The sequence below is a fragment of the Pituophis catenifer genome, unplaced genomic scaffold, assembly GCF_029215685.1.
Source record: "Pituophis catenifer annectens isolate HBS135680 unplaced genomic scaffold, rPitCat1.0.hap2 SCAF_5, whole genome shotgun sequence".
NCBI lineage: Eukaryota > Metazoa > Chordata > Lepidosauria > Squamata > Colubridae > Pituophis > Pituophis catenifer.
This window is the reverse complement of record NW_027256885.1, coordinates 7,299,602-7,439,289: the sequence shown is the minus strand read 5'-3', so window position 1 is coordinate 7,439,289 and position 139,688 is coordinate 7,299,602. Positions and strand designations below refer to the sequence as shown.

Genomic DNA, 139,688 nt, shown 5'->3' with positions numbered 1-139,688 from the left:
TGAGAAACTCTTTTTTTAAAAAAAAGCAATTTTTCATCATATTTTGATCCAGGTCTCTCTACTTTCTTTTTTTGACTTGTTCTATATAACCTGTAAGCCAGCCAGAGTCACCTCGCAAGGGGAGATATGGCGGCGTTAAAAAATTCAAATATCAAAAAGGAGGAAAAGGGAGGAATGGGGCAGGAACACCCCTCGTGGTCCAGAAGAGACTCTGGAACCCCAGAAAAATCTTCTGACACCCCCACCCCACCCCCGAGGGACACCCCTGGACGGAGGGTCCTGCCCCTGCCCTGGATAAGAGGAAGTGTGTGTATATGTGAGGAGGGGGGTGTTGGGAGGGGGAGAGGCAGAGATCAAAGGCTCCTGCCTGAGAAGGGCAGAAGGGGAGGGCTGCTCCCTTTCTGGATCCCAGGTGACTGAAAGACCCCCAAGACTGTAACCCTCCCCTCCCACTGATTCTCCCAAGGGGACCCCAAACCTAATAAGTGTAGAAACCGGAGGGAGAAAATCAACTAAAGGGGCAGTTTTGTCCATTTTAACAACAACAACAACAAAGAATTGGGTTGCCCCATTGGTCAGAGAAAATGGCAAGATGCCCATGGGCCCCTCCAGTTCTCCTGCCTCCCTCCCCAAAAGGAGTTGGGTTCCAGAGGGCCAACGGAGGGCAGGAGGGGAGATGGGTGGGGAGCCCTTGGCCACTGGGACTCTCCAGGATTGGGCCCATCCCATCTATAGGAGTTTCCCTTGGAGCCCCCAGGGGGGATTTTTTGGCAGGGAGGCTGACAGGGGCCTGGAGAAGTCTTCCGGCCTTCAAAAGAGGAGGGGGCAAGAAGGGCAATGGGCAAGCCTGGACCAAGCCAGCTTGTCCGCAATATCCGTCCCAGCTCCAAAACAAGGATTAACCATGGTTAGTTGGTGAGCATATCAATCCAGAGGAATGCCGCGGTTTTCCCAGGGGCTTCCAGGAGACAAACCCTCCCCTGAAGAAAATGGCTGCGGTCGAAAGACCCTCCCCCGGTTGTGGCCGCGAAATGGAAATCTCCCCCTTTTTCTTACTGCCTTGAGCCCATTATATCCTCTCTGGAAGGGACCCCCAAACCTGTGCTCAGCAACCCGCGGCTCTGGAGCCGCATGTGGCTCCTTCATCCCTCTGCTGTGGCTCCCTGTTGCCTCCACAATTTTGAGAGAAGCTTCCGGTTATGGGGAGAAAAAGCACGGCACACCAGGAATCGGGATCGTTCCTTCCAAGCTGGCTGCAGCTGCACCACCGTCACCATCTCGGCCGCGTTCCGGAGGAACGGCTCTATCCCGACATCCAGAGCGAGCCATGGTTTGCTGAGCCGGGCCAGTTTTCCAACTCTGCTCTGGACACTTTGGAGATATATTGATCTCTCCAATATTAGATATTGCCTCACTGCCTTTATTCTTTCTACTCAGTTACATAAACAGTGGCATTTATTTAAAATCAAAATCACACAAAGGATTAGGGCCGCTTAGTAAGGCCGCCCCTGGAATCCTGCATCTAGTTTTGGTCACCAGGTTACAAAAAAAGATGATGAGACTTTGGAAAAAGTGCAAAGAAGAGCAACTATGATGATTAAAGGCCTGGAGACCAAAACATATGAAGAACGGTTGCAGGATTTGGGTCTGGCCAGTCTAGAGGAAAGAAGGACTGGGGTGGGGTGGGGGGGCACGACATGATAGCAGTATTCCAGGATTTGAGGGTCTGCCCCAAAGAACAGGGGGCCCACTTATTTTCCAGAGGACCAGAGTCAAGAAACATTGGATGGAAACTAACCAAGGAGAGAAGCAACCTGGAATTAAGGAGAAACTGCCTAATGATGAGGACAATTAACCAGTGCGACAGCTTGCCACCAGAGGCTGTGGGCGCTCCGTCACTGGAGGTTTTTAAGAAAAGACTAGACAGCCACTTGTTTGGCATGGCATGGGGTCTCCTGCTTGAGCAGGGGGTTGGACTAGATGACCTCCAAGGCCCCTTCCAACTCTGTTCTTCTATAATTCTGTAAGGGTCTCCTGCCGGAACAGGGGGTTGGTCTAGAAGACCTCTGAGGTCCCTTCCCACTCTCTTCCGATTGATAGATAGCCAGGAGGATCCAGCCTATCCCTTGCATGGCCAAGGCCTCCGTGGGCCATATTCATACTCCCAGAACTCACAAATATTCAAATTCACCCCAAGTAACCTCACAAGACCATCCATCAGTCGTCCTCCACAAAGTTTGCCCAACTGCGCGCACAACTCCGGGTAGAACTGAGCCGCTTTGTCCTCCAGGTGCCTAGAAAATTCCGCCCAGCCCCCCCCAAGCCTCCCCCTCCTTGCCCCTCCTCTCTTAATTTAGCATATTTTTGCTAAAGCCAGCTTTGCCCCCTCTGCCAGGGACCAACTGCTCAGCAGAACTAGAACTAGAACAGAAGAGAACAGAATAATATGGCAGAGTATAGAATAGGATAGGGTTAGGACAGGGGTCAGCAACCTGCGGCTCTGGAGCCGCATGTGGCTCTTTCACCCCTCTGCTGCGGTTCCGTCACTCAAAATATGCGTCACAACCGCCAATATGTGACACCCGCCAGCACGCGATTTATTGAGCTTTTCAACCCCCGGTAGGCCAACCATGGATAAATCCAAGAAAAGTTTCAGAAGAAAACAGAACGCTTAATTCAACTACATATGCTAGTTTTGTGGCCGCTCAAGAAATAGTCAGGGACGGGAAGGGTTTTGTGGCTCCTGGTGTTTTCTTTTCTGTGGGAAAAGGGTCCAAATGGCTCTTTGAGTGTTTAAGGTTGCAGACCCCTGGTTTAGGGTTAGTCGTGCTAGTCGTTCCCAACTCTAGGGGGCGGTGCTCATCTCCGTTTCAAAGCCAAAGAGCCAGCGCTGTCCGAAGACGTCTCCGTGGTCATGTGGCCGGCATGACTAAATGCCAAAGGCGCACGGAACGCTGTTCCCTTCCCACCAAAGGTGGTCCCTATTTTTCTACTGGCATTTTTTACCTGCTTTCGAACTGCTAGGTTGGCAGAAGCTGTGACAAGTAACGGGAGCTCACCCCGTTACGCGGCACTAGGGATTCGAACTGCTGAACTGCCGACCTTTCGATCAGCGTGTTAGCCATGTCCCATAGGATAGGATAGGATAGGATAGAATGATAGACAATAGAAGTGAATTAGAAATAGAACAGAAATAGAAATAGAAATAGAATATAGAATACAGAATAGAATATAAAATAGAATAGAATAGAGCAGAATAAAATAGAGAATAGAATAATAGAAAATAGTGTAGAACAGAAATAGAAATAGGAGAAATAGAATAGAATACAGAATAGAATAGAAATAGAAATAGAAAAGGATAGAAAAGGAATTAGAAATAGAATAGAATAGAAACAGAATAGAATAGAGCAGAATAGAATAATTGAGAATAGAACAGAATTAGAAATAGAATAGAAATTAGAAATAGAATATAGAAATTAGAAATTAGAAATAGAATATAGAAATTAGAAATAGAATAGAAATTAGAAATAGAATAGAAATAGAATATAGAAATAGAATAGAATACAGAACAGAATTAGAAATAGAATAGAACAGAACAGAACAGAAATAGCAGGGTTGGAAGGGACCTTGAAGATCTTCTAGTCCAACCCCCTGCTCAAGCAGGAGACCCTACCATTTCAGACAAATGGTTGTCCAGTCTCTTCTTCAAAACTTCCAGTGCTGGAGCATTCACAACTTCTGGAGGCAAGCAGTTCCACTGGCTAATTGTCCTCACTGTTAGGAAGCTTTTCCTTAATTCCAGGTCGCTTCTCTCCTCGATTAGTTTCCATCCGTTCTTTATCTTGCCTTCTGGTGCTTTGGAGAATAGCTTGACTCCCTCTTCTTTGGGGCAGCCCCTGGGATATTGGAAGACTGCCATCTTGTCATCTTTAGTCCTTCTTCTCATTAAACTAAACAGACTCAATTCCAGCAACCGTTCTTTATATGTTTTATCCTCCAGGCCTCGAATCCTCCTAGTTGCTCTTCTCTGCACTCCTTCCAGAATCTCGACATCCTTTTTGTAATGTGGCGACGACAACTGGATGCGGGATTCCAGGTGTGGCCTTACTTAAGGCTTTGCAAAGCATCACTAACGCTTCCCGTGATTTTGATTCTCTGCCTCCGTTTATGCAACCCAGGATTGTATTAGCTTTTTTGGCTGCTGCCACACACGACAGGCTCGTGTCCAAGAGATTGGCCACTCGGACTCCGAGGTCCACCTACTATTGAGTGAGGTACCACCTGTACTGGCTGTCGTGACCTCAGGAAACTGCCCACGCAGATCTACCCCGGGGTGGGCAGCCTAAGGAAGACCCCGGAAGGCCTGGGGCAGATCCCTGGCTTCTCCTATAAGGAAGACAGGGACCGATCCTCCAGTCCCTGAGAATGCTCAAGGGTGAGAGAGTCAGGGAGAGGACCTGAAGGGAAGCAGGCCAGGAGGACTAAATCCAGAGGTAAAATGCTACCGGTTTGCACCGGTTCGCGTGAACCGGTAGCAATAAAAGCTACCGGTTCGTCCGAACCAGTATTTCTGACGATCAGCTGTGCTGCGTGATTTATATTCGCTAGAAAGCAGGAAATCCTGCTTTTTAGCGAATCTAAATTGCATGGCACAGCTCTTCCCCACACCCACTGTTCTACTTACCTTCAAAAGGCTCCTTTTTCCGCATGAAGTGCACATTTGGCATGCACCGCGCATGCACGGACAGCGAACGGTTGGCAACCCAGAGAGGATTTCACCACAGGCTAAATCCATCCACAGGTCCTGGGAAGCACGGGGACGTTCGGGAGAGAGCACAAATTTGCAATCCTGATTTCAGCCCTACAGGCCAGAAAACTGGCATCACAAGATCCATATTTCCATTGGGATGGGCTCTAATATCCGTGGCTAGCAGGGAACCATGGCACCACCAATATCCCCGTACCCCACAAACAAGGCCTTTACCTCCAGTTCTCTGCTGAAAGACCATCAGAGTGTCCTAAGTATCACTAAGGATGACGGTCCCATCAGACGCTGCCGGGTGTCCCTTCTACGATCGTCACCAGGAGAAGTTTTATATCAAAATATGTGGTATCCTTTATACCATGTCCATCGTCCCTTAAAACGTCGACAGAAGCCACAAAGGACTGAGAATTTCCCCGACACTAAGTTAATCAAGTAAAAAGAGCAAATGGGGAAAAAATATTTTACTCAAACTTCCTCTAACCCTCCAAATAAGTTACCCGGACCTAATCTGCATATCAAAGGTTGAGGTCTGTCAAAACCAATAGGGTTAATTCCATTCGGTCTCCCAACGGAACTGCTTGTTTGCAAAGAATAAACTTCATAGGTGTCTACACACATATCCCTCCAGGGTCCCCCTAGAATCAGCACGTAAACACCCCCACCCCCAGGACCAGCTCCCGAAATAAAAGTCGCCGTACCCCGTTTCTCTGCAGCTGTCCCTAAAGGCAATCTCTTTTTGTTTTTAGAAAGAAACAATTATGCTTTCCTCGCAGCTATCTGGATCTCATTTTTATTTATTTTTGCGCCGTCCCAGATCCAGGCGGGACTCCCAAGAATTCTTCCGACACCCCGGGTGGGAATGTACACCAAAATTTAGTTCAAAACTTAGTTCAGCTTCCTTTGGTCTTGAGGACAATGTTATTCTTCAGAATACGAAAAAGACCCGAGACACAGCTGTCCTGGGCCTAATCCTGACCCCCCCCCCAAAAGAGATGGTTTATGGGGCAGGGCTCATAGGGGGCAGCTGGAAGGCACCAAGAGGAGAAAAAAAAGTTTGGGTTTCAGAAATTCCAGATGGGAGTGGGTGTCATGTCCCCTGTTGCAGCCTGAATCTGTGGAGGAAAATGAGCCTTTGGAGGAAAATGGGAAGGGGCAGGCTGAGTCAAGCCAGGGTCTTTCAGGATTAGGACAGCTTGTAGGCAGGGAGGAAGAGGGGGCAGGATGACCAAAAGAGGCTAAGCAGTGAACATGAGAGACAGAGCTCAGGCGATGAGCAAGGATCACCCCCTCCTGATCCTCGAGCACGGAGAGTGGAGAGAAGGCGAGAACAGTGCAGGCTGACCCGACTACTCAGGAGGAGAGCGCCCTGCCGGTCTCCACAAGGCACACCTGGGGACTGAGACTTAAGGAGATGCTGCGGGGAGGGGCATCTGTCAGGAACAAACACTGAATTCATGGAGTGTTGAGTGCGGTTGCCAACGTTTGAAGTTACCTGGATTTCCTGCTTTCTTCCTGGCTTCCTGGCCTCCTCGACTGGCCCTGCTGGATTTCTTGCTTTGCAGCCATGGTGCTCACAGTGTTGGGCTGGACTACTTGCAGCCAGAGGCTGCTGGAGGTGTATGTGTGTGTGATCACTTTGCTCTGGGATTTGCCAGAAACATGGGAGCGTTTGGGGGCATTCAGAGCAATAAAGGAGCGGTTTGAACTGTCAGCTGTGCAGTGCCCCGGGTAACAGTGGGCAACCTCCAGGCCTCAAACACCAGGAGGAGAGAAATGGGCGCTCTGGGAAGCTGTCCTGGGACCCAAATTGCAGCCTGCCTACCCACCCACTGGCTGAGAAGCAGAGGGGAAGGATCCAGAAAAGGGAGGCTGATCACCGATGGGGAAAGCCAGCTGGGTCGGAGCTCAGAAGGAGAGGAGTAACAAACAGGGGACTGAAAGGGAAAGGCGACCCCTGTCTGACAGCCGGGTAGGGGGTGTTTCTTCTTGCACAGAAAAGTAGTAAATATGGTAAGGACGAAGCCGCATACAGCAACGTGGCTTCTGTCTTCTCAGAGAGATGGGCAGACAAACCCGCCCCCCCCCCCCCCCACAAGGCTGGTAAAAGGCACCAAGAATGTCACCTCGATCCCTTAACCTGGTTCAAGTCTGCAAAATAATTACAGCCCGGAGAATCGGGAGGAATCCAGGGACACCGGCTGCCGTTTGGGAGGACTGGCGAGTGGAGCAAAGACGGTCCCGGGGGGGGGGAACAGGAGGGGTCTCCTAGTTGCAAAAAGTTGCTTTTGGTAATTAGGTTAGGCCCCCACCCACAACATCGGCCCCTGTCGATGGTCAATCTCGCCCAACATGTGGCCCTTTAGCCTTAATCAATCAGAATCGGAGTAGGAAGGGACCTCGGAGGTCTTCTAGTCCAACTACAGGAGACCGTACACCATTTCAGAGAAATGGCTGTCCAGTCTCTTCTTAAAAGCCTCAAGTGATGAAGCCACCCACAACTTCTGGTGGCAAGCCATTCCCCTAGTTAACTGTCCTCCCGGCTAGGAGGACAATTGTGCCTCGCCCCAGCGAAGCTAGCAGTGCACAAAACCCACCCCATGCAAGCATCCCACCAGTTGAACGTGTCCCATCATCCCCTGCAGGGCTAGGTCAGCAAGGGGGGGGGCAGAGAGAACAAATGATCCCGCTTGGCCCCAGGGAAAGCCGGGGCAGCCCCGGAGGTGGCGTGCAGTGGGGAACCACCTCACCGCACAGCCAAAGAGCTTCCTGCTGAAGCCACAAAGAACTTCCTGTCTGCACCGCCGGTGGGAAGGTCGACTCACAACCTACCTGGTCCTGCCCGGACCATCCCCAAAAGGCTCTTAGGCCTGGATAACTGGCCCTGCCATGGCTCGCCAGCTGGGCTTCTGCAAGGCTCTGGCTGGCTTCTGGCTTCGCCAGCTGTGGCATCTTCTCCCTGCCCCTAAACACGGGCTCTAAGCCCCATCAGGCTCTGAAGGGCTGGTCCCCTCCCAATTTTTGAAGGCTTTCTTCCCTTGGAAATCAAGGAGGGGGCGCCCGGAACAGCTCTGCCTTCCAGGGAGGGGCAGCTTTCTGCTTTCTCCCTGCCACCCCCGCCCATCCAGGCTTCCTGCCGGGAGACGGTTTCTATAGCAATGGCGGCAAAACACCAGCAGAGCCTCTGGAGGTCTGGCAGCCTGGGAAAGGGGGGGGCGGCACGAGCAGCAGAAAGCCCCCTCTTGTCCGGTTAGCATCCCACCCAGGAGGGGGGATGCTGAAAGGGGGGGAGCAGAGGTGGAATCACTGCTGTGGCTGTTTCTGATGGAGGGGGGTTTGCTCATTCTGCATCCCCCTCCCCAAAAAATGGAAGATGGGAGAGCCAGCCATGGGCAAAGGAGGGGAAGGGGGGAACAAGGGTCTCTGGTCAGGCCTTGCCTGATCCTCCCCTCCCCCTGGCCTTAAATGACCTCCTGGCCCACTGGGGATGCCCTATGTCCATCCCCCCTTTTCCAGCCCCACAGTGCCCCCTGTCCCAGGAAATGTGCCCAGATCCCCCTTCTCCTCTGAATTGCTCAAGGGGTGACCCCCCCCAAAGTGGGTCAGACCAGGGACCCCCCCTCGCCCACCCAGAGAGGGTCCTGGCAGGGGGGAGCACCGGCTGGAGCAGGCATCTGATTGGGGGGGGGTGTCGGCCCACAAGGCTGGCTGCCTCTCAAGAGCGGGGGCTTAAAGGCAAGGAGGCTGCCGTCTGGGGTCCTGCCAGCCACACACTCCCTACAGGGAGATGAAGGCAAAGTCCGCTCCCCCCCACAGTGAAGTACCCTCACCCATCCTCCTCAGGGGAAGGGCTGCCCCCTGCTTGCCTCCATGCCATCTTGGCCATCCCACATCTCATCACTCTCCATCTTGCCACTCACAAGGGGGGGATTCCCACCACACCGCCATCCTTCCCCAAATAATCACTAGTGTCAGGTTTCGATGCTATCTCAAAGCTGGGACGCTGACATCCAGGCTCACACCGAGCCCTCCTCCGCCCCCCATCAGGGTCCGGAAGGATCCATGGCAGATGCAGGCCCAGCACGAAGCCGAAACAGCCAGAACTGCAGTGCCATTCGCCATCGCCTTCCATTCTGGGAGAAGATCTTGCCCCTTGTGGCTTCCCTTCCTTCTCTCGGGTACCCCAAAGCAGGGTCCCAGGATTGCCAAGGGCCCCATCCTCACTGCCCCTTTCTCAGCCATCCGAGCCAGGGGAAGGAAGGAAGGGGGTCCAGCCATCCCACCCCTCCATCTCGGCCAGCTGCCCAGGCTCCAGTCCCAACTGGCGGGGTGCATCCAGATGGGCCCCTGCCTCCCACCAGGACATCAAGGCCGGAGCTAGCTGAGGCTCTGAGAGGAGAGCCCTTCCCTGTGTCTCCCCCAAAATTCAGGGGTGCTCCACAGCAGTCCAATCCCCTAGGGATCTCACAACCCCAAAGCCTCCTGCGATTCCCCTTTGTTGAGAGTGCGCTACGTCGGGGAGATGACCACCATGCGACGGACGGAAGAGAGGAGAGACCGAACGCAGTGAGGTCTCTTTGGGGTTGGAAGGAGGACGCTCGCTCAACCAGGGGAATGGGAAGATTTCGGCGTGGCAGCGTCAGCCCATGGCGAAGCCTTTGGGGGTGGGGGGCTATTGTGGAGCACGAGAGGAACAGAAGCCCACCCAATGGCGAAGGAGGCCTCGGTCAGATTGGGGTGTTCAACCCCGACCAAGCCGAGACAGTTCATCGGACGGTAACCAAAATGCCAAGAGTCTTAAGTTACAAGATCTGGCTGAGAGGGAAAGGTGGGGGGGGGGAGAAGTCTTTGCTGGGGGGGCGCTCACCTTTTTCCTCCTGGGTGACTTTGAGGAGGGGGCTTAGTCTGCAGGTGGCCCAGAGCACAAAATTTAGGGTAGGTGGGTGTTGCAGCCTGGAATCAAGGACAACTGTCCCCTTTTGCTCCTGGGTAGGAAGAGGGATGGCATCAGAGCCATGCCGGTGCCCTCGATGCCAGCAACCTCTCCCCATGACCCAGGCAGGGCTGGGTCACTAGTGCCCCTAAAATGTCAGCTTCCGTTGCCCCCCATCCCCTGCTCCTCAGCTGCTCCTGCCCATCCACCCCTACAAGGTGGGAGGGGGGTGAGGAGAGGGGGAGAGACCCTGGCCAAGCAGAGGGCGGCGTGGGTGTTGGGTCCGTATAACAGAATCACAGTCAGAAGGGACCTTGGGGGTCATCTAGTCCAACCCCCTGCCCAAGCAGGAGACACTACATAATTTTTGACCCGCTCCATCCATGGGGCCTCCTCTGCACTGACCCGCTTCTCAAGGGGAGGGCCAACATGGCCTCCAGGAATGGGGGGGGCAGTGTTCGTGGCAGCTGCCCCCCTCCTCCAGAGGGCTTCTGAAAGCCCCCTCCTCCTGGCTAGCCCCTGCCCCAGACCAGCCCCAGCAGTGGCAACCACCACCGGTAACAGACTCGGGCACATGGCCTCCCTTTGACCCCCAACCCTGGAGAGGAAGTTTGAAAAGGGGGCCGCAGCAGGAAGTATATTGGCTGTGCGGAGAGCGCCTGGCAAAATTGAGAGAAACCCCCCACCCCAAATTACTATTTACCATTTGCTAGTTACTCACTTTGGAGGGCAGGTGGGGGTTGGGGAGACCCTGATGGTCCAGAGGGAAGAGAGAGACCATGATGCTCGGATGGGACGACCACAGAAGAAACCCAGTTTGTTGGATCTGAGAAAGCAAATTTCCCTGAAGGAAGAGACAACCCTCCCACCCCCACCCTGAGGAAAGAGATGAAAGAGACTTCCGAGAAGCTTCAGCAGTGCCTCATCGGCCTGGCAGATGGATCAGGCATGGACCTCGATTCAAGCAGAGCGAAACTGAGGAATTCTGAGAGTTGAAGTCCGCGCCTCTTCACGTTGCCCCGGCGGAAAACACCTGGGTTTGTTACGTTGCTCCAGATCGTTATTTGGCTGTGCCATAGGCTCAGAACCCGCCCTTCCGATGGGAAAGGGGGCGCTGGTGCCCCAGAAGACCCCCAAAGGGGTCCTTTTGGAAACCACGAGCCCAAACCGAAAGCCAACAGCACCCCAATGCAGCCAAGACGCCAGAAGAGACCAAACGGGGAACGCCGGCCTTCCGAAGCCCGGGAAGACCAAAGGACCAAGTGCGGGAAACTGAGATCCACCCAGTTGAATGCCTATCCCAACGGATCGAAGGGGGATCCGTTAGCAGGAAAGTCCTGGAGACCCACCAAGTCTGGCTTTGGCAGAGACCAGTACCTGCCTCACAAGCTGCAGCGTTTCAAAGGGTGCCAATCAGCAGGCGGGCCCAAGGATGATTTTGGGGCGAAGGTGTCCAACTGAAGAAGGGCAGGGACCCCCCCTCCTATTGACCCCCGACCAGATGTGGTGGACCCTTTTACGCACCTGGGAGAGGCTGGTCTTGCTTGCTCTTGTGGATTCTTTTAATGGCGCCCACCCTTGTGTCGGGGGATTGCGCAACACCCCCTCCCCGAATCTCTGGAAGGAAGGAAGCTTATAAACCTTGTATGTAAATAAACCAGCATGAACTTGGTTGGTAGCTAACTAGAAAGTCAAACAAAGGCCGATCAACCCCAGTTACGCCGAGGGTTGCAATCCGAAGCCGAATGCCCCCTGCCAGGGTGCCTGATCATCTCAGCTGCTCCACACACACACCTGCAGTCACTAGGAAGGGGCCGCTCAGTGAAAATGGGGGCTCCGCGAAGAAGACCAACTCAGCACCGAACATTGGGAAGAAACTAGACTGAACGTTGCCAATCTAAAAGAAGCATCTGGGAGAAGGGAGGTTCGGGCAAGGACCCCTTTGGGTTGGGGGCAGCAGGAGTCTCGGCGAACGAGGGCCTCCTGGGCCCCGCCTGCGCAGGACACAGACGGGAGTCCTGGGACTGAGGCAGGGGTTCCCAGACTCCACCCAGTGCCCTCCATGCAGTGAGGAGCCAGACGCAGGGGCCCGAAGCCAGAGGAAGGGAGCAAAGGGCTGGTGGGGAGGGGGAACTTGTGCCAAACCACGGCGCCTGTGCGATGGGGGTCGGCCACACAGGGAACCTGCCCCAGAGGGCCACTGCTTGCTTCCTCCCTGGTTCCGTGAATGGCAGAGTTGAAACAAAGTGTGCACTCCTTCTACGGGAGCAAAAGTCCCAGAGCACCCACCCCTCTGCCAAGGAAGAGCCCCCCCCTTCCTGATGGGACAGCACCATGGGTTCTCTCCACCTTGCCGATCCAGCTCCCTATCAACCCCAATCTGGCCAGGGTCACCCACAGGCCCGGAGGACAAAGAAAAACAGCCTTCCCACGGATGCCACCAAAGGCTTCCCCTCGCCAGGCCATGCCAGTGCCTGGCAGCGGTCTTCCTTAGCCTTTTTCTGAAGAAGCTCCTGGGGTGGGGACCCTGCAGGGAGGAAAGCCTAGTTTGCTTTGGAGTGGGGGGGTGCAGCTCTGAGCCTGGAGGCCGGAAAGATGCCCGCAGCCATGCCAGGCAGAGCCATTCGGAGGCCTTTCCTGCCTGCCAGCCTGAGGACACCCCCCCTTCTGCTGCCCCCACACCACAGGCCTAAATGCTTCCTCAAGCCTGGAGGAAGGAGAAAGAGAGAGAGAGAAAGAGAGAAAGAGAGAGAGAGAGAGAGAGAGAGAGGGACTCCCTGGACATTTTGGCTCCCCCCAACTCTGGCCTGGGGATCCCGCCAATGGCTTCCGGCCCTTCCAATGGAGCCAGATTCCCAAGAGCAGGAATAGCGGCGTGTGTGTGTGTGTGTGTGTGTGTGTGTGTGTGTGTGTGTGTGTGTGTGTGTCTCCCAAACCCCTCTTCTTTCGGAAAGGGCCAGGAAGGCAAGGCTGGGGGGAGATCTTCTGCCCCCTTTCCCAACACCCGGGGGTGGGGGCGGCCCCAGCTTCCTGCCACCCGTCGGCTCCGACCCTTCGTCCTTCTCTCCCCCACCCCAAGGCCCACGCGCCTGGGCAGAGCCCACCCGAGCCCCGCTACTTACGCCGGGGGAGGGGGACATCCCGATTCTGGCTTCCCTTTGCCAATCCCTCCCTCCTCCTCCCCACCCACCAGGACAGAGCTTCCCTTCCCCGGGAGCCCAGACGCCGGGCAGGAGGCGGCGGAGGGGGCGGTGCAGGATTTTTTCCTCCATTCCCCCCGCCCCCGCCCCCGCCCCCCGCCGCCCCAAAAGACCCCCGATCCCTCCGCAGGATTCCCTCCCCCCCTCTCTCCCCCCCCCGGCCCCCCCAGCGCTGAGCCGCAGGGCAGCTTTTTCTCAGCTTGGAGGAGGAGGAGGTTAGCGCACGCCCGGCCGCCTTCCTCCCTTCGGGCTCGCCGCCGACCGCGGAGAGAACTCGCGCTGTGCCAGCTGAGCGGCCTCTCTCTCTCCCCCCCAACTCCCTTCCCCACCGACTCGAACGCTTTTTGAACCCCTGCCAAACGGGGTCTCGAACCTCGCTAAGAGCCGGAGCCAGGCGCTGGCCAGCTCCCTCCCCGGCTCGCCGTCCGCCCAGAGACAAAGCCGACCTCCCCGCGCCCTTCCCGACGGGCCGGCCTTCCTTCCTTCCTTCCCTGCAGACCCCCCCCCCGAAGAGGGAGAAGACCCCCCTCCCTGACCCGTAGCGCCCCCTCCCTGACCCTCGGTTGGGCCACGCGGCCCGTGGCCACAGAGGGGCTTTAGCGATGCTATGCCCGGGAACTGGCAAAGGGGGCTGCGGACCCGCAGAGTCCATTTTCTGCGGTGGGGGGTGTGATGGGAGGGGGACAAGGCGGGCGAGGCCGGACTTTGTCCGTAAAGGGGGGTCGTTCCCCGCCGCCCCCTCCCTCTTTCTGCCCCCTCCCACGAGAGCCCCCCCCTTTACCCTCGATGGAGATGACGTGCTCGCGGATCTGGTTCTGCAGCGCCAGATCGTCCACCCGCTCGATCAGGTCGTAGATGGCGTAGATGTTGGGGTGCACCGACTCGAAGCGGCCGATCTCGGCCCGGATGGCCGCCGAGTTGGAGAGGCCGAATTGAGGAGGGGGCGCCCCGCCCGAGCCCGGCCCGCCCGGGCCCCCCGGGGCAGCCAGGCTAGCAGTATCCCGCGGGGGCGGGGGAGGCTGCCCGGGGCTCTGGCCGGGCCCGCCCGAGAAGTTCATGGCTGGCAGAAGGGGAAAAAAACGGAGGAGGAAGAGGAGGCGAGGCCAGGCGGTTCAGCGGCGGGCGGCGGGCTCCCGGCGCTGCATGGCCGGCTGCGTTCGCGATGGCCCCGCCCGCCTGCCCGCCCCCTCCCCTCCTCTCCCTGCCGGCGGCTCCGCCAGCCACAGCCGCGCCGCGTCACGAGCCGCCCCCGCCCAGCCTCCTCCTCCGCCCGCGTCAGCACCGGAGGGAGGGACGGAGGGGAGGGAGAGGGGAGGCGGGCCGGGAAGCCGGCGCCGCTCCGCAGAACCGGGAACCCCCGCTTCGGCCGGAATGGCAGAGGAGGCCAGACTGCGAGAGAGAGTGAGAGGAAGGAAGGAAGGAAGGGTGATTAGATTGATATGGAGATACTTAAATATGGATTGAGAGAGAGAGAGAGAGAGATTAGATTGATATAGATAACTTTGGAGAGAGAGAGATGGATGAATGGATATAGAGATACTGGAGAGAGAAAGAGATTGATAGATTAGATTGATATGGAGATACTTAAATATAGATTGAGAGAGAGATAAATTAGGTTGATATAGATACTAGAGAGAGAGAGAGAGACTCTCCTGGCCGTGTCCCCAGGAGACTTTTAGGGGCTCCACAGCCTCTTGGTATCACAGCCACGATGCCTGGCTGGCACAAGGGTTCCTTCTCACCCTCCTTTCTAGGACTCTCGCCCGAATGCTTCTTGCTAGCCAGGTGACCTGCGTGTCTCAGCAAGGGTCTTGCTGGGCCACAGCCGCATTTGCCAAAGGGGCATCTTAGCGCCAACAGGAGCTGCGTCGGGAGGGCGTAACCAGGCAAACCCAGTGGACTTTGGCCAGTTTTTCTGCAGTGATGCCCATCCCTGGACCTTGAGTGGCTCCGCTGGGTTCCTCAGAGAATCAAAATCCATTTGCTCACCTGGGCAAAGGCCAGCCTGCTTGTCTCTGCCAGCTTTGTCACTGTGCCACCTGGTGAGAACAGAGCAAAGGGGTGTCCGTGTGCCATGAAGGCAGCAGGGTTTAGAGGGAGGCCGGGAGGCTGCGCACAGCAAGGGGGCAACCGGCCGTTCTCCAGTGAGAGGCAGAACCATTGTATAAATATGCAACAGGACAGGAGTCACCTTCCACTGACTGGAAAAGGGAACCTGTCTCATGCGCAGATGCCACCTCCTGCCCGAGTCTCATCTTGCCACCTGTTCTGTAATTTCTTCCTGGTTTGCAGCAGAACAGCTGGCACTGCTGAGTCACATCTGCGAGCAGCTTGTCCCGAGTGACGGATGGAGGGGTCCCGAGTTTCCTCTGTGCCCAGCTGAACTCTTGACACAGCACAAGGATTGGTTGAAAATGACGGCTGAGGTTGGACAAAATGAGCCTAACACGGGCTTAGGTGGGTGTTCTGGGAAGCAGCCCCCTCCCTGTCGCTTTCTAGCCAACAGACAACAGACAAATTTGAAATATATTTCATTTTATATATAAATTTGAATATATTTCAAATTTTGCTTTATGACCATGGATCTGGCCTGTCTGCTGAATTAACCTTTTGGAGTTAGGGTCTGACCTCCTGAATCGTAAGCCAATCCAATGGACCACGAAGCCTTAAACTCACCTGCTTACGTGCTTACCTGTGCCAACCTGGCCTGGAGAGAGGTTGTCTCCTGCTTGATGGCTCTTGCGGTCGGAAAAATCCTCCCTGTTTCAAATGTGGATCCCAATTCAGGAACATTAAAAACAAGAGCCACGCCCTGCCAGGAGGGACCCCCGGATCCATCTAGCCCAGCCCCGTGTGCTCCTAGGGGCCAACCAGCTGCCCAGAAAGCCACCCATCTGGCAGCCAGTGCCTTTCAGAGGCAGTCCCACTGCCTCCATGTCCAACAACCCTCCGTCCCTGGGACCTGAACTGGTCCACCCTGTTTATGTCTTGGTTGGTTGGGTGGATAGATCTGCTCTCAACCGGCTGCCCCCCCGCCCCCCGGCTCTGGGTTCAACCAGGAGTTGAGGGCTCCACGCAGGGAGGTTGCAACACAATTTACAAGGTGGAACAGGAGATATCGTCCCTTGTCTTCTGCCACGTCCCGGTGTGCCCTGGAGAAAGGCCTATTCTGTCCAGGGAATGTGACGGCTGTCCACTGAGGGGGCATCAGCTGTTATGGTTAAGGAACAGCATGGACCACCACTGCCGTGGCTTGAGTAAGGCATCGGTGGGTCTCGGGCCATGGGAAATGCTTCACAACCACACCTTCAACCGAACGCAAAATTTGCCCAAGTACGTCTCACCATTCCCCATGTATGACAATGCCCTACTTGACTCACGGACATGGTGGGAGTAATGGACTCCTGTCCATTGTATACGTGAGTGGAAGGGATGCCCTGCTTGGGCCATGGGTCTGCTGTTGCACCCTGTTGTGGCCTGCCAGCTGCGAGCAGAGCTGGCGGCAGACTCAGACGATGAGGAGGTTGGGGAGGAACTTGGCCAGCTCTGGAGTCTGGGGAAAGCTCTGATGGATGCTCCTGCAACGGACGCAGAGATAGAGCCAGGGCTGTCCGACATTTCTCAGCCACCGGAGGGACAGCTGCCTTTGGAGGCTGAGATAAGTGAGGAGGAAGAACAGCTGGGACCTGTTCCAGATGCATGTATGTGCAGAGCAGTTAGAAGAGGTGAGCAACGGAGGACAAGGAGTCGACTCGGGAAGCAAAATGTGGACACCGAATGGCCCCTCCCTGGCTGGAGAATAAATAGAAGGAAAAAGGGAGTGGTTGTCGTAGGAGACAACAGTTCGTATTTCTGAAGATTTTGCTCATTGTGTTTCCTGCATCAAAAACTGCTTGCCAGGACTTAATTTGCAGCCTTTCGGCTGGGAGCTCACGGCCTTGCACTTATCGTAAGGAACTGATAAGGTCTGTACTGCAGTTAACTCCTTGAAGGACTCTTGCCTGGACTTTTTGGTGGGTGAATGCCATTCATTCACCAGAGGAAAATAAAGAGGGGTTTTTCGTGACGAGTCTGTTTCTTGTTTCTGCTAAGGCTGAGTCAGAACACACCCACCCTGATGCACCCCAGAGCTCAGCAGGTGGAGGACAGAAAAGTCCCGGAGCCCTTAGAGAGCGGAATTGTTCCTGCCCTCCAGAACGGGTCCGATAAGCAGCAGAGAACTCTTCATGTTGTGCGCCTGCTGACCACACCCTCTTGTGCACTTAAATTGTCCTGCGGTGTTCTTATAGGGCAGGGGAGTCAAACCTGATTTCATTGAGGGTCACATCAGGGTTGTGCTTGACCTCGGGGGGGGGGGGGTTGTGGCTGTGGCCAGCTTGACATCACTCGTGTCAGGCACCTGTGGCCCGAGCGCTCTGCCAGTGAAAACAGAGCTCGGGGATGGGGGGGGGGGCTGCCTGTGGCCCTCCTGAGTTCCATTTTTGCTGGCAGAGGGTTGCAGGAGGCCATCACCGCCAAAAACAGAGCTCCCCCAAGCTCTGTTTTTGCTGGCAGAGGCACTGTGGCCCGGACTTTCGCTGTTTCCAGGGCGGCTTAGATCTCAGCACCCCATGGGCCGGATCTGGCCCCTGGGCCTTTAGTTTGCCACCCCTGTTATAGGGAAGAGGTACAATGCACTTAAATTGCCCTGCAGTGTTCTTATAGGGAAGAGCTACGATGGTGTGTACCACAAAAGCTCCACTGACCACGGAGTGTGTGTGTGTGTGCGTGCGTGCGTGCGCACATAGAATGCCTGCTTTTTCTTCCAACTCCGGCATGAGATGGTGAGGCTGGGATCCCTTCCTAGGTGCCACAGTGTCCTTTCTCAGAGGGAACATGATGTCCCTCAACACAGGACACATCAACTGACTGATGCCCCAGAGGTAGGACTGTTCAGAGAGGTGGTTTATTGTTCCTCCACCCCCAAATCTGCCATTCCCCAGACAGGCGTAGTAGCCTGAAAATCCTACTATGGGCTGATAGAAGTTATAATCTCCCTCGCTGGGCAGGGCCTGGTTGGTCCCAGAGAGCCTCTCTCAGATTAACAGTTTAACAGAGTTGGAAGGGACCTTGTAGGTCATCTAGTCCAACCCCCCGCCCAAGCAAGAGACCCCACACCGTTTTTGACAGAGGGCAGTCCAGTTTCTTCTTGAAAGCTTCCAGGGATAAAGCTCCCACAACGTCCAAAGGCAACTTCTGTTCCATGGGTTGATTGTTCTCACTGTCAGATAATTCCTCCTTATTTCCAGGTTGAATCTCTCCTTGTTCAGTTTCCAGCCATTATTCCTTGACTGGCCTTTGAGTGCCTTGGAAAATAGCTTGATCCCCTCCTCTCTGTGGCAGTGCCTCAAATTTTGGAAGACTGCTATCCTGTCTCCCCTGGTCCTCTTCCCAGATCGATGAGAGCAAACCTGAAAGGCAGACATGTGTTGATCACGGGACTTTGTCTTTTAAAGGTTCCCATCTAGGTCAGTCCTTGGGACCAGAGGTTTTGTCTTTCGATTCTTTAATCCAGTCCTGCATCACAGTAGCCCCCAGTGGCCATGTGATTTTGGATTATGTGTTCTGCCAAGGTTTGTACTTGGTAATCCTCAGAATGGAGCTCTACAGAGCAGGGAAGTTGACTTGACGGAGCTGTGCAGGAACTGTGACAGAAGTAGTTTTTAAGTCCAGAACTAAGGATGGTACTCAGAAGCAGCTCAGCAGACAGTTCCTTAATTCACTGGAGCATAAAGAGGAGGAGGAGGTGGAGGAGGAGGAGGAGGAAGGATGGACCTTGGTGCTCTCTGAGCTTGGTGATTTTCTTGCCGATGTTTCCTGACCCAACTAGGTAACATCATCAGTGCTAGAAGGGAGTGGGATTTGCAGAGAGGAGGAGGAAGAGGTGGAGGAAAAAGAAAACAATGTAAGATTCTGTCATCGGAGCCAATCTCAATCAAAGTACCGGTCATTTTTAGCTATCCTGCACATTTGACTTCTTGGTCCGGTCTACTTGTGAGGCTGACAGGAAATATGACATATTTCTTCCTCTGCAATTCCTTTGAGCTGGACCAGACAGGCCTCCACAAAGCCTTTTCTCAGACAAAGCCTCTTTTCTTCCGGCACAGCCGAAAGCTGTGGACACACCCACGGCCTCCTCCTTGGAAGTATCTTCTGACAATTCCGCAGACCAACATCATGGCCCAAAAATCCACCACAGAGGAAGCTAGCTGGACAGTATCCCCATTTGGGGTTTCAGGCTTTTCAAGACTCAAGAAGAGCACTTCCCACCAGGGTGGGCCATTCCTCCACAGCCCGGAAAGTTTTCCAACTCTGCTCTGTATACTTTAGGAGATACAAAGATCTCTTCAATATTAGATATTGCCTCACTGCCTTTATTCTTGATCCTCGGTTGCACAAACGGAGGCATAGAATCAAAATCCTGTGAAGTATTAGTATTGCTTTATAAAACTTTAGTAAGACCACCCTTACTGGAATGCTGCATCCGGTTTTGGTCACCACATCGCAAAAAAGAGGTCGAGACTTTGGAAAAAGTGCAGAGAAGAGCAATTAAAATGATTCAAGGCCTGGAGACAAAAACATACGAAGAACGGTTGCAGGATTTGGGTTTGGCCAGTCTGGAGAAAAGAAGGAGTAGGGGGGAGACATGATAGCAGAATTCCAGGTTTGGAGGGGCTGCCCCAAAGAAGAGGGGCCCCACTTATTTTCCAAAGCACCAGAACGAGACATGAAACCATGGATGGAAACTAATCACGGAGAGAAGCAACCTGGAATTGAGGAGAAACTTCCTAACAGTAAGAACAATTAACTAGTGGAATGGCTTGTGGGAGCTCCATCACTGGAGGCTTTTAAAAAGAGACTGGACAGCTACTTTTCTGAAATGGTATAAGGTTACCTGCTTGAGCAGCAGTTGTTGGAGCTAAGCAGCCACCACGAGAAAGAGTTGGCAAAACAGCTCAGTTCAAATTGGATCGGACAGAGAAGGTGGCTCAGTAGAAGCACCTCACTGAGGACTAGGAGCATAGGCTTTCCAAGCAGAGGGAAGACCTGCGGGAGTGCAAGGGCAGGTCCCGGCGCCTGGAGGCTCAGTGGGCTAAGATGGTCAGCCAGTTCCAGGCCATGATGCAGTCCCACTGGAACAAGGCCCTCCGGCTCTTCGCTACCAGTGGCACTTCCTTCTAGCCTTTGCCCAAAGCCCCGCACCAGGAGGCTGAAGCAGACCCCAAGTCAGAATTTCTGTCCCCCTCCAACCCACATAAGAAGACCCCAGAGGGGGAGACTCTCTGCAGCAACACAAGCATTCATTGCACATATCTGGCACAGGGGTCGTACTTTGAGGACCCCTGATTTAGTGCAATATAAAAAATGTAAATAATTTTTCTCATGGACCATCAAAATTTTCTTGCGGACCACCAGTGGTCCATGGACCACCAGTTGGTGACCGCTGGCCTAGATGACCTCCAAGGTCCCTTTCCAGCTCGATTCTGATCGATTCACAGACTGATGAAGAGCATTAAGGAGCTGATCTAAGCCATGGGAAGGGTGTCCATTTAAGCTGTTGAAAGGAACGGTACCTGAGATCACCTATGCAAAACCTTCCTCCCTCTGTAATGGGCAGTGGCCCACCGAAGCCTCCTTGTCTGGGGAGAAACTCCTGTGGCAGGACCAGGGTGGAGGCCACCCAGCGTCACACCAGCAAAGCAGTCGTGCGAAGGAGCCTTTGGGATTTGCCCCAGGATGCAAATCCCCTCCCTCTTCAACTGGACCACATCCCGCAGGGGTTTGCCGTGGCCTTTTTTAATCCCTTCTCATATATTTTTTTGAATAATTTAGCATCCCCCACAGATGCGAGCAGCTGTTTACCCAAGTCAAGACGGTTTACAAAAACACCAGCTCTGCTCCTCAGGGAATTGACTCGGAGCCTCCGAGGGGTAATTTTCTAGGTTTTTTTTGTGGGGGGGAGGAATCCGAGGGGACAATGCTGACGGCGGCGTCTCTGGCCACCCTTATCCCGGCCCTCTCAGCAATCCTCAGGAGCTGATGAGGAAGATTTGCCCTTGCACAATTGGCATTGATTTTCCTTCACCGGGACTTGTCCCTTGACACCTTTAATTACCCTTTTTACAAACAATTGTAAATCAAAATGGTTGCAATTTGTGAGAGTGTAGAGGTGCACGGTTCTTCCCATGTTTTTGTTTTCTTATTCTACATTTTAAATTGCCGTGAGCTGCCCGCTCGGTGTGTTTGAGCTATAAATACTGTAATAAGGAATCCATCCGAAATTTCCTGTGCAAAAGGTGGCTGCCTTCTCATCCCCTGGCACCAAAGATGGCACCTCTGCACACATATAGACTGGGTCAAACCAGGCTTAATAGCAGTTAATTGTGAGAGGGATCTTGGAGTCTGAGTGGACAAGCAATGAAATATGAGCCAGCAGGGTGTAGCGGCAGCCAAAAAAGCCAATGCAATCCTAAACTGCATTAACAGAGGGATACAATCAAGATCAAGGGAGGTACTAATACCACTCTATAAAGCCCTAGTAGTACTGCATCCAGTTTTGGTCACCACACTTTAAAAAAGATGTTGAGACTCTAGAAAAAGTGCAGAGGAGAGCAACCAGGATGATGAGGGGACTGGAGGCTAAAACATAGGATGAACGGTTGCAGGAACTGGGCCTGGCTAGTCTAGTGAAGAGAATAATATAATAATAACAGTAACAGAGTTGGAAGGGGCCTTGGAGGTCATCTAGTCCAACCCCCTGCTCACGTAGACCTATACTAGGGATTCAAACTGCCAAACTGCTGACCTTTCTGATCAACAAGCTCAGTGTCTTAGCCAATATTTGAGGGGCTGCCACAGAGAGGAGGGGGCCAAGCTATTTTCCAAGGCACCTGAAGGTCAGACAAGGAATAATGGATGGAAACTGAACAAGGAGAGATTCAACCTGGAAATGAGGAATTTTCTGACAGTGAGAACAATCAACCAGTGGAACAGAAGATGCCTTCAGAAGTTGTGGGAGCTTCATCACTGGAAGCTTTCAAGAAGAAACTGGACTGCCCTCTGTCAAAAACGGTGTGGGGTCTCCTGCTTGGGCGGGGGGGGTTAGACTAGATGACCTTCAACTCTTGTCATTTCAGGATTCTGTAAGGGTCTTCTGCTTGAATAGGGGGTTGGCCTAGATGACCTACAAGGTCCCTTCCAACTTGGTTCATCTGTTAACCTGGATCAGCCACGTTTCCCAGTTGCATTGCTTGGAATGTGAAGGGACAGTCGGATGAGCTGGAACTGGCATCGTTCTAGTTTCCCCCGCTTCAGTTTTTGGGATTCCTTTCCATAGAAATCTTGCAATCTTCCTAAGGAGGATCAAGGAATTCCCTGTGTTCTCGGCTTCTTGTTTTAGCGTCTCTGTCCCTCCTCCTTCCTTGAACAGATCTACCTTTCAAGGACCCTCTTAGATCCATTTTCCTGCTCGTTTTCTGCTTTGAAGTCAGTTCTTGTGCGGCTGCGGAGTTGCAATATCCTCTTCCTGGGTATAGTCTTCCTTGTTAGTACTTCAGGTGTGTGTATGTGTGGGTCTTTCTGCCAGAGTTTTGTGCTTGTCGGTCGTTGCCTTCTTCTTTAGGGTCTTCATTTCCTGGAGGAAGCCTTCTTAATCTCCACAGCTTCCTGGATGCAGCTGGAGAAAACACGGAGGCGTACCTGATCTTCTCCGATGTTGTGGAACCTCGCCGAGTCTCCATTTCTGCGAAATCTCCAGGCCCAAGGAACAGGTTTGTATCCCTTGACAAGAAACAGTGGGTGGAAACGAATCAAGGAGAGAAGCAACCTACGGAACGAAGGAGAAGCGTCCTAACAGCGAGAACAATTGACCACTGGAAGAGCTTCTCACCAGAAGTTGTGGATGCTCCATCACTGGAGGTTTTCAAAAAGAGCTTGGATAGCCATTTGTTCAGAATGGTATAGGGTCTCCTGCTTGAGCAGAAGATTGGACTAGAAGACCTACAAGGTCCCCTCCAGCACTGTTCTGATTGATTGACAGATGGATTGACTTTTCCTTTCATTACCTGTGAGGGACGGGACCTTTCTCTGGCTAAATGATCAGGGCCAGCAAATGAAATCATGGCTGCTTCTGCTTCCTAAGGTCTCCAGGAGTGACCATGTCCAGTGATCCACTCTGCTCTGGCTCTGACAGGGCACCCGCTGCCCATCTTGAACGAGGAAGGGGTATCCCCGAAGGACAGAGAGGTTGCAGCTGCTACGCTCTGTAAGAAGAGGTCCCCAATTTCTACAAAGGAAAAAAACATCAAAGGCATTCACCAGAGACCTGTCAGCTGCACAACTCAACACCTGCCAGGTGCGTGGATCAGGAGGTGGCTTCTAAGCTTAACCAATCCACTGATATCCTTCATCACTGGAGGTTTTAAGAAGAGACTGGATGCTCACCTGTCTGAAATGGTATAGGACTGTGATGGCGAACCTATGGCACACGTGCCACAGGTGGCACACGGAATCATATCTGTGGGCACACGAGTGTTGCCCTAGCTCAACTCCAGCGCACATATGTGCCCTGGCCAGTTGATTTTTGGGCATTCCGGGCCCACCGGAAGTTGGGAAACAGACTGTATCTGGCCTCCATGGGGGTGGGGAAGGCTGTTTTCGACCTCCCCAGGCTCCTACAAAGCCTCTGGAGCCTGGGGGAGAGCAAAAAACAGGCCTTCCAGTCCCACCAGAAGTTGGGAAACGGGCCATTTCCGGCCTCCGGAGGGCCTCTGGGAGGGTAGGGAAGGCCATTTTTGCCCTCCCCAGACTCCTAGAAAGCCTCTGGAGCCTGGGGAGGGCAAAAAATGTGCCTATCTGGGCCCACTGGGCCATCGTGCGCCAAAAGTGTGGGGAGTGGGGGGGGGTCATGTGCACATGTGTGTGTGGGGGGCGCAGGGGGCATTGAATTATGGGTGTGGGCACACACGTGTGATACCCCCCCCACACTCCCCACGCTTTTGGCATGTGATGGCAAAAAGGTTAGCCATCACTGGTATAGGATCTCCTGCTCAAGCAGGGGGCTGGACTAGAAGACCTCCAAGGTCCCTTCCAACTGTGTTATTCTCTATTCTGAATGTATAGAGTCTCCTGCTTGAGCAGGGGGTGGTAATAGATGACCCCCAAGATCCCTTCCAACTCTGTCATTCTGTCTCCTGCTTGAGTTGTGGGTTAGACTAAACCACCTCCAAGATCCCTTCTAACCCTGTTATTTTCTTATTCTGTAAGAGTCTGCTGCTTGAATAGCAGGTTGGACTAGATGACCTCCAAGGTCCCTCCCAGCTCTATCTGGATTCCGATACTTTCCTGCCAGCCCAAAATCTGCCAAGAAGAGTTTTAACCAGGGTCCTTAGCGCTTTCTGAGTGAGCTTGGTGGTTTTCTTACAGATGTTTCTTACCCAAACTACGTAACATTACCAGAGCTCTGCAAGAAACCCCCCCAGCTCAGAGAGCACCAAAGACCCTCACTTCAACCCTGAGCTACAAAGAGTCACCTTTATTGGTACAGCTTTCATCGTATCAAAGGATCATGGAAAGACGTGCAAGGTATCCAAGGCTCGTTGCCCTTCTCATCCATTTGTCCGTCTTTGTAAGAGGAAAAGCGAACAATACCTTCCTTCATCCTTCTCATTTCTCAAGTTTTCAGTCGAAGTAGAGCTCCTGGCGAACGAATCGGATAATAGTATCTAACTCGTCAAGAGTGGTGCAGTGGCCCAGAGGTGGAGCTCTCACCTCACAGGAGGCCGTGAGTTCAATCCTAAAGAGAGGCAGATATTTCTCTCTCTCTCTGGGCACAATGAGAATATATCTGCTGAATAAACCTCCGCATTGGCGACAGGAAGGTCATCCGGCCATTCAAACACTCTTGCTAGCTACAGTCAGTTGCCCAGACTCCACCCCGCAAGGGATTATGGGGTCGTGAAAAGAGGATGATGATGATGATGATGATGATAGTCTCTAACTCGGAAGTGGAACTGCAGCCCAGTAAGACTAATGCCGATATTAGAGTGCAGATGAACCAGAAGAAGAGAGTTGGAAGGGACCTGGGAGGTCTTCTAGTCCGACCCCCTGCTCAGGCAGGAAACCCTGCACCATTTCAGACCAGTGGCTGTCCGATCTCTTCTTCAAAGCTTCCAGTGTTGGAGCGTTTACAACTTTTGGAGGCAAGTTTGTGACTGATTTCTAGGATCTTACCCAATAACTCCAAACACAGGATGCAGTGAACCAATGCTCTTTATTGATCAATGTTTCTTTTACAGATATTTGGCTGGAAGTGCCCCCTGGACTCCTGGACCATGTCTTAAGTACCTGGGAGGCGGAGCTAAGGTAAGGAGGGGTCAGGGGAGGATCTAGGTGGATGTAGAGTTAACCCTTATCATACCTGGGATGGTGAATGGTGGGCATTTATACTTAACAAATCCCCCTCTAAATGCCCAACAGTTGGACCTGCTTGCATGTTCTGTACCCGTACCCCTAATTTAGACGTAAGGTAAGCATGTTGTTTGCTGGGTAGAGGTTTGGTCAGGATGTCTGCGGCTTGCTCAGCGGTCTCACAATGTACAGCCTTAATAAAACCAATGTTCGTTAATTCTCTGACATGCTTGTGCTTAATGTCTATATGTCTGGACCTTTGGCCTACTGCTTCTGCCATGGATATGTCTATGGCTGCTTTGTTGTCCTCATGTATTACTATCGGGTAGGCCAGTTCGGTCCATATGCTGGTAAGTAGATCGTCAAACCATGTCAGATTATTGGCTGCTTTGGAGAGGCAGATGTACTCTGCCTCAGCTGTGGAGGTGGCTACCAGGTTTTGTTTTCCGGTGTACCAGTGTACTGGGCAGCCGTTAATGAGGAATACGTAGCCGGATGTGCTCTTTCTACTTTTTGTGTCGCCTGCCCAGTCAGCGTCTGCATAGGAGGTTAGTATGGGTTCTTTGGACATCTCTGGTTCTAGGTTCAGGCATGCGTCCATGCTGTGTTTTAGATATCTGAGCACACGTTTTACCCCCTCCCAGTGATACATCTTTGGATCGCTGACATGTCTGGATAGCAGGTTGACAGCCAGGAGGATGTCTGGTCTAGTCCAATTAGCTATATACAGTAGTGACCCAACAACAGACCTATAGAGGGTATTGTCCTTGAAGGTCTCGCTTTCCTCATTCATGTGTTTCAGGAAGTCAATATGTATTGGCGTGTCACATGGCTTGGCTTCCTTCATGTTGCATTTAATTAACAGATCCAGTATTTTCTCCTTTTGAGAGATCTTGAATCCCTTCTGAGTTCTGTCAATCTGGACACCCAGGTATTTGTTCACCTTTCCCAGAGTCTTTAGTGCGAAATGTTTCCCCAACTGGTTGGCAAACTCATCGCAATTTTGTTTATGCTGACCACAATATAAAATGTCATCCACGTAGATGAGTACGTACTCTATGGATGTGCCCTCTCTCTTGGTGAAAAAGCATAGGTCGGCGGAGGTGGCTGTGAACCCCATGTCCTTAAGGATCTTCGCTAGGCACTCGTACCACCTCTTACCAGACTGTTTCAACCCATACAGACTTTTGTTCAGCAACCACGTGTCCCCCCCCCTTGTGTGTTTCTCCCTGGGGGTGCCCTGACAAAGATCTCCTTATCTAGCTTCACGTGGAGGTAGGCTGTCTGCACGTCGAACTGGTAGACTTCTAACCCTAGGATTGTGGCTATTACTAGAGTGCTTTTTACGCTCTCTGCCCTGACCGTGGGTGAGTGTAGTCCTCCGGGTATCTCTGGGCAAACCCTTGTGCTACTAGCCTAGCTTTGTACAGTTTCTTATTGTCCTCTAGCTCTTTGACTTTGAAAACCCATTTAGTCCCAATGGCTACTTTGTTCTCTGGCACTCTGGATGGAGTATACACGTTCAACTCCCTCAGGCTGTTCATCTCCTTATCTATGGCCTCCTCCCATCTGTCCCTTTCCTCTCGTGGTAACTTAAGGATGTCCTCGTAGGAGTTGGGTGTTGTGGTGCCTGTGTGTATTGAGAGTATGTAATCGTCGAATCTCTTAGGTAGTTTGTTTCTGTTGTGTCCTATGGGCCTGCTGGGTATTGTTTCTGAGTCGTACATGTGTTGGGCCTCCCTCTCAGTGAGTGCATCTACTTTTACCTTTAGGATGGGGTGGTTCTCTTTCCATTCTTTGGTGTTTACCCTTTTGTGTTTGGGTTTTTGTTTCTCGTGTGTCTCGCTTTCGGTTGTGTCTGGTTTGTTATTGGTCCTAGCATTGTCATCAGTTTCTTGCCCGGGCAGTACCTCATTGAGGTGTATTCTTGACCAGTTTGTGTTCTCGTGGAACACAGCTGATCTGGACATGACAAATCTGTTGTCTTTGTCAATGAACCTGTAACCTTTGGTTCCGGACTCATACCCCATGAATCTTAGTCTCCTTGACACTTTGTCCCCTTTTCTCCTTAACTGTTTGGGTATGTGTACATCTGCAGTTACCCCAAATATGTGCAGGTGTGCTATCTGAGGCTTCCTATTGTACATGACCTCGTAGGGAGTTTTGTTCACTATGCTTGACCATATTCTGTTCAGTGTGTAGTTTGAATATGTGAGTGCCTCTGCCCAGAACTGTTGCCCTAGTCCGGCGTCTTCTAAGACGCACCTTACCATTGTTTGTAATACGCCGTTTTTGCGTTCTGATACTCCGTTTTGGAATGGCGAAAACGGAGAAGAGGAGAAGTGTAGTATCCCGTGCTTCTTTGTCCAATTGGAGAAGTCCCTTGATAGGAACTCTGAGCCCCTATCTGTCATGATTTGTTTTATTAAACCGTTATGTTGAGTTTCTACCCTTTTGTAGAACTCTTTAAATTTTTGGAACACCTCACTTTTGTGGTTGAGGGTGTATACAAATCCGTAACGGCTATAGTCATCGACTATGGTTAGGAAGAACCTCTTGTATTTAATAGAGGGTCTCATGGGTCCCACCACGTCCATGTGAACTAATTGGAATATTGAGTTGGTGGTGCGGGAGGCCTTCTTGGGCCTTGGTTTGGTTTTGATTTTCGAACATTTACACACAGAACACTCCAAATAATTTTTACAGTTCTTTAATGGCAAGCCATTTGAGCATTCATTCATCTTTTGTACCGTTGGAAAACTAGCGTGGCCTAATTTTCTGTGTAGTAAGTGGGTGCACCCATCATGAATGGGTTTGCCAATGTGTGGTTTCCCTTTGTGTGTTGTGTTTGTGGTGGGTTTGCCTCCTGCAGTGTGTTCTCCTTCACCCCCTCTATTTTCTGTGGGCGTGCTTGTATCTTTCTCGTTACTTTCTGAGTTAGTGTTTGAGTGCTCTTGGGGTACTAAGTAGGTGAGTCCCCCTTCTATGATGATCTTTCCTATACTTCTCTTTCCTTTGGTCATATATGCTTTCCCTTCCCTGAAGGTTGTCTCAATGCCCAAGTCTTTACTTAGTTTGAGTGTTGCTAATATATTGTGGGGTATTTCTGGAATGAATAGTACCCCCTCTATCTTCCCTATTCCATCTATGTGTGCGCTCCCTTCTCCTTTCACCAATACCTTGTTCTGGTTGGCTACATTGATGTGGTATTCCTTAGGCGTGAATGCCTCCAGTATGTTCCTATTGTTGGTGGTGTGGTTGGTGGCTCCTGAGTCAATGAGCCATGTGTTCCTTCCTTTTGCCTGGGTGTTTGGGTGTTGTTGGTCTCTAAGTTCGTATAGTGACCCAGTCTGACTATCCCTGGAGCTATCCCTATATCCTCTCCTGTCCCTGGGGTTGGGTGAGTCCCTGCACCTGAACCTGCTTTCTGGGGAGCGCCTGTCTGAGTAACCTGGTTTGCGGCCTTGCCTTTCCCTCCGGTAGCTGTGGTCCCTGTCCTTCTGGTTTCTGGGGCAATCTCTCCTAGTGATTCCTAGACCCACAGTTAAAACATTCTGGTTTATCTTGGTCCCTGGTCTGGAAGTCTACCCTTTTTATTGGTCTGCTCTCCCTGTGGCTTGATGAGCGTTCCCTTCTCAGGCTGTCCTCCGCTATCAGCCTGTTGGATAATGTCTCTAAAGAGAGGTGCTCTATGTTGAGACTATCCAGCTGCATGATAAAGTTCTCCCAACTGTGGTCTAGGGAGTTTATGATGATGCTTTTCATGCTATCATCAGAAATGGTTTCCCCCCTTTGTATGAGTTCTGCCCTGGTGGTGTTTAGCTTGAGTATATGCTCCCCCATGGGTGTTCCTGCCTTATGCCTGGCTGAGTAAAATTCCCTGGATATTTTGGTTGTGGTGGCTGCACTCTTACTGTAAAATAAATTAAGTATTTTTTGTAGTATCTCTGCCACGGTTAAGTGGCGGCCAAGACTGGGGTAAATGCTGGGTGACAAGCTAGACATTAACAGATAGTAAGCCCTGTGGTGCAAACAGTCAATCTCAAAAGTCCATGGCTTCTTGGGTGGGTCATCAAATAAGTATAACATATTTTCTTTCAGAAAAGCAATTTGTAGTTGGTGGTTCCACTCCAAAAGATTGGACCCATCTAATTTCAATTTGTGATTGTCAGCAGTAAAAGTTATGTTACTTACAGTCTGGTGCTGTCCATGGTTCTTTATGTGAGTGAACTCGCAATATGCTGGGGGAATGCTTGTTGCCAGTCTGAACTGACTTATCTCTATGTTCCTTGTACTTATCTCTATGTTCCTTTCTCTTCCTGTAGGTGGCGACTAGGCATGCGCGAGGCTCATTTCGCGCCGGAGGTCGTCTGGTGAGGAGCTCCTTGTTGCTGCTCTCAGGCCTAGGCCTAGGCCTGCTGGTGGGGGGCTGGGCTCGCTCCTGATGGGCCCGTAGCCCTCCCTGGACGTCGGATGCCATGGCTGGGCCCCTGCATCTTGGGCGAAGAGTGGAAGAAGGCGAGGAGGCGAGGCGGTCGCAGGTCGAGGATCCCTGGAGACGGCGGCAGCGGCGGCGGTCGTAAGTTGAGGATCTCCTGGATTCAGCGACGCGGCAGCGGCGGCGGCAGCGGCAGTGGATCCTGGGTGATGCTGGAGGACCTCCAGATGGGTCAGGAAGCCTGGTGGAGGCCGCATGGCTGGTGAGTCGTTGTTTCTTCTCCTCATTCCGCGGCCTAGGGAAGTTGGTGTGGCAGGTGGCGAGTGCGAATCCTGCGGGTATTCAGTCCTGCAGGCGGCTGGGTCTTGGGTGTAGTTTTTGGGGTGCGTTTTCCCGCGTGGTATTTGCAGGTGTGCTGCAAGGGTTCCAGTGGCTACCCTGCTGCTCTTTTGGGGGTGCTGAGCGTCGGTTTGTTTCTTCCTGGCTCCTGGGGGCTTGAGTGTTGAGCCGAGTGCTGCAGCCAGGTTTCCTATCGATTCGTCTGCTTCGGGCCTGATGGGTGAGCCCCCGCAGGCTTGCGATCTTGCTTGGGTGTTGTTTTGGGGGTCTTCCCCAGCGAAGTTGGGGTTCTCGCTGTTTCCCGCCATTCGATTTGAATCTCGGCTTCCCATTAGCTGTTGGCCATTCCAAGATGGCCACCGAGAGCATGGCGCGGAAATGAAATCCTCTACGTCCGGAGCTTCAGCTTGGGGATACCTTCCTCTTGCCGGGCTGGGGATTTCTTTTCTCTGTTGCTGGATGCTCATCGCTGCTCCATTGCTTTCGAGTAGGCTTTGGAGTTTCACGATGAGCTCCTCTTTGCTGGCGGTCGCTTCCATCATCTCCAGGATGGTGGATCGGAATTCTTCGTTGCTTGGTGGCTCTGCCCTTTCGCAGTAGTAGATTTCTTCTCTTGGCCCTTCGTCCCTGGGTTGTGGACTCGGGTTGTAGTCTCCATCACCTTCTGTTGTGGTGGTCCTTGCTGTGGCACATTCGAGAGCCTGCAATTCTTTCATCTGCTTGATGTAGGCTGTGGTGGCCATTCTTTTCTCTGCCTCTGTCTGGGTTCTTGATTCTGCCATCTCTTGTGAGTTGTGGGTAAACCATCCTCTGCTACCAACGTGTGACTGATTTCTAGGATCTTACCCAATAACTCCAAACACAGAATGCAGTGAACCAATGCTCTTTACTGATCAATGTTTCTTTTACAGGTATTTGGCTGGAAGTGCCCCCTGGACTCCTGGACCATGTCTTAAGTACCTGGGAGGCGGAGCTAAGGTAAGGAGGGGTCAGGGGAGGATCTAGGTGGATGTAGAGTTAACCCTTATCATACCTGGGATGGTGAATGGTGGCCATTTATACTTAACAAAGTTGTTCCACTGAAACAATTGTAAGGAAATTTCTCCTTAGTTCTAGGTGGGTTGTCTATGGAGATTCTCCGTCCTTCAGGGCCACGGTTGTCCCAAAGGTGCTTTTTCAAGAGGCAACTGGACTTTCTTGGTTTTTCTTTGAAGACATTTCGCTTCTCATCCAAGAAGCTTCTTCATCTCTGTCTGGATTGGGGGGGGGGGGGGAATGAAAGGATTTGTAGGTTTCTAGGTTGGTTCTCTTCTTTGTCAGTCAGTCAATCAATCAATCAGAGTAGATTAGTGTGTAGCAATATGGCGATTACCACAAATAAATTTCTCCAGATGCCTTTCCAGAGTAACTTTAGTTCACATTTTGGATGGCTAATTCCCTTAGTAGATTGCAGGAAGGCTTTAGCTGTAACGTATCTTGATTTCAGCCAAACATTTATCTGTTTATATATTAAATTCAGAACCGCCAATCACGTTCAAGGGAGTGACTCGGGGCAGTGTACAGTTAAAATAGGAGGCAGTTACAATGAAGTAGGGGGAGGCCTTATAGCAGTGGTTCTCAACCTTCCTAATGCCGCGACCCTTGTGGTGACCCCCAACCAGGGGTGGATTCTAAATTTTTTTACTACGGGTTCTCTGGGCGTGGCTTATTTTGTGGGCGTGGCTAGCTGGTCATGTGACTGGGTGGGCGTGGCTAGCTGGTCATGTGACTGGGTGGCCATGGGTATGTGTATAGGGACTACTCAGAGGGCTGAAAAAAGTCATTTCTGACAGGTCCTTGCACTTTTGACTGGTCCTCACACTTATGACCATCCTCACATTTATGCCCGTGCAGCATTCTTAACAACCATGTCACTCATTTCACAACTGCTTCTCTTCACCATGGTGACAAGATAGGGCAAAAACGTAAAATGTGAGGACAGTCGTAAGTTCGAGGACTGGTCAAAAGTGTGAGGACCAGTCAGAAATAACTTTTTCAGCCCTCTGAGTAGTCCATATGCATAAAAGGATACAGCAATAGAGAGGGATGAAGGAAGGGAAGGGAAATTAGAGTAGGAGGGAGGGTAAGAGAGGGAGGAAGAGAGGAGGAGAAGGAGAAAGGAAGAGGAAGTAGGGAGGAGAAGAAGAGGGGGAGGAAGAGAAAGTAAGAAGGAAAGAAAAGAGAGAGATGGTAGGTTTGAGGAGAAAGATTGCTGTACAATAAAAAAGATGAAAGGGAAGAAAGCCAACCCCAAACAAATATAAAGATATTAAGATAAAGAATGAATTGTTAAACTTTAAAGAATAAAAGAGAACAAATATGAATAAATAACAATAATTAGAAACACACATACATACAATGTATTTTCTTTGAACAGAGTATTTGGCCGGTTCACAAATTTAAACAGTGTTTAGTCATTTCAATTACATTTACAATTTCTATATTTCCTTTTTGCCATATTTATTCCTCATCTATTTTTGTAAAAAACCAATATTACCCTTCATCCTCATCTCTAATCTTAATCAAATTCAATTTTTCCCTTCTATTCTATATTATACCCCTTCCCATTGTCATCTATTTTTATATCCATCCTCACATTGGTTAATTATGTAATATTACAGTTGTTTAATATAAATTCAACATTTTTATATAAATCAATTAGTTATATAACTACCTTTTTTGTATATTAATCAATATGAACATGAATATTCCAATTATTTCCATGCAATCCAATTTCTTACAAATCAGTTAATTATATTTACCAATAATAATAAACCAAATAATTTCCCCCATATATTCCTCCAAACCACAACTTAACCATTTCTGCTTTCAACACAATATACAATTAATAGTATCTCAATTATTACAATTCCCTAGTTAAATAGAGCTTCTTTTCTTTTGTGTTTTAAAATCTTGAACTCTCCACTTTTTCCCTAAATTTCCCATTTTTGTACCTACCTTTTTTGGTGAGGAAAAAGAAAATAAATCTGCCTGCCTAATTTTCCAACGTTCTAGCAACAGCAAAGCCAACAGCCTGCTTTACTTTCAGTTTTGTTTTTCAGCATAGCTAGGGGAAAAAAAAATTGCTCCAGCACTCTTTGCAAACAAGCAGCAGAGCCCTGAGCAAAACAGCTGAGAGCAAATCAGCTGAAAGTTGGGAGCCGATCTAATCAACGGGCTAATTAGCCTATGCTGAAGCTCCGCGGGCCAATAAAATTACAAAAAAACATCGAACCGTTTGTTAAATTGCTGGCTCGCCTGCCCCTCACCCGGAGGGGCGGGGCAAGGGGCGGGGCGGAACCAGCAGAATCCCACCACTGGCTATAGGGCGGCCCTTTGAAGCCCCGTGGCAAGAATTTAAACAGTTTTTTCCCTCTAGTCATCAGAGGGACTCCGGAGGCAGCAATAGATTGGGAGTGGGCGGGGTAAGCGAACGGCCGGCGATCCAACAGAGCAGAGAGTGAGGGTGAGTGAAGGCGTGGGGAGGGCGAGAGAGGGCTTTGGCGACCCCTGTGAAATGGCCGTTCGACCCCCAAAGGGGTCGCGAACCCCAGGTTGAGAACCGCTGCCTTATAGTGTCAACCCACCCCAGGGTGATTCTGCTCCTCTGCCTGCCCCAAGAGTGTCCAGGGGTTCAGACACTTCAAAACCAGCAGCTTGTGTGTGTGTGTGTGTCAGGGGTGAAATGGTACCTGTTCAGACCGGTTCAGGCAAACCTGTAGTAAAAAAATAAATTGCGTGGCACAGCTGATCGTTGGAAATACCGATTAGTCCAAACTGGTATTTCCGACAATCAGCTGTGCCGTGCGATTTATATTCGCTAGAAAGCAGGAAATTATGCGGCACAGCTGTTTCCACCCCCTTTGCTGTTCTACTTACCTTAGCAAAGGCTTCTTAAGCCTTCTTTTTCAGCGCTGGGCAGTAGCACCTGTTATGCAGATGCGCACGAAGCGTGCGTTTGACGCACACTGTGCATGCACACTCAATGCAAACCGTTGGGAGGATTTCACCACTGGTGTGTGTGGGTGTGCCGACCTCACATCTGGGGTGGAGGTGGGACGGAGAATGTTCCAAAGGGTTGGGTGATGGCAAGGAACGCTCTCTTTGTGACCCCCTGCCAGTTGAAACTCTTTCACTGACCAGGTCCATAGGATGCTGCCCACCCTGAGGATGCAGTGGGAGGAAGACGCTTCCGCAGGTCCCCTGGCCCCATGCAAGGGCTTTCGGGGTGCATTGCATGGCTATGGAGTCCATATTCAAAGCTTTGATTTATTCAAGAGGGCGGAATACAGGAAGTCCTCGAGTTGCAACGGTTCACTTAGCAACTGTTCCGAGTTACGACGGCACCTGGGGGGGGAGGGGAAAGACTGCTTTTCACAGGTACAACTGTAGCAGCCTCCCCCGTGGTGACACGGTCAAAATTCTGATGCTTGGCGATGCTTGGGAACTGACTCACATTTATGACCATCACAGTGTCCCGGGGTCACATGATACCTTCTTGTGACCTCCCTCCCTTTTCTGTCTACCCACTCCTTCCTTCCTTTCTTTTTCTCGTTCTTTTTTCCATTCTATTTCTTTCTTTCTTCTCTATTCTCACAGTCTCTCCTTCCTCCCTCCCTCTTCCCTGCTTTCCTTGTTTCACCCATCCTTTCTTCCTCCCTCTCTCTCCTCTCTCTCTCTCTCTCCTGCTCCCCCCACCAATCCCCAGCGGGGGCGGGGCGAGCGGGGCGCGCCCACTTCCGCCTTGCCCCCGGAAGCGCGTCAGGCCCTGCCACTACAGCTCCCAGCGGGCCCCGCGGCCGTCGCGCGCGGGTGACGCAGGGCCGGGCAACCCGGAAGCGCGTCCCGGGGGCTCCCCCTGGCGGCGGCGGGCGGCGGGGCGATGGCGCTGGTGGAGGGCGTCGGGGACGAGGTGACGGCGCTGGCGGCGCTGCTGGCGGCTCTGGGGCTGCTGGGACTGGCCTGGTTCTCCACGCGGACGGGCGAGCGGGGGGACGGAGCCCTCCCCGCCGCCCCCGCCCGCCGGGACCAGCCCCGCCCCGCCGCCCCCCGCCCCGACCCGCCCCGCCCGCGCCCCAGGGAGGGGGAGGGGGAGGAAGGCTCGCCCCCCCCCTTCGTGCTGCGGCTCAAGTTCCTGAACGAGACGGAGCGGCTGGCCAGGGTCCGTCCCAGGGACACGGTGGGCGCCCTCAAGAGGTCAGCCACGGTGCAGCCCCCCGGCCCCCAAAGGACCCCGCTCTCCCCGCGGGTGGGTGGGTGGGTGGGTGGGGGCCTCAGGAGGGAGGAGGGGGGGACTCGGAGGATGCCCTTCCTCGCCCACCCCCCCACCCCTTCTTTGGAACCCGGAATGGCAAGGGAGAGAGTTGGGGGGCAGGGGTGGAGGAGGGGGCTGGAGCAAGGGGGAGTGGGGTTCAGGGGAAATGGGGAGGAAGGGGTGGGAGCGAGGAGGAAGACAAGGGGGGCCAAGGGGGAAGGAGGGGGCTGAATCAAAGGGGGACAGGAGGAGTTGGGGGGCAGGAGCCTCCTCCTTTGGCATCCTGGGCCCACTCTGAATGACGCCTCCTCGGCCCCCCTCCTTCCTTGCCCACTAGGCTCTACTTCCCAGGCCAGGAGCAGCTGGTCCGCCTCATCTACCAGGGCCAGCTCCTCCGGGACGACGCCCAGACTTTGGCCGCCCTGCACCTCACCAACAACAGCGTGCTCCACTGCCACGTCGCCCAGCACCAGCCTCCACCAGCCACCACCAATGCCGCCCCCCGGACCGACGCCGAAGCCGCCCACACCGCCCTGAACGTGGGCAGCCTGATGATGCCCCTCCTGGTGCTGATGCTGGCCACCCTGTGGTACTTCCAGCTGCAGCACCGCCACGTCTTCACCGCCACGGCCACCACCTGCCTGGCTGGCCTCACCCTGGTCTTCAGCTTCGTGGCCTTTGCCGTCTACCGCAGATGACGCCGACAGATGCCCGCTCTGTGCCCAAACTTGGGGATGTCTGTTGGGACGCCGTGCGCCGTTGGGGGACTTGGGGACGCTGGGTCCCGTTGGGGGGACGGGGCTGGGCTCTGAGCCCTAGTGGGGGTCGGCGAGGACGTGTCTGGTCCTTGCCAACCTAAGATGGGGGTTGGACTGGATGACCTCCAAGGTCCCTTCCGACTCTGTTATTCTATTCTATTATATTCTAACCGCCGGTTATTGTTTTTCCATTAAAGCTGTGAAGGAAAAAGGGAACGCACTGTCTCCACGGTGGGTGCCGGGGGGGATGAGAGGGGGGGCTTCTGGCTGGGCCCTACCACTTCCCCTAAACAAGGGGACAAGGGTTCACCCCAATGGCTGCTGGTTGGGGGGCAGGAGGAGTGGTGATGCTCGCTTGGTGGCCTCTGGAGCATCTTCAGGGAAGGGGCCTTCAGTCGCTCCCTGGACCCCCCTCTCTTCCTCCCTTCTCCCCCCAGAAGTTTGGAGCCCTGGCCTTGTTTTGAGGTGCAGTTCAGTGGGAGGGGAATACAGGCAGTCCCCAATTTAGAACAGTCCATTTAGTGACCGTTCCAGGTTCCAATGGCTCTGGGAAAAAATGGGACTTGGGACGGTTTTTCAGCCTTAGGACCGTAGCAGCCTCCCCATGCTTGGCAGCTGATTCGGATTGATGACCGTCATAGGGTCCCTGGGATCTGGGATTTTGCGACCTCCCGACCAGCCAAGTTGGGGAGGGGGTAGGGGTGGGAGAAGCCGGGTTCGCTTAACGTCCGGGCGATAAACGTAATCAGCTACAGGGATTCACTGAGCCACTGTGGCAAGGGATGTCACAAAATGGGGCTAAGCTCCCTGAACAAATCTCTCATTTAGCAAGATAAATTTTGGGGTCAATTGTGGTCATAACTCAAGGACAATCTGTATTGAGCTCAGCCTTCCGGGGTTCGTTCGTTCTTTTTCTTTCCTTTTTCTCTCCCCTTCTTTCTCCTTCCTTCCTTTTCTTTCTTTCCTTTCTTTCTCTTGCTTCCTTCTTCCATCCCTCAGTTCTTTCTTTTGTTCTTTCTCTCGTTCTCTTTTTCTCTCCCACTTTGTTTTCTCTTTTTTCTCTTCCCTTCTTTCTCCTTTTTCTTTCTCCTTTCTCTTTTGCTTCGTTCTTCCATTCTTCCATTCTTTTTCTTTCTCTCTGTTTTTTCTTTCTTTTTCTTTCTCTCTCTCTTGCTTTCTCTCTCACTGTTTCTTTCCCATCCTTCCTTCCTTCCTTATTTTTCCTTCTTTTTCGCTGCTGCCTCCTCCTCCTCTCTCCTCTCCTTCCCCATAGCTCTGTTACCCTTCATCTGGTAAATATTCTTACACTGGGGATTTCCAGAGTGTAATTCCCTCCCTCCAGCCCAGGAAATCTTTAAAGGGGCCTGACAACTACAATAGCGACTGGGGGATTTGTCATTAAGTGAGACATCATGGAAACGGGACTCGAGACACACACACACAACCTGTTGGCTTCCCTGTTGCCTTGGCTGGTCAGAACCCGGCTGGGAAGGTTGCCAACCCTGCGGACTCACGGACACTGCGGCCATCCTCACTCTGCAACGGCCACCAAATCGCAATTCTGTGTCCACTGTGTCGGTCGTAAGTGCAAGGATTGGTCACAAGTCGCTTTTTGGCCCCATCATGGTCACTAAATGGATGCTTGCCTGTCAATTGAAGTCAAATTGTCTGGATGGGGAGGAACAGGCTTAGACTCAACCCTTCCAAGACCGAGTGGCTGTGGTTCCCGGCGTCCCGGTAAAGTCAGCTGGTTCCATCGCTGACTATTGGGGGTGAGATCCTGGCCCCCTCAGAGAGGGCTCGCAACTTGGGTGTTCTCCTGGATGCACGGCTGTCTTTGGAAGATCATATGACGGCCGTGGCCAGGGGAGCTTTTTATCAGGTTCGCCTGATACGCCAGTTGCGTCCCTTTCTGGACCGGGATGCCCTGCGCATGGTCACTCATGCCCTCATCACGGCCCGTCTGGACTACTGCAATGCTCTCTACATGGGGCTCCCCTTGAAGAGCATTCTGGTCCAGAATGCGGCCGCGCGGGTGATTATGGGGGCGACTCGTCACACCCATGTGACATCTCTCCTGCGCGAGCTGCACTGGCTCCCAGTGGTCTTCCAGGTGCGATTCAAGGTGTTGGTCACCACCTTTAAAGCGCTCCATGGCTTAGGACCGGGGTATATACGAGACCACCTTCTGCCATCGACAGCCTCCCACCAGCCAATACGCTCCCACAGAGAGGGGCTCCTCAGGGTGCCGTCGGCCAAACAATGTCGACTGGCGATGCCCAGGGGGAGAGCCTTCTCTGTGGGGGCACAAGCCCTCAGGAATGACCTGCCCCTAGATGTGCGTATGATCCCCGACCTGCGCACCTTTCGCCGCGCCCTGAAGACCCTCTTGTTCCAACAAGCCAGGCTGGCCTAACATGAATATGAATTGTAATGGGTGTATGTCAGTTTTTAATTTGTGGGCCAAATTTTTGTATATTTGATTTTAATGGTTTTTAAATTTTGTAAATTTTATGTGTTTTAATATGGCTGTACACAGCCCTGAGTCCTTCGGGAGAAGGGCGGTATAGAAATCTAATAAAACTAAACTAAAAAAGTAAATTGCTCGAGGCGCGTAAGGGCAGAAATCCGGCGGTGGTCCCCCCACCCCTACCCCCTCGTTCTCTCCCAATCCTGGCGTTTTGATTCCCCCCCATGCTAATTTGCAAAAAAAAAAAATATTGGAAAGAGTTTTTTTGCGAAATAAAGGAAGCCAGTGGACATCCAAGCGTAGATTTGTCTTCCGTAAAATTGGATGCTTTGGCGGTTTGGCTGATAGAAATCACAAAGTGTGCTGCGTTCTTTTTTTTATTATTACTATTATTATTTTTCAATCCGTCCGTGATCTTCCGATTCTTCAAGAAGAGAAGCAGCCTGGAATTAAGGAGAAACTTCCTAACAGTGAAGACAATTAACCAGTGGAACAGCTGGCCACCAGAACTTGTGGGTGCTTCATCACTGGAGGTTTTTAAGAAGAGACTGTAGGGGTATAGGGTTTCCTTCCTAAGCAGGGGGTTGGACTAGATGACCACCAAAGTCCCTTCCAGCCCTGTTAGTCTATGATTCTGTAAGGGTCTCCTGCTCGAGCAGGGGGTTGGACTAGATCAGTGGTCCCCAACCTTTTTATCGCCGCGGCCCTCTGAGCGCGCGCAGGGGTGGGGGCACGGCCCAGGAGCTTTTGCGCACGGCCCATTGCGCACGGCCCAGGAGCCTTTGCGCTGCAGCGTTCATGTCCCCCGGCCGCTGCGCGGCCCGGTGCCAGGTACTCCACGGCCCGGCACCGGTCCGCGGACCGGGGGTTGGGGACCACTGGACTAGATGACCTCCAAGGTTCTGTCCAACTCTGTTTCTGTATGCTGTATTCTATTCTGTACCAAGGCAAGACAAACTATGGAAACTAATCAAGGAGAGAAACAATCTAAAATTAAGGCGAAATGTCCTGACAGCCAGAGCCATTAACCAGCGGAACTGCTTGCCACCAGAACTTGTGGTCCTACTACATCACTGGAGGCTTTGAAGAAGAGACTGGACAGCCATTGGCTGGGAATGCCATAGGGTCTTCTGTATGAGCAGGGAGGTGGACTAGATGACCTCCACGGTCCCTTCCATTCTGTGATTCTGTAAGAGTCTCCTGCTTGAGCAGGGGGTTGGACTAGATGACCTCTGTGGTCCCTTCCAGCTCGATTCTGGTTCTGATTCAAATGCCGCCTGTCCTTCCTGGGGCCGAGCGGGCAGCTGCTTTGGCCGACCCGGTGGCTCGTTCCGACTGGGTTTCGCCTGCGTGGATCAATCTGGAAAGACCGGAAAGCGGCCCAAAAGATTGGGTGGGTGAAGGGTGGGCTGCGGGTCCCTCCATCCATTTCCTCTACAGCAGCGCCCCTCCCTTCAACCTTTGAGGCACCGGGAATTGGTTCCGTGGGGAGATTTTTCCGCGGATCAGAGTGGGGGGAGCCATGGTTTCGCCTGCCGCCTGCATCCCACGGATGGGATGCTTCGCTCTGCTTGTGCAGCCCAGTTTCTAGCGTGCTGCTGCCTGGAGGTTGCTGACTCCTGCTCTACAGGTAGATTCATTTAGTGCCCGTTCAACGTTACAACAGCCCTCCCCCATTTTTCCCACGACTGTGGCAGCGTCCCCACGGTCAACGTGATCTGCCATGGACTTGTATTTATGACAGCCCCGGGGTCGGACCCGCAATCCCCTTTTGTGACCTTCCAACGAGCCAGGTCTGGGGGTGGGTGGGGAAGCTTCACCCCCCCCGTGTCACTAACTCAACACTGACGGTGATTCACTGAACAACCATGGCGGGAAAAGTTGTACGATGGGATAAAACTCCCTTAACAAACCTCTCCCTCAGCAACGGAAATTTGGGGCTCAGGGTCATAAACCAAGGACTACCCACAGGGCCGGATTTAGATGAAAAGAGGCCCTAGGCTATTCCACTTATGAGGCCCTTTCACCAGTGGTGGGATTCAATTTTTTTAACAACAGGTTCTGTGGGCGTGGCTTAGTTGGGGGTGTGGCTTGGCAATGTGACTGGGTGGGCGTGGCTAGCTGGTCACGTGACCGGGTGGGCATGGGTAGCTTGTCATGTGACCGGGTGGGTGTGGCTATGTGCATAGACTTTTTTCAGAGGGCTGAAAAAAGTCATTTCTGACTGGGCCTCGCACTTTTGACCGGTCCTCACACTTATGACCATCCTCACATTTATGCCCGTGCAGCTTTCTTAACAACCATGTCACTCATTTCACAACTGCTTCTCTTCACCATGGTGACAAGATAGGGCAAAAACGTAAAATGTGAGGACAGTCGTAAGTTCGAGGACTGGTCAAAAGTGTGAGGACCAGTCAGAAATAACTTTTTCAGCCCTCTGAGTAGTCCATATGCATAAAAGGATACAGCAATAGAGAGGGATGAAGGAAGGGAAGGGAAATTAGAGTAGGAGGGAGGGTAAGAGAGGGAGGAAGAGAGGAGGAGAAGGAGAAAGGAAGAGGAAGTAGGGAGGAGAAGAAGAGGGGGAGGAAGAGAAAGTAAGAAGGAAAGAAAAGAGAGAGATGGTAGGTTTGAGGAGAAAGATTGCTGTACAATAAAAAAGATGAAAGGGAAGAAAGCCAACCCCAAACAAATATAAAGATATTAAGATAAAGAATGAATTGTTAAACTTTAAAGAATAAAAGAGAACAAATATGAATAAATAACAATAATTAGAAACACACATACATACAATGTATTTTCTTTGAACAGAGTATTTGGCCGGTTCACAAATTTAAACAGTGTTTAGTCATTTCAATTACATTTACAATTTCTATATTTCCTTTTTGCCATATTTATTCCTCATCTATTTTTGTAAAAAACCAATATTACCCTTCATCCTCATCTCTAATCTTAATCAAATTCAATTTTTCCCTTCTATTCTATATTATACCCGTTCCCATTGTCATCTATTTTTATATCCATCCTCACATTGGTTAATTATGTAATATTACAGTTGTTTAATATGAATTCAACATTTTAATATAAATCAATTAGTTATATAACTACCTCTTTTGTATATTAATCAATATGAACATGAATATTCCAATTATTTCCAATTTCTTACAAATCCATTAATTATATTTACCAATATAATTACCAAACCAAACCAAATATTTTCCCCCATATATTCCTCCAAACCACAACTTAACCATTTCTGCTTTCAACACAATATACAATTAATAGTATCTCAATTATTACAATTCCCTAGTTAAATAGAGCTTTTTTTCTTTTGTGTTTTAAAATCTCCTCTTTTTCCCTAAATTTCCCGTTGTATGCACCTACCTTTTTTGGTGAGGAAAAAGAAATCTGCCTGCCTAATTTTCCAACGTGCAAAGCCAACAGCCTGCTTTACTTTCTCTTTCGTTTTTCAGTATAGCTAGGGGGAAAAAAATCTGCACTCTTTCCAAGCAAGCAGCAGAGCTCTGAGCAAAACAGCTGAGAGCAAATCAGCTGGGGGTCGGGAGCCGATCTAAGCAAGGGCTAATTAGCCTATGCTGAAGCTCCGGGGGCCAATAAAATTACAAAAAAACACCGAACCCTTTGTTAAATTGCTGGCTCCCCCGCCCCTCGCCCACCACTATTTATTGGCAATAAATAGTGGTGCGGAGGGGCGGGGCAAGCCAGCAATTTAACAAAGGGTTCGGCTGCACCACTGGCCCTCGGGCGGCCCTTTGAAGCCCCGCGGCAAGAATTTGAAGTTTTTTTTTCCTCTAGCCATCGGAGGCAGCAATAGATGGGGAGTGGGCGGGGTAAGCGAACGGCCGGCGATCCAACAGAGCAGAGAGGGAGGGTGAGTGAAGGCGTGGAAGCTGCTTTCTCCATCCTGCTCTCTTGCGTCCGGAGCCCACGTGGATCCCAGGCAGCGAAACTCAGGCTAGGGAAGGGGTGGGCAATTGTGGCTCTTTCGCAACCTGTGGCCTTCAACTCCCAGAATTCCTCAGACAGCCAAGCTGTGTCAGGAATTCTGGAAGTTGAAGTCCACAGGTTGTAAAAGAGCCACAATTGCCCACCCCTGGCTACGGTAGGCTGGCGCCGCGCGGGTGGGAGTCGAGGGGCGGGTGAGCCAGCAATTTAACAAAGGGTTCGGCTGAACCCCCTAGAACCCCCAGAATCCCACCACTGTGTAGGCCCCTCTTGATCTTGAGGCCCTAGGCTGAAACCTAGTTAGCCTATAGGAAAATCCGGCCCTGACTACCCACATTAAAAGGAAGCACCCGGTGGATTACCCAGCATAGACTGCAACTAAGCCCAACGTTTCTGTTGCTAAGCGAGATACTGCGTTAAGGGCCTTTGGTTCCGTGTTGCAACCTTTCTCGGACACTGTCGTTAAGTGAATCGCTGCCCTCGTTCACTTACCAACCCGGTCGGGAAGTGAACCCGGCTTCCCCGTTGTCTTTGCTCGTTGGGAGGTGGCACAAGGGGGAATCCCAGCATTGTGGGGCACTGCACCCATCGTAAGTACGAGTTGGTGGCCAAAAGCATCTGAATTTCGTTCAGGGAATTGTGCTTGTTAAGTCAGTCACCCGGTCGTTAAGCGAATCCTTCCCCCTTGTTGGAAGGTCGTGGCAAAAGGGGGATCCCATGACTCCCGGGATATTGCGACCGTTGTAAATACGAGTAGGTGGTCCAGTGCCTGAATTTTGATGACGTGAGCAGGGGGATCCTAGAAAGCTAATGGAAAAAGGATCTGAAGTCCCTTTTTGTGGTGCCGTTGCCACTCGGAACGGTCACTAAACGAACTGTTGTAAGTCAAGGACTATCTGGATAAACCCCCTATTTTAGGGGTCGAACCCTGCCCACCAGGAGAGGCTCGTCTGCAGCGGCCCTGGAACAGAGGCAGGACCTCTCCAAGATGCTAGAAGAGCCCGGGATCTAGTCTCCTGGAGTTCCTTGGTCTCCGGATCCCTTCCAGCCTCCTTCCATCCCCCCTCCACCCCACCCCCCACCCGCCAGCTCTTCCAAAGCCTCTCCCAGCGGCCGGAGCCGAGAAGTTCCAGCTGTTGGCAGCCGGGCGCGAGTTCGATTCCCGGACATGCCGCGGACGGCTCCGGATCGCTCTGCGGGACCGATTCCTCCACGTATTTTCCAACGCTGCTAACCCGCTCTGGAGCCTCCCTCCTCGGACGGCCGTTTCTTGCAAAGGACCGGCTCCAGCGGCGGGACTTTTTCCCCGTTGCTTAAGGCGTTGCCCCGCGTGACTGTCCCGTAGCCAGGATCCCCCGTGGGGGGCAGCAGGCTTCCTCAATTCCATCTCCTCCTTCCAACCCCCCCCCCCCGGCCCGTCCCCAAATCCAGAGTAGCCTTCCTCGCCGGGGGGGGTGTCGGACGCGGGGCAGAACCTTTTCCCGAAAATCGCCGCGTGGGCGCGGAGGAGGAAAAAACAAGTCCACGCACCGCTCAGGATCCACGCCCCGGCGACCAAATACGGGTTTCTTGTTTTTTCCCACTTTTTCGCAGGAACGAGACCAGTGGAACGTCCCTGCCCTTCGGCCGCTCTTTGCTCCGGCTTTTTTTTTTTTTTTTGGGAGTGGGGGCTACGACTAGCCTCCGGCACCCCCTTCTCTTTCTCCACCCCACAGAAGCGGCCCGCGGTGAGCAGGATCCACTGCCTCCCTGCTTTTGGGGTGGCGGGGTGGGCTGAAGATGTAGCTCTCCCGTGGAAGAAGCCCTCCCACTTTCCTTCGGGCTGCGCGGGGACCCCCGAAGTCCGGGGGCTGCGTAGACGGAGACCCCGGTCCCATTCGGGGAAAGGGGCGGGAGGTCGGTCACCCGCCGTGGGACCAAACTCGAAAGACAAAGGCGGGCCATCCGGGGTGGGTGACTGGGTGGGCATCTCCAGGGCAAAGTAGGGATGCTGGGGTGGGCGCGCTCCCCCCTTTGAAACCCCTCCGGCAGGAGTAGGTGGGACGGAACTCTTGGGGGGGCTCTGTAGCCCCACATTCCTCTGCTGCCCCTGCGTGTTAGCAACAGCACTTCAAAAGACCCCCCAATTTCGGCCCAAGAGACCCCCGTGGGCTTCTAGCGGGACAAAGGGAGCGCAAGGAAAACGGAGGGCGCCCCTGGCTTGGCAGTGGGACATCCCCCTCCCCCAGAGGAGAAAGTGCCCGTCCGTCCATCGCCCCCCCCCCCACGCCGGGTGTCCCGCCCACTCCTCGTCCCCTCTCTCCGGCTCGGGGTTTTTCACCTCGCTCACTTCCTTCTCTGCCAGCCAGCTGCGTTTTCCCTCCCACCGACTTGCCAGGAGGGAGAAGACGCGGCGTGGGGAGCCATGGCGGGTACGGTGTTGAAGATCGATAGGACCGAGGTGGCCCTGGGGGGCTCCGGGGGTACCGTGGTCAACATTACCCTCCGCCAGGAGTCCGGGATGGTTTACCTGTGCAAGGGCTTGGCGTCCCTGGGTCGCTGCAAAGCAGCCGCCAAGGATGCCACCGGTGCTCTCCCTGCCCGCAGCCCACGCCGGGGGGGTGGGGAGCAGAAGGTCTTGGGAGTAAGGATTTGGGGAGGGGGGTTGCAGGCCTGGGGAAGGGGGATCGGAAGGTGGTCTGGCCTAGCCGAGCCTGGAGGGACCGAATTGGCTCTCCGAACTCTGCAGATGCTCAGAGCCGCCTCTCCACCTGCGTTGTGCCCCCTCTCCCCCAAGCCAATCTCACGAAGCCCCCCCCATCTGGATGAACCAACCTCTGTGCCCGCCTAAGATCCCTGCTGCCGTCCTGGCACATCTGGCCACTTTGGGGATTATTTGGACTCCGAGCCAAGCCGAGGGGCTGCTCCTCTCTTTCTCTCTGCTCCAGCTGAGGTGGGCGCCCACTGAGCCCACTGGGGTCTCCAGCTATCCTCGCCTGGCGAGAGCCCACCTTGCATCTGGGTCCCCTTTGCCACCTAGCCAGTGTCTTGTGCTGATGCCGCCTGTGGTCTCCCCTCTCGCACTGCTGTGTGCATCGGCCTCGGGGTGATCTTCAGCTTGGCTCCGAGCCCCGAGTACTACTACTACTACTACTACCGTGCATTCTATAACTGAGTCCCTTTCTGGATGGGCGGCCTGGTGAGCAGTGGGGACGAGCCCCCTGGGTCTCAGTTGCCCCCCAAGAAGCAGGGGAGGAGTCGTGGGATGGAGCAAAGAGGGCAGGGTAGCTGAATGCCTGCAGAGTCCGGTCCATTTGTGGAGGGCTGGACTGCCGCCTTGCAGACATCCCTAGGAGTCAGTCCAGTCCATGGAGGAGGTCCAGTCCCCTGGGCCGGGGGCGTACTTCCTGCTGGTGGGTGGGTGGGTGGCCCCGATAGACACCACCCCTCACCTGTGGCGGCAACTGGGTAAGTGGGGAGGGTCCCATCCCTGACCTGTTCCCAGCTGTGCCCTTCCTCGCCTCTTAGGTCCACCTGGCCACATTCCTCAACCTGGGCAGCGTCGTGGCAGGCTCGGTGGCCTTCATGGTGGGTTTGACGGAACTCCCATTGCCGACTTACCAACCCTACTTCTGTGCTCTGCAAGGGCTGTCACACTCAACACCCGCAGGGTGCTTACATCTGGCCCGCCCTGGAAATAGGGAAGGACTGGCCTGTGGTGCCTCTGCCAGCGAAAACGGAGCTTGGGAGGCTGCGCGCAGCCCACCCGGGCTGCGTGTTTTGGCTGCAACGGCCTCCTGCAGCCCTCTGCCAGCAAAAACGGAGTTTGGCTGCGCATAGCTGCCTGGGCTCCATTTTTGCTGGCAGACAGCAGCAGGAGGCCGTCACAGCCAAAAACGGAGCCTCTGTGAGTGATGACTGGCCACGCCCCCCCGCCATGTTTCCCCCCCACCAAGGTCAAACAGAAACCTGATACAGCCCTCAACGAAATCGCATTTGACACCCTTGCTCCAGGTACTCCACAAAGGGTCACGCTGTGTTCACGAAGAGCAGCCCGTGCCCCGTTTTTGCCTCCAGGTGACGTTTCCTCTGGGGTAAATGGCTAGGGGTGGGGGTGGGCATTTGCTGGCCACTGATCAGTCCTAGGGAAGCCGCGTAAGCCGCCTTTTTCTCCCAGGGGGCTGGGAGGAAGCAGACACCCCTCCTGTGCCTGAAGAGCTGGGCAAAGAACAGAACCCCGCCTGAGAGGCACAGAGAGAAGCCCCCTCCCCACCTCAGCCTTTGGTTCTTCCCGGGGAACCGAACAGAGGCCCAGCACTTCCCTGCAGCCACTCCCAAACTCAAGACGCTCCTGTCGCTTCTCATGCCAGCCTACTCTCCTTGCACACCCGATCAATAAAAGTGGCATTTCTGGAATTTTAGCTCTTGTCTGTCTGGCGGCACGGCCGAACTCAGGGACCCCATGGGGCGCACAGGGTGGAGGGACTTGTCTGCCAGGGAAAGGCTGCCCCGATGCCCAGTCCTGGCTCTGTGTCCAGAGGCAGACGGGCCTGGACGAGGCAGCCCTGCATCTCTGGGTCCTCCCCTGGGCGGCTATTTTCCTGGGGCGGTAGAGAATTGGGGGGGGGGGGCTTTTAGTGGAGCAAATGGCGGCAGAGCAGAGCAACCTATGGGGTGTCTCCCCTTGTCTGGCCTTCTCCTGAACCGCGAGGCTGCCTCCCCCAAGTGGGAGCCCCCCCCCCCAACAAAACTGGCGAGACATCCATGCAGGAGCCCTCCGCTTTATTATCTGTCAATGTTTCCCATCCCTGCTTCCTTCCTCCCTGGACCCCAATTTCAACATGGCCTGGCCCGGTGGATTAAAGGGGTGGGCAGGTACCTGCTCCATGAAAGGCCCCTCCCGTGGCTTAGGGCCTACTCCCTGCTCTCCTTGTCCTGAATGGCTGGGGAGGCTCAAAGGCGCCAGGGCCCAGTCCTGCCTCAACCGACTTCTCTCCCAGCCCCCCACCTCTGATATAGCTGTGGATTGAGACCCTAAAGGCAGTCGTGGTGCTTCCTGGAGGGGTCGCGCCCCCCTCCGGCTGGTGCATAGAATTGAAGGGTGCGCGTAAGCTCTCCAGCGGCTGATGGGGTGCCGGGCAGGGGATGCTGCTCCGCAGACAGACCACGCAAGGGTCAGGAGGGGCTCAAGGCTGGCCCTTCCTCCCATATTGACACGCAAAGGCACTGGGGTGAGGGGGGGGGGTCAGCTCTCAGCACCCGAGGTTTCGGTGTTGTCTCTTCACACCGGCATGGGCATCTCGTTGTACTCGTCCACCCCTTCCCTCTCATCCAGGATGGGCTCCGCCTCAGCCGCATCCAGCTGCAGGGGAGAGACCCACACAGGTGATGGGCTTGGTCCCCTCCAGGATCGGGCCTCCCCCCCTTCCCACACACCCCACACACCTCTGCACCCCAAACTTACACACTTCATCTCCCGCTCTGTGAAGATGCGGCTGAGCAGGCACAACCGGAGAGGCACGGTGAGGATGAGGATGAAGGGGAAGGCCAGCGAGGCCACGGTGGACATGACAGCCCAAAGCACGGCCAGGCAAGCCAGCTGCAGGAGCGTGAACAGGTGCATTCGCATTGTGCGTACCTGGGGAGGAGGGAAAGGAGGCTGTGTTGGGCGGGCGGCCTGGTTCCCCCCGTTGCATGGAGGCCTTGCCCGCCTCCACCCCTCAGCCCCCGTACTCCGGATGTCATCCCTAGCAAGCAGCGAGGTTGGGTTGGGAGCCAGAGGTAGAAAGGTGTAGCAGTGGTGGGATTCAAATAATTTAACAACCAGTTCTCTGCCCGAATGACTGGCTGGGTGGGTGTGGCCATGGTGTGTGACAGGCAGCACTTAGTCTCCTGCACCTCCCTGGGAGCAAAAACGGGCCACAGGGGGATGCACTGCCGCCCCCAGGCCCCATTCTGCAGCGTCCTGGGAGCCAAAACAGAGTGCGTGGGGACTCCTGGAAGGGGTGGGGCGGGGCAGAGCCAGCCATCAATTTAACTCCCAGTTTGCCCGAACCAGCCTGAACCGGCTGAATCCCTCCACTGAGGTGTAGGCAGCCACACCTGCGACATCACGCACACATATAGACACATGACACAAAAGAGCAAGCCAAAGGGTTCCTTTGGAGGGAGCGTGAAAAGCACAACCCCCTGTGAAAGACACTGTCCTCCCTTGCAACCACCACGTGGTCAATGGATGGTCAGGGGGAGGGGAGGGAGAGTGTCCCACCAGAAAGATTTCCTACTTAAAGTGAGTGAGGGTGGGTGGGTGGGAGGGTCCCCTGGTGACCAGAGGGCCATTGTGCCCAGGAAAAGGCATGACTCATCCTGGGATTCATGGGGCGGGGGACAAAGCGCCCCTTGCTGGGGCCCTGGGGTGTACATAAATCCAAGCAGAGCTGGCCAGCTGGGCCCCCAATTGGAGTGAGAGCCTCGGCAGGGGCCACTTGGGGTCCGTCTCTGCCAGATCTCAAACCACAGGCATCTTTTCCACCAGTGGCCTCCCAAGGCTACCAGCCTGAGAACACCGCACCAGTTGTGTTCCCTGGACACAGCCAGAAAGGCACCGGTCGCAAAGTAACCCTGCTGCAGGAACTATGACAAGTCGCCGAAGGACAAGAGTTATACTAATATCTCAAAAATAATGGAACAGAATCCTTAAAGAAAGCATGCCGAAGAAGAGGGACAAAGTGGAATGTGAATAACAATTCATTTTTAAAAAAATTATTTGAAATGATTTAAATTGACTAAAACAGGTCAACGTGGTGGCTCAGTGGATAGGATGCTGAGCTTGTCGATCGAAAGGTCGGCAGTTCAGCGGTTCGAATCCTGAGTGCCGCATAACGGGGTGAGCTCCCGTTACTTGTCCCAGCTTGTGTCAACCAAGCTTCCGGTTTGCTGCTTGTCGCTGCCAGACGTTCCTTTGGGATCGTCAGCTTCCATCGCCTGTCAGAGCCGCCTTCACAACGGAAAGGCGGCTCGAAAAAACTCCGTTTCCATGAGGAAACGGAGATAGAGCCGGCAGGGGTGGGTAGAACTCTCTGCGGAGTCCCAAAGGTTTTTCCTTTACTTTTGGGACGGAGCGGATGAGATGCCCCGTATCCCCAGCCGCTGCTCCGGGCTTTGGGAGACCTCTGCTGATGCAGAGCCAGGCGTCAAAAGCAAGCCTGCAAATTTAACAGACTACTCAAAGAAAATGTGAGCTGGACCTGTAATACTGAACTGCAAGTATTTTACTGATTTTTTAAAAGAAATTACTTAAGAGAGAGGAGGAAAAGAAAGAGGAAAAAAAGCCTTTTAAAATGGCGTCGGCTGGAGGAGAGGCAGAAAGGGAAAGTCCTTCCGTTTTTTATTACTACAATGTAGCGGAATAAATACCACTGGCTACATTTGTAGACAAAACTTCGCTCCTGTGTTTTTTTCTCTTTTTCTCTCACTTGGAGACCTGATATTGTTGTTGATTGGAAAGAAGTCTTTTTTGCTTTTTTTTTAACAAAGTCTGCCTGGGCGGAAACATGGCACTGAGACTCATAAAGTCAGATAAACAAGAAGGGGGGGGATTCCCCCACCAACAACTTAAAGGAACAAGTCTTAACTCTTCAGTCTGAGAAACCTGATTTTAATATAATAGAATTTTTTATAGAAGAGATTGAAAGAAGGGAGGAGATTGTGAATCAGCAATTTGAAAAATTTAAGCAGGAAATTAAAGAATTGGTGAAATCTAAGTTTGATTCTTTGGAGAAAAAATTCTCAAAAATGGCTAATGGTTTTACAGAATTTATGATGCAGTTGGATACAAATACTAATGTACTAGAGTCTAAAATGGAAGGAATTCAAGATAAATTGGACAATAGAATCCAAAAAATTGAAAATGACTTGATAAACATTCAGGATAATAGTTTAGAAGAAAAATCTAAAATGAATGCTGATCAAAAGTATGGTAATGCAGAAAATCTGCAACAGAAGATTGAAAAAGAGATTTTAATGGTACAATATAATTTCATAGAATATGCGATAAGATTAAGAGGTTTGCAGGAAAATAATAGGGATGATTTAAGGAAAATATCTTCTGAATTTCTAGCTGGGATTCTAAAGGTTCAACCTGATGAAGTGTTTTGTAGGATTGACAGAGTTTATCGAATCAACTCCTGGAATGCCAAGCAAAGGCAATTGCCTAGAGATGTGGTGATTTATTTTACAGACAAAGAAATTAGGAATAACATCGTGCAAAATTCCTTCAATTCTAAGTTGCAATTGCATGGAAGAAAGATTTGGATTTACAAGGAACTCCCACCTAAGATATTGATGGAAAGGAAGAAATTTGGTTTTTTGGTGAATGAGTTAAAAAAGAGAATATATCTCATTCAGGTGGGACGCCCCAGTTGGTATTATATTTAGATATCAAGGAGAAAGATATCAGCTAAACACTGTTGAAAGAGCGGAAGAATTTTATCAAAATAGGTTGAAAATGAACTTAACATCTTCAGGTATAATACAGGATAAGCAGAAGGAGCCGGAAATAAAGGTAAAATATCGAAATATATAGACTGTACCAGATGAATTGCCTTTGGATTCATTGGATACCCCAGCTGGACTATCTACAAATCTGAGAGAAGTGGCATCTAACCTTAAGGTGATGACTTATCAAGGCAAGGATAAGCATGGAAACCAATTAGGTGAAATACAAGGGATAAAAAAGAAATATGAGATACAAAAACAAAACCAACAAGACCAATCTACAAAGCAGAACAAAATCCGACCAGATGATACACAATTTGTAGAAAAGAAACCAGGATGGAAACCAAACCCACAAAAAGTAAAGAAAAAAAGAAATAGGTGGCATAAAAATAGAAATTTCTAAATCAGGCAACAGTGAAGCCAGTGACTTTAAAATATGAATGATTATGTGTAAACACAGAAGAGGCGACGTATTGGTTAATATCATCCTGAAGATTGTGGCAGATCTCTGCATGGCCGTAATTTGGGGACGTGAAATGAGCCTTAAACTGATGGATTTGAATTATCCATTTTGGATTTTTTTTTTTTTTTGTGTTGATAAATATATTATATTATCTTGAATTACAAGGCAAGAGAATTATGCTGGGGCATGCAGAAGATCGGGTTGTTACCCACTACGATGACGGGAATTAATAATCCTGATGAAACCCATAATTATTACTATATGGAATATAATTATAATGTCACTCGGGTGGTTGTTTTTACTTTTATATATATAAGAAGATATTTACTACTGATGGGGGCAGATATGATTGAAGATCTTGAATAAACTGTTGCAGCAGCAAGTTATGTTACCCGATTATGGATGTTGGTTCTACCAATCCAGTGGAAAGACCTTAAAGAAGATACTATATGGATTATAAATTTAAAGTCATTGTCTTTTCCTTTTTTTTTTATTTAGATATAATGGAAAATATAGACATATATTTTTAAGTAGTGTGGGCAGTGAATCAAAGATATTAAGAAATGTTGTGTATGGTAATTTTGCTTGATAGTGGGTGAATAAGCTAGTTAGTAGATTGATTAGTCTAAGAAAAGGGATTTTTAAGTGATATATTTAGGGGAGTGGAGGAAATGGATAGAGTGGAATAAATGTTAAACTAGATTTGATGGGGAAGGTTGCTTTGAAATGTTATAGTAATATACATAGAAGACTAAATGTTAAAGTAGGACTTATTGTATAGTTTTAAAGTGGAGAAGTTATTTTATAATGTCATAGTATAATGTCTTTTTTTTTCCTTTTTTTTTCCTTTCTTTTCTCTTTTCTCTTTTCTGAAATGTATGGATAAAGGGGGATGTTATAATATTAATAATATTTTTAGTAAGTAAAGGTCAATATCTAGAGGAGGGAGTAAGTAATCTGTTATGAAATAGGTTTTTTTTGTTATGAAGAAGTCACAGGGGGGGATGGGTGGGGTGGGGAGGGGGAGTTAGGGAGGGGGGAGGGAGAGGGGGGAAAAAAAAAAGGGGGAAAAATCTGTATTTGAAAACTTTTTCAATAAAAAAAAAAGAAAGGTCGGCAGTTCAGCGGTTCGAATCCTGAGTGCCGCATAACGGGGTGAGCTCCCGTTACTTGTCCCAGCTTGTGTCAACCAAGCAGTTCAAAAGCACGTAAAAATGCAAGTAGAAAAATAGGGACCACCTTTGGTGGGAAGGTAACAGTGTTCCGTGCGCCTTTGGTATTTAGTCATGCCGGCCACATGATCACGGAGACATCTTTGGACAGCGCTGGCTCTTCAACTTTGAAACTGAGATGAGCACCACCTCCTAGTGTCGGGAACGATTAGCACATATGTGCCAGAGGAACCTTTACCTTTTACCTAAATTGACTAATCCAGGGGTCCCCAACCTTTCTGGGTTGGTGGCCTGGAGCAGGAGGGGGGGGAGAAGGGATGATTTTGTGGGAGGGGCAGGCATATATGCGTGTGCACTAGGGGTGGGTTCTACTCACCTTTACTACCGGTTCGCAACGGGGCCGCACGCACGCTCTTCTGCACATACGCAGAAGGGTTTTGATGACGTTGGGGTCGGTGGGCGGAGCCTCCCTCTGGTTTTATTACCAGTTCTATAGAACCGGTTCAAACTGGGGGCAACCCACACATGCGTAAACACAACATTCATAGAGACCCTGGTGCGAGTGGGGCTGTGGACGCCGATGTGAGTGGGGCTGTCGCAAAGGTTGCAAAATGGTCCCAAGTCACTTTTTTTCAGTGCCGTCATCACTTTGAACGGCCACTAAATGAACGGTTGTAAATTACGTGTAGTTGGGGCACAGGAGGAGGAAAGTGTGGAGTAGTAAGCAGTGAGTTACTAGCCTTGGAGTGCTTGTCTGGGTGTAGCCCAGAGACCTATGTGGTTGTGTCGGGTGGGGGGGGTGGGGGGGTTTGGAGGCTACCTACTCGCGTGTATGTCAAAGAGGGCGTGAAAGGAACGGCCGTAGCCGTGGGATGTGCCCCCAAATAGATGGCTCAGCCATGAAACAAAGCCAGCAGATCTATAAAAACAGGTGGCAAGCAGGTGTGGCGGAAGAGGCTTAAACTCAAGGTAAACACTTTGTAAACAGAAAAGCAGTTTTGGCTGGATAAAGGGTTGCAAAGGGAAGGGAGCGGAGGAATGTGCCAGCTGCCTCCAGGCACCAGAGCAGGCAGATCCGGAAAAGGCCAAAGGGGCAGAGGCTCCCTTGGAAAGGGCTTAGCAAAGGCAGACCATCCCAAGACAGTAGTTCAGCCAAAGGAGACCAGCCGGGCACAGACGCCTGTGGCAATATCACCACCGACTCGGTGGCACCCAGAGGAGAGACTGACACTCACGAGAAAGAGGGATGAGAGAGGCTTTGCAGGGAGAAAAGAAGAACGAGAAAGGAGGGATGGAGAAGAATTTAGGGGGCGGATAGACTGACATGAATCACATCACAAAAGCAGAGCATCCCTACAGTAGGACCCACAGGCCTCCACCCCTTTCCCAGAGGCAGGGAGGGCCCTGCATCTGGAAAGCCTGACCTTCTTGACGTAGGGCATGTCTGGGTGGTGCTTGGGGGGCATGAGCAGCAGGTGGAGGCGCTCGTAGAACTGGATCCCGTTCAGCGAGGTGACGCCCATGTAAAGGAAGATGCCGAAGAGCACCGCCAGCGGGATTCTGCGCAGCAGGTCCCCGATCACGATGGACAAGCCTGGTGGGAGGGGCAGGAAGGGTGTGCTCAGTTCCCCTCCCTCCCAGCCCCACAGCAGCCCTCCTTCCAAATCCAGCAGCCAGTGTGAGCAGCAAGGCCGTGCGGACAGGGGGGAGAACAGTTGGCCACACCAGTCAACCACCCTGCAATAAATGGGGGAGTAGAGCGACTCACCCACAAGGACGGCCACCAGCAGCCCGGTGACCCGCTGCTCCTTCACCTCCTGGATTTGGGGCTTGTCCCCTGGGGCCACGGCCTTGCTCATGACAGTGAGCGCATTGGCGTGCGTGACGGAGCGCACCGTGGCAGCCGCCAGCCACGGCAGCCCGAAGAGGGCGCAGAAGCCGCCCATGGCCATGATCAGCAGCAGGTCCAGGTGGAAGCCGGAGCCCTTCTGCAGTTTCCGCTCCTTCTTACTGATGATCAGCCTGGGGGCAGAGGGGGAAGCAGGGTGTGTGTGTGGGGGGAGGCTCCTCTCCATGTATGCCCGAAAGACCAGTGGGGGAGGACAGGAAGAGGACCCCCAGCCAGCAACACTCACGTGGTGATCTGCGTCTCCATGAAGATGAGGATGAAGACCAGAATGGCAGGCAGCACGCTGGCCAACATCATCCACACTGGGAAAGCCTTGCTGCTGCCCAGAGGGTTGATCACCCAGCCTCGCTTGTCGGGGGACGTGACCGAGAAGCCACTGGGCACCGACAGTTTCTATATGTGGGGAGAGTAGGAGAAAAGAATTCGGAGGAGGCTGAATAAAAGCGAAAGGGGCAAGCAGGGGCTGCTCAGGATCCAGCCAGGACCTCTTGTGAGCCAGCCAGGGGGCATGCCTGAGCAGGGGGTTGCATGGTTGCACCTCCCTTGCGGGGAAGCCCGAAGGGGACTCCAGGAACCCCCCTCCTACCTGAGTGTAAGTGTCCTGGATGCTGGAATCCACCAGCACCATGAGGAGGATGGCGATGGGCACTCCAAAGTCTCCGATCACCCGCCGGACCTGCCCGGAGAGACCTGCTCAGCCACAGGAGCCTCTGAGCACGTGTGGAGTGTCGTGCCTCCTCCCCTGCAGTACCGCTTCTGTTTGCCGACAACAGTCTCCCCCAGACCCTCCCCACCTCCGGGACCCCCGGTACAGGCCACGCACCCGGCCGGGGAAGAAGCGGCTGTTCTTGAACTTCCGCAGGAAGAAGGCAATAAAGAAGGTGCCGGCCATCAGCACCAGCGAGAGGAGGGCCGTGTTGGGCTGGCCGGTCATTTCTGAAGCGTCACGGCCAATTGTTCCGTTCTCTAGTCCCGGAAGGCCGCTGGTGCTGTTCCCGCAGCCGTGCAGCGGGTGCGCCTGGAAGATCTGCATGGAAAGAGGGAACAGAAGGGGTTCAGGTGTCACCTGGGTGAGAAACCTCTGGGCCATCGTTGCCACCAAGGGGCCCCTTCCCGGCCGGCCTGCTTGAGTTTCAGTCCGTGTCCCCCCTTCCATGTCTCAGCCGTAGGACCACCTCCCTGCTCCGGTCACCTTGATGAGCTTGAAGAAGGTCTCGTAGATGAAGATGAGGGAGATGAGGAAGGCGAAGATCTCCTGGGTGAAGCGGGAGACGAAGCGCACCAGGAAGCTGCCCTCGAAGGCCACAATGGCCAGCACAATCAGGACAAGCCAGAAGCCGATCCAGACGCGGCCCACCAGGTACTCCATGCCGTGCGAGTTGCAGAACTGCCAACGGGCAAAAAGAGGACAAAGACCCAGCGGTCCGAGGGCTGCCTCCATGGGATCATGAGGGGGCGAGCTGGGGGGAGCGACGCCGAGGGGCCTTGCTCCCAAGGGGCCAAGAGTTGTCCCAGAGCCTCCTGCTTCCAATCCAAAGAATGCGGCAGAGGGGCTGCAGACAAACGGACACCCCTCGGAAATCTGGGCAGCCCCCAAACTCACCGTGAAGAAGGCTTCCTCAAAAACCAGGAGGGGCCCCGAGAAGCCGATGACCAGGAGTGGCTGAGCCCCCAGGAGGCAGAAGAGAACACCCTGAATGGCCGTGGAAATGATCAGCTCTGAGACCCCAATTAGCCCCTCGGTCTTCTCGCCTGGAAGAGATGGAGGGCGAAGCTGAGGTTTAGGGGGGTCCCCAGCCCCAGCTCCCTTGCCTCCCCTGTGGACCTAGAGGCCCTTGAGCCAGCCCCAGGCCTGTAGAAGCCAGGGGCTCCGCTTCACCTGGAAGAGACAACGGTGGAGCCCAGGCTCAAAGAGCCCTGAGCCCCAGCTCCCTTGCCTCCCCTGTGGCCCCGAATCCAGGCCCCCCCTTGCTCACCCAGCAGCCCCCCAAAGGTGATGGCAGGCGAGAGGGCTGCAAAGTAGATGAAAATGACAGCCGCCAGGCACTGAGGGTCCAGGGCATCCCGGAAATCGCTGAGATACTTGGGGTAACGCCGACGGACATCCCGGACAAGCCCCCCAAAAGGTCGGCCAGTGCGTTGAAGAGGATCGGCCTCCAATTCTTCTTCCTCCTCCTCCACCTTCAGCTTCAGCAAGGCTGGGGTGGTGCAAACAGGGAATCAGGGAGGGGGAGGCCTGCCATAGCCCCACATCCCACCCCACTCTGATCACAAGAGCCCGCCTTGTAAGAGGGTCTTGGGTGAATTAGCACTTGGCATTTCCCAGAACAGACCTCGGTTTGCCTTATGTGTGGACAGAAGAAACAGAGGAACCAGGGCAAAGGAACCAACACACACACACACACACACACACACACACACACAAATGGCCGAAGCCGAAGCAAGGGTCTGCAGCCCCCACCCCCATCCCCAGCCTACCTTTCTCCTCCGGTGATTTGGGCTCCAGGGCTGCCCCGGCCATCAGCCGCCGTTCCTGCTCCTCCCTCCGGCGCAGCATCTCCCGCTGGAAGTGCGCTACGCTCCGTAGCAGCTCCTCACCCTGTACCTCCGAGGGCGGCAGCACCACGCTGCAGTCCAGGAACTCATTGATGGCCTGCAGCAGGTCGTGCCGGTCGTCGGCCAAGTAAGCTGCTTCGTGGAATTGCTGGGGACCAAGTGCAGAAGGGGATGGTTGCAGTCAGAACAACTCGCCGTGGCCAACTCATTGCAGTCAACTCGCCATGGCCAACCTGCTACAGCCAACTCGCCACGGTCAACTCGCCACGGCCAACTCACCGCAACCAACTTGTTGTGGCCAACTCTCTGCGGCCAACTCTCTGCAGGACAATTGAACAATTAAATTGAATTTTTTAAACAATTACACAAATGTTTTAAGGTTTGCCATTCACGTTTCATTCTGTCTCTGCTTTTGCATCTGTTCTTTAATTATTCTATTCCAACATTTCTTTCATATTAATGTAACTCTTGTCCTACAGTGAGCTGTCCTGGAGTGAGATGGCCATGGAGAGTTAGCCATGAAGAGTTGGCCATGGTGACTTCCGGTTTGTTGCTTGTCGCTGCCAGACGTTCCTCTGGGATCGTCAGCTTCCATCGCCTGTCAGAGCCGCCTTCACAACGGAAAGGCGGCTCGAAAAAACTCCGTTTCCATGAGGAAACGGAGATAGAGCCGGCAGGGGTGGGTAGAACTCTCTGCGGAGTCCCAAAAGTTTTTCCTTTACTTTTGGGACGGAGCGGATGAGATGCCCCGTATCCCCAGCCGCTGCTCCGGGCTTTGGGAGACCTCTGCTGATGCAGAGCCAGGCGTCAAAAGCAAGCCTGCAAATTTAACAGACTACTCAAAGAAAATGTGAGCTGGACCTGTAATACTGAACTGCAAGTATTTTACTGATTTTTTAAAAGAAATTACTTAAGAGAGAGGAGGAAAAGAAAGAGGAAAAAAAAGCCTTTTAAAATGGCGTCGGCTGGAGGAGAGGCAGAAAGGGAAAGTCCTTCCGTTCTTTATTACTACAATGTAGCGGAATAAATACCACTGGCTACATTTGTAGACAAAACTTCGCTCCTGTGTTTTTTTTCTCTTTTTCTCTCCTTGGAGACCTGATATTGTTGTTGATTGGAAAGAAGTCTTTCTTGCTTTTTTTTTTTTTCTACAAAGCCTGCTTGGGCGGAAACATGGCACTGAGACTCATAAAGTCAGATAAACAAGAAGGGGGGGGATTCCCCCACCAACAACTTAAAGGAACAAGTCTTAACTCTTCAGTCTGAGAAACCTGTTTTTAATATAATAGAATTTTTTATAGAAGAGATTGAAAGAAGGGAGGAGATTGTGAATCAGCAATTTGAAAAATTTAAGCAGGAAATTAAAGAATTGGTGAAATCTAAGTTTGATTTTTTGGAGAAAAAATTCTTAAAAATGGCTAATGGTTTTACAGAATTTATGATGCAGTTGGATACAAATACTAATGTACTAGAGTCTAAAATGGAAGGAATTCAAGATAAATTGGACAATAGAATCCAAAAAATTGAAAATGACTTGATAAATATTCAGGATAATAGCTTAGAAGAAAAATCTAAAATGAATGCTGATCAAAAGTATGGTAATGCAGAAAATTTGCAACAGAAGATTGAAAAAGAGATTTTAATGGTACAATATAATTTTACAGAATATGCGATAAGATTAAGAGGTTTGCAGGAAAATAATAGAGATGATTTAAGGAAAATATCTTCTGAATTTCTAGCTGGGATTCTAAAGGTTCAACCTGATGAAGTGTTTTGTAGGATTGACAGAGTTTATCGAATCAACTCCTGGAGTGCCAAGCAAAGGCAATTGCCTAGAGATGTGGTGATTTATTTTACAGACAAAGAAATTAGGAATAACATCGTGCAAAATTCCTTCAATTCTAAGTTGCAATTGCATGGAAGAAAGATTTGGATTTACAAGGAACTCCCACCTAAGATATTGATGGAAAGGAAGAAATTTGGTTTTCTGGTGAATGAGTTAAAAAAGAGAAATATCACATACAGGTGGGACGCCCCAGTTGGTATTATATTTAGATATCAAGGAGAAAGATATCAGCTAAACACTGTTGAAAGAGCGGAAGAATTTTATCAAAATAGGTTGAAAATGAACTTAACATCTTCAGGTATAATACAGGATAAGCAGAAGGAGCTGGAAATAAAGGTAAAATATCGAGATATAGAAATTGTACCAGATGAATTGCCTTTGGATTTATTGGATACCCCAGCTGGACCATCTACAAATCTGAGAGAAGTGGCATCTAACCTTAAGGTGATGACTTATCAAGGCAAGGATAAGCATGGAAACCAATTAGGTGAAATACAAGGGATAAAAAAGAAATATGAGATACAAAAACAAAACCAACAAGATCAATCTACAAAGCAGAACAAAATCCGACCAGATGATACACAATTTGTAGAAAAGAAACCAGGATGGAAACCAAACCCACAAAAAGTAAAGAAAAAAAAGAAATAGGTGGCATAATAGAAATTTCTAAATCAAGCAACAGTGAAGCCAGTGACTTTAAAATATGAATGATTATGTGTAAACACAGAAGAGGCGACGTATTGGTTAATATCATCCTGAAGATTGTGGCAGATCTCTGCATGGCCGTAATTTGGGGACGTGAAATGAGCCTTAAACTGATGGATTTGAATTATCCATTTTGGAATTTTTTTTTTTTTGTGTTGATAAATATATTATATTATCTTGAATCACATGGCAAGAGAATTATGCTGGGGCATGCAGAAGATCGGGTTGTTACCCACTACGATGACGGGAATTAATAATCCAGATGAAACCCACTATTATTACTATATGGAATATAATTATAATGTCACTCGGGTGGTTGTTTTTACTTTTATATATATAAGAAGATATTTACTACTGATGGGGGCAGATATGATTGAAGATCTTGAATAAACTGTTGCAGCAGCAAGTTATGTTACCCGATTATGGATGTTGGTTCTACCAATCCAGTGGAAAGACCTTAAAGAAGATACTATATGGATTATAAATTTAAAGTCATTGTCTTTTCTTTTTTCTTTATTTAGATATAATGGAAAATATAGACATATATTTTTAAGTAGTGTGGGCAGTGAATCAAAGATATTAAGAAATGTTGTGTATGGTAATTTTGCTTGATAGTGGGTGAATAAGCTAGTTAGTAGATTGATTAGTCTAAGAAAAGGGATTTTTAAGTGATATATTTAGGGGAGTGGAGGAAATGGATAGAGTGGAATAAATGTTAAACTAGATTTGATGGGGAAGGCTGCTTTGAAATGTTATAGAATATATATAGAAGATTAAATGTTAAAGTAGGACTTATTGTATAGTTTTAAAGTGGAGAAGTTATTTTATAATGTCATAGTATAATATTTTTTTTTCCTTTTTTTTCCTTTCTTTTCTCTTTTCTCTTTTCTGAAATGTATGGATAAAGGGGGATGTTATAATATTAATAATATTTTTAGTAAGTAAAGGTCAATATCTAGAGGAGGGAGTAAGTAATCTGTTATGAAGTAGGTTTTTTTTGTTATGAAGAAGTCATAGGGGGGGATGGGTGGGGTGGGGAGGGGGGGTTAGGGAGGGGGAGGGAGAGGGGGCGGAAAAAAGGGGGAAAAATCTGTATTTGAAAACTTTTTCAATTAAAAAAAAAAAAAAAAAGAGTTGGCCATGGCGAAATGTCCTAGACCCCTCCGGAAGGCCTTGAGTGCCGGGTCCCAGGATGGCACCTACCTTGTCGGACATCAGGGTGGAGATAGAGCGCCCGATCTCGTGGTAGTCCATGTTGGCACTGCTGGGGCCCAAAAGCACGAACAGGAAGCGTACCGGCACTGGCACCTCCAGGACGGTGTCCAGCTGAGCAGCCTCCTGCAGCCGCACGAAGGCCATGGTGGGCTGGTCCAGGAACTGCACACAACCTGCGGGGAGAAGACGGGTGTGGGGTGTCCGTCGAGGCCTCCCCCCCCCAGCCCTCTCCAGGGCTAGAGTCCTCTGTCACCCCCCAATTTCCTTACCCACGAGCACCACAGTGGCTTCGGCATTGTCTGGAATCTTCTCTAGCAGCTTCAGCTCATGTTTCGACTTGGAGCGAGTGATGGTGCCGGACAGAACAGGGGAGGCCACTTTCTTCTGCAAAGTCTACAGGAGGAGAGGATGGGACCGGGAATCCATTGGCTGCTGGACGCCCCATCAATGTTCCCACCAGACGCCCCTCAACTCTTCGCCAGCCCCCAAACCTGATTCCAGTAAGAAGCCCATAAATAACAGAATTACAGAAGGGACCTTGGAGGTCATCTAGACCAACCCCCTGCTCAAGAAGAACCTTTACAATATAAGAGTTGGAAGAACCTTGGAGGTCATCTAGTCCAACCCCCTGCTCAGGCAGGAGACCCTTTCCAAATTACAGAATCACAGAATTGGAACGGACCTTGAAGGTCATTAGTCCAACAGCCTTGTCAGGCATAAATGGCCAAAAACCAGGAAAAAGCATCACAAACTGCAATCACGGGATTGTGGAATGCCGTGGCCCATCCTGTGGTCATGTGACCTTAGGGTGGGGGTGCGGTGTCCCAGACTGCTTAGGGTGGCCAGGGCTGCTTGACTGGCCATGAGCACCAGTTCTGTGGGTCTCAGGACTTCGAGCAGTCATAAAAACTGCCCGTCGTTAAGCGAGGACTAGCTGTAATTTCACTGCAAGGCTTCTGCTGGGACTCAAAACATTTCCTGTTCCACTTTCTCATCCCGTGCTGGGTTTCCAGGTCAACAATGCAGCTCAAGTAAATTTGTAGCTACCCCCCCCCCCCACCCCCAGCATGAGAGGCTTCCCTGCTGGAGCGACCCAAGGGGGGAGGGGAGGGGGGAGGGAGGCTTGAACCCACCTCCCTGAACCAGAGCCCCCTGATCTCAACATCTGTCACAATTTATTTAGTGCTCTCTGAGCTGGCTGGTTTTCTTGCAGACGTTTTACTGCCAAGCTAGGTAACATCATCAGCACTGGAAGAGACAATGGGGTTCGCTCTCTAAACTCCTTTCTTGCCCTGATAACGTTACCTAGTCGGGTCACAAAACATCTGCAAGAAAATAACCAAGCTCAGAAAGCAACAGCGACCCCCCCAGTCATCCTCCTCCTCTTTCCCTTTCCCTTCTCTTCCTCCTCCTCCCCCTCTCCTCTTCTCCTCCTCAATCCCCCTCCCTTCTAGCACTGATGTTACCTAGTTGGGTCACAAAACATCTGCAAGAGAACCACCCAGCTCAGACACCACCAGGGACACCCCCCCCCCCCCATTCAACCCAGAACTGCAAAGATCCTATCACCACCATTCATTTGTTCGAACAGCTGCGATCTACGATTGGCGGTGGACTTGAACCCGGGTCTGCTCCATCCTAACGTTGGATCTTCTTTGGCCATTCCCATCTAAAAGGCCATCTGCCACGTCTGCCCCCCACCCCCAGTGGTTTCTCTCCCTTCCCCCTCCTTGTCTCACGGGCGGGGAGGGTGTCTCTTCCTCACCCATAGGGTCCAGGCAAGTTGGCTGCCCCTTGGACCAGGCGGGGGATCTCCGTGAAAGCTCACCTCCTTCTCAAGGTCCACCTGCGTCTCATGCTCACCCACAGGGCCAATGAGTGGATCGGTGACGGTGGGCTCGGGGCCTTCTCCGACGTGGTTGGCAGTGTGATGGTGACCCAGCAGAGAGCCGAGCGAGCCGGCTGAGATATTGCGAGGGAAGGAGAACTCTTTCTCATCGCAGGGATGGCTGTGGGAGAGACCACCTTGTGCGTCAAGCTGTGCCTTGGCCAGCATCTCCGGCAGCACCCCAGGAAGAAAGAGGGGCTCTGGGGAAACTGGCGGTCCGGACGAGCGACCCTTGCCATCTGAAAGAGCAACCCTTCCTGCTCCAGATGAGCAACCCTCACGTCCAGACGAGTGACCCTCATGCTCTGGACGAGCCACCCTTGTGTTCCAGACGAGCCACCCTCACGGTCCGGATGAGCCACCCTCATGGTCTGGACGAGCCACTCTCGTGGTCCCGACAAGCGAGCCTCGTGGTCCCGACAAACGAGCCTCACCGTGCTGACGAGCTACCCTCACTGTCCAAATGAGCTACCCTCGCCATCCGGACGAGCGAGCCTCGCATTCCGGGTCCTCCAGCTGGGTCCAAAGCTGTGCGACGGGGGTGGCTTTCCCTGCCTCAGTCTCTCCTCAACCTTCAGCGGGACAGGGGTAAGACTGACACACTCACCTATGCTTAAGCAGCAGCGCCCGCAGCACATTGGCGCGGTCCTCGGCACGGATCTGGTCGGAGATGATCATCTGCTCCACCACTTGATGGGCCACCCCTGGCAGCGTCTTCTGATCCAGGTCGAGAAGGACTGCACCTACAGGGGAGAGGAGGGGGGGTCGGGGGAGGGCGCACTTGAGCAGCCACACCTGCTGCCAGTGGTCCTACAGTTGGTTCCCTAGGTGAGAAGGCCCCATGTCTAGGGCAGCGGCGGGGAGACCGCTGGCTGCCCATGTCAGCTACTCCCGGTCCCTTCGTCCTTCCGTCCTGGACGTATAACCAATTCAAAGGCCATCTGATCAATCTCTGGCCTCACTTTCTCTCCTGGATTAATCCTTGTACTGGCCTGGTAGAAAGGCTCACTCTCTGCTCTGCACCCACTCCGGATTCCAGAATCCCCCAACTGGCAAAAGGAACCAGTTTGCTCAGGAGTGAAATGCTCCCGGTTTGGACTGGATCGGGCGATCCGGTAGCGATCGTGGCCGGTAGTTCGGAGAACTGGTAGCGATGGCGGAGCAAAGCTCTGTCCACCCGCCTGGGTGTCGTTACTTCCTGGTTTTAATGTGTTCTTTACCCTCTGCGCATGGGCAGAAAGTTTTGCATGCACTTCCGAACTGGTAAGTAGATTTCACCCCTGCTCCACCCCCCCTATCCTGCCCCCCATTGTCCCCTCTTTTGCCTTCCCTTTTTTTCATCCAGGTGCTCACAGCAAAATACCAAAAAGGCTCCTCCCCCGGTCCCTCCCACAATCCGGACGCGTACAAGCAGCCAGAAGCAGCTTGGCAAAGCAGGCACAAGAGTCTCTGGACCCAGAGGGCACAGCCACAGTCCGGGCCCGCCCCACTGAACTGGCAGCAGTGCTCCAGGTCTATTCGATCCTGGAAAAAAACTCCGGGGGCAGCAGCCCTCACCACCCTCTCAGACCCACGGAACCCTCCTCCCACGCCCCGTTGCCTACCGTGGGCGAGGGTCCTGCGTAACTCCAGCAGGCTTCGGAAGGAGAGGGAGGCCACGTGGGGCTTCCCCCATCGGTCGGTCTCCTCCTCCACATCTTCCTCAAATTTGATCCAGCGGGCCGTCTCTTTCCACTGCAGCTCCTGGTTCTTGTCCAGGGTCAGTTCGTTCAGCTCCACAAACACCTACATCAGAGGGGGAGGGCGGACAAGAGCAATGCTCGGGGGGGGTCGGAACTGGCAAGACCACCCTCCAGAGCGGGACCCCTGGAGCAGGACCTCTCTGGTCTGGTGGGTGGACCAGAGCGCCCCAACAGCAGCTTCAAGGCCTCGGTTTCCCGAATAGGCCCATCCGAGGTTAGCCATGGGCAGAAAGCCCCTCCTCCCAAGCCCGGATTTTTCCTCCCCCACTCACCTCGTGGGGCTTCCGGTCCTGCTTCCGCAGCCGGGTGCTGGCCTCCTGCCGGTCCTTGCCCAGGTGCACCACCTGCCCTTTGGTGCTCTTTCGAACCAGGTGCCGGCGCACGCCTGGCACGTCCTCAAACCTATGGCCTGTGGCAGAGGATTGGTGAGAGGGGGGACACTGACAGCCAGACCGCCCCAACAAGGCCTTCCTAGGACATCCTCCGGCGACCCTCGCTCACGCACCCCCCCCCCCCAACAAGGAGGGAGGTCTGGGTACTCAGTTTCCAGGGCTAGAAGGCTAGAGGTGACAGTCTCCACACGGACAGAGGGCGTAGAACAGGGGTGTCAAACTCAAGGCCTGGGGGCTGGATCTGGTCCGTGATGTGGTTAGATCTGGCCTGCAAGGCTACCCTGAAAACAGTGAAAGACCAGCCCCTGGCGCCTCAGCCCCAGCACTGATCTAAAACTTGGTGGTGGCCATCTGGGCCCAAACGTGGTCAGCCTTAGATCTGCATGGAGTCAGCGATCCCATGGAGACAATGGATCCCCCCAGCCCCCCTCCGGCCACTACAGGCCCCCCCACTCAGCATGAGCAATGTCGAGCTGACCACGACCACCCCAGTCATGTCCACTCGGCCCCCCCCCCCAAGGTCAACCCCAACCCTGATGCGGCCCTCAATGGAATTGAGTTTTGACACTCCTGGCGTAGAAACTGGAGATTGCTCTAAAAGTTCTGGGCTCCACTTTTCCCCTCCCAGCCCGGAAGCTGCTCTTCCGTCCTCCCAGCCCGACTCACTCTTCATGTAATCCAAGTCTGACGAGGCCAAGGTCAGGGCCTCCGACTCGTCGGTGGGCACATTCTGGTACCACGCCTGCTCCATGCCCGTCATGCTGCCGATGCGCCGCCGTTCGTTGAGGTTATAGCTGCGGTGGCTCGGCTGCGATTTGGAGAGTGGGCGTTCAGCCGGGGAGCCGCCCTCGGCCACCCCGGCAGCCCCAGAGTCCTCCAGGTCGGAGCTGCAAGACATAGGCCCGTCTCAGCAACTGGGGCCCAGTAGTCCTGTCTTGGATTGACCCCCATTTTCTTTGCCTCTAGGTGCCCAACAGAGCCTGGCATTCTCCTGGCTCCCCGGATGGTACTGTGCCCATCGAACAGGAGAAGGAAGAGCCCACCACACCCGCAGCTCTTCCAAAGCAGAGTTCCCCCCCCCCTGTCCTCACGCCACTTCTCTCCCCTACCCAGGAAAGACCCCTTGGCGTATTCTGCATCTCCCGAACCCCGCAATCCAGAAGCACCCTTGCCCCATAGCAGCCCCGTCCTTCCCCAAAGCTGCCTCGGGCCTCCTTACCTGCTTGATTTGGTTCCCCCCGCCGCCTGGGGGCTTCTAGCGTCGGCCCTCGGCCCTGAGGGCAGAGCAGGGGTCCCAGCTGGCTCCCCGGAGAGGGGGCTCTGACGTTCTGTGTCATCCGCCTGCAGGAAGAACTGGAAGTTCCAAAAGGAGGGTCAGCACCAGGTTAGGACACTCGCCCTTGCCTCCCTCCCCATCCGCCCCTACCTGCACCCCCTCAGGAGAGCTGGTTGGCAGCAGCTCCTCTGGGGTAGGCTCAGTCTCCGTGTCGCAGGTGTCATCCTCCCCTTCCTCTTCCTGGCCCACTTCTGCCTCCTCTTCGATGGTAGGGGTCTCCCCAGCTACCGAGGCCCGGGCTCTGGGGGTTTTTTTCTTCTTCTTCTTGCTTTGCGAGCCCTTTTTCCGCCGGCCCTCAGAGGGCAAGTGGGCAGATAGTGGGTGATGGATATGACGGGAAGACTGGCGGTGGTCTGTGGAAGAGGCAGGGGCTGTAACTCCCAAGGACGGCCCCTCCCCAGCTGCGAGACACAGGGTCACCCATCCCCATCTCTGCTGTGCTAGGAAGAGCTTCCCCCCTCTTTCCCACTGTGCCCCAAAGACCACCGCCCCCTCCCCATCTACCTACATTCAAAATCCTCCTCGCTGTAGCTCCGGCCAGCTTCCTCCACGCCCCGCGGGTGTGCGTCCTGCAAGAGCTCCTCGAAGCGCTCCACTCGCAACTCCCGGCTCAGGTCCTTCTCCTCCTCCTCCTCCTCTTCCTCCTGAGGCCCCGCGAAGGGGGGAGACGCGGAGGGTTCCAGCTGCTGAGCAAGCACACAAAACTCCTTCAGCACTGGCGCTCCATGCGAGTTTCGAGCTTGGGGGAAGGGGCGCGTGGAGTGAGCGAGGGACCCACGTTAAGACTCTTGCCTACCTGAGCCATGGAGCTCCGGCTGCAAAGGCGGCTCTTGGCCGCCCGTGGGATTTATTTGGCCGTGGGCAGCCAGGGAAGGTCACGCCGTCCGTGGGTGGGCGGTGGCGGCTCCATCGCTTCCCATGCCACTCCAAATATTGACTGATTGGGGCGCCCCTCGCGCCGGCTGACACCGGCACAGATTGGCCCATCCTGACCGCCTCCCTCCCGGCTCAAGGTGACCCACGCAAGGTCTCCAGCCACGCAGGGAAAAGCTGCCCCCCTTCTTCCATCCCTGGCCCAAACTCGGAACCGACTCCCCGGCTCCGCTGCTGGGTCACAGTCCAGATCACCTGGGAAGAAGGGGTGCCCCACCCCCAAGAAACCCCCTCCCCTCCTCGACTGTAAGACCCAACCGGCCACCTATTCGGAGGGAGGGAAAACCCCTCTCCTGCTCCAGCCAGCCCCCCCAACCCTATCCCTGCCTCTAAAAACCCTCTGAGCATGTTCAGAGTGCAACACACACACACACACACACACACACACACACTGCAAATTAAAGGAAAGCTCTGAGCGGGGTCTTTAGCTTCGGTTTATGGGGCGTGGTGGGGGCTATGAACCCAGCCGACCGATCCTGGTGCGCTGAAGAGGGTCCCCAGGGTCCAAAGGATAAAACGCCTCCTGGCAATGTCAGGGATGGGGCACATGGGCTCGGGAGTCCCTGCCTTTCTTCTCCCATCCCAGGCGTGCCCTGCTCTGCGCTGGCTGCTTCACTTCTTCTGCGCCCACCTTGTGCCCTGTGTCCTTAAGGAGTAGTCCTCAAGGGTACTACATCAACAGGGAGGAGAGTAAGCAGTTGTGGGGGGAAGGTTACTACAAGGTTCCGTCTTAGGCCCAGGACTCTTCCATAGCTTTATCAATGACTAAGATGAGGGACTAGAAGGGGAACTCATTCAAATTTGCAAAGGACCCTAAGATGGCAGGAACAGCCAACAGCCAACACCCCACAAGACAAGCTCAGGATCCAAATAGACTCGAACCCGGGGCCCTATCCACCAAAATGCAATTCAGAGGGCCTGTGGGGAGCCCTTTCTTTGGGGATCACGAGTGCAAGCTGGTCCATGGCATAACCACCCCCCCCAAAAATGTTTAGCCATTCCCCCCACAGCACAGCCTGGCTTTGAGCAGATGCGGTGTGGAGACACCCCACCGGCCCCCTCTGGATCCATTAGGCACACCCGAAGGACCCACCAAGGCACCTGGGGTGGGGGTGTGGAATTGGCAGGCCAAATTCGGGTGCCTGTCTGCCACGGCTATGGGTCAAGACCTCCACACACAGCCAGCCAGCACCCCCCCCCCTCCATCCAAGGGTTCCTGATGGGGCAGTTTGCAGTTCAGCCCAGGAAAACCTGCGTCCCACGGAAGGGCCATCTTGTGCATGCCCCCCCAACATGCTTCATCCCTCCCTCCTGCCTCCCCCCACCTCTCCTACGCTCCAAAGTGGGGAAGGGGTCCTGTTCAGCCTGCCAATCCTGCCCCAGATAAACGTGCCACTCTGTGTGTGTGTGTGTGTGTGTGTGTGTGTGTGTGTGTGTGTGTGTGTGTGTGAGCAGCAGCTCCCTGGGTGGCTTGACCTTCACAAGCCCCAAAAATGGCCCAATGTGGGGAAGTAGAACCCCCCCCCAAGAGCTCCATCCATTGAGTGCCGGCTTAGTCTAGATCAGTGGTCCCCAACCCCCGGTCCGCGGACCGGTGCCGGGCCGTGGAGTACCTGGCACCGGGCCGCGCAGCGGCCGGGGGACATGAACGCTGCAGCGCAAAGGCTCCTGGGCCGTGCGCAAAAGCTCCTCGGCCGTGCGCAAAGGCTCCAGGGAAGAGAGCCCCGCGCAGGTACGCACGTGTGGCCCAAAGCCCCTACCCCTGCGCGCGCTCAGCGGGCCACGGTAAAATTATCAAAGGCTGATTGGTCCGCGGCGATAAAAAGGTTGGGGACCACTGGTCTAGATGACCTCTAGGATCCAGGCTGGGCAATGGGAAAGGGAGGGAGGAAGGGATGTGTGGTCCGAAGGATGGTCTCGGCTTGTCGTTCGTTCAGAACTGCGATAGGAAATAATCACCAGTAACACACAGAGAATCAGGGTTTACTTTGGCAATGATAAGCTTGCAGTCAAAAGTAAAGTACAAGTCGGTGTTTTGGTTCAAAGTCAGCGCTGGGTGTAATCACACCACAGCGCTATTTAACAAAAACTCAGCCCCTTAAACATACATCCGGTGATTATCAATCAAGCACCCCCCACTCCCTTAACAGTAACAGCTGCGAGCAGCGAGGACAGCAGAATCGGAGAGGCCCAGCAACGTCATCAATCATTGCCCTGAATGCTGCTATCCAGGAACTGTTTGTGTGTTCTCTGCGGCTGCTTATCTCCACTCCTTCGTCTCCCACACCCCCCATCAATGGCGAGCTCCGGCAGGACTCGACAGATGGTCTCCTAGGGCTGCTCCAGAGGGGTGAGAAGGGCGGCAGTCCAGACTCAGGATATTCCCCCCCATCCCAGTTACCCCCTCCTCACCCCACAAATCAGAGACTGGATGGTGTCTCTTCTGGCTCTTCCCCAGGGTGTTCACCCACCCCCCGTCCTCACATATTTGGGGAAATCAAAAAGGGAGGTGGGAGGCTGGCAGCCCCTCGGCTCCTTGACCCATGGGTGTGGGGGGGGAAGGAAAGCCGACCTGGGGCCCAATTCTGACCTCCACCTTCAGCTCTTCGGCATTTGGGGCCAACCGTCCCGAGACCCCCACACATGCCCAATGTGTAGGGCTAGAGATGCCAGCCCCGGGTACCCCACCCAATCCAAGCCCCCTCCTCCCCTGAGATGGGGGGGTGACTCACCCCTTCGGAGGTGCCGGAGATGACATGACGGTGCTCGGCGGACATCCGGCCGCGGCTCATGGCAACCTCCTCCTGGCGGGAGAGCCCAACCCTTACCCTTTCTCGTTCTCCTTAGGGCTCAGAGGAAAGAGTGGCGGCACCATAACCTGCAGAGGAGAAGTACGGTCAGTGGGGAGGGGGGGCACCCAATTCCCCACCTCCTCCCGGGGGTCCAGAGAGCCAGTTTGGAAAGAGAAGGGGCCACCAGACCCTCCTTCTGGCTCGGCAGACCGACTGTCCCATCCTAGTGACCTGGCAGAGACCGAGCCGCCTTAATTTGACTAGGTGGCTGTCAGATTGACTAGGTGGCTCAGTGGCTAAGACACTGAGCTTGCCGAGCAGAAAGGTTGGCAGTTCGGTGGTTTGAATTCCTGGTACAAGTCTCCTGCAAGTGAGCAGGGGGTTGGACTAGATGACCTCCAAGGTCCCTTCCACCTGTGTTACTGTTAATGCTGTTAAAATTCTCTGGCCAAAGATGGAGCCTGAGGGGGGTGGGTCTCTAACGCCGGCACCCCCCTGCCCAAAAAGGAGGAAGAAAGGGGAACTGGCCACAGCTGGCTGGGATCGAAACAGCCTCCTCCCTCCAACATGCGTCGTTTGGGGCCCTGAGCACATCCCTACCTGGGCCAGCCTTGCCACCTTGGTGTGTGTGTGTGTGTGTGTGTGTGTGTGTGTGTGTGTGTGTGTGTGACGGGGCTTCGTGCCCACCTCCGGTTTTGCACACGCATGGAGGTGGCAACGTCACAGGGGCTGCAAGCGTCAGATATATGGGACATGTCAGGCGATCAACCGAATCCCTCTCCCCAAATTGGCACCCCGGGAGAAGCAGCCATAAAACCAGTTGCCAGCTCAAAGCTGCCCCATGCCAGCCAGTCTGTGCCAACAGGTCAGCGAGATCCCCGGATAGAGGAAGGGGCCGGGCAGCATCCCTTCCCTCCCCCTCACCCAACAGGGAAGAAGGCCCTGGGGGGCTAAGGCTCGTGGGACCCATTCACGGGGGTCCTGAATAAATGAAACCCTCCAACAACCGGTTGAAGGCCTAGGCTGCCCACAGTCGTAGGCACCGGCCGGCAGGGAGGGCATTGCCAGTCGGGATGGGGGAGGCCCTTCGCTGCCAATCATTAACCGGTGGACTTTGGCCCTCCAGTCTTCGGCGGGTCACGAGTGCGGGACAGGCTTCAGAAGGGATTAGGTGGCTTTCCTCCGCTGACCCCCCTCCCAAACGGCCTGCCTGGCTCCCTCAGGCACCATGCTGCCAGGTGTCGAACCAGTCAGCCAGACGGGCTGCAAAATGCCTGTTCCCCCCACCAAATGCCCCTGCAAAAGAGGTCTCCTTCCTCCAGGACGGGCAGTTTGAGGAGGGCAGCCAGGGGTTTGGGGGGAGCAATCGGGGTCCCCCTCTTTCCCAAACCCAGGTGGCTGTCAAAGCTGGCAGTGGGGCATTTCGGGGCACCAAAACCAGAAGCCCCCCTCCTCGGGGGAACCGAGACCCCACCCATAAACCCTGGCTGGTGGATTCCCCCCGTCCTGTCCCGCTTGCTCTCCCCTCCACCCTCCCGCCGGGCGAGGGCTGCACCTACGTTTGTCTTGGCCCTTCCGCTCCCTCCCCGCAGGTGCCAAAATCAACCCTGGGCCCGGCAGGTGGCCGGTTTGATCCGGCCAGAACTGAGCGGCCCCTTCGTTGTTGCCATCACGCCGGCCCACTTCCCCGGCCCAGGTGGGCGCCTTTATGGAGTGGTGGCTTTACAACAGCACAAAGTTCGCTGCCTTTTTGTCTTGAAAGCAGCCTCTGTGCATATGCAGAGTGCCTTTCGCTAACTACCCTGGCTGACTTCTCAGCCCATAAACCATTGGCTGGCCTGACCCCCATCTTCACCCCCCCCACCAAAAAAAAGCCATGGAGCTCAGCTGCCTCCCGAGCACTCACCTCTGCCCCAGAGCCTTTATGTCCTGGGATGGAAGGGCATATGGGGAAGTGGAACGGGGCAGCCGGTGGGTGACTCGCCCTCACAAGGCCTTGGCTCATTCGCTTGGGAACTGTGGCGGGGGGGGGGAGACATGGCATAAGCCCACCCCCCACACCCATGGCACACAGTTTCCATGAACACAACCGATGGAAAAGATCAGGCTGGCTCCAGTGCCCTTCCAGATGCCAGGGACGTCTTCCCCAGTCCCCGCAGGCAGCCCTGCTGGCACCCACATCCGCTGCCCCCCTCCCCATGCCAAAGGCTTCTCTTGCATTCCCTTCCTGGGTGGCAAACCTTCCCCCCCAAATATGGGGAAGGGGATTTGGCCCTTGGCTCCAGCTCAGATGCCATCGGGCAGGGACGGGGAGGGGGGCTGGCAGCCCAGACTGGCATCCCATTGAGGGCCACGAGGCTGGCACCATGGGACACCCCGGAAGCAGGGCATGGGTGGGGGACATCCCCTCCCTCCCAACAGGGTAACCTCTGGTGCCCATCCTCACTGGGCTGGCAAAGTCTTCTGCCCCTCTCTCAGCCTGGCACCAACTCCAGAGGCCGGGTGAGGGAAGGCAGGGGTGCTTCCTTGCCACGAGACCGCCTGCCCCCTCTGGTGCCACCCTAGAGCCGGGGAAGGGGGGAGAACTGGGGAGGGGGAGGAAGCAGGATTTGGCAACTCTGCAGCTGCATTCCAGGGACGAGTCCCGGCTGGCCCGGCTAAGGCGATTATGGGCACCGAGTTGCCACCCAGGAGGCTTGGCTCCAGATTCCTGAGGATGCCCTCCCCCTTGTGGGGGAGGGGCAGAGGGAGCAGACAGGGTGAGGGTCTCACCGCCTTCCTCCCCCCCCACAGGAGCCTCCCTTCTTCTTGGTAGAGAGAGAATGCCCGGGTCCAGCAGTAACAGAGTGCCCTCCAAATTTGGGTGGGTGGGAGCGGAGAACAGAGATGCCATCGGGTTCGCCAATTCAAGACTCAATCCCTGAGCACGATGAAGCCCACCTGCTCTGCCCTAGAGGAGAGAGCGGGGAGAGGGCTACGGGGGGCATCCGGTGGCCTCCTGCACTCAGCGGGCCTGTTCACTCAACCCCTCCTGATGCCCGCTGCCCCGGATGGGCTGAGAACCCCCTAAAGACCCCAGCTGACGGCTCCCTTTCCCAGCTGGCATAGGTTTCCATGCCAGGCCCTTCTTGGCTTGTGCCCGGGGCTCCCCACCTGGCACTTTCCCTGACACCCCAGTTTGGCCACAGCAGCCAGGGTGCGCTGGGCGGTGGGGGGGAGGAGAGCTGCTGCCAGGATGGCGCCCGCTCTGCCAACAGACCTTCCTAGAAACACTGCCGAGATGCCAAGGGGAACCACTGTGGCTCCTTGGCGCCACCAAAGTAGTAACAGAACCCAGCACAGAAAGTAACGGTGGACTGGCTGGCTCAGTTCCTTGGCACGGCTGGTGAGAGGTGCCTGTGAGCCGAGAGGGTTCCTGCCCTGACTGCTGGGGGGGAGTAATGGTGTCCCCCAGCAGGCGGGGGACATCCCAGCCTCTCCGGATGGGAAGCCTTGATGCCCCCTACCCGTACGGTGAGGCAGTCTCTGCAAACGTGGGCACCGGCCGTTGGAAGCGGGCACACTTTTTAGACAGGAGGACAGACGCTGGGCCATGGGGACGGCAGCCCACCCAGGCAGAGCTGGAGTCACCCAGGCCTGCTAAAAATAGCCCTCTCCACAACCCCCCCCCCCCACTCCAGCACTGAGGTGAATCACCAGAAACCACAAGAGTCCAGAGGCGGGTAGCGCCTGGGCAGTGGGAAGGGGCTTGTCCTACGTGGGAGACATTTTGGCATCCCTCCCCCCCCCCGTCTCCCACCTGCGGGACCAGCTCTGCCAAGGCCGAAAGGAAAGCAAGACCCATCCGGCACTTGGAGACCACCCCCCATCCCAAATCCCTCCATCCCCCAGGGGGTACGCAAACCTCCTGGATGCCCAGTGCTTGGCACTTCCTGTCCTGGCCAGCCTGGAAGAACCGGTGATGCTGAAATTTGGAGGGGGGTGCCAGCTTCCCCTGGAGAGGAGGGAAGGAGGGGCCCCCCTCAAGACTCAATCCCTAGCTTGGAAAAGGAAGGGGGAGGGGGCGGGTGGCACAGCCACGAGACGGACATGCCAATCTGTTTGGGCACCTGCCTGAGCGTGACCTGACTTAAGGCCGGGCCAGCTAAGCATGCCCGCTGCTGCCAGAGAGGGGAAGTGAAGGGCTCCAAGACCCTCAGGGAATCCCCCCCAACAAATCAACCACGTTCCGTTTTCACCCTGGCAGCCTGGTGCCCGTCTGCCAATGGGGCATCACAGCAGCGGGAAGGGCCAGGCGGGCCGGGATGCCTCCCATCCCGACTCACCCATTGCTCCCTGGGCTCCCGCCGCTGCAAACGGTGCCGGGTGCCACATCTGACTCACCCAGAGCACACGGCCGGACTCGGAGACTGGCAGCAGCCCACCGGGCACCCTCCCCTCCCCCCACCAGTCGGAGACAGAGACTTCTGCCTGTGCCAAGACAGGCGGCCAGCTCAAGAGGGAGGGCGAGGAGGAAGCTAACACACACACACACACACACCTCCCAGAAGTGAGACCCTCACCTGCCCCCAGCCCTCCCTGGCACAGCAGCAGCGGGCAGCGTCCCGCCTGACAGGCGTGGATACCCGGGCGGGCAAGGGGGGTGCTGCACGGCGTCTCTTTGTTCTTCCGTGGCATCAGCAAAATGCCCTTTTGCCCCCCCCCCCCAGCCTCCTAAGCCTGCCTCGGTTGCAGCGGCCACCACTCTGCCCGGCCCGGCCCCTTCTCCCTCCCTGCCCGATGCCCTCTCCCAGGAAAGGGAAGGCTTGTGGGCAGACGGGGGGTGTGTGTGCTTTCTTCCATCCCAGGACGCCCTCTGCCCAGCCGGAGGAACTTCTGCCTGTCCGGATGTGTGCCGCTCTCCTCCCAGGGCACTCTCACTTTCCTTCACGTGTCCCCGCTCTGCCCCGCCCCAGGGAAGAGGAGATGCCCGGCCCCTCGATGCTGCCAACGGATGGTTACAGCCTCAGGCTCCCCCCCCTTCATAGAAAAGCCCCCTGCCAGGCCTCCGAAGGGCGGCAGACTGGCAAAGTGCGGGGTGGGGTGGGTAGGCTGTCCCCCCCCCCATAATGGGCACCTGTCAAGCCAACGGGAGGAGGGAGGGGGCACCAAACGACACCTTTATAGCCCGATGCCAGAGTGCCAGGGCTGTGCCCGCCTGTCCTTGCCGCCTGCTAGAAGGGGGTTCTGCTCCCCATTCCCGAGGGGGAACTCACACTCTGGCCCCCTCCCCTTTAACCAGGAGGGGAGACAAGATCAGGTGAGCGCAGGACAGGGGAGGTAGGGAGGGTGCCTGCTCTGCCAGTCAGGGGTGATGGACAGGAGCCCACCGCCTCTCTACCAGCCCCCGCTAAGTTGCTGCTCTGCCCCCCCCCCCAGCCTTAGTTCCAGCAGGTGCCAGGCCAAGAGAAGCCTCCCACCCCCCCGCCCCGCCCCCTCCCTGGAGTGACCCCTGGAGGGGAAGTGGGCTACCTGCCTCTCAGCCCCCTCCCCTGGCCTTGGCCGACCCGAGTGGGTGGGCTAGGTGCTTCATACGGGGAGTCCTCGACTGAACGGCCGCAATTCCCATCACTAAGCGAGACAGCGGTTCCTCCGGGACGTTTTTGTCCCAGTTTTGCGACTGTGCGTGCCACTGTTATTAAGGGAATCACTTCAGTTAGTAACACGGTCATTAAGGGAAGTGGACTTTGGCTTTGCTTTCCAGAAGGTCCCAAAGAAGGGACGCTGTGACCGTCACATATATGAGTTGAGAAGCCAAGCTTCTGAGTTTTGATGATGTGGTCTAGGGTCTCCTGCTTGAGCGAGGGGAAGGGGGGCTGGACTAGATGACCTCCGAGGTACCTTCCAACTGTGATTGATTGATTGGCTGAAAAAGGGGTCGTAAATCCCACTTTGCAGTGCCGGTCACTAAATGAAGCATTGTCGTATGTCAAGGACCACCAATATTTTCAAAGTCACTGCACCAAGCTTCTCTTTTTGCATGTTCCTCCCCACAAACACACAGGGGTATATGAAGAAAGCCCACCCCTTGAGACCCCCCCATTCAGAGTTCCCTCCAGGCAGGGGCTTAAAAAGAAATGGGGAGGTGGGGGGGTCTCTGTTCCTTCTCCCCACAGAGCCTGGCTGGACCCTGGAGGGCATTTGGGTCTTCTCTTGACCCTCTCCCCACCCCACAGATTTAGTGGAGCCGGCGAGACCCCCTCCCCAAATTAGAACAACACGCTTGGAAGGGACCTTGGAGGTCTTCCAGTCTGACCCCATGATTCAGCCAGCTACCCCCGAGGGCCCGCCCACCGCCCCTCCACTTGTGATCCCCAAATGAATGCTGAAAACTTTCCAGCTCTGTCTCTAAAAAGATGGGATGCATGGGAGGCCCCCACCTCAAATCCATTTGCAGCTTGAACTGACCCCCCCCCCATCCTCTTGATAGGATGCCCAGCGCCAACTGGGTGCAAGGGGCTGGACTAGATGACCTCCGAGGTCCCTTCCAAATCTGTGATTCTCTTACGCAACCCTTGCCCCCAAAAGACCCCCGGCAGGATAGATCCCGATGTGGAGAGAAGGAGGGAGGAAGGGCAAGTAACAGCTACTTCCAAGCACTGCACTGAAACCCTGCAGCTGCTAACATCCAGTGGCGAGTAGTTCCAGAGGCCAACAAAGGTCCAAAGTTAAGACGCCTGGCTCCCCAGGGAAGGGGCCTGCGGCTATCTAGCTCCCCCTTCCACCCCCATGCCCAGGGACCCAGTAAGGACCCCCAAAGAGGTGTTCCTGCCCCATCTGGGACCCACCCACTCAAATCCTGTTGAGGCCCCAGTTCAAAGGAGGGAAAAGTGTGTGTGTGTGTGTGTGTGTGTGTGAGGGGCGGGGTCTGAAAGAGAAGGCCAGACAGTGCTGGGTTAATCCCGGGGGGGAGGGAGAATTGGGGAGAGGGTCTTGGAGGGGGAGGGATGGATGCGCCAGGAGATGGATCAGGTCCTGCCCCCTCATCCCAGCACATTAGCAGTGCCAGCGGATGCCATCACACCGGTGCATCGGAGGTTCGGGGCATCCTCGTCTTACAATCGCAGCTGAGCCTAACGTACCTGTCGTTACGGGAGACAGAGGTTCAGGGAGTTTGGCCCCGTTCAACACTCTTTCTGATCCCGGTCATTAAGCGAATCCCCTGCTGTCGTCAATTGAGTCACCTGGTTCGTGAGTGGAATCTGGCTTCCCAGATTCGGAATCACGTGAGCCCCCTCCTTTGGGGACACTGCGACCGTCGTAAATACGAACCGCTCGCTAAACCTCTGAATGTTGACTTTTTTTTCAGGGCCATGGCAATGCGGAATGGACACTTTATGAACCATTTAAATGTATTGTGAGCCACCCTGAGTCTTCGGAGTGGGGCGGCATATAAATTGAATTAAATTGAAATTGAAAAATTGAAATCGTTAAGTTGAGGACTTCCTTATCGAGGAGGAGGGCTTAGCCCCACCCCCTGCCCTTATTCCCCCCTCCCCCCTGGGGCCCGAACCGACACAACCAAAATTTGAACTTGGCTTCTGGATGATCTGACTCACTGGTTAGCCAGAATTAGCTGTTTACGGGCGCATCAGTGAGTCAGACACTCCCCCCACCCTGTGACACTGCCCCCTCCTTTTAGTGGCTGCTGGACCGATGCAGCCTCTGGCCCTGGCCTTGGCGACCTTGTGCAAAAGAAAGCCAGGAAGCCAGCCGTTTGCTCGCTATCCCCCCAAAATAAATAAATAAATCAGAATAGAGCTGGCAAGGATACTCAGAGGTCATCAAGTCCAACCCCCTGCTCAAGCAGGAGACCCTGACAGAATCATACAATGACAAAGATGGAAGGGATCTTGAAGGTCATCTAGTTTAACCCCCTGCTTGAGCAAGAAACCCTTTCAGCATCACAAAATCACAAGAGTTAGAAGGGACCAATTTCCTATTTATCATTACAGGTAATCCTTGCTTTACGACAGTTCACTTATGTCCGTTCAAAGTTACAACACCATGGGAAACAAAGTGACTTAGGACCTTATTTCACACTTACGACTCTTGCGGCACCTCCCACGGTCATGTGATTTACATTTGGATACTTGATGATCGGCTCCTACTTACGACGGCCACCATGTCTCTGTTAGCGACCGTCTGGCAAGTCAAGGGGGAAGCCCGCCTCGCTTAACAACCCTGTGATTCACTGAACCGCTGCAGTCAGTCAGTCAGTCACTCAACAAAGGCGGAGCAAAACTCCCTTAGACAATGTCTCGCTTAGCGACATAAATCTTGGGCTGAACTGCGGTCATACGTTCGAGGACTACCTGTAGATGACAAGCAATTTTGAACTCAGAAAAGCAATTGCTCCACGTTGCGAGAAGCAGAGGCACCGAGGATGGTCGGGGCACCAAGCCAAATCCTGCTGTGGGCCCTGCCCTGCCCCCGCTTGACCCAGAGCCCACCTGGCTCAATCGGAGACCCCCCTCAATTGCCAGAGGATGTCTCTGAATGGACAGAGCAGCTCAGCCCCAGAGAGAGACCCTGCATGTGGGCACCTCTTCTCGAAGGGGCCGCGGTCCAGCTTGAGCAGGAGGTTGGACTAGAAGACCTCCAAGGCCCCTTCTAGCTATTCTATTCCATATTCTATTATTCCATTCTATGTTCTATTTTCTATTCTATATTCTATTTAATTATATTCCATATTCCATATTCCATATTCCATTCCACTCCACTCCACTCTATTCTGCCATGCTGCTTTCACCTGGATTCCCTCTCTGAGCCGGGGCTGGACTAGAGGACCTCAAGAGTAGCTCAATATGGCAAAGTATCTGGATTTAAAGTAAATCTACACAAGACAAAGATGATAACTAAAAATATGACCATAACTCAAAGAAAAGATTTAGGGAGAATAACGGGGTTTGAAGTAGTTAAAAAGGTTAAGTATCTAGGAGTATATATTGCAGCCTCAAACACGAAATTGTTTAAAAATAATTATGAAATTCTTTGGCAAAAAGTACAGAAAGAAATGGAAAAATGGAAAAAGTTACAATTATCACTACTGGGAAGGATAGCAGCAATAAAAATGAATGTACTACCTAGGTTTTTATTTTTGTTCCAAATGATACCAGTGCTTAAAAAAGATGGAAATCTGATGGAATGGCAGAAAGGGGTTAATACTTTTATCTGGGCTGGGAAGAAACCAAGAGTGAAACTGATAATCATACAGGATATACGTGAGAGAGGAGGTCTTAAAATGCCTAATTTAAGATTGTATTATGAAGCAGCAGCTTTATCACAAATTAATGATTGGTTTAACTTAACTGAAGAAAGAATGTTAAACATAGAAGGTTATGATTTGTTATACGGATGGCATGCTTATTTGTTATATGAAAAAAAAGTGGATAAAGTGTTTAAGGGTCATATACTCAGAAATGCATTGTTGAGGGTTTGGAAAAAGTACCAATATAAGCTGAACTATAAGATACCTATATGGGCAAATCCCAGAGGGCACAAAACTTTCAGGAACCAGTGATGATGGAAACATGGGAAAAGATCTGGGTCAGAAAAGTTAAATTTACGCAAGCACAAAATCTGAGAATTTTTATAAAATGTTTTATAGATGGCACTTAGATCCTAAAAAACTATCATGTATGTACTCGAATTTGCAAGCTAAATGTTAGAGATGTGAATGTAATGATGCAACCTATTATCATATATGGTGGACCTGTAAGAAAATCAAGGCATTTTGGATAAAAATTTGGTGGGTGATGCAGAACATTTTGAAAAGAAGGTTGAAATTTACTCAATTGTTTCTATTGGGTATAACGACGGATTGTACAGTATGAGAGACTAAATTGATTTTGAACTTAATATCAGCAGCTAGGCTGTTGGTAGCTCAATATTGGAAGAAGGACTCTTTGCCTACTATTGAAGAGTGGATATTGAAAGTAACAAACCTAGCAGAAATGGCGAAAATTTCAGCGTACTTGAAGGACCACACGCAAGAAAGATACGTATCACTTCCGGTTTCCTTGTCTTCGGCGACGGCGGTGCCTTTTGAAGCTCCGCCAGCCCCGCCGCCTGTAGAGCCGCTTCGAGACGAAGAAGCGGCTCGAAAACTTCTGAATCCACAGGATTGAAGAAGGAGAGATCGCAGGGCACAGGTCGAGCCCCTGTAACCCCCCAGGGAAGTTTCTGGGGAGAGAACAGGCGTGGCTCCCTTCCAACCTGCTGAAACTCTGGGCGACGTGGGACGATTCTGCCTTTGCAGAACAAGCCGGCTGCAGGAAACTTAAAGCGAAAGAACCAGCTTTAATCAACAGTGAAACTACCTGAATTTTGAATCTTGGAAACGCAAGTATTAGCGCTTTGTTGACTTTTCAATCTGAGAAAACGTGAATGAGTGAAAGTGCTTTGAAAAAACATGGCGCTTAGCCTCAGAGTTAACGAGCCAGCGAGTGTGGATTGGTGAAGTTATTTCGTTTTGTTACAAAGTTTCCAAGTTGCTACAAAGTTGCCTTGCTTGTTATAAGAGAAACAATTGGAAAATTTCTCCCTTTCAATATTTGACTTTGACTTTGCTTTACTTCAATCTTTATTTGATTAAATCTGGGGGACTTTTTTAGAAGTCTTTGTGCAGGAGGGAAAGGAAAAGGAACTTCCCTCTTTAGAAAAACTAGATCATGTGGCAGGATGGCTTCAAAGAAGCAGGAAGGGAAGGCAACAGGGGGGGGATCCCCCACACATAAACACGAAACGCAACTTCCCCCTGCTCAACAGTTACAGACTCAGAAAAAAGAATTTGATGTGGGAGATTTAAAAGAATTTATTTCTAAAACTTTGGATGATAAATTTCAAAAATCTCAACAGGAGATAGATGATAAACTTCAAAAATCACATCAGGGGATAGATGATAAACTTCAAAAATCACACCAGGAATTTATGCAGGAAATTAATGAAGTCAAAGATATGGTGAAACAGAATCAAAATAAGGTGACCAAAAAAATATCAGAAGTGGCATCTGGCCTGGCAGAATTTATTGGGAAAGTTGATTTTAAAGTTGAAGAACTTAAATCAGAAGTTAATGTTAAGATGAAAGACAATGATTATAAAATTGCTGATGTTGATAATAAAATGCAGAGAGTTGAAGACGAGATTGTTATGATACAATTCAGGGCAATGGAGTTCGCTATACGGCTTCGGGGAATTCGAGAGGAGGAAAGACAGGATTTGAGACAAGTTTGTTCTGAGGCCTTGGCCAAGATTCTACAAGTTAATCCTGATGTGGTTTTTCATAAAATAGACAAAATTTACAGAGTGAACTCTTGGGTGGCCAGACAAAGACAATTACCTAGAGATGTGGTCATATATTTTACAGATAGAGAAATAAGAAATGATATCCTGCAAAAATCCTTTTACACTTCTGTACAAGTGGGGGGCTCACGAATTGGAATTTACAAAGAATTGCCTCCTAAAATGCTGAAAGCTAGAAAAGAATTTGGCTTTCTTGTCAAGGAATTGCAAAATTTACAGATACCCTTCCGGTGGGACGCACCAGCTGGGATAATTTTCAGATATAAGGGAGAAAGATGCCGTTTGAATACCGTGGAGAAGGCACAACATTTTTATACTACTATTCTTAAGGAAAGAACACCATCTCCACGTACATCTACAGTTTTGGAGATTAAAGAGAGTGAAGAGAAGCAACCTCAACGAGAATTGCAAGAACAGTCCAAGCAGGAATTAAAAGAAGTGCAAGGTGCAGAAGGAGGTTTTCTGGAGGAGCCCTTGCTGGAATCTTCTCCAATTTTGGACTCGGTTCGGATGATTGAAATTAAGGATCAACGTATAACTAGAGCTCAATCTAAGTTACTTAAACAAAAGCAACAACAACAACAGGAAAGACAAGACAAGGAGGCAGTTAAGAGTACTGCACAAGAGATTGGAGCTATGGGAGGAGCGAGATCGAAGCTTTCGGATGACCTTCAAGTATTTTGCTCTGTGCTCCAGAAAGAGGCTGATGACCTTTAAGTGTTTATCTTGGAATGTGAATGGGCTGAACTCAGCACAGAAAAGGAAGAAATTATTTACATATTTGAAACAATTTAATAATGATATAATTTGTTTACAAGAAACGCATATCACAACTCAAGATCAAAAATATCTGATAAACTCCAAACTAGGAACACATTTTATATCTTCAACTTCGCAAAAAAAGAACGGTGTGGTTATTTATGTAAATAAAAAGTTAACAGCTAAAGTTATAGAAGCAGATGAAGATGGTAGGTTTGTAGCAATTGAATTGCTTACAGCAAATGGCCAAATTCTTTTGATTGGAATTTATGCTCCCAATCAACAACAGGACTATTTCTATAAGATGTTACATACTAAAATACTGCAATGGGATTACAGATCTATTTTAATTATGGGAGACTGGAATGGAGTAATTGATTCTAAATTAGATAAAAAGAGTTTGGCAAAGGCTAGAATCAGACTACCACAGACTTTTTTTGATATGAAAGAAGATATGGAACTAAAAGATGTTTGGAGAATACATAATCCAAAAGAACTGGACTACACTTTCTTTTCTGATAGACACAGATCCTTTTCTAGGATTGATTTTATCTTGTTGTCAGATGATTTACTTGTCAAGACAAAAAGAACAAAGATTTTTCCAAGAACTTTGACTGACCATAGCCCAGTATGGATAGAAATTGAGATGGATAAGGTTGAGAGACGTTCTTGGAGATTAAATGAGAACTTGTTTAGATATGAAAAAAATACAACAGAACTTAAAAAGCATTTGAAAGAATTTTTTGAAATAAATTCGAGTAAAGGTACCCCAATTGAAATTGTCTGGGACGCAAGTAAAGCTTATATGAGAGGGGTACTTATCTACATGAACTCTAAACATAGACTGTTTCGACAAAAGAAAAGATCTGAATTGGAAATAGAAATAAAGAATAAAGAACAGTTACTTATTAAAAATCCAACAGATGAAAGAATAAGCAGTGCTATAAAACTTTTGAAAGACCAATTTCAAATGCTTATGGCGGAACAAGTTGCAACAAATTTACAATATGCGAAGCATAATACATTTTGTAACGCTAATAAACCAGGCAGATGGTTGGCTTACACATTGAGGAAAAAACAAAGTATACGGACTATAGATTGTATTGATATTGGAGGGAAAGAAATTTTTCAACAAAAATTAATTAAAGAAGCTTTTGTGGACTATTATACCAAACTATATGCCAAAGAGGAGGTGCAGAATGGACTTATAGAAAAATATTTAAACGATAAAAGAGTTACAAAAATTACTGATCAACAAAAGGAAAGAATGAATTATCCTATAACAGAAGAGGAGATAATAATAGCAATTAAACAGTTAAAAACAGCCAAAGCTCCTGGTACCGATGGTTTGACCGCGGTGTATTACAAAACTTTGCAAGCTGAAATGGTGGAACAACTTAGAGATTTATTTTGCAATATTCAACAAGGGGGTAAAATACCCCCATCATGGACAACAGCTTACATATCCTTGATACCAAAAGAACAAGTCGGTCCTAAAAAACCAGAGAATTATAGACCAATATCTCTTTTGAATACAGATTATAAAATCTATGCTAAAGTATTAGCCAACAGGTTGATGCCAGTAATCCAAAAGGTGATTCATGAGGATCAAGCGGGATTTATCGAGGGCAGACACATGAAGGACAATGTAAGGCAAGTAATAGATTTATTGGAATATCTTGAGAAGAATAAACAGATTCCTGCAGTGCTGGTCTTTTTGGATGCAGAGAAGGCCTTTGATAGAGTGGATTGGAATTTTCTACTAAAGACTTTAAAAAAGATGGACTTTGGGGATCAATTTATACAGGCGATTTCAGCAATTTATCAAGAGCAAAAGGCACAGATCATTATTAATGGAAGCTTGACAACAGAGTTTAAAATTGAAAAAGGAACAAGACAGGGATGTCCGTTGTCCCCACTTTTATTTATTTTAACACTAGAAGTCTTGTTAAATACAATAAGGGACTCTAATATCTTGAAAGGCATAAAGATTAGGCAAGAGGATTACAGAATAAAGGCATTTGCAGATGATCTGGTTGTTACCCTATCACAACCAATGGAATCAATAATCCTGATGAAGGACATTATACAAGACTATGGTAGAGTTTCAGGTTTTAGACTGAATCCAAAAAAGACTAAAATGATAGTTAAAAACATGACACAAGATCGTAAACATGAGCTTGAAAGGAGGGCAGGTTTTGAGACTGTACCTAAGGTAAAATATCTAGGAGTTCAGGTTGCAGAATCAAATATGAAATTGTTTCAAAATAACTATGAGGTGTTGTGGCGAGAGGTGCAGAAAGATATGGAGACTTGGAAAAAACTGCAGCTGTCTTTACTTGGAAGAATAGCAGCAGTTAAGATGAACATTTTGCCAAGATTTCTCTTTTTGTTTCAAATGATTCCGGTGCTTAAAAGTGATAAACAATTGAAAGTTTGGCAATCTGGAGTGAATAAGTTTGTCTGGAACGAGAAGAAGCCGAGAGTGAAACTGAAAATTATGCAAGATGTTCCAGAAAGAGGAGGTCTTAAACTTCCAAACCTACAGCTATATTATGATGCAGCAGCTTTAACTTTAACAAGTGACTGGTTTGGAAGGAAAAAGACTGGAATATTGAATGCAGAAAGTTTTGATCTTGAATTTGGATGGCATGCTTACTTATTTTACGACGACAAAGTAGATAAAGTATTTAAAAGTCATATACTTAGAGATTCCTTGATGAGAGTTTGGAAGAAGCACCGACTCAAATGGGATTATAAAATACCGCTATGGCTGGATCTTGGTCATACTTTGTGGAATACAAATATAATGTCACTCGGGGGGTTTTTATATAAAGAGGTTCTTTTTACAGATGCGGGCAGATGGCAGCTGAAGACATTGCAGACACTGTTGGATGAAGGGATTAATTTAACTTGGTTACAATATAATCAATTACAACTGAGATGGAAAGAGGACCAAAAAACTGGTATTATGTTGCATGAGGAAGAATTGGTTAGACATATAAGAGAGAAAGGTCCAATGCATATCAAAAGGCTTTATAATGTTTTGCTAGAAAGAGATTCAGAAACTGAATTAGTTAAAGACTGTATGATTAAGTGGGCACAGAACTTTGAAGAACCAGTGATGTTGGAAACATGGGAAAAAATTTGGGTTCAGAATGTTAAATTTACACAGTCGCAGAACCTGAGGGAAAATTTCTACAAAATGTTTTATAGATGGCATTTAGATCCCAAAAAGTTGTCATGTATGTACCCTAATGTTCAGCCAAAATGTTGGAGATGTGAATGTTTGGATGCTACGTATTATCATGTTTGGTGGACCTGTAGGAAAGTTAAGGCTTTTTGGATAAAAATTTGGTGGGTCATGCAGAATGTTTTGAAGAAAAAAATTCAATTTTCTCCACAACTGTTTTTATTGGGTATAGTTAAGGGTTTTACATTGGGTGAAACAAAATTGATATTGTATATGATAACAGCAGCAAGATTGTTGATAGGTAAATATTGGAAGAATGAAGCTTTGCCCACTATTGAGGAATGGACTTTGAAGATGGCCAGTTTTGCAGAGATGGCGAAGATTTCAGCATATTTAAAAGACTGTTCACAAGAGACTTATGAGTGGGAATGGAAAAGGTGGATAGAATATGTTCAAAACAAATATCAAACTAGAAAGTATCAAATAGCCTTTATTTGAAAATAATGTACTAGAAATTTTTTAATGTAATGAGATAAAGAGAAAAATTATACAGGGGAGGGAGGGGTTCAAGTTTATATATAAGTGTTATATTAGGGTTCTTTATGAGTATGAGTATATTATAGGGAAGTCTGGGGGGAGGGGAGGGTTAGGGAGGGTTAGGGAGGTTGGGAAGTTTGGGGGGGGGGTGGGGGGGGAAAAAGGGGTGAAAATGTAATTGTAAAACTTTTGCAATAAAAAAAAAAAAAGAAAGATACGTATCAGAATGGAGAAGATGGACTGATTATATTCAAAATAAGTATCAGACAAGAAAATATCAAATAGCTTATGAATGAATGTTAGTACTAGAAGTATTAGGTTATCTATAGTGGAGTTAAGGTTTCAGGGGGGGAGTTAGTACTTTGAGGATAAGTAGATTAATCTATTTTATGATTGATTAAATGAAATACCTTGTATTTTGCTCTGGGAAGTGTGGGGGGGGAGGGTGGGATGAAGGGAGGGAAAGGATGGGTGGGAAAAAAAAATTTTTTTTGTATTTCTTTTTTGTAAAACTTTTCAATAAAAAAAAAAAGAGTGACCCCATCCTTGCAAGAGCCTATCCTGCGAGGAGGAGGAGGAGGGGGGGTCTCCTGAGGACGTCTGGAGGCCTTGATGGGGGAGGTCAGGGAATGTGAAACCCCCGCATCAGCCCGAGAGAGCCAACCACTGATGGGGGTTCAGATTGGGGGAGGGCAGGAAGGGGGGGGGCGTTGTGGTACAGGGGAGAGGTTAAGAAGGGGCTCCCCGTGCCAGGGGGGGCTTCAGAAGAGGAGGAAGGGACTGAGGCCTGTTCTGGGATGCCCAGACTGCTTTGGCGTCAGCAACGGCAGTAGAGGAAACTGACGTGGGACGGGAGGATGAAAAAGATGTTGCAACATCTCTGGGAAATCAAAAGCATCTCTCTTGGGGAGGGGGTGGAAACGAGGGGGGGCTCACAGGGCGGTTGGCTTGTAGCCCTGAGCTGCAACTGGCCCAGCCCCAAATCTGGAGGTGGCAAAGCTGACAAACCGGACCCTTGGCTCACCCCTGGGGGCAAATGCCACTTGCAGGAACTGCACTGAATGGGGGGGGGGCGGGGGGGAAGGATAGGACCAAGCCCCCCCACCGCAAACAGCCCCCCTTCCCTCCAGACTCTAGCCTCCCCCTCCCTGCAGCAGACTCATAATGGACCCCCCCCCGCGGTCTGCCAAGGGACTCCCAAACCTTGGGGGGGGGGAGCGAGTCCCAAATCCAGCAGCACCAGCGGAACAAATCCGGGTCTGAAGGAGGGGAGGTGTCTATCAAGCACCCCTGGCTCCCTCCCCCACAAACACTCCTGTAAGCCCGGGGGGGGGGCTGCGGAACTACAATTCCCAGCACCCTTCACCAGTAGCGAGATCAGCTGGACACTCAGCTGGTTCGGTCCGAGCATCCCAGGGAAGACGAGGAGAGGGGGAGGGGGTGGGCCGGTTCGAGCTGCTTTCCATGCATCCCGTCCGGGCAAAAGTAGGGTGGGGGCGGCCACGGGGAGGGGGTCTAGGCATCCCACCCTCCGGAGCCCAAGCAGGTGGGGAGGGCGCTCTTCTTCTCCAGCCAGAAAGGAAGCGGGGAGCTTTCTAGGACCCCCTCGGGGCAAAAGTGGGGTGGGGGCAGCCCGGGGAAGGGGGGAGGGACCCGCCTTACGCAACGCCTCCCGGACAGGTGCGCTGCCCGCGGCTTCCAAAGCCAGCCCCTCCCGGACCCGCCCGGCTGCCTCCGCACCGTTCCCACGCCCTCCCTTCCCAAATTCGGGGGAGGGGCGTGGGGAGGGGGGGAATTTCTGCAAGCCGGTCACGCGCCCGATTTGCCGCCGGGGGTCGTAACTCCGGGCTCTGCTCCGCGGAGGAGCGTCCGCCGTATCTCCGACGCATTTGGGTCGGGGGTCCGCAATGCATACACACAAAAAGAGGAGGGGGCTTGGCACCCTTCTCCGGGGACCCAGACTTCCGTCGTTGCGGGTCCCGACTCCCGACCCCCGATCTGGACGCCCCCTGCCCTCGGTCCTCGCTCCCGCGACCGCCACTCACCCGATCCGACAGCGCAGGGAAGCAGGGATCGAACCCGCTGCCACCCGCCCCTCCGATTCCGACCTTCTCTCTCTCTCTCTCTCTCTCTCTAGCCGCGCATGCGCCGATGGAGCCCAGCCTTCGCCACGTGCACGGCGGGGCAAACCCCGCCCCTCCCGCGGCTGAGAAAGCCCCGCCCTCTCGAAGGCAGATAGTCCTCGATTTACGACCATACATTCTTTTTTCTTTTTTTTCCCCCAATGGGGCCCGTTGCTAAGTGAATCCTTGCGGTGATTCAGGGAGTAACATGGTCCTTAAGCGAAGCGAGCGGCCTTAACCCGAGCTCCCATTGACTTTGCTGGTCGGAAGGTCGCAAAACCAGATTACGTGACAACAGAGCGACGGTCGTAAATTAGGAATCAGTTGCCAAGCATCTGAATTTGGATCACGTGAAATGGTCTAGGGCAGGTCTCCTGTTTGAGCAGCGGGTTGGGCTAGATGACCTCCAAGGTCCCTTCCAACTCTGTTATTCTACATAGGATTCTGTAAGGGTCTGCTGCTTGAGCAGGGAGTTGGCCTAGATGACCTCCGAGATCCCTTCCAGCCCTGAGATTCTATGATTTTGCGCGCTGGCCCGAATACCGCGGCTCGAAGCCTGGCCTGGGCGCGATGCCTGCCGGGAGTCGTAGTCTTTTCGCAGGAGGCGGCCTCGGCGGCTCCGCCCGCCGAGTGAGGCATGCCGGGAGTTGCAGTCCCGATCTTGGGAACTGCGCCGGGGGAAGGAGGGAGGGTCGGCCGGCTTGGGCTGGGGTCGCGCGGCATTCCTCGCGTGGGAGCGAGCGATGCAGAAATACGAGAAACTGGAGAAGATCGGAGAGGGTGGGCGTCCACCCACGGGGGAGGCGGTCGTGGGGAGGATGGGGGGGTCGGATTCTTAGCCCTAAGAGACCCCTCCCTAGAGAGCTCCGTGTATAGCGAGGAGGAGAGGAGGGAGGGGAGGGGGCTTCGGGGGTCTCTGAGCGATGCTTCCCGCCACCCTTCTTAGGCACCTATGGGACCGTCTTCAAAGCCAAGAACCGCGAGACCCACGAAATCGTGGCACTGAAGCGGGTGCGGCTGGACGACGACGACGAGGCAAGCAGGGGGTGGGGGTGGGGGGAGAAGTGGGTGGGGGGCTGCTTGTCCTGCCCTGCGTGGGGAGGGGGTCGCCTCCACTCCCTCCGGCCCCGCAGCCTGGTACATTGACAGCTCCGCAGGATGCCCGCTCCACCCCCACGCGGAATCGGGCCCCCACCCCGTCTCCTTGAATCCCCGAGGTTCTTGGGTGGGTGAGGTCTTGTCCTTAAAAGGGGAGGGGGCTTTGCACTCTGATCTCGCCCCTGCTGTATTTTAGGGCGTCCCCAGCTCTGCGCTGCGGGAGATCTGCCTTCTGAAGGAACTCAAACATAAGAACATTGTTCGGTGAGTTTGTGGGGAGGGGGCTTCAAGGGGATCCCCCTTTGGGGGAGGCGGGGGCAAGGGTTCATCCTACCAGGATCAGGTCAGGGCGACCAAGGGAGTAGAGCTGCTCTCTTAGCCCCCTTCCAGAGGAGTTGGTGGGTGGGTGGGGTCTTGCCTCTTGGACCTTGTACACCACCCGCTGGGCATGGGGCAAACAAAGTGTGTTCCTTTGAGGGGAGGGGGCTTCAAAGAACTGGTTGGAAGCCAGGCAGAGGTAGCATCCGGCCAGGCCTCCTCGCCCCTGCAAGTGTCTGGGACTCACTGCTTTGATGGGGCCCCATGTTCAGTAGGGCAGCGGGAGGGGATGCTGGCGAAGACCCCCACCCAGACTTTCCCCCCTCTCCCCTTGCAGCTTGCATGATGTCTTGCACAGCGACAAGAAGCTGACGTTGGTTTTCGAATTCTGTGACCAAGTAAGGTGATGGGCGTAAAAGGAGACCCCCGCCTCCCAAATCTCTCTTTTGCCCCAGATGCAAATCTCCTGATTGGCTGTGGTGGTCTTCCCCCCCCCCCACTCTGCAGCTGGCACCCCACATTCCCCCATGCCCGCTCCCTCTTCCCACTCTCCTGCACCCACCCCGGCCATCCCAGGCTCACCCCCCCTCCCCGCAAGGGTGACCCACTCCAAAGGGGCTGGAAGGAGAGGGGGAAGGTACCTTACCGTGGGGGCTGGTGGCATTGATGGCCGTTTAACAGAACATGCAGTCAGACATGTGTGAAGTACGTTTCGCACCCCTTTATGCCCCTTCTTGCCACCATTGTTAAGCGAATCCCTGTGGTGGATCAACCTCAAGGACCCGTTTTTTTAAGCGAATCAGGCTTCCTGCTTCTCCGACGGTCGCCAAAGTCGAATTGCGTGACCTTGCTCCCTGGCAAACGTCGTTAAGCAGTATGAACTGGGTGGCCATGAATTTTAATCATGGGGACACCCCAACTGTCCTAATGGCGAAAGTTGCCTTTTTCCAACACCCGTGGAACGCTGAACGGTTGCTAAGCAAACTGTCATACCTCGAGGACTTATGTTTCACTGCAAACAGCTTCACCCCTAAATTCTGTCCCCCTTGAAATGGAAGGAGGGGGAAGCAGCCATATTGTGCCCCCCCCCCATTGTAAGATGCGACGGGGTGGTGGTTGCCCCCTCTTTGCTGAACCTGGCGCCCCCTGCAGGACCTGAAGAAGTATTTTGACAGCTGCAATGGCGATTTGGACCCGGAGATTGTGAAGGTAAGACGGGAGGGGGGTGCTTGGTGGGACCTCCGACTGCCTCGAAAACACCAGGCCGGCTGACGGGCATACCGCCTCCCCTCCCCCCTCAGTCCTTCATGTACCAGCTGCTGAAGGGCCTCGGCTTCTGCCACAGTCAGAACGTCCTCCACCGGGACCTCAAGCCGCAGAACCTCCTGATCAACCGGGTGAGTTTAACAGGGAGGGGTCTTCCTTTGCCAGCTCTTCCCCTCTCCATGGGACAGGGGAGTGATGGGCACTGCCATTCCCCCCCCCCCCCGAAGTTGCATTGAGGGGAACCCTGTGGGCACCAGACACTCACACAGCTGGCCAGAGTTGCCACCGGCTGCCTGGTGCCAGGAAAGCTCTGTCTGGTGTGTGTGTGTGTGTATGTGTGGCAGAATTGGCACCGAAATCTGGAGGTCCCGTTTCCCCCCGCACCTCCTCCTGGGGTTCCCTCCCTCCCTCTGCCCAATTTGGGGAGGGAGACCCTTTTCCGGGCAGGAACCCCCCAAAGATTGGACCAAATCCATCCTTGTGCCAAGGCTTCTCCCATTCAGCCGAATCGCTGGGCATTTGGGGAGGGGGTCGTTCCTCTAATTGCAAGCTAGAAGGGGGTTCTGGTGTGCTCCCCCCGACCCCTTGTCCTAACTGATGGTTTTTCCTTGGGGGCAGAACGGGGAGCTGAAGCTGGCAGACTTCGGGCTGGCGCGGGCCTTTGGCATCCCGGTGCGCTGTTATTCGGCGGAGGTGAGCAGAGCCCTTGGCAGAGAAGATTGGGGGGGGTGCATTCCCTGATGGTACCCTTGCACCCCCAAGAAGGAAAAACCCCCCCAAGGGTGCTCCTGCCTGGAGCTCCATGGGGGAATGGTTTGTTCCGGGATCGAGGTGGCAGGGGGTGGTGGCATTTAACAGAATATAACAGAATAAAAGTGTTGGAGGGACCTTAGAGGTCATCCAGTCCAACCCCGTGATCAAGGAGGAGACCCATTCCCGGCCTCTCTGCAGAATCGTTCTGGAGGCTCTGTTCTCTGTCCCTGTTTGGGAGAAAAGGGGGCGGGGTCTTCTGCTCCCTGACCTTGCGCTCCAATCAATTGGGGGGCGGGGTGTCCCCCCACAGGTGGTGACCCTCTGGTATCGCCCCCCCGACGTCCTTTTTGGGGCCAAGCTCTACTCCACGTCCATTGACATGTGGTCGGCTGGCTGCATTTTCGCTGGTGAGGCCAAGGTGGTGGGTGGGGCAGGGAGTCCCATTTGGGAAGCATGGAGGGGGGAGGGGGTCCGTTTTGGGACTCTGACTCTTCCCCCTCCCCTCCAGAGCTGGCGAACGCGGGGCGCCCCCTCTTCCCGGGCAACGACGTCGACGACCAACTGAAACGCATCTTCCGATATCCTTGGCCCTGAGTGGGGCGGAGAAACGTTAAGAGTCGAGCAGAGGCGGGGGAAATGGCTGTGTTGGGAAGGGGGTCCCGGGGTGGCAATGACAGGTGAACGCTCCCCCCAATCCTTGACTCTTCCACGCTGCTGGGGACCCCCACGGAGGAGCAGTGGCCCGGCATGACCAAACTCCCCGATTACAAGGTCAGGAGGCGGCCCTCCCCACAAAAGGGGTGGTTTGGGACCTGGGGTGGGGGCTTCCAGCTGACCTCTGGGCCCGAAAACCCACACCTCACCTTGCCCGGTCCTTTTCAGCCCTACCCCATGTATCCTGCCACGACGTCGCTGGTCAACGTAGTGCCAAAACTGAGTACGACGGGACGGGACCTGCTACAGGTGAGTTCCCAGCAACCCCGCCCCTCCCCCCTTCTGGCCGTGGCAGGGTGGGGGTCTCTGTTCCTGCTGGACTCTTTCGAGGGTCCTTGCTCTCCTTTCCTCTTTGGCTTGGCAGAACCTGTTGAAATGCAACCCAGTGCACCGGATTTCGGCTGAAGACGCCCTACAACATCCGTATTTCACTGACTTCTGCCCCCCTTGATGGTCTGTGGCGGCGGAGGGCTGTGGGGGGGGGCATGTGGCATCTTCCCTCCCTCCCTCCTTCCTTCCCAACCCTTCCCAGAGCAGCTGCGGGGGGGGGGAGGCAAATCCTTCTGGGGGGGGGACCAGCCGGGATCAGAACTTGCCCCCTCTTTGATGTGAATAGCTGTGAATTCTATAAAATGCTGCTTTATTCCTTTTCCCTCCTGTGCTGATTTCCTCGCCTGCTCCCTCACGCCCTCTCCCCACTCTGGCCTGAATTGCAGACGCCCACCAAGGGGTGGGAAGGCAAGGATTCCCCCACCGCAGTGGTGAAAACCAATTTCTTTTACTACCGGTTCTGTGGGCGTGGCTTGGGCATGGCAGGGGAACGATACTGCAAAATCTCCATTCCCTCCCTACTGTGGGGCCAGCCAGAGGTGGTATTTGCCAGTTCTCCGAACGGCTCAAAATTTCCGCTACCGGTTCTACAGAACCTGTCAGAACCTGCTGGATTTCACCCCTGTCCCACCCGTTAGCTTCCCACGCTCCTCTGTTCCTAGAGGAAACCCCCCATTTCTCCCACCCTCCAAAAAGTTGGACAACCACGTTGTTCCCAAGGAGGTCCTTTAATGACGGAGACATAGATTTTGGGGTGGAGCCCCGCAGCCATGCCTTCTCTCCCGTGGCACCGATGGATGAGCGCTGGACGGGTTCCACTCAGAGCGCGAAGGTCCCCAGTGGGGCATCCTGCCCCCCGCAGGCATCTGTCCTGGAGCCGGCCAGGGGTCTGTCCGTCCTTGTGGGAGGGGCAGGGGTCTCTCTTCAGCAGGTGAACTCCTCGAAGCTGCCTAGAGTGGCGTGACGAGGAAGCCCACTCGTGGGGTATCCCACGAAGCTGTCCGAGTGGCCGTGCAGCGGATGGCAGGCACTCTGCAGGGAGGGGAGAAAGTGGGGCGTTGGGTGGGTGTCGTGCCACTCTCCCCGGCTTCGGCCCACCGTTTCCCACCTCCCACTTTCCCTCCGGGGCGTTCGGTCCGAAGCTGAGGATGAGGAGGGAGGGAGCCCACCCGAGACACGTGAATGGGTGGGTGGGAGCAGACCGCTACCTGGGTGGAGGGGGCAGCTGGCCGCAGGGGAGATCCATGTACTCCTGGCGCAGATGAGATGCCAAATGGAAGCGGGGTTGGGGGGGGCAGCGATTGGGTGAAAGCAGGGGAGGGGGTGAGAGAAAGGGGGCAGGGACGGAGAAACGGCAATGAGGCGAGACCCCTGGCAGGTGGGCGCCGGCGTTGAAAAGCGGGGAGGGGGCGTTGAGGGTGTCCCAGGAAGAACCCCACAGACAAGACAGCCCCCCCTCCAAACTTCCCTGTTGCTGCCGGGACCCCAAAGGACCCTGCCCAATTGTGTCCCAAGCTGGTTTTCAGAAGTGCCCATTTGGAGGGAGGGGGGGTTTCTGCTTCCTGGATGGGGAGGGAGGCCGGTGGGTCGCTGTGGCCAGAGCAGGGGGTCCCTACCAGGTTGTCGCCGTTGCTGTGGTGGGCTTTCTTCCTGCCCTGGTAATAGCTGGAGAGTTTGTCCCGGAGCACCTGCCCGTAAGAGGAGAAGGGCTGGCATAGCAGTCGAGGGAAGGTGGAGAGAGAGAGAGGGTGCCAGGCTCAGGGTGGCAGGGTGCCGGTGGTTTTCCAGCCGGGTGGGCAGAAAGAAGAAGGGCAGAACAAGAGGGCGCTTGGCACCTCCATCTGGCATCCCCAGCCTGGTCCTGCCCTGCCACCATCTGCTTCAGTGGGGGAGTTGGGGAATCCTCTGTCCCTGCCCGAAGAAGTTACGTCAAGCGACTCCTCCCCCCCCCGCAGGTGCCACTCACCTCATACAGGTAATCGAAGATCTCCAGGATGGTGAGCAGGCTGGCACCAATGAACAAGCCCATTTGGCCCCCAATGTCTCCTGGAAAGGCAAAGTGGGCACAGTCAGAGCTTCCTGGGCTCCTGGAATTGCCTGCCTGCCAACGGGCCCCCGTTTCATAGCACTCTAAGCCCTTATATACCGCTTCACGATGCTTTGTGGCCCTCTCTCAGCAGCTTACGCAGTCAGCATCTTACCCTCAACCATCTGAGGCCTCGTCTCGCCGACCTCGGCAGGATGGAAGGCCGAGTCAACCTTTGATGCGGCGAGGATCGAACTCCTGGCAAGTGGGCAGTTTGCCTGCCATTCTGCTTTCTAACTGCTGCGCCACCACGGCTCCCAATTCATGCGCCGCTCTCAAACCCAGGACGTAATGGACGCAGAGCCCCAGATGTCAATTTCCCCAGGCTGCCCTGGGGCAGAGAGTATCACTCCATTGCTACATTGGAGCTTAAGGGTCGCGGAGTTTTGCTGGGTGAAAGCAGCCCGCTCCCCTCCCCTTGGCAGAGGTTGCTGGGGGGATTAGGGTTAGGGGGTCCACAAACATCATTGGCCAGCCTTGGAAAGCTGAGATTGGGTTGAGTCTTGGTGGTTTCCTTGGAGACGTTTCATGACCCAATGAGGTAATATTATCAGTGCTAGAAGGGAGGGGGTTGCGGAGAGGAGGAAGAGGAAGAGGAGGCAAGAAGGAAGAGGAGGAGGATTGTGGGGTCCTGTGTGCTCTCTGGCCTTTGTTTCTTTGCAGGTGTCTCATGACCCCCACTAGGGAACACCATCAGTGCTTCTGTCGTATTGTATCTGGTTTGCTGCTCTGGTTTGAGGGAGCTGTTCTCTTTGAGGCGGGATGCCCACCCCCACCCCCGATTCAGCTTCCCCAGGAAATTTAAGGCGAAGGTCATTCCTGTATTCTGACTAAGGCGGGTCGGGGGCTTGTCCCCTGGCATGCAAGCGCAGCAGACAGCCGCGGAGGACAGGGGAAGTGGCAGGGGGCAGGAGGGACCTCTAGTGAGCCCGGATCCAAAACCTGCCCGGGGGGGGAGGGCCATGGGGGTCTCCCGCAACCATCATACTTCTACTTTTCCATGGGAATTCGGGGTTCAGCCCTTAACCAAAGGGCCCCTTTGAAAGCCTACCAATTGTGCCGTGCAGGAAGTGATGTAGCTTTTCAAGATCAGCCAGCTAACCTTGGTGGTTCCCCCTCCCCAAGGGCCCAGCGCGGGAGGTGGGGGGAAAGGGCCACAGGATGGGCCTGAGTCAGCCACACTTTCCAGAGACGACAAAGAAATGGGAGGTGGGGGCTGTGTTTACCACACGTAATCCCACCCACAACTGGGCTGGCGTGCAAGCGGTTTGACAGCTACACTCTGGGACCAGATGGATGAACTGGCCATTCTGTCACGCCCTTGTGGTGGGACCGCACTGGATCCACAGACGGCTTCCTTAGTCTGCCCCGAAGATCCTCCATCCATCCATCCATCCATCCATCCATCCATCCGTCCGTCCATCCATCCATATCTGTATCCATCTCTCATCTATTCCTCTCATCTGTCTGTCTCCGTCCGTCCGTCTGTCCATCTGTCAATCCATCCATCCATCCCTATAGATCTCTCTCTTTCTTTTTCTCTCTCTCTCTCTATATATATATATATATATATCTGTCCGTCCATCCATATCTGTATCCATCTCTCATCTATTCCTCTCATCTATCATCTATCTATCTGTCCATCCGTCCGTCCGTCCATCCATCCATCCAGCCATCCCTATAGATCTCTCTTTCTTTCTCTCTCTCTCTATATATATATCCATCCATCCATCCAACCCTGTAAATCTGTCTGTCTGCCTGCCTGTCTGTCTGTCTGCCTGCCTGTCTATATCCATCCATCCATCCATCCATCCATCCATGCTTCTGCCTAGATGGTCCCATTGTGCAGCCCAGAGGGGTCTGTTGTCCTTCCCAAGCAGCGGCAGGTCGAAGATCCCCCCCTGACCCAAAAGCCAGATGGTGGCGGCCCTCCTTCTCTCCCCCACTCCCCAGTTCCCCGGTCCTCAGCCACTTACCCAGCAGGCTGGCCACCTCGTAGGCCTTCTTCTGCTCAATGGTCTCGTAATTCAGGGCTTCAAAGAAGATGTCCAGCACCAGCAGGTTCTCCCTGGTGACCAGAGGCTGAAGGTCACCCATGGCTTTGGCCAAGAGAGTGGGCAGTGGGCACACCTGGGATCCCTTCAAGGTCGCCCTTATCTACTGGAGTCCTTTGTGGACTGGCATGGGGGGGGGGGAGAGGGACAAGTTCCCACAAGCAGCAGGCACAAGTGTGCAGCTGCATTTGTGTGAGCAGCAAACCCGCACAGGCACTCACCCGGTGCTCGTGTAAGTGAGGATGCGTAGGTGCACATACTTGCCCGCCACTTCTGCAGCCCGGTTCCAAATGGTTCATGGCCCAGTACTGGGCTGAAGGCCAGGGGTTGTCGACCCCTGCTGTAGGCTTCTCCCCCCCCCCCACAGCAGGACAGCAGCCAGAGTGATGTGCATGTGGAGCCCGTGCAGGGCTGGGTCTCTCCTGTGCTCGCATGGGGCCCATGGCACGCAGGACAGGGGCTGCTCACATGATGTATTGCTCACTCCGATTGTACTTTTTGGCCAGATATTTGGCAGAGGCCTTGCTGGGAATCTTGACCACAGAGAGCTCCTTGCTGTAGCGCACCATCTCACAGGGCGTCTGGCAGGAGCAGAAGCTGTTGTCGTTCTCCACCAGGAAGTCTGGAGAAAAGGGGGGGAGAAGGGGCGGAGTTGCTCACAAGTGTCCTCCCCACAAATCCCGGATCCCGGGAGGGTCCTGGCTCACCCAGGGCAGGATCCGCACATTCCTTGTACTGCTCCGGACTGCAGACATTGGCATTACCTGTTTTTGGGTGGAAACCAAAGATCAGTGGACGTCAGAGTCCAAATTGTCGATCCTAGAAACCTGAGCAAGCCATGCGCGGCAGTGGTCGAACAAGCTAAGACAATCCTCGGTTGCTTAAACTCCTCGCTCGAGCAGGCAGCTAGGCTAGATGACCTCCAAGGTCCCTTCCCTTATTCTATGATTCTCTAAGCATCTTCCGCTTGAGCAGAGTGTTGGACTAGAAGACTTCCGAGGTCCCTTCCAGTTCGATTCTGATTCGGCCCAGAGAAGGGGCTCGTCTCAGCCCCCACCCCCCAACCCCACTCCCCCTGCCCCGCCCTGACCTGGCATATGCACCATACGACAGTTGCAATTTTCCGCCAGGTACCGCGTCTCGCAATTGATCCGGCATGAGGCGGTGCTGTAGTTGGGGAAGAACGTTGACTCGGTGGGGTTGGCCTGGCAGTCCCCCCAGGGGGCCGGCAGGTAGAAGAGCTGTGGGAAAAGGCAGGGCGAGGGATCAGCCCGGGGTCCCCGGGGGATGGGGAGGACAGGAAGGGGATGCATTCCCACCACCCCCATGTCCCTCTGTGGCCTACCCTCTGCACCTGGCAGGCCATGAAAGTCTGGAAACCGGGGGCTACTCCGAAGCCCAGCTGGTCGATGGCAGGCGGCTCGCTCTGGCTGTGGATTTGCACCTTCACGCCGGCTTCATAGGAGGTCTCATCTACAAGGCACCGAGAGAGAACAGCATCTCGCTTTTAACCTTGACCAAAGAAGCTGACTTTATATTCCTTCCTTTGACTCTGCACAATCTTGTTCTTTCCTGTCTTCAAAGAACGCCCTAAAACCTGATTTCGGTTCCTTTTTCTTCCTCATCCCGTCTCACAACATGTTGCAATGCTGTCGCAAGCCTCTTTCCTAAAGCCGATATAGCAGGGGTGTCAAACTCAATTTCATTGAGGGCCGCATCAGGGCTGCAGCTGACCTTGGTGGGCCAGGCGTGGCGGGGCCGATTGGGTGGGCATGGCCAGCTTGATGCCACTCCCCAAACTGCTGGCATGTGTCTTCTTCGCTCTCCGCTGGTTTCCGTTAAGCGTCCAGCCAGTGTAGCATCTTTAAAAATCTATTTTCATAGTGGTTTGCATCCATAGTGGCTGTGGGATTTGCACCTTCACGCCAGCTTCGTAGGAGGTCTCGTCTGCCACAAGGCATGGAGAGGAGTGGGGTCTCTCTTTGGTCAAGGGGGAGACCCTTTCCCATTGCCACAGGGGCACCTGGGCCCTGCTCGGAGAAGGTTCCCATACTGGGTACCGTTTGGCCCCGGCTACGGATGCTTTTTTTTTTATTTATTTATTTATATGCCGCCCTTCTCCGGAGACTCAGGGCAGCTTACAGTGCGTTAAGCAATAGCCTTCATACTTTTGTATATTTTATACAAAGTCAGCTTATTGCCCCCACAAACTGGGTCCTCAATTTACCTACCTTAGAAAGGATGGAAGGCTGAGTCAACCTTGAGCCTGGCGAGATTTTTTTTTTTTTTTTTATTGCAAAAGTTTTACAATTACATTTTCACCCCTTTTTTCACCCCCCCCACCTCCCTCCCCAAACTTCCCATCCTCCCTAACCCTCCCTAACCTTCCCCCCCCCAGACTTCCCTATTATGTATTCATAACTAATAACACTGATATATAAGCTTGAACCCATCCCTCCCCCTGTATAATTTTTCCTCTTTATCTCTTTACATTAAAATATTTCTAATACATTATTTTCAAATAAAAGCTATTTGATACTTTCTAGTTTGGTATTTGTTCTGGACATATTCTATCCAGCTTTTCCATTCCCAGTCATAAGTCTCTTGTGAACAGTCTTTTAAATATGCTGAAATCTTCGCCATCTCTGCGAAACTAGCCATCTTCAATATCCATTCCTCGATAGTAGGCAAAGCTTCATTCTTCCAATATTTACCTATCAACAATCTTGCTGCTGTTATCATATACAATATCAATTTTGTTTCACCCAATGTAAAACCCTTAACTATACCCAATAAAAACAGTTGTGGAGAAAATTGAATTTTTTTCCTCAAGACATTCTGCATGACCCACCAAATTTTTATCCAAAAAGCCTTAACCTTCCTGCAGGTCCACCAAACATGATAATACGTAGCATCTAAACATTCACATCTCCAACATTTTGGCTGAACATTAGGGTACATACATGACAACTTTTTAGGATCTAAATGCCATCTATAAAACATTTTATAAAAATTTTCTCTCAGATTTTGCGACTGTGTAAATTTAACATTCTGGACCCAAATTTTTTCCCAAGTTTCCAGCATCACTGGTTCTTCAAAATTCTGTGCCCACTTGATCATACAATCTTTAACTAATTCCGTTTCTGAATCTCTTTCTAACAAAACATTATAAAGCCTTTTAATATGCATTGGTCCTTTCTCTCTTATATGTCTAACCAATTCTTCCTCATGCAACATAATGCCAGTTTTTTGGTCCTCTTTCCATCTCAATTGTAGTTGATTATATTGTAACCAAGTTAAATTAAACCCTTCATCCAACAGTGTCTGTAATGTCTTCAGCTGCCATCTGCCCGCATCTGTAAAAAGAACCTCTTTATATAAAACCCCCCCGAGTGACATTATATTTGTATTCCACAAAGTATGACCAAGATCCAACCATAGCGGTATTTTATAATCCCATTTGAGTCGGTGCTTCTTCCAAACTCTCATCAAAGAGTCTCTAAGTATATGACTTTTAAATACTTTATCTACTTTGTCGTCATAAAATAAATAAGCATGCCATCAAAATTCAAGATCAAAACTTTCTGCATTCAATATTCCAGTCTTTTTATTTCCAAACCAATCACTTGTTAAAGTTAAAGCTGCTGCATCATAATATAACTAGGTTTGGGAGTTTAAGACCTCCTCTTTCTGGAACATCTTGCATAATTTTCAATTTCACTCTTGGCTTCTTCTCGTTCCAGACAAACTTATTCACACCAGACTGCCAAACTTTCAGTTGTTTATCACTTTTAAGCACCGGAATCATTTGAAACAAAAACAGAAATCTTGGCAAAATGTTCATCTTAACTGCTGCTATTCTTCCAAGTAGAGACAGTTGCAGCTTTTTCCAAGTCTCCATGTCTTTCTGAACCTCTCGCCACAACACCTCATAATTATTTTGAAACAATTTCATGTTTGATTCTGCAACCTGAATTCCAAGATATTTTACCTTAGGTACAATTTCAAAACCTGCCCTCCTTTCAAGCTCATGTTTACGATCTTGTGTCATATTTTTAACTATCATTTTAGTCTTTTTTGAATTCAGTCTAAAACCCGAAACTCTACCATAATCTTGTATAATTTCCTTCATCAAGATTGTTGATTCCATAGGTTGTGATAGGGTAACAACCAGATCATCTGCAAATGCCTTTATTCTATAATCCTCTTGCCTTATCATTATGCCTTTCAAAATTTTAGAGTCCCGTATTGTATTTAACAAGACTTCCAATGTTAAAATAAATAAAAGTGGGGACAACGGACATCCCTGTCTTGTTCCTTTTTCAATTTTAAACTCTGTCGTCAAACTTCCATTAATAATAATCTGTGCCTTTTGCTCTTGATAAACTGCTGAAATCGCCTGTATAAATCGGTCCCCAAAGTCCATCTTTTTTAAAGTCTTTAGTAGAAAATTCCAATCCACTCTATCAAAGGCCTTCTCTGCATCCAAAAAAACCAGCACTGCAGGAATCTGTTTATTCTTATCAAGATATTCCAATAAATCTATTACTTGCCTTACATTATCCTTCATATATCTGCCCTCAATAAATCCCGCTTGATCCTCATGAATCACCTTTTGAATTACTGGCATCAACCTGTTGGCTAATACTTTCGCATAAATTTTATAGTCTGTATTCAAAAGAGATATTGGTCTATAATTCTCTGGTTTTTTAGGACCAACTTGTTCTTTTGGTATCAACGATATATAGGCAGTTGTCCATGATGGGGGTATTTTACCCCCTTGTTGAATATTGCAAAATAAATCTCTAAGTTGTCCCACCATTTCAGCTTGTAAAGTTTTGTAATACACTGCAGTCAAACCATCCGTGCCAGGACCTTTAGCTGTTTTTAACTGTTTAATTGCTACTGTTATCTCCTCCTCTGTTAATTCCCTCCTGTGCTGATAATTCATTCTTTCCTTTTGTTGATCAGTAATTTTTGTAACTCTCTTATCATTTAAATATTTTTCTATAAGTCCATTCTGCACCTCCTCTTTGGCATATAATTTGGTATAATAGTCCACAAAAGCTTCTTTAATTAATTTTTGTTGAAAAATTTCTTTCCCTCCAGTTTCAATACTATCAATAGTCCGTATACTTTGTTTTTTCCTCAATGTGTAAGCCAGCCATCTGCCCGGTTTATTAGCGTTGCAAAATGTATTATGCTTCGCATATTGTAAGTTTGTTGCAACTTGTTCCGCCATAAGCATTTGAAATTGGTCTTTCAAAAGTTTTATAGCACTTCGTATTCTTTCATCTGTTGGGTTTTTAATAAGTAACTGTTCTTTATTCTTTATTTCCGTTTCCAATTCAGATCTTTTCTTTTGTCGGAACAGTCTATGTTTAGAGTTCATATAGATAAGTACCCCTCTCATATAAGCTTTACTTGCGTCCCAAACAATTTCAATTGGGGTACCTTTATTCAAATTTATTTCAAAAAATTCTTTCAAATGCTTTTTAAGTTCTATTGTATTTTTTTCATATCTAAACAAGTTCTCATTTAATCTCCAAGAACGTCTCTCAGCCTTATCCATCTCAATTTCAATCCATACAGGGCTGTGGTCAGTCAAAGTTCTTGGAAAAATCTTTGTTCTTTTTGTCTTAACAAGTAGATCATTTGACAACAGGATAAAATCAATCCTAGAAAAGGATCTATGTCTATCAGAAAAGAAAGTGTAGTCCAATTCATTTGGGTTATGTATTCTCCAAACATCTTTTAGTTCCATATCTTCTTTCATATCAAAAAAAAGTCTGTGGTAGCCTAATTCTAGACTTTGCCAAACTCTTTTTATCTAATTTAGAATCAATTACTCCGTTCCAGTCTCCCATAATTAAAATAGATCTATAGTCCCATTGCAATATTTTAGTATGTAACATCTTATAAAAATAGTCCTGTTGTTGATTGGGAGCATAAATTCCAATCAAAAGAATTTGGCCATTTGCTGTAAGCAATTCAATTGCTACAAACCTACCATCTTGATCTGCTTCTATAACTTTAGCTGTTAACTTTTTATTTACATAAATAACCACACCATTCTTTTTCTGCGAAGTTGAAGATATAAAGTGTGCTCCTAGTTTTGAATTTATCAAGTATTTTTGATCTTGAGTTGTGATATGCGTTTCTTGTAAACATATTATATCATTATTAAATTGTTTCAAATATGTAAATAGTTTCTTCCTTTTTTGTGCTGAATTCAACCCATTGACATTCCAAGATAAACACTTAAAGGTCATCAGCCTCTTTCTGGAGCACAGAGCAAAATACTTGAAGTTCATCCAAGAGCTTCGATCTCGCTCCTCCCATAGCTCCACTCTCTTGTACAGTACTCTTAACTGCCTTCTTGTCTTGTCTTTCCTGTTGTTGTTGTTGCTTTTATTTAAGTAGCTTAGATTGAGCTCTAGTTATACGTTGATCTTTAACTTCAGTCAACTGAGTCAAATCCAAAATTGGAGAAGGATCAAACAAGGGCTCACTCAGAAAACCTCCTTCTGCACCTTGCACTACTTCTAATTCCTGCTTAGACTGTTCTTGCAATTGCCTCTCTTCACTCTCTTTAATCTCCAAAACTGTAGATGTACGTGGAGATGGTGTTCTTTCCTTAAGAATAGTAGTGTAAAAATGTTGTGCCTTCTCCACGGTATTCAACCGATATCCTTCTCCCTTATATCTAAAAATTATCCCAGCTGGTGCATCCCACCGGAAGGGTATCTGTAAGTTTTTCAATTCCTTAACAAGAAAACCAAATTCTTTTCTGGCTTTCAGCATTTTAGGAGGTAACTCTTTAAAGATTTCAAGTCGTGAACCCCCCACTTGTACAGAAGTATGAAAAGATTTTTGCAGGATATCATTTCTAATTTCTCTATCTGTAAAGTATATGACCACATCTCTAGGCAGTTGTCTTTGTCTGGCCACCCAAGAGTTCACTCTGTAAATTTTATCTATTTTGTGAAATACCACATCAGGATTAACTTGTAAAATCTTGGCCAAGGCTTCAGAGCAAACTTGTCTCAAATCCTGTCTCTCCTCCTCTCGAATTCCCCGAAGCCGTATGGCGAATTCCATCGCCCGAAATTGTATCATAACAATCTCATCTTCAATTCTCTGCATTTTATTATCAACTTCATCAATTTTATAATCATTGTCTTTCATCTTGACATTAACTTCTGATTTAAATTCTTCAACTTTAAAATCAACTTTCCCAATAAATTCTGCCAGGCCAGACGCCACTTCTGATATTTTTTTGGTCACCTTATTTTGATTCTGTTTCACCATATCTTTAACTTCATTAATTTCCTGCATGAATTCCTGATGTGATTTTTGAAGTTTATCATCTATCTCCTGTTGAGATTTTAGAAATTTATCATCCAAAGTTTTAGAAATAAATTGTTTTAAATCTCCCACATCAAATTCTTTTTTCTGGGTTTGTAACTGCTGTGCAGAGGGAAGCTGCGTTTCTTGTTTATGTGTGGGGGATCCCCCCCCTGCTGCCTTCCCTTCCTGCTTCTTTGAAGCCATCCTGCTGCGTAGTCTGGATTTTCTAAAAAGGGAGGTTCCTTTTCCTTTCCCTCCTGCACAAAGACTTCTAAAAAAATCCCCCAGATTTGATCAATTAAAAGCTAAAGTAAAACAAAGTCCAATATTAGAAAGGGAGAAATTTTCCACTTGCTTCTCTTATAGCAAACAAGGCAACTTTGCAACAACTTGAAAACTTGTAGCACAAAATAACTTCACCAATCCACACTCATTGGCTCGTTAACTTTAAGGCTAAGCGCCATGTTTTTTTTCAAAGCACTTTCACTCACTCAAATTTGTCTCAGTTTGAAAAATCAACAAAGCGCTGATACTTGCGTTTCCAAATTTGAGGGTTCCGATAGGTTCACTGTTTGTTAAAGCTGATTCTTTTCAAATTACGTTTCCTGCAGCCGGCTTGTTTTGCGAAAGCAAAGTCGTCCCACGTCGCCCGGAGTTTCCGCAGGTTGGGAGGGAGCCCCACCCATTCTCTCCCCAGAAACAATTCCCTGGGGGACAACGGGGGCTCAACCTGTACCCTGCGATCTCTACTTCTTCAATCCTTAGGATTTTGAAGCTTTCAAGCCGCTTCTGAGTAGCGAAGCGGCTCTATGGGCGGCGGGGCTGGCGGAGCTCCGAAAGGCACCGCCGTCGCCGAAGGCAGAGAAACCGGAAGTCCGAGCCTGGCGAGATTTGATCTTACTTTAATTGCAGACAGCTGGTGTTAAATTACAGTGCTTCTGTCTGTTGAGCTAAACCAGGCAACCCTCTTCTTCCCTCTCGAGCCAGGGAGGGGGCTGCTGGCCCACTGTTCCCCCCAGCTGCCTGACTGCTGTGTATTGAGTGATGAAGACCCCCACCCCACGGGCAGACCAGCCCTCGCCCGCCCCCGGATGAAACTCTTCCCCCCTCTCGATGGGCAAACAGGAGCCTCCGAGCTGCCGTTCTCGGAGGGGGGACTGGGCCCCACAGGGGCATGAGGGTCTCGGGAGGGAGGGAAGGGTGCAGAGCACTGACCGGTGTCCCCCCCAGACGGGCAGGTACTCATCCTGTTGGATGTTCAGCATGAGTTCCAAGCCATTGCCCGTCCCGCCTTTCACCGTGGTGAGCAGCTGGTAGCCGGTGGCGCCGGAGTTGAAGGTGTAGCATTTTCCCAGACGGGTCAAGCTCTGCCAGGGGGGAGGAAGAGGGGAGGGGGAGAGAGACAGACCCATGGAGGGGGAAGCAGGGCACTGGACCCGGAGGTCCTGGCACTGTGTGTGTGTGTGTGTGTGTGTGTGTGTGTGTGAGAGAGAGAGAGAGAGGGAGAGGGAGAGATGGAGAAAGATGGAGAGAGAGAGTGAGAGATGGGGAGAGATACATGGAGATAGAGAGAAAGAGAGAGATAGAAAGAGAGATGGAGAGAAAGAGAGAGATAGAGAGAAAGAAAGATGGAGAGAGAGATGGAGAGCAAGAGAGTAGCAAAGTAAGAGGGAGGGAGGGAGAGATGGAGAAAGAGATGGAGAGAGAAAGAGGGAGAGAGAGAGAGAAATGGAGAGAGAGAGATCGGGCATCTCTGCAGCCAAGGCCGCCTGCCTGGGGAGAGCCGATGGACCTGGTTGTGCCCCTCCTACCCCCTCCTCACAGGTCTTGTTCCTTTCACTGGTTTTCCAAGCTCTGAACCCGCCGGACCCCCTGTGCCAGGCTAGCACTGCCCCTCTGCTATGGGCACTGGACAGACCTTGTATCGACAGACGATCTATGTTATTTCTTTGCATTATTTCAGCATTCCACCCCCCCTCCCCGGCTCCACCCGGCCCACTCCCCACTGACTGGCCCACCCTCTGGCTGAAGTCAACCAATGAAAACCCTCAAGGACAAAGGCTCAGCTGACCCAGCTCAAATACCCAGCTGACGAGCACAATTGGGCCCCACATTTCCATTGCTAAGCGAGACGGTTGTTAAGTGAGCTCTGCCCCATTTTACGACCTTGCCGCCAGCGTTAAGTGAATCCCCACCATTCTTCCGTTCGTCACATGGTGGTTAAGCGGTCCTGGCTTCCCCCTTGCCTTGGCTTGTCGGAAAGTCGCACAACATGGGACACGGCAACCATCGTAACTGTGACTCAGTTGCTAAGCGGCTGAATTTTGATCAATGGTTGTTAATTGTGAAAACCATTACAGGACTCCCCACCCCCACCCCAGTAAAGCCAAATTGCTGCCCTCCAGGCCCCTGACAGGAAAGATAAGAAAGTCCCTGCCAAGGGCAGGTTTCGGCCACAAAGTCTGCACAAATGTTTACCTTTTTTAAAACACACACACACACACACACACACACACACACACTTATTAAAAAGTATAACTAAAAAAGATAAAACCTAATACAAATTTTAAAACAATGAAAAAAATCGGAAGAGCAGGAAAGCATGCAACAGAAAAAAATAAGAATATAATAAGAAAATGAACAAAATACGTAAAGAAATGACCTTCCCCTTTGTCACAACTATAAATCATTTTAAAAACTAATCACCTTCAAATCTGCAAATACAAAAAAATGATCTTTTCTCTCCATATCTCATCTCTTATCTATAAACAAAACCTTAAACCTTCCTTGTATCAGCAAAAGGAGTGACCAGAGATAATAGCATCTCTTAACTTTGACCAAATAAGCTGACTTGATATTCCTTCCTTTTACTTTTAACAATCTTGAGCTTTCCTCTCTTCAAATCATTCCCTAAAACTTGATTTCTTTCGTTTTTTTTCCTTGTCCCCTCTGAGACCAAATTCTTGCTTTAACCCTCTTTCCTAAATCTAATATAGGGAAATTATCTAAATCATAGTCTGTATTTGTATATTCCTTTTATTTATTAAGACATCCGTTGATTTCTTTTGTGTGCCCAGCATGGCATCTTTGATTCTTGTACGAGAATCATCTTTAAATCTATTTTCTTATCAGACGCAGTCTTAGCAAGTGAAACGTGTTCCTCTTTTATAACCTCTTTTAAACACCCATCGATAGAGGCTGACACGGTTAAAATTAACTTCCTAGTCCAGGGTTCAAAAAAGACCCTTCAATATGTCCCATGTTTAAATGCATTACTTCATTCTGTGAGTCCAGCGTCGACGTCCGTCTCCTAGAATTGTAAAATGGAATTCCTTTAATTCCCGATTTCCTCCAATGTCCGACCTTCAAAGTCTCCTTCTATTATGTTTTCAAGATACACACACACACACACACATATTACAAACTATTCTAAAAATATGAGTTCCAGGTATTTGTAAAACAAAAAACAGACATAAGCACTCAGCTCCATTGAGTTGCCCAGACTCCACCCACCCTGCAAGGGATTATGGGGGTTGTTAAAAGAAGACGAGGATGAAAGATGGTGATGGTTAAATTTGCAAAACCTTATTTCAGATCCATTTTGGACCCTTCATCCAAATGTTGCAATTTTCCCCAATCAAAACTCTTATTGGCTGTTTCTTCCAAAAGAATGTTGAAACTTCCATTTTAAAACTTCTTTTGTGGAGACTCGAAGGAAACTCACTGCCTTGATCCAAAGATTCCTGATCGTTGAACAAGCCGTAAAGAAGCAATTAAAAAAAAATTAGAAATGAGAAGTATGTGAACCGGCATCCGTAAACCGAGAAGCTGTGATGAAGGCAACACAGGCAGCTGGCAATTCAAACCGTCCCTTTATTACTCCAAATTTCTCCAAGCACTCCCACATTTCTGGCAAGTCCCAGAGCAAAGTGATCACACACTCACACACACACACACACACACACACACACACACACACACCTCCAGCAGCCTCTGGCTGTAAGTAGTCCAGCCCAATGCTGTGAGCACCACGGCTGCAAAGCAAGAAATCCAGCAGGGCCAGATGAGGAGTCCAGGAAGCAAAGCAGCAAGGCAATTAATCCAGGAAACCAGGAAGAAAGCAGGAAATCCAGGAAACTTCAAACATTGGTCACTCAACACTCCAGGAATTCAGCATCTGTTCCCAAAAAATGCCCCTCCCCACAGTGTCTCCTTAAGTCTCAGTCCCCAGGTGTGCCTTGTGGAGATGGGCGGGTTGCTCTCTTCCCAAGTAGTTGGGTCAGCCTGCGCTGTTCTCGCCTTCTCTCCTCTCTTCATGCTCGAGGATCAGGAGGGGGTGGTCCTTGCTCATCGCCTGAGCTCTGTCTCTCATGTTCATTGCTTAGTCTCTCTTGGTCATCCTGCCCCCCTTCTTCCCTGCCTACAAGCCGTCCTAATCCTGAAAGGCCCTGGTCTGACTCGGCCTGTCCCTCCCCATTTTCCTCCGAAGCCAACAAAGCCGCCCCCTCCATCTCCGTCGGCTCCAGTTCCGGCTCGTCTTCCTCCGTAGATTCATGTCCCGATGGGGGTGGGGTGGGCATGACAGAAGCTTTGAGCAGAAAGATCTCCCATCTCTCAGAGCTTTAAACCCACCACAGATCACTGAATTCTAACCTCCTTGTGAAGAGCCACTGTCTGGAGTGCTTGTGGGCGATCCCAACACTCTCCTTGTCCAGAGAGGAACCCTGTCTGCTTGCCGAGTCTTCATTCCACCGCAGTCGTTCACTTCGCTTCCGCTCGCCATTCCTTCCCAGGACGTCCCGGCGGTTGCACAATTATTCGTTGAGATAACACGGGGTCAGGCACTCTGGCCTCCTCGTTTCTGCAGACACAGCCAGAGATCGCCAGCAGAGTTGCTACAAAGCCTGAATTAGGGCACCGATGGATCCCCTTCTTCACCCCCACTTAGTGTGGGGAGGGAGGGAAGTGGGGTGCACCTGGCTAGTAGACTCAGGGAAAGCACCAGGTGTTTCTCACCAGTGGCCGTTTTGTTGCACCTGCATGCCCTGAAGCTCAAATATCAAGGGTCAGTAGATCGAGGAGACGCGGAAGGGCCAAGCTTGAGGGCCTCAGGGTTCCTTCCCACCCCTTCCTCCATCCTGTGCATGGACCAGCCCCCAAATTGAGGCAGTGATATGATATTGAACTAAATGCCAACCCCCTCCTCCTCATCAGTCCCTCTGCCAGCCGGCTCAGATTGTGCTAACTTGCCATAAGGCGAATCTGGCTGGCGTGGCTGACATAGCACCCGGCTGTAACCTGAGCGTCCTTTGGGAAGAAAGGGGAGAAAGAAGCTGAGTGGCACTTGCCCCCACCAGCCAGCCCCGACAACGCCTCTTGGCACCCCCAAAGACCCCCTTGTGCGCCCCCTTCACCTGGCATCCAAAGAAACAGGGGGCTGGGAAAGCATTTGGGGTGCTGAATTTCATTGGGGCAGCTGCCCCCTTGTTCAGGAGATAAGCCAGAGAAGGAGGAAGAGGTAACAAAAACCTTGGCTTTGCTCAGAGATTCCCATGGCCCCCTTCGTGCTTGGCACTGGCCCCCTCCCAATAAAGGAATTGGCACCAGGGGAGCACCCAATGTTTCCTCACTATTGTGCCATTCCATCAAATCTCTGGGCACCTGGCTCTACAATTCCCTCCCCCTCTCCCCCACACGAGGGTCAAGTTTAAGGAGCCTGGTGGCGCAGCAGACTAAAGCACTGTTATTAACATCAAGCTGTCTGCAATTACTGTAAGTTCGAATCTCACCAGGCTCAAGGTTGACTCAGCCTTCCATCCTTTCTAAGGTAGGTAAAATGAGGACCCAGATTGTGGGGGCAATAAGCTGACTTTGTATAAATATACAAAAGTATGAAGGTTATTGCTTAACGCATTGTAAGCCGCCCTGAGTCTCCGGAGAAGGGCGGCATATAAATAAAATTAAAAAAAAAAAAAGTTTAGAGCCCAGGGCCACGGGGGTTAGCCAGCCAGCCCCTCCCATCTCTGCTGCCAAAGGGAGGAGACTTTCCAAGTTAGGAATTCTCCCTTTTCTGCCGTGGGGACCGTGAGGGACCCCGGGCTCTCTCAGACTCTTGTCATGGACTTTTGGTCCTGGCAGCATGCCAGGGGCTGGCTCCCCATGGCTGAAGAGGTGGCACAGCAGCTCCAGTCGCCTGGCACTGAGACCAGAACAAGGGGGGGGGGTGGCACTGCAGCCAAGGGGTGGTCCCGGAGTGGAAGCAAGGGGCACCCACGGTGCTGAAATTCCTGGCGCCACAGGGCCGGTTCCCAAAGCGGCATTCCAGCAGCATGTCCTCCAAGTCGTGGCTGGTCTGGTCCATGAATTCACGCAGGTTGAAACTCCTGCTGGGGAAGGCTCGGGCGGCCTCCGGGTCAGGCCAGCCCAAGGCTCGGCTGTATTCTGGGTAGTCAGACAGCTCCACACCCAGCAGCTCCCGACCTACCCAGTGCAGATCGTTGGAGGTCAGCCGGGACCTCTGGATACAGTTGACGTTGCAGAAGGAGACAGCTGGGAACGTGAGCCGCCGGCCCTCTCCTTTGTCCAGCGCAGTGACATGGTCGTACCCCACATAATACTGGACCCGGTCGGCCACCTGGTACAGGACGATCCCCAGGGCAGCCAGGACTGCCACTCCCCAAGCTATGCAGCGTGGTGTGAGCGGCCCCGCCAAGAAGACGTGGCCGATGCCATGCAAGGTACACCTGCCAGCAAAAGCCACGATGTTGGGGGCTGCCTCGCCCTCCTGAGCCTCCATCGCCTTTGACTCGGTTTGCTTTGTGCTGCTGGGACGCCGTCACTTCTCTCTGCTGCACCCAGAGGATCGTGTGTCGAACCTGGAGTCAGGCGACACCAGTCCTGGTGGAGGGAGGGGCCTGGCTCATGCCCCCCCCCCCTTGTCAGGTGGGAGCAACTAGGGAGGGAAGCGGCGAAGCACACCAAAGGATGCCGATAGAGCCCCTGGCTGGGAAGCTGGTCCTCCCTCAAAGCCTGCATCTGTCTGGCGTAGTTGCGACCACTGTACAGTACTGGTTGAACTCAAGGGAGTGGGGTGCGATGAAGTCCATGGGAGAACTCTTGCTCCCCTTTTCTGACCAAGCAGTCACCTCCTCTGCCCCACCAGGGCTGGAAAGAGGGGTTCTGCTAGGCCAGGAGTCCCCCTTGCTCCCCGGTTCTCCATGCATCCATCTCATTTGGGCTGCTCATCGGAACAAGCAGACGGGACCATGCACAGATCTTGACAAGGAAGACATTCTAGGATGGCTGCGGGAGAGTTACAGAGACCCTCGGCATGGGCACTGCCCACTGCAGCCAGGCACCCAAGATTTCATCCAGCATGGTGTACTTGCTGTACTGGTGCATAACACCGAACCGGTGTTATCCACCTGGGGCAGAAAGATCCCTGGCGTAGCCAGTACTGACACATCCCTCCCCCTTGCCCAGATGCCCCCTAAAGCACCGGAGGCCCAGGGCATTGAGCAGAACCCCTTCCCACCAGCACCCAAAAGAAGCTAACCAGGGTCCACATAACCTCCATGCAAAGCCAGGAGAATGATACGCCAGCTGATGGCAGGAAGGCAACACTCCATGGGTGGAAAACCAGAGATGGCCAGACCGGCCACAGCGGGGGCTCCCCGCTTCTCTTTGCCCCAAATGCAAATCAGAGGGTGGGCCATCGCCAGCCTGTCGTGGGGCAGCATTCCACCAAGGCCTGGGCAAAAGGATGGTGTAGACAACCTGGGTCACACTGCAGCCAGGAGGGAAATATTTGGCGGTTCCCAGCCTAGGCACAGTGGGAGGGCATATCACATCCATGCCAGACACTGCTGGGCACAAGGGTGCTGTATGAAAGAGAGCGGGTCTTGTTTGCCAAGGAAAGGTGCTGGCACAGCTACAGCTCTTCCTGGACAGGGGAGAACTTTTCCCAAGTTTAACAGACGAAACATTTAAAATTTAGCTTATTAAGACTTCCTCGGCGATACAGAGCTAGGGCGGGTGTCAGCCACCTGGGGCTCGGGAGCTGCATGTGGCTCTTTGGGCCCTCTGCTGTGGCTCCCTGTCGAGTGATCCCACCACTGGCTGGCCCCGACCTCCCAGTCACTCCTTGCCTGGCCTGAGAAGGTAAAGGCGACGGCGGGGGATGGGGAAGTGGCCACGGCAGAGAGAGATACAGAGAGAGGGGGGAGAGAGAGGAGAAAGAAAGAGAGAGATGTCAAAAGGGTTTTGTGGTTCCTGGTGTTTTTTAACAACCGGTTCTCTGCCTTAATGACTGGCTGGGTAGACGTTGCTGGGGGCGGATCATGTGACTGGTGGAAGTAAGTGACATTGAGTTGGCCATGCCCACCCAGGTTTTGTGGCTCCGGGGTTTTCTTTTCTGTGGGAAGCGGGTCCAAATGGCTCTTTGAGTGTTTAAGGTTGCAGTCTCCTGGGCTAGGGCATCACATTAGAACTCAAGGAGTCTCCCCCCCCCCGGAATTCTGCATGCTGCAGCAGGAAGTACTTCTCAGCTATGCATCGGAGCACCCGGCTGGCTCCTGCCTTGCCTCAGCCAAGAACTCCTTGTGGGTGTGAACTGGATTTGCCAGACTGATGAGAAAGCAGCCAGACTGACACCCGAGCCCCAAGGGTGTGTGTGAAGTGACAAAATGGCATCAGGTTTATTTTGGAGGTGGGGGGGTTGGCAGTGCCTCCGCCGTAAACAATCACTCAGTTTGTCCAACCTTTTGCTCGGCGTGCTACGCTGGAGAATATATCAAGGAGAGGGATTACGTTATGCTTCGTATTTGAATGTACAGGATACGCTAGAGCAGGGGTCCACAACCCCTGGGCTGCAGCCCAGTACCCAATCCACAGCCTGTTTGGAACTGGGCCACAGAAGTGGCAGGGGACGGCACATACCCAAATGTATTTGCGTGAGAAATGGAGCCGCGTACGTGCACGAAGCTCCCACAGCCCCGTCCCTTCTCTCCCTGCCGGCCCACGAAGCCAGAAAGGTTGTGCCAGAGCAGCATTTCTGAACCACAGCACCTTTTAAGACAGACGAGCTTCTAGCACAGCCAGGTGCGGAATTCTGGGAGATAAAATCCACTGCCTTAAATACTGCCAAGGCTGAGAAAAACACTACTCTATAGGGGTGTCTCTCTGACGATGGAGCACACCCAGATGCAATTCAAGGACCTTCTCAGGACAGCCTGTCCAGCCAAGAGGCGGCACTGGAATCGGGGTGGCTGGGCACCAGGGCACCGGGAACCTCAGGTGCCACCGGCCACAGTTCATCCGCGAGGGTTATTCTCCAGCCACAAGGACGCCTCCAAAGGTTTTCTGCGTAGAGTGTTGGCGCCCTTCGCTTCTGTTCTAGAGTAGCGGGCTCGAGGCGCTGGAGAGTGGCTGGAAAAGCCCAGGAGACCTCGCTTGGGGTCCCACTGAGTCCCTGGAGAGCCTCCAGATTTCGAGGGGAGGAGTTTGGAAGGCAGACCAAGTCGCTTCACCTCAGGGCAGGTATGGAGGGAGGCCTTTGCAAAGGGAGTGAAGTGTCAGGGCAGGGAAGCGCAGGTGGGACGTTACTGGGGGGAACCGATGACTGTGAATGGCTGGCTAGAAGGAAAGGACCGGCAGCCTTCAACCTCCACAGCTGTGGCCAAGGAAGACAGAGGAGGAGGGGGAGGAGGAGGGAGGAGGGAGGGAGGGGCAACCTGGAAGGAGCAGCCCAGCAGAAGAGACCAATCTAACCCTGTAAGACATTCAGGAAAGGCAGCTGCAGCTGTGGAGGGGAGGCCGTCCCATCCCTGGTGGGCCAGAATCAGAATAGAACCTGGAAGGGATCTTGGAGGTCATCTAGTCCAGCCCCCTGCTTGAGCAGGAGATCATATATACCATTTCAGACAAGTGTCTGTCTCTTCTTAAAAACCTCCCAGGATTAAAAACCACTTTGTCCATGGAAGAGGGGGAGGGGGGGAAGCAGGAAGGCCCTTCCCTGCTCGAGAGGCTGCCATAGTAACCGGCTCAGCTGCCTCGGAAGATGGGAAGATCGTCATGGCAACAGACAACCCCAAAAAGAGTGCCTGGACTGGGTGCCAAAGAGGGTGGGGGGCGGGGCGGGGGCAATTCCGAGGAGGGGAGCAGGCCAGGAAGTGTCTTGGGTTGGGAACTCAAGAGGTGCTCCAAAAGATCCCCCTCCCAGTTTTACGCCTGCAGGAATGCCAGCTGTCCAGTATCTTCACTGACAAGGGATGATAGGTGCAGTGCCCAGCCGTCTCCGGAGGGCCTTCAGGACACGTCCCGGTTGAAGCAGGCAGGTTATTAGTTGTGCACGAAGCATCCCCTGCTAAAGAGGGGTAGACTGTTCCTGAGCCTGGAGGCTCTGCGGAGAAACAGCATGGTGGGTTTGGAGGGGGGGGGCGATGCCCCAACTCTTCCAAAGAGGAGGGGTCCCAAGAACCCAGAAGCCAAGAACCAGACTTCCCACACACACCTCTTCCAAGCTCTGACCCCTTTCCTCCCGATACTTCCCTGAATTGACAATCTGGGCTTAGCCTGCCCTACAAGTGCCCCCTGCCCCATTCCCCAGCTTCCAAAGGGGGACATCACCCCCACCCCTTGGCTCACGCCTTGGCTATCTGCCCCCTTTCCCATTTGAGCCGAGACCCACGCAAGGGGGCAAGGCAAAACCCCAAAAATCCTTTTGTGGCACACCCGGGTGCCCAGAAGTGGGGGGGCCCTGGGTGTTTCCTGCCTGGAAAAGGAGGCCAAACTCCACCCCCTCCCAGCCCCGTGATCAGACTTGGCACCCATCCCAGACAGAGGGATCCCCTCCTCAAATTTACAGGACAGCACCAAGGAACCAATGCAGTGCCCAGCGGTTAAAACAGGCCTGCCAAAGTGGCTGAGCCGGTGGGCTTCAGGCAGCCCACCCCACCACCCAGGAACCTTTGGGGTGGGAGTGGAGGTGGGGGGCAGAGTCCTGGGCCAGGGGTTGAAGGGGAGACCGAAAATCCTGCCTGGCAAGTCAGCTGCTCCTTGGCCACTCGAAGGCTGGAATCTGGGGAGAAAATGATTTTGGGGGTGCAGGAAGCGAAGAATCCCCCTTTGGGACTCAATCATGAAGGGTCTTCTACCCACTGATGGGGCCCGAGGGCAGTGGGGGCTGCTGCGGCCCCCTCCTCCCCTCTCCTGATTGGCCCAGCCTCTACCCTTGGCTGGGCAAAGCAGGGGTCCAAGGCTTAAGCAGACCCCCCCCTTTCAAGTCCCGTCCTCCTTCTCAGGGAGAATGGGTTTCTTCCTTTGGGGAGGGGGCTTCCGGCCCACCTCCCCTCCTTCCTGCTGACCTCACAGAGGTTTCTGGGCTCCTCCCTCCCCTCCCCACCAGGGAGATTCCCGCAGGTGGCCTGACAGGAGGGAGCGGTGGGCCCTTCCAGGAAGATCCCAGAATTGGAGGAGGGGGCCGCCCCATCTTCCTTCAGGCCCCCTACCCCAATTCCCTCCCCCCCACATTTCTGGCTCTTGGTGGCCCACAGCTGGCCACACAATTCTGCACCTCCGCTGGAGACAAACCCTCCCCTGGGCAGCCCAGAGACAAATACAAATGGTTCCCGACTTCCGACTGCTCGCTTAGCGACCGAAGTCACGACGGACCTAAACAAGGGATCCTTTTTCCACTTTTGACGACCTTTGCCGCATCCCTGGGGAATCCAAATTCAGACGCTCGACCACTGGTTCCTATTTATGATGGTCGCAGCGGTGTCCCAAGAACTGTGCAGCACCCTGTTGTCCTATTGGGGTGGCAGGTGGGGGACGGCGCGGGTTTGGCGGTCCACAGATGGAAGAAGGCGGCCGAAGCTCTCTCCAAGGTGGATCTTCTCAACAGATCCCCGACTCCCCGTTCCAGCCGCGGGACCATCGCCTGTCATTCCCCCCCCCAGCAAAGACGGGGGGGGGGAGGCCGCTTCACTTAACATCCCTGTGGCTGTTTGAATTTGAATTGCCAGGATTTCCTTCACCAACGGGGTGGGCTTTGGGGGGGCAGGGAAAATTCATCAACACTTTCCAACCTCTCACTTAGCTACCTAAATTGGGGGGGTCGTATGTCGAGGGCTACAAGGACAGTCCAGCGCACGGGGTGGGTAGGTGGGGTGGAAGCGTGCAGTCTTCGACTTACGCGCCCCAGATGGAAGGTGGCTCTCTCCAAGGTGGCTGTTCTCAGCATCCCCCCCTCAAATTCCAGCCCCGGCTACCACCGCCCGTCATCGCCCCTCCCCACGCCCCCCCCCACATCCCCCTCGAGGTCGGCTGCCACTCACCAGGGTAAAGTTGCGGGCACTGCAGGCGACCCCCCGAAAGGTGCAGTGCCAGATCATCTCCCGCAGGTCGTGGCCCGTCCGGTTGTAGAATTCGGCCATGTCGAAGGGGCGCGCCTTGAACCCCTTAAAGTCGGCCTTGTCCCGCAGGGCGGCCAGGGTCTCCGGGTCGGCCAGGTGGGCTCCGCGGACCTCGGCGCGGGCGTCCAGCAGGGCCAGCAGCTGCCCCGCGTGGTAGAGGTCGTTGCGCGTGATCTTGGAGAAGCGGAAGGCGTTGAGGTTGCAGAAAGTGACGGCCGGGAAGGTCAGGTTGGCCGCGGCCACCTCGTCCACTTTGGTCACCCGCGGGAAGGTGAAGAAGTAGCCCACTCGCTCGGCGCACACCAGCCCCAGCAGGGCCAGCGAGCCCACGAAGAACAGCGCCCACACCGCCCGGCGCAGGGAAAGCGAGCCGGAGCCGAAGATATGGCTCACGCCGTGCAGGGAGGACGCCCCGGCGAACATCTGGAGGCTGGACGGCCGCTCTCCATCCATGGGGCAGGGCCGCTCCCCGTACATGATGCGCCTTTTTCGGGGGCGCGCGCGACCCCCTCTCCTCTCAGCCGCGACCCCCTTCTCCTCCTCCTCCTCTTCCGGACGCTCCCCGACTCAACCTGCCATGCTCCTCCCGCCCCACGCCCATGCTTCCCGGCCCGCCGGCTCTTCTCTCCCCATCCCCCGACCCCCGCTTTGGAGGCGGGGGCTGCGGAAGGGGGGAAGGCTATCCCCACCCCACCCCCGGCTGGGCCAAGCGACCCCCGAGCCCGCTTTGGAGGAGGGGGCTGCGGAGTCGGCCGCCCCCCACCCCGCCGGCTGCGCAAAAACGCCCGAGCCCTGCGGGAAAGAGTGAAGGGGAGCAGGCAGCAGCTCGTCCGGGCAAGCCCCACGACCCACGCCCGCCTGCTCCAGCCGCTCGCTGCCTTCCTTGTCTTTTCGAGGCGTGGGGAGGGGGCCGCCGCTGATTTTCCGTCCCCGTCGCCCCCCTCCCCTCCCCTCCGCCGTGCAGCACACCCTCCTCCGAGCAAGCCCCGACCGCCTTCTGGGTCCTAAGCACCGGCGTCGCCGGGCATCGGAGAGGAGGCGTGACGCGGAGAGAATGCGGGGTTGGCCGGTGGGGGGGGGGAAGGAGAGCAGAAGGCAGAGCTTCAATCAGTCAGTCAGTCAGAATAGATCTGGAAGGGACCGTGGAGGTCTTCTAGTCCAACCCCCTGCGCAAGCAGGAAACCTTATTCCATTTCAGACCATTCATTCATTCGTTTTCCCCGTTTCGTCTTGCTATAAAACCCTCAAGACACTGAACCTATCCTACGGACGTTCTGCCTCTTCTTTTCCCCACAACAACCCTGTGAGGCGGGCTGGGCTGAGAGAGAACAACTGGCCCAAAGTCACCCAGCCAGCTGATCTTCCCTAGTTGGCCACATAACATCTGTAAGAAGAGCACCAAGGACCCCCCAGTTACTCCTCCTCCCCCCCTCCCCCTCTTCCAGCCTTCTAGCACTGATGATGTTCCCTAGTTGGGTCATGAAACGTCTGCAAGGAAACCACCCAGCTCAGAGAGCACCAAGGGCCCCAGTCCTTCCTCCTCCATCTTTAATCTGACTTGCCAGGCTGCGGTACCCAGCGGCGGTCAACCCGGAGTGCCCGATGGCGGCTCTAAATGGCGTGATGGAAAGGTGTCACAACTTTCTGTGCAATGGCAGCAAGATTGTCAAAATTGTCAGTCCCTGCACAAGCCAGGATGCCGTTTGCCTCCCTGACTCTGTTTGTGGTTTTTGTATCAAGGTATCCATTCATATTTTGGATGGTAGAACCATGTTGCTATCTTTACAACAGGCAGGACTTGGCGGACTCTGCTTGTGTTGGGGCCTGGGATGCCATCCGGTGCGTTTCTCCCAGCCCCTTCTTAAGCGTTCCCTCTGACACAGCCCCCCTCTTACAGTTCATCATCTGAATTTGCCTTTTCCAAGAAACAGCTAAGGAAAAAGCTTTGGGCAATGGAGAACATCCAGTATGACACTTTAGAAGAGGAGTCTCCAAACGTGGCTCCTTTAAGACTTGTGGACTTCAATTCCCAGAATTCTCTCTGCTGGCTGGGGAATTCTGGGAGTTGCAAGTCCACAAGTCTTAAAGTTGCCAACTTTGGTTCTGAAGAAAGAGAGCTGTCAGTGCTATAGTTGTAAACCCCGAGGACTAGCAACCTGAGATGCATTTAAAGTGTCCAAATTAGAAAGTGCAAGCAAGTAGAAAAAATTGGCTTGTTTTGGAGTGCTTAACCTCTTGACTTCTGGCTGAATTATTCAGCCACCATAGGCCCTTTTATTTTTCAGAATAAGTTTTATTCAAATCTCAAATGACAGAGTTAAAATATTAATACACATAAAAAGAAGTATAAAAGGGGGAAAGGAGAAAACTATAAAGAAGATGTATCAAGATATGTAAAGTTATATAAAGATGATTATATAGATATCTAAAAAAGATATATAAAGATATTTAAAGAAGATATATAAAATTATATAAAGCTATTTAAAGGATATATAAAATTATATATATATATAAATATATATATAAAGTTATATAAAAAGTTATATAAAGATTATATATCTTTATATAAAGAACTTTATATATCTTTATATAACTATATCTTCTTTATATTATCCTTATATAATATAAAGATATTTAAAGATATTTAAAGAAGATATATAGAATTATATAATATATAAAGAAGATATAGTTATATAAAGATATATAAAGTTATATAAAGAAGGTATATAAAGATAATATAAAGATATATAAAGATTTAAAGAGGATATATAGAAAAGTTATATAAAGAAGATATATAAAGTTATATATAAAAGGATATAAATCCCTTTGTCAAAACAAATACAATTTCAGGAAATTGTTGCCTTATCTAATATTTCAGCCAAAGAGAAACTTTTGCTCGAGCATGGGGCTGGACTGGAAGACCTCCAAGGTCCCTTCTACCTCTGTGATTATTCTGTTAAATTTGAGAAGACAACTTTGTATGTCCCTCATCTCTGGAGCTCGTCACTCATCCAGGTCATGGTTGTCTCAAAAGTCTTTTTTCAAAAGGCCCCTGGACTTTGTTTTTTTTTCCTGAAGACATTTCGCTTCTCATCCAAGAAGCTTCCTCAGCTTCTTGAAAGAGGGGTCAAACAGGGGCCACCCACCTTACGAACTGAACAGCCATCTCTCAATGGGGGGGGGGAATAGATACAACCCCACCCATCTCCCGTCCTTCCAGCAGTTCCAAGAAGCCTCCACACCCATTTGCACCATCCGGGCAACCCCAAGGACACGAATAAACCTCCGAGCAGCCTTGAGAACTCTGAGAGTACCAATGATCAGATGACTGCAAAGAATAGAAATCCTTCCATCTTCCGCTGTTCCGTCCGAACAGCTCTTGGATGAGAAGCGAAAGCTCTTCAAGAGGTTCGAGGGAGGAGGAGGAAGAGGAGGAGCAGGAGCAGGAGCAGGAGGAGGAGGTGAGGCCTGATAGAAGACAGGCCAAATGCAAAAGTCCATTATGAGATACAATTCGGAGGAGGTCCATTAAGTTTCTCGGTCATTATCCAGATAGAATGGTCAGGAAGCCGAGTCACGGCAGCTGGACATTTCTCTGAAACGTTTCGCTGCTTATCCCGGGACCTTCCTCAAATGGGGGGTGGGCGGGTTGTGTCCCACGCAAAAAAGAATCCATTTATGCCAAATTGGAACCGTACAGATGGAGACCTCAGATACAACTTGCCCCACCCCCAATTTTTCATGCTGCTCTGGCATCAATTCAATTTCAATTCAGAATAGAGCTGGAAGGGACCTTGGAGGTCTTCTAGTCCAACCACCTGTTTAAGCAGGAGACCCTCGGCCATTCCAGACAAATGCTGTCCAATCTCTTCTTAAAAACCTCCAGTGATGGAGCACCTACAACTTCTGAAGGCAAGCTGTTCCATTGGTTAATTGTCCTCACTGTTAGGAAGTTTCTCCTTAATTCCAGGCTGCTTCTCTCCTTGATTAATTTCCATCCATTGTTTCTTGTCTTGCCTTCTGGTGCTTTGAAAAATGGACCCTCTCTTCTTTGTGGCACCCCCTCAAGTATTGGAATACTGTTATCACGTCCCACCTAGTCCTTCTTTTCTCTAGACTGGCCAAATCCAAATCCTGTGAATGTTCTTTGTATGTTCTCGTTTTAAGGCCTTTAATCACCTTAGTTGCTTTTCTCTGCACTTTTTCCAAAGTTTCAACATCTTTTTTGTAATCTGGTGACCAAAACTGAATGCAGGATTCCGGGGGGCGGGGGGCTTCCTAAGGCTTTGTAATACTAATATTCATGTGATTTTGATTCTATGCTTCTGTTTATGCATCAGTCCCCAAAAGGAACAAGACTCCACCTTCACAGGTTCACAGGTAGTTCACACTTAATGACCCACTTAAAAGAGGGATTTAAGTGCAATGACCCTTAACGCAGAGGTCTCCAACCTTGGCAACTTTAAGACTTATGGACTTCAACTCCTCAGCCAGCATTTTTTTTTCACTCTGTTGAAGTCCAGATATATTATGTTCACTGCATGCCCACCATCTACTAATAAAGTTTCCCTATCAAAAATGGACGTTGACTTACCTGAACGTCCCTTTTCTGGGCGCTGCGTACACTATCCATCAATGGGTTAATCCTTCAGTGCTTGGCAACAACTGAGTGAGAGCTAATTTCCCTTTCCTGCTGCCCAGCCACGCCCCCAAATCCCATGATTCCCCAGTCTGAACGAAGGCGCAGTAACCACACCGTTAAGTGATGAACCAAACTTTATTTGCACAACAGAAACAACCAAGAACACTAAAAAATTGGCAGGAAGCCGAAACTAGGGCGGGTATGGATAGTGTACGCAGCGCCCAGAAAAGGGACGTTCAGGTAAGTCAACGTCCATTTTCCTGAGCGCTGCTCCCACTATCCATCAATGGGATATACCCAAGCTCAGACCCCATGGGCAGGAGGCTGACTGCCTGTAGGGTCCTCCTCTGCCAGGACCCTCTGGAGCACCCTGCGGCCAAACGACGCCTCTGCTGAACTAAAGGCGTCAATCTTGTAGTGGCGAACAAAGGGAGATAGGGATGACCAGGTCGCCGCTCTACAAATGTCTTCTATCGAAGCCTGTGTAGCCCAGGCTGCGGAAGTGGCCGCGCTGTGTGTGGAGTGTGGTATAATCTTGCCGGGCAGCGGCTTAGAGTTCAAGTCATATGCCAGTGCAATGCACGCCTTGATCCATCTGCTCACCATGGAGGCTGAGATCTTCGAGCCCATAGAGCTTGGAGTATACGACACCAGTAGGGCTTCAGTGCGTCGGAATGAAGCTGTCCTCCGGATGTATATGAGAAGCGCCCGACGCACATCGAGGGTATGCCATTCTCTCTCTCTATGGTCGCGAGGCGATGGGCAGAAATCCGGCAGGATGAGCTCCTGGGCACGATGGAACCACAAGTTCACCTTGGGTACGAAGGCGGGGTCCAGACGCAGGATCACAGACGAATCTCTAAAGATGCAAAGATCCTTCCGGACAGACAGGGCTGCTAGCTCTGACACTCTCCTGGCCGAGGTGATAGCTAAGAGAAATGCCACCTTGAAGGATAGGTGCTTGAGAGGCACCGAGTCCAAAGGTTCGAAGGGAGCCCTCGTTAAGACTCGCAACACCAAGGTGAGATCCCAGGTTGGGTAGCGGTGCACTGTGGGTGGGCACAGGTTTGTGGCGCCATGTAAGAAGTCCTTGATGAGCGGGTGATGTGCTAGCGTCTGGTATGGTGGGCACTTGATGACTGTTGATAGGGCTGCTGTCTGCCTCCTCAGCGTCGCAGGGGCCAGTCCCCTATCCAGCCCGGCCTGTAGGAAGTCCAGGACATCCTGGACCCCTGCTGTTGTCGGGTCCGCATGGTGTTTTGCGTTCCACTGACAAAATGCCCGCCATGAAGACTCGTAGATGCGGGTCGTTGAAGGCCGTCTGGCCGCCTGAATGGTGCTGGCGACCTTGTCTGACACCTTGTCCTTCCTCAGGATGATCCGCTCAAATGCCAGATGGTCAATTGTAGCCACTGGGGCTCTGGATGACTGACCTCCCCCTGGCAAAGTATGACCTGGTGTGGAGGAATCACCCACGGTTCGTTCACTGAGAGCGCCACCAGGTCGGCGTACCACTCTCGGCGAGGTCAGTTGGGAGCCACTAATAGAAGGGAGGCCCTCTCCGCCAGTAACTTCCGAATGAGGCGCGGTAGAAGTGGAATTGGTGGGAATGCGTACAGAAGGCCTCTGGGCCAATCGCACCGAAGCGCATCGTGATCTTCCGCTTGAGGCGTTGGGTAGCGAGACACAAACCGCGGTAGTTGCGCGTTGGCTGGAGTTGCGAACAGATCTACTACTGGCATGCCGAACCTTGTGGCCAGTTCCCTGAACAGCCGGGGGTGCAGTTGCCACTCCGCCGGGTCTATCAGTTCTCTGCTGAGCCAGTCCGCTCTGACATTGGTGGACCCTGAGATGTGGTCCGCCTTGATCGAGAGTAGGTGTGTTTCTGCCCAGCTGAACAGGGCTTCGGACTCATACATCAGAGTCCGTGACCTCGTGCCCCCCTCTCTGTTGACGTGTGCCTTGGCTGATATCTTGTCTGTCAGCACCAGGACATGGTGGCCTTGAACTGCTGTTTGAAACTGCTGAAGAGCCAGTCTGATCGCCTGGAGTTCCAGGAGATTGATGCTGCTGTGCCTTTCGCTCGGTGACCACTGGCCCTGAGCCACTAGGTTGCGAAGGTGGGCTCCCCAGCCGTGCAGGCTTGCGTCTGTGGTAAGAGTCAATCTGGTCGGTTCTAGAAATACACTTCCCTTGAGGAGCGCCTGTGACATCCACCACTTGAGGGAGAGGCGGACCTGCGGAGGAAGACGAACTTTGTGCTTCGAGCTGGCCTGGCCCGCACGTTGAAATGGGAGCAAGAACCACTGGAGGGCTCTCGAGTGTCTGCGTGCCCATGGAACGATGCCGAAGCAGGAGACCATCTTCCCCATGAGGCCCGATAGTTGAAGGACCGGGACTCTCCTTCGTTTCATGATCTGCTGGATTAGATCTCGAATGCTCTGGATTCTTTCTGGGGATAGGGAGACCTGGCCCTTGTTCGAATCTATTACCGCCCCCAGGTGAAGGAGCCGGGTAGTGGGTTGTAGATGACTTTTTTCGAAGTTGATCGTGAACCCATGCGCCTGGAACGCTTCCAGGACCCGCTCCATATCTCTGACTGCCTGGTCTTGCGACGATGACAGGACCAAAATGTCGTCGAGGTAGCAGAGGACTCGAACTGGGATCGCCCGCACTGTGGCTGCCACCACTGCCACCAGTTTGGTAAACGTGCGGGGTGCTGAGGAAAGCCCGAACGGCATCGCGCGGTATTGAAAATGCTGGCCTGCGTACTCGAACCTCAGGTACTGACGATGGTTCGGGTGAATGGGTACGTGAAGGTAGGCCTCTCGCAGGTCGACCGACTGGAGGAGATCCCCCTGTCTCACCCCCGCTAGAATTGAACGAAGGGAGTGCATTTTGAATTTGCGATACTGGACCGCTTGGTTCAGCTGCTTTAGGTTTAGGATGGCCCTCCAGCCTCCGGAGTTTTTGGGTACAAGAAAAAGGCTTGAGTAGAAGCCGGAGCCCCGTTGGCTGGGAGGTACTGGTTCTATGGCTTTGATTCCTAGGAGATGATCTATCTCCTGTGATATCAGGAGTGAGAGCTCCTTGGAGGCGGGGACGGTGCAGAGCGAGAAGCGATGGGGCGGCCACCCGGAAAACTCGATAGAAAGACCTGAAGAGGTTGTGCGCCGGACCCACAAGTCCGTTGTTGATTGGGCCCATTGATGGTGGAACAGGAGGAGTCTTCCGCCTATGGGACCCGCTGCCTGTGAGTCACTTCCCTCTCCTGGCGGTTTTGAAGCCAGTTCCGCGGAAGGGGCGTTTAGACGTTTGATTGCGGCCGCGGTCCCTGAATTGTTGCCTGTCCTGATGGCGGTCCCCGCCCTGGTATTGAGGCCGCTGCAGGAAGGGCCCCCTGGACCCTGAGCTGTGACGAAAGGGCTGCTGTTGAGTGTAAGGAGTAAATCTGCGTTCCTGGCGACGGTATGCCGAGGGTAGTACCTTTCTTTTATCTTTGTCCTCGATCAAGGCTGGTTCTAGGGCTGCCCCGAATAAGTCTGGAGCCTTGTAGGAGGCTGCTGCTAGTTTCCACTTTGCTTTAAGGTCGGCTTTCCAGGGCCGCAACCAGAAGAGTCGTCTGGCTGTGATGGTTGAGGCCATCGCTCTTGACGTAAACTTTACTGAATTTAGCGAGGCATCTGCGGTGTATTCTGTGGCTGCTATGATTTTGTTTATATCTTGATGCAGCCTGGTGTCCTCTGGAGGGAGCCTTTCCTGCAATTGCCGCAGCCAGATGAGGGCCGCTCTGCTGAAGAACGAAGTTGCTGTCGCTGATCTAATGGCCCAAGCTGGCGCCTGATGAGACTTGCGAAAGGCCCACTTGGTCTTTTTTTCTTCTGCTTTGAGGCCGTCCAGAGCGTCAGTGGAAATCATCGAGGAAGAAGTCAATGCCACTACTGGTTGATCTACTGATGGGAGGGCCAGTAGATCCACCATCTCTGGAGCTGAGCAGTAAAGTTTTTTATCCAAACTGCTGGGTGTCGACAAGGATGCTGGTTGCCCCCAGGGGTTCTGAATGACATCCGCGAACAATTGTGGGCAGGGGATGTAGTCTTTCTCCGGTTTGGAGGACTTGAACAGCACATCGTGGGGCCCTGCCGACACGGTGGCAGGTGTCTCCACGTCTCCGGGTACGCCCAGATTAGTTGTAAGCCGAGCTTTATGGAGAAGGGACTTAAAGAGTGCTGGACGAAACAGACCTGTGAAGGCTGGGGAGTCGGGCGACAGCCCCTCATCCTCGGAAAATTCCAAATTCTCGGGTCCCTCCTCAGCCTGGTCTGAGTCATCAGATGAATCTGCCTGGGTGTTAGGTAGCTACGCAGGTGGCGGTTGGCGGTGAAGAGAGCCTTGGCCCCCCAGCGCTTGTAATGGAGCTTGAGAGGTCTGCTGCAAACTTGCAGCCAGGAAGGATGAAAACGCTGACGACAGCATAGCCTGGAAATCCAGCTGAGAGGGTGGCATAGGTGCCTCTGGCGAGTGCAGGCCTGCTGCCATTGGAGTAAAGGTCGCCTCTGGCGTGAGTTGCTGAGCACGTGCTAGGCCGGCTCCGGACACGTCTGGCATCGATAGGGAAACCCCCTTTGAGCGCAGTAGAGCATGGCCCGAGCTGCTGAGGTCTGGAGTCACCGGAGATAAAGCCAATTCTGCCAGGCTTGCCATGCTAGGTGAAGCTTCCCCTGAGGCCCGCATGCTTGCTGGACTAGGCTCCGTGGCTGTCATGGCCAGTGCAGCCTTCTGGGGTTTTGTGTAATGATGCTCCAGAGTCTTGTGACGCCTCTGTGCATCCTTGTCCTGGATGAGAGGAGCCTTGTCCGCCCTGCTTTTGTGGCTGGAGCTGCCAGACTTTTTCTTCTTTTTGGAAGACTCCGCCTCCCTGCGGGGGGGGGGGGCTCAGCTCCAGCTCCAAGTCTGAGGACAGATGGGAGTCAGACATCCTTGCCACCTCCAGATGTGCCCCCCAGAAAGGAGAATCTACTTTGCAGGGGGTATGCGGGGCTCCTGGAATAAAGCAGAGCTCTTCCTGGTCGTGGAAGGCTGCTGCTAAAGGATCGCTCAAAATGGCGGCCCGAAGGTCCCCCAAAATGGCGGGCGCACGTGGCACCAGGATCCTGCAGGGCTGGGGAGGCAGCGGTCTCACAATGGCGGCCCGAGGGTCCTACCAAATGCCGCGCTTAGTCCGTGGCGTTCCGATCAGCCCCTGTCCAGTGGGGCTCGAAAACTGCTCTTCGCAGCGATCTACGGCTCCCCGGAGCATTCCCCTCGCCTCCGCTCTTCCCCTGACTTACAGCTGATGGGCGTGTTGCCAGGGAGCGCCGAGGAACGCTGGTCGCAAAAGCCGCTTCTCTGCCGCTGTTTGAATTGACGAGGCGGCTGCTGAGCGCTGAAGCGTGGGGGGGGGGGCTGAAGCTCCGCTCTGCTTCCCAGCTGATGAGCGCTTCGCCGCTCTTCGCTGCTTGAAGCAGCCCGAGAAGAAAGGTATTCAAAAATAAAGGAAAAAAACCTAAACGCTGCTTTGGAAAGGGAAAAAAAAACCTAGTAACTTGCAAGAGCTCTAAAAAATCACTTCGGTGTTTGCCAGCAACTGAGTGAAGACTGGGGAATCATGGGATTTGGGGGCGTGGCTGGGCAGCAGGAAAGGGAAATTAGCTCTCACTCAGTTGTTGCCAAGCACTGAAGGATTAACCCATTGATGGATAGTGGGAGCAGCGCTCAGGAAAATGTGATATATTTTTGTGATATATAAATGTGATATATAGGAGCTGTGGTGGCGCAGTGGTTAGAGTGCAGTACTGCAGGCTACTTCTGCCGATAGCCAGCTGCCTGCAATTTGGCAGTTCAAATCTCACCAGGCTCAAGGTTGACTCAGCCTTCCACCCTTCCGAGGTGGTTAAAACGAGGACCCAAATTGTTGGGGGCAATATGCTCACTCTGTAAAACTGTTTAGTGGGGGCTGTGCAGCACTGTAAAGCAGTATATAAGTCTAAGTGCTATTGCTATATTATCTTCACTGCATACCCATCATCTACCAACAAAGTTTCCCTATCAAAAATGTGCTATATTATGTTCACTGCATACCCACCGTCAACTAAAATAAAGTTAAACTATCAAAAAAATGTGATAAAGTAGTTTTATCTTGTTCTAGCTCTTGTCCTATCTATTCTGGTAAAGCCTTGCTGGCTGGGGAATTCTGGGAGTTGAAGTCCACAGGGGTTAAGAGTTGCCAAGGAGTCCTTAAGAACTCCCACTGCCTACTTCCCCAACGATCCTTTCCAGATTAGGTGAGAGATGAAACCTCCCTGGAAGGCCCAAAGGTGTTTCTTCAAGGGCCTTGTGACGGGGAGGTCACCTCCTCGTGGGAGGTGAAGTGCTGTTGTGTGTGTGTGTGTGTGTGTGTGTCTTCGCTATCTCTCTCTTAGAAGATGGAGCTCATCCAGGAGGAGTCCTTTGGAGTTTCTTCAGAGTAATACGGAGCCTCCTGGTTCTTTTCCACCAGATCCTGGACCATCTGGATCAACTCCTCCACCTGAGCCTCTCGTTCCACCCCTTCGGCCCGGTTGCTGAAAGCCAGGAACCGGTTCCCACACTCCGTGATGTATTTCTTCAGCTCTTTGTCCTGGGCAGAGATGAAGCTTTCGAGGGATTCCCCTTCCAGGTCCTCTTTCCCAGTGAATAAAATGATGACGTAACGGAGGGCTTTCGCCTGGAAAACACTTCTCAGGACCCGAACGGTCTTCTTCTCCTCCGTGGTGAAAATCCCGGTCTTAAGGACATGGATAATGGCGTGGGGGCCCGGCGGACACAACCGCAGGGTAAAGCCTTGCTGGCTGGGGAAGCTCGGCAGAGTGGGTGTCGCAAACTCCGGGTGTGTCGACCACCACGATTTTCCGGTACTTCAGCTGCCTCTCGCCCCTTTGGCAGCTTTGGGTTACCATTTGGAGACTCATCTCGGAGACGAAATGTTTTCTGTTCAAGATGGTGTTCCCCGTCGCACTTTTCCCGGCACCGGTTTTCCCCACAAGGATGATTCTTAACTCTGGCACTAGAGTAGAGAAGAGAAGGAGAAGGGGAGAAAAGAGGGGGAGGTGAGAAGAGGGAGGAGAGAGAGAGGAGAGAGAAAAGAATGAAAGAGAAAAGACGAAGGAGAGGAGAGGGGAAAGGAAGAGGAGAGGGGAGAAGAGAGAGGAGAGGAGATAAGAAGGAAAGAGAAAAGGGGAGAGAGGAGGAGGAAAAGGAGAAAGAGAGGAGAGACGGAGAAAGAAAGGGAAAGAGAAAACAAGGGAAAGAGAAAGTCACTTCCAGTGGCATAAGGCTGTGGTTCATCTACTGGAAGTCCTCAATTTATGACCACAATTAAACCCCAAATTTATGTGCCTAAGTGAAATATTTGTGAAGTGGCTAAGTGATTTGTTAAGCGCCCCATTTTACGATTTTTCTTGCCACGGTCAGTAAGCGAACTGTGGCATTTGTTACGTTAGTCACACGGTTGTTGAGTGAACTGGCTTCCCCTTGGCTTGGCTTGTCAGACAATGTGACCCCAGGACACTTCCGCTGTCATCAATATAAACCGCTTGCCAAGGGTCTAAATTTTGATCATGTGACCGCAGGGAGGCTGCAACGGCCATCCCAAGTCCCTTGTTTTTAATGCCATTGTAACTTCAGTCGCTAAGTGAACTGTTGTAAGCCGAGGACAAACTGTACCAAGGTCAGGATGCCATTAAGATTGGGTTAGTTCATGAGTTTCGTTTTGGCAACTGGCAGAAGGGCCCTTTAAAAGCCGAGGATCCCCCGGCAGCCGGGAAGGGAGCCCGGATATCCTGATTGATATTTCCAATTCCCACCTTTTTTCACTCTTGCTCTCAACGGTCTAGGCCAGGGGTGTCAAACTCAATTTCCTTGAGGGCCGCATCAGGGCTGGGGTTAACCTCGGGCGGGGTGCTGGTGGCCAACTGGGTGGGCGTGGCCAGCTTGATGCCACTCCCCAAACTCTTCGCATTGGGTAGACCAGGCCGAAGCCAGCCTGACCCAATCTTTCCTCTTCACATTGGGTAGACCAGGACAGCCCGCGGACTGGATCCGACCACATCGCAGGCCAATCCAGCTCGTGGGCCTTGAGTTGGACACCCCTGGCCTACACGCCATTCCCACCTCTCCATGAGCCCATGGGAATGGGATACCCAGGCCCCAAAGAGTGGGCGGGGAAGTGTTTCCAAGCCCTCGAAAGATGGACATTGTTACCTTCCCCTCCATGGCCCCATGGTCCGAGTTCGGCCCGTCTCCCTCCTGGAAAAGGTGCCTCCTGGAGAAGAAAGAGAAGATGATGACGGGAAGGCCAGGATGGCCTTCCAATTAAGCAACGGCCCTGATCTGGACCTTCCTCCGGACGGGAAGGCTGGTGGGGTCTCAGGCCGCTCGCAGAACCAGGACGTCTTTGGCGGGAGATGTGTCCAGGATGCCACCCGGGCCAGGGGATGCAGGACGGCCATCTGGGGAGACCACCTTCCCCAAGAGGAAAATGAACTCTGAAGGTCAATGAAGGGGGCTTTCATCTCCTTCTCCCCTTCCCTCCCTCCTCCTCAAACTCCTCTTCGTCCCTCCTCCTCCCCTTCCCCCTCGTTCTGCTCCTCTTCCTTCCTCCTCTCGACTTTTCCTCCCTCTTCCTCCTCCTCCTTCCCCCTCTTCTTCCTTCTTCCCCTCCCCTCCCCCTGCTTCTCTTCCTGCTCCCCCTCCCTCCCTCCCTCCCTCCCTCTTCATTCTTCTCCCCCCCTCCTCTCCCTCCCCGTCTTCTTTGCTCCTCCTCCCCCCCTCTTCTTCCTCCCCTTCCCTTCCTCCTCCTTCCCCCACTTCTTTCTTCCCCACCCACTCCTCCTGCTCCTCTTCCTGCTTCCCCTCCTCCTTCCTTCCCTCCCTCTTCTTTCTCCTCCCCTCCTCCCCGCCTTCTCTTTGCTCCTCCTCCCTCCTTTCTCCTCCTTCCTCTTCCTCCTCCCCTCCCCTTTCCCTCCCTCCCTCTTCCTCTTCCCCTCCTCCTTCCCCCTCTTCTTCCTCCCTACTTCTCTTCCTCTCCCTGCTCCTCCTCCTTCTTTTTCCTCCCCTCCTCCCCCTCCCCTTCCCTCCTCCTTCCCCTTCCTCCTGTTCAGCCAGACTAGACTGAAGAAGAGTTTACCTTTTCGGGCTTCTCCGTGCGACAGTGACAAACGATCTCACTCCATCGTCCAATCCCTACTTGAGTCACTACGGCACATCGGAACTCATATTTGATGTTTCGGTGCACATGTAGGCTGATTCCCTCCTCTGGACATTCCATATGGAGGCTGGTCCACGTCTCCCCGGGAATCAGATATTCCACCTCATACCTGGAGACGGAACCTGCCCCAAAGCTCACCGGATTGACCTTGATCCAGACATGGTCCAGCTGGAGCAGCTCAACCTCTGGAGGGGCAGGTCTGAAGGGCAACTCCAGGCATCTGTTGACCAACTTGCCATTTTTGTAGAGGTAAACCGAGGCTCCCGGATGGCTCTCGTCTCAGACCGAGGAGACCAGGAAGCGAACTTTCTCCCTTTCCTGGTGGAACTTGGCAAAGTCCGAAAGGGAAGAAACAGCACAGCGGATCCATTGCTTCCTCTCTTCATCCTCAAACCACAGTTGGGATGGTTGCTTCTCTGAGGAGGGCCCCGCCCTCGCTGGTTCTCCGCTTCCCTCTAAAGGAAGCCAACCTCGCAATTCATCTAAAGAGGGTTCCACCCTGTGTAAGGATGTCAACACAAACGCGACCACAATTTTGTTTCGGAAGTCAAACAATATTTCCTCGAGCTTGTCCAGAGTGGAGACGACTTCCAGCCCTTTGAGGTGGGACAGGCAAAGTTTCACAAAGTCCATCTCCCGTTTCTTTCTCGCGAGAAGCTTCTTCAGGGCCTGCTGATGGAAAGGGGAGCAGAGCCAGCGTGTTAACACGCCCCACAAAACTGCGTCCTCTTCCCGTCCCGCGCGAACGGCAAGCAACGCCTTCCCGATCTTTTGCCGGAAAACCAGACTGTGTCGCTGGCAAAGACACCTGAGCTGCTTGACTTGGTCCTTCATCTCTGGAAAGAGAGCCGAGACGGGGGATTTGATCAGATCCTGGCACCGAAGATCAACTTTGATCAGGGCCTGCAGGTGAGCTTCCGCCTCCCGGAGCCAGCCCAAGGGTGGCTCCCGCATGATCCGAGACGCTTTGGGATCCAACTTGATGAGCGGATACAACCAGACTTTCACCGGCACCATCTTCCCCCGTTCTTTGAACATTTGGGAGGAAATGGCGTAGATGTGAAAGGCCTCTCGGAAAGTAGTTGGGTTTTTCATGGAGATGTCGCTGTAGACTGTAGAGTGGATCTTTCGTTCCATTTGTCTCTTTGCATCGCTCCATTCAGGGGCGTCTCTTCCTCCTGCGGCAGCTTTCGATATCTTCTCAATCATCTCCAGAAGATGCCGCTGGACGTCCCGGACATCTTCAGATTCGGAGACTCCACAATCAAAAACAAAGAAGGCCTAGGCCCCGTACAGCAGCGCCGTGACTACATGGGTGGCTGACCCCTCCACGAATGCTCCCTAGTAAGAAACACTCCCCTTGTGGAGCAGATCTGTCACCAAGAGCTTCCGTTCAGTAGTAATGGAGAGGTGAAGGGTCCCACGGGCGTGGCTCCTGGAGGGCAGATTCTCTTCCAGTTAGGTGGCTGCTCCCCCCACTTCAAAAAGCCCCCCCCGAAGAAACTGGCCTTCAGAGGACCCTTTAGGTCAGTGGTTCTCAACCTTCCTAATGCCGCGACCCTTTAATACAGTTCCTCATGTTGTGGTGACCCCCAACCAAGGGTGGGTTCTAAATTTTTTTACTACTGGTTCTGTGGGCGTGGCTTATATTGTGGGTGTGGCTTGGAGGTCATGTGACTGGGTGGGCGTGACTAGCTGGTCATGTGACCGGGTGGCCATGGCTATATGTATAGGGACTACTCAGAGGGCTGAAAAAAGTCATTTCTGACAGGTCCTCGCACTTTTGACTGGTCCTCACACTTATGACCATCCTCACATTTATGCCTGTGCAGCATTCTTAACAACCATGTCACTCATTTCACAACTGCTTCTCTTCAACATGGTATAAGATAGGGCAAAAAACGTAAAATGTGAGGACAGTCGTAAATTCGAGGACTGGTCAAAAGCGCGAGGACCAGTCAAAAATAACTTTTTCAGCCCTCTGAGTAGTCCCTGTGCCCAAAAGGACTACCCAGAGGGCTGAAAAATGTGATTTCTGACAGGTCCTCGCACTTTTGACCGGTCTTCGCAGTTATGACTGGTCATCATTTATGCCCATTGTACCATTCTTAACAACCGTGTCACTCATTTCACAACTGCTTCTCTTCACCATGGTGACAAGATAGCGGAAATACGTAAATTGGGAGGACAGTCGTAAGTTTGAGGACTGGTCAAAAGTGCGAGGACCAGTCAAAAATAACTTTTTCAGCCCTCTGAGTAGTCCATATGCATAAAAGGATACAGCAATAGAGAGGGATGAAGGAAGGGAAAGGAAATTAGAGGAGTGAAGGTAAGAGAAGGAGGAAGAGAGGAGGAGAAAGAGAAAGAAAGAGGAAGTAGGGAGAAGAAGAAGAGGGGGGAAGAGAAAGTAAGTAAGAAAGAAAAGACAGAGGTGGTAGGTTTGAGGAGAAAGATTGCTGTACAATAAAAAAGATGAAAGAGAAGAAAGCCAACCCCAAACAAATATTAAGATATTAAGATAAAGAATGAATTGTTAAACTTTAAAGAATAAAAGAGAACAAATAGCAATAAATAGCAATAATTAGAAACACACATACACACATACAACGTATTTTCTTTGAACAGAGTATTTGGCCGGTTCACAAATTTAAACAGTTGTAGGAGGTTAGCACCCACCCCTTTCCTAGAAGAATGAAATATTTTGGGAAATATTAAAAAGGCAGAATATTATATTTCCCTACCTGGATGAGAAATGGAGAAGCATATTTTACAGACAAAGCAGCTCCCACCTTCCTGCCCCCCACCCTTTGTTAATGGGTCAGAGGCAGAAAGTCAATCCTTTGTCAAAGGACATTTGCAACACAATAGCAACAGAAACTAACACAATGGGCCCCATCAAGCCATGTGATCCTGTCCACCATTAAACCATCTTTCCAAGCAGTCTCCATGTTTCCAGTGTCTTTTTCCTCACTTGGAGCAGAACCCAGAAGGATATTTCTTCCAACACAGTATTTAGTCATTTCAATTTAATTTACAATTTCTATATTTCCTTTTTACCATATTTATTCCTCATCTATTTTTTTAAAAAACCAATATTACCCTTCATCCTCATCTCTAATCTTAATCAAATTCAATTTTTCCCTTCTATTCTATATTATACCCCTTTGCATTATCTTTTTATATCCATCCTCACATTAATTATGTAATAGTTGTTTAATACAAATTCAACATTTTAATATAAATCAATTAGTTATATAACTATCTTTTTTGTATATTAATCAATATGAACATGAATATTCCAATTATTTCCATGCAATCCAATTTCTTACAAATCAATTAATTATATTTACCAATAATAATAAACCAAATAATTTCCCCCATATATTCCTCTGAACCACAACTTAACCAATTAATAGTATCTCGATTATTACAATTCCCTTGTTAAATAGAGCTTTTTTTCTTTTGTGTTTTAAAATCTTGGAACTTTCCTCTTTTGCCCTAAATTTCCCATTGTTTGCAGTTTTGCACCTACCTTTTTTGGTGAGGAAAAAGAAAAAGAAATCTCTCTGCCTCATTTTGTCACGTTGCAGCCTGCTTACTTTCAATTTCGCGTTTTCAGCTAGAGGGAAAAAAATCTGCTCCAGGAATTTACCTCTTTGCAGTTAGCTCTTTGAAGCCCTGCAGCAAGAATTTAAAGTTTTTTTTCCCTCTAGCCATCAGCTGGGACTCCGGAGGCAGCAATAGATTGGGAGTGGGCGGGGTAAGCGAACGGCGACCGGGCGATCCAACAGAGGCAGAGGGTGAGGGTGAGTGAAGGCATGTGGGGGGGGGCGAGAGAGGGCTTTGGCGACCCCTGTGAAATGGTCGTTCGACCCCCAAAGGGGTCGCGACCCCCAGGTTGAGAACCGCTGCTTTAGGTGGGGGGCAGAGGCTTTGCTTTCGAGAGACTTCAAGAGGAGGACCTGAAAGTCCATCTTGTGGGGTCGGTCCTCTGCCACTACCCTGTTTTGCAAAAGGTCAGTGTCCCATAAAGTCACATCTGCAAGGAAGTTTCATTAAAGTTGCCATTCAGAGCATGCATGAGGGTTTATTCATGAAAAAGAAGACTGTTTATTCCATTCTCTATTCTGTTCTGTTCTGTTCTGTTCTGCATTCTATTCTATTCTATTCTATTCTATTCTATTCTATTCTATTCTATTCTATTCTATTCTATTCTATTCTATTCTATTCTATTCTATTCTATTATTTGTATTCTCTTCTCTTCTCTGTTCTATTCTATTCTATTCTATTCTATTCTATTCTATTCTATTCTATTCTATTCTATTCTATTCTATTCTATTCTATTTGTATTCTCTTCTCTTCTCTGTTCTATTCTATTCCGTTCTGTATTCCGTTCTGTATTCTATTCCGTTCTGTTCTGTTCTGTTCTATTCTATTCTATTCCACTATTCTGTATTCTATTCTATTCTCTGTTCTATTCTATTCCATTCTGTATTCTATTCCACTATTCTGTATTCTATTCTATTCTATTCTATTCTATTCTATTCTGTTCTGTTCTGTTCTGTTCTGTTCTGTTCTGTTCTGTTCTGTTCTGTTCTGTTCTGTTCTATTCTATTCTGTTCCATTCCATTCGATTCTCTATTCTATTCCATGCCATGCCATCCATTCTTCTGTTCTATTCTGTTCTGTTCCATTGTTCCATTCTTTCTGTCCTGTTTTGTCTCATCCCATCCCATCCCACTATCCCATCTCATATCATCCCATTCTATCAATTCCTTCTAGTCTGTTCTGTTCCATTCCGTACCACTCTACCCTACCCTACCCTACCCTACCTTACCCTACCCAATCCCATCCCTATTCTATCCATTCCTTCTATTCTATTCCCTCCCATCTCATCCCATCCCCTCTCATCCTATTTCTATTTCTATTACTTCTTTTTCTACTTCCATTCCAACAATGCTGAGGGCTGATGGTGAGTGGCGGGCGTACGTTTTCCTTTTCAGGGAGGATAGTGAGTCACCCTCGACTTCTCCAACCCGGAGCGGCTCAGAAGAAGGGCCTGACCTTCCCCTAGTCCACGCCACTGGTCAACCCAGGCAGCCCATCTGTCCATCTGTCCAAGGACCCGAGGGGAGCGAAATCCAGCTGAGGAGGGGGGGCTCCTGTCCTCCCTCCCTTCCCCCCAACTCCTCCCTTGGCAGGGACTTACCTGCCAGCGGCTCCTTCCTAGGAGGGGGCGGGAAGGACTGCAGCCTGGCCCACTCCCCCCTGACTCGCCCACTGAATAGCAGAGTTGGAAGGGACCTTGGAGGTCATCTAGTCCAACTCCCTTGCTCAAGACAGGCAGCCCGTCTAGCGTTTCGGCGCCGCTTTTGCTTCCTTGTACCGGGGGGGGAGGGAGGGGGCTCTTGACCTAACTCCCTTTCGTCCCCGCACCCCCGCCTCCTCCCTCTGCGCGGACTTACCTTTCAGCTGCTCTTTCCTGGGAGTCTAACTGCCCTCCCCCGCAGGCGGACACCAAACGAGTCTCCCGCCACGAAGCAGAGCCAAAGACCCGCTCGCCCCCGCACCTCCCCCCCCAGACAAAGGAAACGCTGTGGGGGCGGGCCGGAGGGAAGCAGCCTGGAATGGAGCGGGGGGGGGAGGGGGAAGCAACTCCCCCCCAACAGCCCTTAAGAGACCCAGGGACAAACACGGCCTCTTTCTGGGCAGCGCCTCCCCCCTTTTCCTGCGGGTGCGGTGGGGTGGGGTGGGCGTCTTTTCTCGGGCTCTTTTCTTCAATCACGTGGTTTCCAAGCAGCGCCGCCGTCTGCAGATTTTCACTTTCGCTTTCCTTTTTTTATTTATTTATTTTTTTTAAAAAATTTGATTTATATGCCACCCTTCTCCGGAGACTCAGGGCGGCTTACAATGCGTTAAGCAATAACCTTCACAGTCAGGGCTTGGGTTTTGGATATCACTTTTCCTGTTATCTCTTCAAGTGGGGGAATTGCCTGAGGGGTATTGCTTCCTTCCCCATGGAATTAGCAAGGAGATATGACTCCTTGGGCTTTTAGTGCCACAGAGCAAAAATCAACCTAGGAGAAGCTTTGTGTGGAGGTAAGTGAAGGAAATCGTTTCAATCTAATTCTGAATAGTGTGTCTCTCTGTGTGTGCATGTGTATGCAGCTACTTTTACAATACAGGCAATACAAACATTTTGGACATATTTCTCCTCCACACCAGACAGAAATCTAGAGTGTACATAACTTGCTGTGGCAATCACTCCCAAATACAATTCTTACAATAAACTGATTACAATATAAATGAGACAAGAAAGAAAACCTTACAATGAATTTTCACCCTCTCCATAGTCTTTCCAGCTGTCTTCTGGGAATTGAAAAGAATCTTTTGGTCTTTACTTATACATCTCAGGGTCTTTTCTTTCATGTCTGCTGGGTAGCATGCTTGGTGGTAAGGCTGGTCAGTCAGGCTTGGGAAGATCTGCTCCACTCTGGTTGCTGTGATGACTTTCAGTGGAGGCTGGATTCAAACCCAATCCCTGGTTCAAACAGATGGAAGGTCTCCTCTGAAGGCAGCATCTGGATCCATGTGCTCTGCTTCCACAGGTTGCAGAGTCCTTTGTGCAGGGCTGAAAGACATTAGAACAGGGTCCCCTCCCCCCTTTCCCAGAGAGGGAAGGAGAGAAAAAAAAATAGAAATGAAATGAAAAGCTCTCTTTAATCTGTATTTGTTGGCCAGACAAATACAGGGCAAAGGCTCTGTAGGAAGTTAGCACCCACCCCTGTCCTGAAAGAGTGAAATATTTTAGGAAATATGTCAAGTATTTGCAAGCCATTGGCACATATATCATACAGACACTAGTGGAGGCAGAAAGTGCCCCCACCCCTATGTGGAGAGGAGGGGCTTACACTGAGTATAAAACCCCCTCTAACCTTTCCACCGCGCTCTCTTTTACGTTTGTTCTCCATGAGACTTGTTCTTTGATAAGGGTAGTCACACACGCTGTGTGCCCCCTATCCTAATGGATATTAAGACAGCCTTTGTATATAGTTAATATGTTTTGTTATATGAATAAATACATTTATCACATTTATTCATGCATCTGCCTTTGGACTCTTCTATGCTCCTGGGTGTTTCTACGATCCCAATTCCACAGAATGGTAGCAGAGGAATGGTAGCAGAACTCCACTCCAGGAGCTGTTGAAAAGGCGAGATGCCCTCCAAAATAACCTGTGAGAGAAGCTCCCCTGTTGTGACCAGAGGCCTTCAACGGAGGAGAACTTCACAGCAGCCCCAGTCTGAATCAACGATGGAAAACATTGAAGGGGGTTTCCATCCAGCTACACCCTGGCAGCCAGAGGCCACCCAGATGCAGCAAGAGATCCCAGGGGCCGAGCCAGGCAATGTTGGAGAAGGCTTCTTCAGCACTGATGAAGAGGGGGCAGAAGGACCAGATGAAAGCCTGGACAGGCGAGTGGCTGAGATGTCAGAAGAGGAGTGCCGAGCAGCGCTTGCCTTCCTCCTGGAGACAAGGGCAGCAGCCAGAAAGAGGCCTGAGGAGGCAGCACCAGAGATGCCTGCCATCCCGGTAAGGACTCCCCTGCCTGATCTCTCCAAGATGGCGCCTGCCGCCAGAGAGACTCCCCCCCCCACCCAGTTTCCCGCCAAACAAAATGGCCGCCAGGCCACTTCCGGAGGCAACTTCCTCCAAGATGGCTGCTCCCCTGGGCACTTTGCCAGAACCACGAACCAGGCCATCCCCAGCTCCACAGCCCAGGCCTACAACGCCAGCCAGTCAGTTCAGCATTCCAGCGGTTCCAGCGGCTCATCTGATGGGCCTCCAGTCTCCAGAAAGATCTCCAGGTCTTCTTCTCACTCCTCCAAGGTTTCTCCGCCACACAGCCGATGTCCGGGCCTATACTGAAGCTCCAGCCAGACCTGACTTCAGAGCTCAGAGAGGGAGATCGGAGCTCCAACAAGAAAAGGCTTTGGAGCATGCTCCATTTCCTGCACGTGCCCAGTTGCTTCAAACTACAGAAGGACTACAAAAAGGAGCCAGACCTAAGCAATCGATCCCAGGCTTAGGGATCCCAATGCCATTCACAACAGGCTCTTTTCAGCCATTTGAACAACTCCCCATGCACTTTAATGGCAATAATTTTGTAACTTTGCCAAATAATTTTGAAAAATTACATTTAAGTGGTCAGAATTTTAAAAAATGGTGTAAAGAGATTCAGATAATTCTCTTAAGAGAAAATACTCTGGACATGATCAAAAGACCACCCCCTTTACCTTGGAGCCCTGAAATTGAGTTCCTGCATAAAAGAGCTTACACAACCCTGTTAAGTTCTATAGACACAGCTCTGTATGCCAGTCTTTCAGACGGCCTCACAGCTCAGGAAGTTTGGACTGCCCTATATAATTTGTTCCATAGTGACAATATGGCTGCAACCAGCAGATTGTCAAGAATTTTCCACAACTATAAACTCAAACCTGGTGTCAAAATGGGGGAACATTTGGCAACGCTTAAAGCCATGAGGGATGAGCTTATACAGAGGGGGGAGCCTGTTTCTGAATCCACTTTAATTAGTGTGATGTTGAACTCCCTAGACAAATCCTGGAGTCCCTTTATTATTTCTCTAGAAGGGGTTTCTAGGGAACAAAGAAATATAGAATACTTTTCTGGCCGCTTTATTGAGGAAGATTTAAGGCACAGAGATGAGGAACAACAAGAAATGAAGGAGGCATACCACAGACCTAGGCCTCAGAGGAGGCGCCAGGACACAAGTGAAATGTCAGATGTAAATGCCTTATTCTCTAATGTGTAAATAATGTATATATGGAACATCAGGGGTTAACTTATTCTTTGGACTTTAATGTATTCATAATTTACCACTCCCATTCCTGGCTCCACCCCTTGTATATATAAGGAGCCATCCTCCCCATTTTGCTTGCTTCTATCTTGAATATTCAGCGAATATAGAATGCCTATTATGATTAAAGAGAAATATATTTAAATCTCTAACTTCTATTATCTTTATTGAGTCTGATCCTGAAAATATTGCAACAAGCTGGTAGCAGAGGATGGTTAATTGACTCAATAAGTAATTAAAAATGTCCAAGAAAAATAGGCCCAACACCAGGGCCTACAGCAAAGAAATAGAAACTGATCAAGAGACGATCAACGAATCCACTAATGTGATTTCGAGAGAATCCGAAGAATACACCACTGAAGAAGAAGAACTGATGAGTGAAAATAACGACCAGGAAGAAATCGAGATAGAAAATAACGAACTCAGGTCAGAGATATTAAAGATACTAAAAAGCCAAAAGAATGATGAAAGCCTCATCGCGGACCTCCAGGAGATGCTGAGAAACAGCGGAGCAGCG

General features: G+C 51.8%; 5 protein-coding genes across 7 annotated transcripts in view; 2 read left to right on the top strand and 3 right to left on the bottom strand.

Annotated features, from left to right (window-relative positions):
- Positions 1–13,959, bottom strand: part of AGAP3 (ArfGAP with GTPase domain, ankyrin repeat and PH domain 3) — a 48,840-nt gene extending 34,881 nt beyond the window's left edge. The window contains 1 exon segment of the mRNA XM_070944371.1: positions 13,677–13,959. Within this exon segment, the coding sequence (XP_070800472.1) occupies positions 13,677–13,953 (277 nt within the window). The 5' untranslated portion in view covers positions 13,954–13,959.
- A 21,043-nt stretch (positions 13,960–35,002) lies between these two features.
- TMUB1 (transmembrane and ubiquitin like domain containing 1) lies at positions 35,003–36,386 on the top strand. The gene is made up of 2 exons (XM_070944389.1): positions 35,003–35,354; positions 35,750–36,386. The coding sequence occupies exons 1-2, from the start codon at positions 35,041–35,043 to the stop codon at positions 36,108–36,110; spliced, it is 675 nt and encodes a 224-aa protein (XP_070800490.1). The 5' UTR covers positions 35,003–35,040; the 3' UTR covers positions 36,111–36,386.
- Positions 36,387–47,363: 10,977 nt separating this feature from the next.
- SLC4A2 (solute carrier family 4 member 2) lies at positions 47,364–87,976 on the bottom strand. 3 transcript variants are annotated; one of them, XM_070944538.1, is made up of 23 exons: positions 87,908–87,976; positions 69,971–70,116; positions 66,814–66,991; positions 66,396–66,658; positions 66,189–66,322; positions 65,636–65,856; positions 64,850–64,986; positions 64,440–64,620; positions 63,443–63,578; positions 62,776–62,956; positions 61,217–61,340; positions 60,936–61,120; positions 57,104–57,329; positions 56,602–56,823; positions 56,229–56,377; positions 55,818–56,012; positions 55,449–55,652; positions 55,212–55,301; positions 54,852–55,018; positions 54,485–54,738; positions 54,141–54,310; positions 48,050–48,223; positions 47,364–47,947 (listed from the first exon to the last, which is right to left on the bottom strand). In XM_070944538.1, the coding sequence occupies exons 2-23, from the start codon at positions 70,028–70,030 to the stop codon at positions 47,867–47,869; spliced, it is 3,732 nt and encodes a 1,243-aa protein (XP_070800639.1). In that variant the 5' UTR covers positions 70,031–70,116; positions 87,908–87,976; the 3' UTR covers positions 47,364–47,866. The 3 variants fall into 3 exon arrangements, with proteins under 3 accessions (XP_070800639.1, XP_070800641.1, XP_070800640.1); XM_070944540.1 differs by having other exon boundaries at positions 66,189–66,310; XM_070944539.1 differs by having other exon boundaries at positions 66,814–66,988.
- A 669-nt stretch (positions 87,977–88,645) lies between these two features.
- CDK5 (cyclin dependent kinase 5) lies at positions 88,646–92,784 on the top strand. Its single transcript, XM_070944653.1, has 12 exons — positions 88,646–88,765; positions 88,932–89,020; positions 89,280–89,347; positions 89,739–89,799; positions 90,554–90,610; positions 90,703–90,798; positions 91,286–91,360; positions 91,731–91,827; positions 91,929–91,998; positions 92,131–92,191; positions 92,303–92,383; positions 92,499–92,784. The coding sequence occupies exons 1-12, from the start codon at positions 88,729–88,731 to the stop codon at positions 92,583–92,585; spliced, it is 879 nt and encodes a 292-aa protein (XP_070800754.1). The 5' UTR covers positions 88,646–88,728; the 3' UTR covers positions 92,586–92,784.
- A 453-nt stretch (positions 92,785–93,237) lies between these two features.
- ASIC3 (acid sensing ion channel subunit 3) lies at positions 93,238–116,844 on the bottom strand. Its single transcript, XM_070944411.1, has 11 exons — positions 116,290–116,844; positions 105,166–105,321; positions 97,950–98,072; positions 97,695–97,845; positions 97,312–97,368; positions 97,073–97,226; positions 96,527–96,618; positions 94,431–94,510; positions 94,081–94,173; positions 93,673–93,716; positions 93,238–93,496 (listed from the first exon to the last, which is right to left on the bottom strand). The coding sequence occupies exons 1-11, from the start codon at positions 116,842–116,844 to the stop codon at positions 93,415–93,417; spliced, it is 1,587 nt and encodes a 528-aa protein (XP_070800512.1). The 3' UTR covers positions 93,238–93,414.
- Between the last annotated feature and the right edge of the window lie 22,844 nt (positions 116,845–139,688).

Bases quoted from the DNA above. Each gene is read 5' to 3' on its own strand.
- TMUB1 (XM_070944389.1), top strand. From the start codon at position 35,041: ATGGCGCTGGTGGAGGGCGTCGGGGACGAGGTGACGGCGCTGGCGGCG. The intron at 35,355-35,749 runs GTCAGCCACGGT...CTTGCCCACTAG, and splicing joins ACGGTGGGCGCCCTCAAGAG to GCTCTACTTCCCAGGCCAGG.
- SLC4A2 (XM_070944538.1), bottom strand. From the start codon at position 70,030: ATGAGCCGCGGCCGGATGTCCGCCGAGCACCGTCATGTCATCTCCGGC. The intron at 64,621-64,849 runs GTGAGTGGGGGA...CCTCTGATGTAG, and splicing joins AGGACCGGAAGCCCCACGAG to GTGTTTGTGGAGCTGAACGA. The intron at 55,302-55,448 runs GTGCGTGGCCTG...CTCTCCGGGCAG, and splicing joins GCCGCTTCTTCCCCGGCCGG to GTCCGGCGGGTGATCGGAGA.
- CDK5 (XM_070944653.1), top strand. From the start codon at position 88,729: ATGCAGAAATACGAGAAACTGGAGAAGATCGGAGAGG. The intron at 89,021-89,279 runs GCAAGCAGGGGG...GCTGTATTTTAG, and splicing joins GGCTGGACGACGACGACGAG to GGCGTCCCCAGCTCTGCGCT. The intron at 92,192-92,302 runs GTCAGGAGGCGG...GGTCCTTTTCAG, and splicing joins CCAAACTCCCCGATTACAAG to CCCTACCCCATGTATCCTGC.
- ASIC3 (XM_070944411.1), bottom strand. From the start codon at position 116,844: ATGTACGGGGAGCGGCCCTGCCCCATGGATGGAGAGCGGCCGTCCAGC. The intron at 97,846-97,949 runs GTAGGCCACAGA...CTTTTCCCACAG, and splicing joins TGGCCTGCCAGGTGCAGAGG to CTCTTCTACCTGCCGGCCCC. The intron at 93,497-93,672 runs GTAGCGGTCTGC...CCCTCCCTGCAG, and splicing joins CAGCTGCCCCCTCCACCCAG to AGTGCCTGCCATCCGCTGCA.